Source organism: Oncorhynchus gorbuscha, linkage group LG03, assembly GCF_021184085.1.
Source record: "Oncorhynchus gorbuscha isolate QuinsamMale2020 ecotype Even-year linkage group LG03, OgorEven_v1.0, whole genome shotgun sequence".
Taxonomy (NCBI): Eukaryota; Metazoa; Chordata; class Actinopteri; order Salmoniformes; family Salmonidae; genus Oncorhynchus; species Oncorhynchus gorbuscha.
Genome location: NC_060175.1, coordinates 46,656,962 through 46,763,234, shown reverse-complemented (window position 1 = coordinate 46,763,234; position 106,273 = coordinate 46,656,962). Strand labels below are relative to the sequence as shown.

The 106,273-nt window shown below is 43.2% G+C and overlaps 2 protein-coding genes across 7 annotated transcripts; both read right to left on the bottom strand.

The window, feature by feature from the left end:
• Positions 1–6,039: 6,039 nt before the first annotated feature.
• LOC124031434 (protein kinase C delta type-like) lies at positions 6,040–40,047 on the bottom strand. 5 transcript variants are annotated; one of them, XM_046342659.1, is made up of 17 exons: positions 39,828–40,047; positions 20,229–20,361; positions 19,780–20,049; positions 16,582–16,750; positions 15,634–15,665; positions 15,361–15,446; positions 14,491–14,620; positions 14,243–14,343; positions 14,032–14,125; positions 13,303–13,427; positions 12,820–12,993; positions 12,607–12,698; positions 12,364–12,426; positions 12,080–12,218; positions 11,725–11,913; positions 8,600–8,728; positions 6,040–8,442 (listed from the first exon to the last, which is right to left on the bottom strand). In XM_046342659.1, the coding sequence occupies exons 2-17, from the start codon at positions 20,335–20,337 to the stop codon at positions 8,284–8,286; spliced, it is 2,061 nt and encodes a 686-aa protein (XP_046198615.1). In that variant the 5' UTR covers positions 20,338–20,361; positions 39,828–40,047; the 3' UTR covers positions 6,040–8,283. The 5 variants fall into 5 exon arrangements, with proteins under 5 accessions (XP_046198615.1, XP_046198617.1, XP_046198618.1 ...); XM_046342661.1 differs by having other exon boundaries at positions 16,582–16,747; XM_046342662.1 differs by having other exon boundaries at positions 19,882–20,049.
• A 15,492-nt stretch (positions 40,048–55,539) lies between these two features.
• LOC124031433 (FYVE, RhoGEF and PH domain-containing protein 5-like) lies at positions 55,540–102,151 on the bottom strand. 2 transcript variants are annotated; one of them, XM_046342657.1, is made up of 20 exons: positions 101,865–102,151; positions 96,677–99,455; positions 90,458–90,575; positions 89,749–89,807; positions 89,208–89,238; positions 77,730–77,881; positions 77,151–77,307; positions 66,311–66,401; positions 66,090–66,140; positions 65,739–65,797; positions 64,408–64,479; positions 64,021–64,089; positions 59,164–59,247; positions 58,952–59,031; positions 58,679–58,775; positions 58,333–58,470; positions 57,888–58,127; positions 57,639–57,767; positions 57,010–57,164; positions 55,540–56,930 (listed from the first exon to the last, which is right to left on the bottom strand). In XM_046342657.1, exons 1-20 carry the CDS (start codon positions 101,872–101,874, stop codon positions 56,894–56,896), a joined length of 4,608 nt encoding a protein of 1,535 aa, XP_046198613.1. In that variant the 5' UTR covers positions 101,875–102,151; the 3' UTR covers positions 55,540–56,893. The 2 variants fall into 2 exon arrangements, with proteins under 2 accessions (XP_046198613.1, XP_046198614.1); XM_046342658.1 differs by having other exon boundaries at positions 57,666–57,767.
• Positions 102,152–106,273: the final 4,122 nt, after the last annotated feature.

Genomic DNA, 106,273 nt, shown 5'->3' with positions numbered 1-106,273 from the left:
TCAATAAATCAAAGGGGAAATAGGTCGAGTGCCATTTTGAGACATGACATGGGCTTATGTGGTTTTATTTTGGAGGGGGGAAAAGGATGTGGATTTATATTCCTAATATAAACCTCAAATGCCAATGGTGTCCGAGTTGCTAGGGATAGAATAATATGCAGCCATAACATGAGATAATCTTAATTTATACAGGCTTTTATGAGCCTTCTTAAGGCTTGGAAGCTTGGCAGATGTCCCAATGATGCAACTTTTCAACCATTGTTGGTTAGTGCAGTGAGTTTATGTGATGCCAGGCAGAGAGGGAGGGAGCGGACTCAGAGGACAGTTGCTGTGCGCACTGCAGGAATGTCGTCGGCCTCCGAGGCTCAGACAATGAGATTAATAGTAATTGTAGAACCTGACCGCTAGATGGCAGGGTAGTCAACCTATTGTAACCTACAGTCAAATGCAGGGGCGTTACAACGATTTGATTACATTGGGGGCTTAGCCCAAAGCCAGAGGAGGAAACCTAGCAGGTGATTCTGGGGGTCTCCGCTGGAAGAAAAAAACTAGAATTTTAACAGCTAAATGCATCAATATAGTGGACTTTGAAATTAACATTAAGAAGAAGAATCAACATGTAAATTATATTCAAAAGCCAATACAATATAAATACCATACAAGACATTCAGGTAACTTGCACCTTCCCACCTACCACAGCTGTGGTGTCAGTTCAGCCAAACCTCGGGTATGGCAAAGTGGGGTGGGGGGGTGGTGGCGGATTTTTTTGGAAGTTGAAGCTCATTTACTGCCTTTATTCACAATTTAAAATGCAAAACAAATATTTGGAGAACAGCAAAAATAAACAAAATGTATCATCACCGAAATGTTGCTGTCCAGCGGTTCTGTGGAACAGCATATACAATGTCAACCACTAATCAACCTCATAAATTGACTAATTTACTTGTGGAACGGCACATATACAGTTCAACGTGAAATAGATGCATAAAACACGCTATCAAGTCAGAACAAGGCCGACTTCAAATGTCAACGTCCATGAGTTTCAAGTTTGAGGAAGCTATTTTTCTACCATAAAATTGCACCTTCATAATAATAATAATAATAATATTGCATGCATCTATCATCAAATTTGCAGACTAATGTAAGATAGGCTACTTTTCCTAATGTGATGAATAGATTGCAGTCATAATTTAGGCTAATAATACAACTCAAATTTGATGACATTGGGGGCTTAGCCCAAAGCCAGAGGAGGAAACCTAGCAGGTGATTCTGGGGGTCAGCTAAACAGACAGTTCTGAACACTGCATGCCCGAGTGCATAGTGATGACAGGGTAGGCCTAATCAGAGACATTTGTTCTGTTTTTGCACAGGGAAAATGTGACCTTTTATAAACATAGTTCATGCAATTCTATTACACTTTATATGACTGGAGACATAACCAACATCATTTTTAATATGACACAAATTAGTAGCCTACTCCGCTGAAGAAATTGCAGCCTACTCCTTCTAATCTAGCCATACGAAAAGGGGAGACAAAAATTGTACAATATGATGACCATCTAGCCCGGAAGAGGAAATGATTGTCCCCCAAAATACGTTGAACTTTAAATGCCCGGATGTCATACTTATTTCGGCTTTGACAAAAGCTGATCTATTAGATGGGGACGCGCTACTGAAATCAACTAATAGCTGTGAAACAACACAATCGCGCATGACACATTCTCAGTATGCAAAAATAGAATGTATCATAGTATCTGAGTATTCTAAAATCGAATATGGTTTAAATGTCAGGATGTTATACTAATTTTGGTTCTTCATTTAGTAGAATTCGATGCACACTTTTCCACAATGCGTTGGAAGAGCTGGGCTGCGAGTGATAGGCCCGAGTTCTCTTCAAGTAGCTAAACAACAGCTAGGCCACTTCATTGGGAAGATTCCGAATAGAGAAGCTTCGGCAGTGTTGTTCAAATGGAGGCTAAGTCTTTTTTGTTCTCCTTAAACTTATCACGAGTATAGGCTACATCTTTGAGAAGAAAATTATTTTGATTTGTTTTACCCAAAGTGGATTTCTATTTTCTCATAAAGTGTTTGTTCTCTTGGACTTCATCAGAGCTTTTAAACTAAATTCTAAACTATTCTTTACGTTTCTGAATGTCTCGGCACCAGGAACTCGGGATGTGGCTGCGTTATTGATGTCACGTTAATCAGGCCTTTTAATTAGAAAATATGGATTGTTTAGTATTTAATTAATCGATTAAGCCTTAGCAGTCATTCTCATCTCATTCCCAATCATCAGTGCATTAGTTTATTATGTTGCTGTCCAGCGGTTCTGAATTTGATTTGTGACTGTCCATATTTTTCTGTACAATAGCCTTTTGATTTGGTGTGTACTAGGCAATTTGATTTAATTTGTTACTGTACTTTGGTTATACTAATAAATATGTTGAAATGTAACCAAATCATCTGTTTCTCTCTTCAGTCCTTTTTAAATAAAATAGATGGGATTTATGGGCTATGGTACAGGTCGAGTGATAGTCTGCCTATAACCAGCCTGAGAAGACCTATGACTCCATTCCTATTCTATTCAGAGTTTTGATAAATTAATCAAATTGGAAAATAACATGTAAAGTGTAGGTCCCATGTTTCATGCGCCGAAATAAAAGATCCCAGACATTTTCCATACGCACAAAAAGCTTTTTTCTCTCAAATTTTGTGTACAAATTTGTTTACATCCCTGTTAGTGGGATTTTCTCCTTTGCCAAGATATCTGGTGCAACCAATTACTTTCAGAAGTCACAATTAGTTAAATAAAGTCCATCTGTGTGCAATCTAAGTGTCACATGATCTGTCACATGATCTCAGTATATATACACCTGTTCTGAAAGACCCCAGATTCTGCAACACCACTAAGCAAGCGGCACCATGAAGACCAAGGAGCTCTCCAAACAGGTCAGGGACAAAGTTGTGAAGTACAGATCAGGGTTGGGTTTAAAAAAAACATATCAGAAACTTTGAACTTCCCACGGAGCACCATTAAATCCATTATTAAAAAACGGAAAGAATATGGCACCACAACAAACCTGCCAAGAGAAGGCCCGCCCACCAAAACTCATGGATCAGGCAAGGAGGGCAATAATAAAAGGCAATAAAGAGACCAAAGATAACCCTGAAGGAGCTGCAAAGCTCCACAGCAGAGATTGGAGTATCTGTCCATAGGACCACTTTAAGCAGTACATTCCACAGAGCTGGGCTTTACGGAAGAGTGGCCAGAAAAAAGCCATTGCTTAAAGAAAAATATAAGAAAACACATTTGGATGGCGGTAAATACAGGGAAATCCTTGAGGGAAACCTGTTTCAGTCTTCCAGAGATTTGAGACTGGGATGGAGGTTCACCTTCCAGCAGGACAATGACCCTAAGCATACTGCTAAAGCAACACTCGAGTGCTTTAAGGGGAAACATTTAAATGTCTTGGAATGGCCTAGTCAAAGCCCATACCTCACTCCTATTGAGAATCTGTGGTATGACTTAAATATTTCTGTACACCAGCAGAAAACACATCCAACTTAAAGGAGCTGGAGCAGTTTTGCCTTGAAGAATAGGCAAAAATCCCAGTGGCTAGATGTGCCAAGCTTATAGAGACATACCCCAAGAGACTTGCAGCTGTAATTGCTGCAAAAGGTGGCTCTAGAAAGTATTGACTTTGGGGGGTGAATAGTTATGCACGCTGTTTTTATGTGTTATTTCTTGTTTGTTTCACAATTTTTTTATTTTGCATCTTCAAAGTGGTAGGCATGTTGTTTAAATCAAATGACACAACCCCCCCCCCCCAAAAAATATATTTTAATTCCAGGTAGTAAGGCAACAAAACAGCGAAAATGCTTTTGCAAGCCACTGTACTTCTCCGTAAACAAATGAACAACAGACTTTCAGCATGCTTATAGAGAAGGGCACTCGACATGTACTGCACTGACACAAATGACTGATGATTGGTTGAAAGAAATTGATAAGATTGTGTGCAGCCTTTGATATTATTGACCATAACCTGTTGAGAAAATGTACAGTACCAGTCAAAGGTTTGGACGCACCTACTTAGTTGAGGGTTTTTCTTTATTTGGACTATTTCCTACATTGTAGAATAATAGTGAAGTATTATTCATATAGTGAATAGTGAAGACATCGAAACTATGAAATAACACATGCAATCATGTAGTAAACCATATAGTAAACCATATGCCATATGATAACCAGATATTGTTACCCATTGATTTTTCCTAAAAGATAGAGTGGAAGAACAAGCATGAGTCTCTTGAAGAAAGTAAAAGTCTGCCTTAAACCGTTTGCAATACAAGAAAATAGCCTTACGTTTGAGTAAATTACAAACACCCCTGACATTAATTGAACAAAGAGATAAAGACAAACTTCAACCAACAACCTTGTTATGCTAATATGGGCTTTTTCTAAGGATACATAACTCAAATGGATTTCCATCCCATTATTAACCACTCCAACAAAAACAAACAAATACTGGTCATAAAGTTACCAAAGTATTCTTACTCCCACAAGGGGGAGACATTGTGTAGACTTTACAATAAGCAGTTATTCACCTAGAGTTAGTGTTTAGTTTACCAGTTCTCAGGTCAGCCTTTTTCATTCAAGTGTTTGTGTACATTTTTTAATAATTGAAGGCTGCTTTTCACCTGGCACTTAGACAGCTTTTTGGTCTGACAGTTCTGTCCGAGTTAGATTCTGTCGCTCTCTCAAATGTTCTGATTTGGCTGCATTTCTTTCCCATAGATGATCACTCTTGCACCAAAAAAAAATCAGTTTTCTGTGCCTTTCGAGCTGCAGCCACCATCATCCACAGTTTCTCTCTTGTCACTTTGTCTGCTGAGGTCAGATCCTCTGTGAACCTCAATTTTGGCTTGATGAGGAATTCCCAATTCTTCGCTCGCCTCCAGAGAAGATCCTGTGTAGATCTGTTGGTGAACCGGATGATGGTTGTCCTTGGTCTCATCTTGATCATTGACTCTTCCCAAACAATGAACGATGTCTACACTTTCCTGAAGTTTGGCTTTTGATTCAGGAATGACAGCTCCACAGATGTCAACAACTCTGCATTTGATGTCCTCACCCAACTGCTCTGATATCTCTCTGCCTCATTCACCTTTTGCTCGAGATCAGCCACATTCTTAACATTTTCATGTCACTTTTGAGGGTTTTCACTTCTTGAAAGATAAAGTCAGATTTTTTCATGGCCTCAATTTTCATCGTATTCTCCCTCACCATGTCCTCCAAGCCATTTGCCTTTTCATCTATCTTTGCTGTCAAAAGCATTACAATATTGTTTTGCATCTCAAGAAGTAACAAAACCTCTTGGCCTCATCTTTTTCCCCTGTGGCTTGACTGGAGTGCCGGGGTCGTAAGGTAACGAACGGCCTGAGCTGTGGACTGGAGGGGCGCGAGTTGTGAGCATTGTTGTCCGTGCTCACCACATTTTCATCACCCATTGCAGTATTTCCCCCCACAGTTACATTCTGAAGAGGAGTACCCAAAATCACACCATCTTTTGTGGTTAATTGTCCATCTGACGATCTTTCCATTTATTTTATTTTGGTTCTGGAAGTGTCCACGTACGTTCGACAAATTAGATTTTGAGCTAGCTATCTAGTGTTGTCGTAAACGAAACCATATTCATACGGTGTTTGACCGTAGAAATGACCAAATAGTCATATTTGGGTAAGGAAATCCAACTATTCCTTCAGCTACTAAAACAACTTATCTGCATTGACCACCATCTTGCTCGTAAGTTGTATTTGGTCTGTAATGTGTTTTTTTGTTATATGTCAGACCCCTTTAAGACTAGCCATTGGTATCAGCTAATGGTGATCCTAATAAATCAAATTAAATCAAGCCCAGCGATGGTCAAAAGATCATCTTGCTGTGAATGTGTCTCTTGAGGAGCAAAGTTGTGACAACACATTTGAGAAAGTGTCACATTTTGCAAATACAGAGGCAATCAAAACGTAATGGAAAACACATCACCATAAATAAAAATGTGTTTATTTATAATCAGATGTAAAATATGAAGACAGTAAAAAAGTACATACAATATTTATAAAGTGTCTGTTTAGGGCAATCAACATTTTCATTTCATATCCAGCATATTATTATTTTATTGTTACAATACCAGGGGCCTCATGCACCCATTATTTTTAGAGGGGTGATATAGTACATGAAGATGCATGGTGGGAATTCTGAGAATTCTGACAAGTTGGAGAGTTTAGCATTTTTCAAACACCTGAAACAGCTTTTTCCTGCAATCTAGAGCAATAATTGTTATGCCTAATTCTATGTAAATATATTATATTTTTCTGCATAAGTTATTTAACCATACCCCTAACCGGTTTAATTGTAATTTTAATTAATGATGCACATTGATTCTTTAAGAACTTTTATATTTTAAGAGTTTAGTACAAACTGCCACACTGGTATATAGTCTCATAACCCAAGAATTAAAGCTATTTTTGTATTTTCTAAAGTCTAGCAACCTTGCCAGCAGACATGCCAGCTAAGATAGTTAGACAAGCTACTCTAACTTGACTGATAGCCAGAAATGGCTGGGAATCTATTTATGAGGCTGGGAGATTAGGAAACTATTCATAATAAAACACGCTTCACTGTCCCAATAATTACAAAGGGCACTGTAGCTAAAGTCAACTTCATAAAATTGCTAGGTGGCTAGTATTACAGAGAAACAACCAAACATGTGTTTTATTTACTTATCAAGAATGAATCAATTGGCTACATAGCGTGATCAAAATTAGTTTCATACATAGCTCCTGTGAGACCTGCCGATAACCGGCAGTAAAAATCAACTGTGATTCACTCCATTACTCTCCTCCTCCACTGACAATACTCTCTGCACGCATATCTTTGGTCCGCGATGCACCTTGGAAGGAGCCACTTACTGTACCAGAATCTGTGGCCCCTCCGCAACATATAGCTGACAGATCTTTTTTTATAAATAATGATGAAAATATGTGGGCTCTTTAGGTTTCTTCCTAGGTTCCTGCCTTTCTATGGAGTTCTTCCTAGCCACTGTGCTTCTACACCTGCATTGCTTGCTGTTTGGGGGTTTTAGGCTGGGTTTCTGTATAGCTCTTCGTGACATCGGCTGATGTAAAAAAGGGCTTTATAAATACATTTGAATGATTGGCTTAAAAATGATATTTAGTAAATAATGTAACGTGAGGAGGCACGTGCCCTTGTGCCCCCGATGGGCATGATGCCTCTGACAATACTTTCAAGTAACACAAGACCCAATTATCCATCCTTTTGCCAATGGAATACCCCCCCAACACACCCATATCCTTCAAAACGACACACCGTGTAGTACCATTAAACTTATTCCCTTCAGAAAGATGTTCCACTCTGGTTCACACTTACTCAGGTCTTAATCAGAGTAGCTGCAGTTGGTTCAGGAAAGTGGGGAAGTTGCAGTACTGGTTGCAAACCCTTAGTTTTATACCGTGTGGATGGGCAGCTAGATCCACACGGTGAGAGGGGAATGAGACTATCCATGCCAGCATACATCTGTGCGTTCTCTACTGGTCCTGTTTCTTGGGTATTATACAACAAGATTTTGTATGCAGCACCCTTTCATTTTGTACCTGAAAAAGTACAAACTTTTTTTTTCATTATAGACAATTCATAACTGGCACCAGCATGCGACTCCAAATCAGAGTAGCTGCTACAGCTAGGGGGAAATACTAGACATTCATGCTGTCACTCACAAAGACACATTCATTTATGCATTTACGCACAGCGAGTGCTGACACGCACAGACACACAAAGTATTATGTGAATGTTCAGGACAGGAAAGAGTGACAGACAGTAGGTGGGGCACACAGGGGTGGGATAATAGAGCCACATTTGATCCCCGACTTCCCAGCATGCAAAATATTAAACAACAATCTGAGTTATGGGGTGGTGCAAGTGTTGTTGGGGGATAAAGTACAGTATATGGACTGATTCATATTGATTCAATATTTGATCACAAGGAAAAGAAAGACACCACTATTGATTGGACCCACCACAGTGATAAATGCTATACTGGTCTTCCTTCCTTCCTTCCTTCCTTCCTTCCTTCCTTCCTTCCTTCCTTCCTTCCTTCCTTCCTTCCTTCCTTCCTTCCTTCCTTCCTTCCTTCCTTCCTTCCTTCCTTCCTTCCTTCCTTCCTTCCTTCGTTTATAATGGATAGATGGAGGAATCATGTTGTGCCTTCAATTGTCCATAATGCATTCCATCTTGGGGTTGATGAAAGAGAAGCCTGCAAAGGCCGCCTGGTCCATAGAGTCAATCAGGTTCTTGTCTGCGTGGGAGAGGCGGGGCTTCTCACGCAGGAACTCCCGGTCAAAGTTGCTGCAGTCATTGGGCGCTTTCTGTGCTCGGCAGAGAAGGGGTGTCAGTTCAACAAGTGACCAATAGAAACATTCACACCACAACTCCAAACAAGTCATTCACAATTGTGTAAACCAATCAAAAGCATCAGTGTGTGAGTTTCACTATCCACATAAAAGCCAGAGAACCAGATCGTACCACTTTAGGTTTGAAGGGGGGTTCCAGCTCTCTCTTCTCCAGGGCAGGCCAATTGAGGGTCTTGAAGAAGGAGTGTCCTTGGATGTTCCCCACCACCCCTAGTCTGTTACTAGGGTCTCGTTCAAACAGCTGGGGATCGAGCACAGAGACGCACAAGAGCTTAGAAACAGGCATCCCATCTGAGATGTAAGGTGTGTATGTGTGCAGAGCTTGAGCTTGTGAGTGTGTAGATGGGAGGGGTCGAGAGGGTTATACTGTAATCGCAACATTGTTTGCATATTTATGGAAAAATAACATTTTTTCCCCCAAGGGGCAACGTTGTGACATTCCAATGCCTGTCTTTCTCTGTATGTCTGGGTGTGACTAAACTCAGCAAAAAAAGAAACATCCTCTCACTGTCAACTGGGTTATTTTCAGCAAACTTGACATGCGTAAATATTTGTATGAACATAACCAGATTCAACAGCTGAGACATAAACTGAACAAGTTCCACAGACATGTGACTAACAGAAATGGAATAAGGTGTCCCTGAACAAAGGGGGGGGGTCAAAATCAAAGTAACAATCAGTATCTGGTGTGGCCACCAGCTGCATTAAGTACTGCAGTGCATCTCCTCCTCATGGACAGCATCAGATTTGCCAGTTGTTGCTGTGATAAGTTACACCTGCAAGTTCCCGGACATTTCTGGGGGGAATGGTCCTAGCCCTCACCCTCCGATCTAAAAGGTCGCAGACGTGCTCAATGGGATTGAGATCCGGGTCTTCGCTGGCCATTGCAGAACACTGACATTCTTGTCCTGCAGGAAATCACGCACAGAACGAGCAGTGTGGCTGATGGCATTGTCATGCTGGAGGGTCATGTCAGGATGAGCCTGCAGGAAGGGTACCACATGAGGGAGGAGGATGTTTTCCCTGTAACGCACAGCATTGAGATTGCCTGCAATGACAACAAGCTCAGTCCGATGATGCTGTGACACACCACCCCAGACCATGACGGATCCTACACCTCCAAAATTGATCCCGAGTACAGGCCTGGGTGTAATGCTCATTCCTTCGACGATAAACTCAAATCCGATCATCAACCCTGGTGAGACAAAACCGCGACACGTCAGTGAAGAGCACATTTTGCCAGTCCTGTCTAGTCCAGCGACGGTGGGTTTGTGCCCATAGGCGACATTGTTGCCGTTGATGTCTGGTGAGGACCTGCCTTACAACAGGCCTACAAGCCCACAGTCCAGCCTCTCTCAGCCTATTGCGGACAGTCTGAGCACTGATAGAGGGATTGTGCATTGCTGGTGTAACTCGGGCAGTTGTTGTTGCCATCCTGTACCTGTCCCGCAGGTGTGATGTTTGGATGTACCGATCATGTGCAGCTATTGTTACACGTGGCCTGCCAATGCGAGGACGATCAGCTGTCCGCTCTGTCTCCCTATAGCGCTGTCTTACGCGTCTCACAGTACGGACACTGCAATTAATTGCCCTGGCCACATCTGCAGTCCTCATGCCTCCTTGCAGCATGCCTAAGGCACATTCACGCAGATGAGCAGAGACCCTGGGTATGTTTTTCAGAGTCAGTAGAAAGGCCTCTTTAGTCTTCAAAGTTTTCATAACTGTGACCTTAATTGCCTACCATATGTAAGCTGTTAGTGTCTTAACTTCTTATGGCTGGGGGCAGTATTGAGTAGCTTGGATGAATAAGGTGCCCAGAGTAAACTGCCTGCTACTCAGTCCCAGTTGCTAATATATGCATACTATTATTAGTATTTGATAGAAAACATTCTGAAGTTTCTAAAACTGTTTGAATGATGTCTGTGAGTATAACAGAACTCATAAGGCAGGTAAAAACCTGAGAAAAAAATCCAACCAGGAAGTGGGAAATCTGAGGTTGGTCGTTTTTGAAACTCATTCCCTATTGAAGATACAGATATTGGTCATGTTGCACTTCCTAAGGCTTCCACTAGATGTCCACAGTCTTCAGAACCTTGTTGATGCTTCTACTGTAAAGGAGGGGCTCATAAGGGCTCTTTGAGTCAGTGGTCTGGCAGAGTGCCACAAGCTCATTCACGTGAGAGTTAGCTTGAGTTCCATTGCATATCTGAAGACAAAGGAGTTCTCCTGTTGAAACATTATTGAAGATTTATGTTAAAAACATCCCAAAGATTGATTCTATACATTGTTTGACATGTTTCTACGGACTGTAACGGAACTTTTTGACATTTCGTCTGCTCCTAGTGAACGTGCTTCGTGAGCTTGGATTTGTTTACAAAATGCACTAACAAAAGTAGCTCTATGGACATAAATGATGGACATTATCGAACAAAACAAACATCTATTGTGGAACTGGGATTCATGGGAGTGCATTCTGATGAAGATCATCAAAGGTAAGTGAATATTTATAATGTTATTTCTGACTTCTGTTGACTGCACAATATGGCGGATATCTTTTTGGCTTGTTTGGTGACTGAACGCAGTCCTCAGATTGCATGGTTTGCTTTTTCCGTAAAGCTTTTTAAAAATCTGACACAGCCGTTGCATTAAGAAGAAGTGTATCTAAAGTTCAATGCATAACACTTGTATTTTCATCAACATTTATTATGAGTATTTCTGTAAATTGATGTGGCTCTCTGCAAAATCACCGGATGTTTTTGGAACTACTGAACATAAAGCGCCAATGTATACTGAGATTTTTTAATATAAATATGAACTTTATCAAACAAAACATACATGTATTGTGTTACATGAAGTCCTATGAGTGTCATCTGATGAAGATCATCAAAGGTTAGTGTTTCATTTGATCTCTACTTCTGATTTTTGTGACTCCTGTCTTTGGCTGGATAAATGGCTGTGTTTTACTGTGACTTGGCTCTGACCTAACATAATCGTTTGTGGATTTTTACAAATTATCTTTGAAAGACAGGGTCCTGAAAAAGGGACGTTTCTTTTTTTTCTGAGTTTACGTGTGAATGTCTGTGTGTGCATGGTTAGTGTGGATGAATGTTAGGGGAGAATGCAAGATTACATTGTTTACTAGTGGAGCCCCATCTGCCACCAACTGTCACAGACATACAACATTGTGAAAAGGAGGTCGGGGGGTCAGTGAGAGAAGAGAATGAGCAGTAGCTTCACCCTCTCCAGCAGGTCCTTGGCCTCCTTGGTGAGCCAGCCAGGGTAGTGAGGCACGTCCATCCTGATGGACTCAAAGAGCTCTTCCTCGTCATCACCCTGGAATGGCGACTGGCCAATCAGCATCTCATACACCAGCACGCCAAACGACCACCAGTCCACGGAGAAGGTGTACTTCTGTCCCAGCAGGATCTGAGGATGGACAGACAGAGAGACACATGTTAAGAGTCAACTATGTTAGGAGTCAACTACAGTCAGGATCAAAACACAGGCTAACAAATGCAGGACAGAGAGTAAATTGCCTTCAACAGAATCCTACAAATCCTTATCCCGCATAGACACAGACAGTCACACAAACCTCTGGTGCGATGTAGTCTGGTGTCCCACAGAAAGTGGTGGCCCGATTCTCTCCAAACATGTTCTCCTTGCACATCCCAAAGTCAGCAATCTTGATGTGGCCGTCCCTGTCCAGCATCACATTGTCCAGCTTCAGGTCCCTGTAGCAGGGAAGGGTTAAGGCAGGGGGGAGAGGGGTTCAATTCGCTCCCTGATTAAAGGGAATTAAGTTCATATATTAATCATTAATACAGGGGTGAATCATGTGCACGACAAGATCAGGCCATCGCAGTTCATGGAGCTCACCTGTAAATAATTCCTTTGGAATGGAGGAACTGCAGTCCAATTACGATTTCTGCTGAGTAGAACCTGGGGGAGAACAATGGTAGAGGCCCAACTACTTCTGAGTGCATCATCATTATGAAAGGCCTACAGTCTGTCCTTAACCTGTTATCAAACCCTCTTGGATGAGTTTTAAAGTAACATAACTACTTAGTGGCTGGTGGATGGTGAGATAGAGTCTACATAACACTGCAGTCTGTCACTCACGTGGCTCTGTAGAGATCAAAGCGACCCTTATCTTGTATGTGGAACATCAGATCCCCTCCATTCAGGTACTCCATCACGAAAAACAGGTGTTCCTGGAAAAACACACACACGCACATAATCCTAGCATTTACACAGATAAGTATAGTGACACAAATCAGTCTGAGGGAAAATAGTTCTCATAATAAAAGACGAAGCTTTGGAGAGGGGTCTCACCCTGGTCTGGAAGGTGGAGTAGAGGTGTGCGAGGAAGGGGTTGTCCCAGGCCAGGGCCAGGACTCTCTTCTCCACCATGGTACACTCCACATCATCATCCATCAGAACCACATCTTTCTTCAGGGCCTTCACAGCAAAGTACTGCCCTCGCCCCTTCAGCTCAGCCAGCAGGACCTGGAGCGCCAGACGGGAGATGTGATGCTGTTAGGCTGCATACTCCCAGAGAGAAAACACATGTTGGACAACTATCAGACCAGAGCAGGCCACTGGGTTGCTAATGTCACTCTGACAACAGATAATAACATATAGTAACTAAACACCTAAAGTAGGTTAGTTTGCAGCAGTTGAAGAGTGCCTTGGAACCTTTTAGACAAAGCAGTATTAGCATGTGACACTTGTGGGAAGGCAATTGAGTGTGTTTGCATGGGTGTCAGTGATGTGAGGGTAAATGTACCAAAGTGGTTGGCCTGGGGCTTACATTACCTTGCCAAAGCTGCCCTTGCCCAGCACCTTGTGGAACACAAAGTCATCGATGGTGAGGTGGATCGTGGGGGTGATGTTGGTGGGGGCAGGGACCTTACCACCCTCCCACAGCTTCTCATTGGCTTCTGTTGAACACACACACACACACAAAAAGAGGGGCATAATTTCAATAGATACATTTACACATGTATAGACACAACAACAACAAAATATGGATAAGAAAAACCAAAAGGTGTAGTTTACTTAAGCAATAAGGCTTGAGGGGGGGGGTTGTACATGGCCAATATACCACGACTAAGGGTTGTAATCACAAACCCCTAGGAGTCTTATTGCTATTATAAACGTGTTAAGAACGTAATTAAAACAGTAAAAATACATGTTTTGTCATATACCTGGTATACTTAAGCAATACGGCATGAGGAGTGGGTGTGGTATATGGCCAAAATACCACAGCTAAGGGCTGTTCTTATGCACGACACAACATGGAGTGCCTGGATACAGCCCTTAACCGTGGTATATTGGTCATATACCACAAACCCCTGAGGTTCCTTATTGCTATCATAAACTGGTTACCAATGTAATTAGAGCAATAAAAATACATGTTGTCATACCCGTTGTATATGGTCTGATATACCACGGCTGTCAGCCAATCAGCATTCATGACCCGAACCACCCAGTTTATAATGCAGAATACCTTGCTCTCAGCTGCAACAGTGACAGCTTACTCACCACTAGGGTCCGCTCCTGGGCTTTTGTTGAAGTCCTGGTAGATTCCAACGTCCGTTGACTCGGATTTGTTGGATTCAGACCTACTTATGGATTTCTGAGGGGGTAAAAATGCCATTACAATAGGTTTATGAATGTGCATTAATGATTCTAAAAAACACATTCATATGTGTGAATGTGGGTATGACCAAGTGCATATCCCTGCCTTTCACACCTGGCTAACTTGGTTGAGGGCCTCAGACAGAAGTTTCTGGTTGATTCCACAGAGATTGCCCACTTTCTTCTGACACTTGTGATGGATGTTCATGGAACAATCTGGCAGGAGAAAGGAGAGAAGAGTAAGACACTGGTTGTGAAAGACGGAGAGGGAAAGAGATAGAGGGCCAGAGCTAACAGATTGCATGTATTGAAGATAGTTGGAAAGAGACAGAGGGAATGAGAGAGAAGGGGCATCACACCCACCTTGACACTTGATGCCCTGCTTGACCATTCCCCACAGCATACTGCCACAGTGGTCACAGAAGGTAGGGCTCATGTAGTTGTGGCTCTTGAAGCGATGCGGCATGTCGATCTTAAAGCGCTCCTTCTGGAACTGTGGACACAGAGCTACTGTCATCAAAGAGCCAGTCCATAGTACCAATGAGCACTGCCCAAAAACCTGGGAGTATGTGGGGCCTCACAGCCCTTCTGAAGCTCCTCATGGTTCCACAAAGGGAGCAGGGGGCACACACCTACACCCTTAACTGGTGCACTGACTCCACCCTCACAGCACTGACTGGCCTATAAATCCACCTACACACCCAGGGGAGCTCCCATACAGGCTGCAGACAGGGGACTCTCCCCTCCAAGAGAAGGCAGATCTATCCTAGCTGCCTCAGGTTCTGATCCTACTGCTGCAGATACTAGCAGCCTTACGATCTCCCTGGCTGTATACTTCATAAGCAACACTAGTTAAAAGTGCTCCACTACTGGTAACAATGGTCTTATGCTGAAACCACTGGCACTATACTGGCTACTTTGGTCCTTTGCTAGCTAAATTACAACTGGAACGGAGCACCACTGTTCAGTTTTAAACACGAGCCCATTGATTTGCCTGGTCTCTGACGGCCGTTGGCCTCCCTGAATGGGACTCGTCTTGCCGTTAAAGGGATGCAGAGAAGCGTGACACAGTTGCCTCACAGCTGCATGACCGCGATGCAATCAGAGGAATTGTTGTGGGAAAATGACGATCCAAGTAAACATATTGATCAAGGCAAATGCTCCGTTGAAAACTGATCTTCAAACACCAACTACTATTTGTAATGTATTATGACAGGTGGTCATTATGCTTACCACAGTGTCTCTACTGTTCTCTGCTGTTCCGGTGCATCTCCCAATGATTTTGTCGATGCATTTCTTGTGGATAGCCGCATTGCATTCTGAGGACAGAGATAAAGCCACATTAGGGCAAGCTCACAGTTGAGACATTCACCTATTGATATGAGAAATGTGTATATTTTTGGGAGTGAATGATTGCACAGCGAATGTTTAGGATGCCTCCAAGCTACAAAACAATGTCCATATAGTGGAAAAATCTAAACAGCAAGTGGTCAGAGAGACACTCACGTCGGCACTTGTAGCCTTGCTTGTTGAGTCCCCTGTTTGAAACGAAAACAGGGTGTAAGAGTCATACAATACATTTCTAATCTTTGTGCACTTTTCCCAGAAGGTGAGAAAACCTCATGAAAAGTATTGATGGTGACAATAAACAACGGTAGCTTAACAGAATGAAAGAGAGGAGAGACATTCATTCATCTTTTGCACAAACACCGTCCGCACACACTTCGAAGGCCAAAAGGGACATTGGTCATTCCTCAACCTGTCGCCATTAGGAACCAATAACAGTTTTCTTCTCTGGTCGGAAGGGGACAGCCCTGCCCTGGGGATTGTGCTGAGCTGCTGACCTTGTTGGAACACCCTGTGAGTTTTCCCAAGACAGTGTCTTACAGAGCTCACATTACAGGTCGCGCGATAGCCAGTCTTATTGTTATTATTGGCCTGGCTCCTCCAGTCAGGGAACAATTAGGGCTGCTAATGGGTCTACTTAGAGACCCCATAGGGGCTGGTTTTGGGGTAATCAGTCAACTCTCTCTGTACTCTGGTTTACTGCTAGGCCAAGGCATAATACCGTTTGCGTGTAAAACAAACAACTACACAAGTAAACCCGGTTGAAAGCCCACTCTTTGATGCAGTAATGACGTGTGAGAAAGTCATGCTCTTTTTCCATGGTCAGTATGGATGGTATTATACAGCATCTTGCCTATGCTGCTCGGTCATTGCTTATCAACACATTTATATATACATATTCTTATTCCATCCCTTTACTTCGATTTGTGCGTATTAGGTAGTTTGTTCGGAATTGTTAGATTACTTGTTGGTTATTACTGCACTGTCAGAACTAGAAGCACAAGCATTTCGCTACACTCGCATTAACATCTGCTAACCATGTGTATGTGCCCAATACACTTTGATTTGGTCATGGTGGTGTTAGGATAGGTATTCTCCGTCTCTCACCAGACAAACTCCCTGCAGACAGAGCAGAAGGTGGGCTGTCCGAAGAAGGTGGCGGTGAATTCATGGTTCTTGATGAAGTGCACCTTGGGCTGTTTAATGGCTCTCCTTCGGTTCAGTGTCTTCGGCTCGTCCTCCACTTCGCGCATCTTCACTGTCGATTTAAACGCTGCTGGGGACACATGAAAATGATCAAGCTAATGATTCTATGTTCTCAGTCATACCATTGTGTCTGTGGGTGATATTGAGACATTTTGTTACAGTAGATATTATTACAGTCAAACGGCAGCCAAGCATCGATCATCATGTCACCTTCGATATTTATTGCAAAGGAGCATCAAAGCCTTGCACTTTCACCACCCTGTAAAGTTCTTCATAACTTATTTCATCTGTAGCCTAAAAACTGTATGGTTTCCCGAGTCACAGTGGGAAGACCAAGTTTACTCCAATATGATGGTTTTTAGTTCAATATTTGCACATAAAAAGGGGTTTCCAATCACCATTTCTCGCATAATACATTTTACAGAGACAAAAAGATTCCACCATGTCGAACGAACAAATTGTCTGTTGGCCTGGTCAGCCTGGTCGTGACTTTTTTCACGTGTCAGGTAAATCATCATGAAATGGTGGAAAACTGGTGATGGAAACGTTGTTACAAATGGCACCTTGGTAAAAAAAATGAAATAAATGGAATTGCAAAAATTCATGCACCTTGTATCTACATTCGTATATTCTAAACCTGCATAAGTTGAGTCTCAGAGTTAGAGATTATATATTTGCTATAGAAATACCATTTACAAAACATGAACCATCAAATTGGGATAGATTAAGGCAAAGAGATCCACAGACTGAGGTCACACTTGTTTGACTTTCAGAGTAAACCGTGACAACCTTCTGGGAAATGTGGATGCAGCTGGATGAAGCCAAGGGGGCTGGGTCAAAGGTCATGAAAAGAAAATGAGAGGGGCGTGAGAGAGGTAAACAAAGAAAATAAAAACTGATATGAGGACTGTGAGAAGACACAAAAGAGAGTGAGGGAGGACACAGACAGACGGGAAGATGAATAGATCGAGAAGAAGAAAAAAAGATCTCATTCCATTGACTGGCGTGTATGTTTAGAGAGGAGTTGCTCCTGCCTGCCAGCTCTGGATACAGGCTGGTGACAGAGTCAGGCAGAGGGGGCTACTCAGACACACAGGCCTAAATATACCACAGTCTGGGCTGCATTTCAGGAAACCTGCAGAGAGAGGGGGGTATGATGGATGCTGCTCCAGCCTAGCCTAGCCCGGGCCAAGCCAGAGCAGTTTCAGCCTGAATGGGACACTCCCACATACAGTCCCTCCCTAGGCCTAGGTCATATGCCAGCTGTAGATACACACCCCCCCCCTTTCAGGGCCTGCAGGGCTTCTGGGCTAGGCTGAGCTCAATGTGACGAGCTGGCCTGGCAGACTTGTGCAGCAGCATATTTCTCTAAATCAAATCAAATATATTTCTCACATGCGCCGAATACAACGAGTGCAGACTTTTACCATGAAATGCTTACTTACGAGCCCTTTTCCAACAATGCAGTTGCAATGTAAGAAAATTAACAAATAGACAGAAATAAAATATGAACATAATAAAATAACAATAACGAGGCTATATGTAAGGAGTACCTATAGAGTCAGTGTACTAGAGTTTGAGGGAGTTGGGTGAGTGATTGAGGTAGGGGGTGAAAAGCAGATTAAGTGTTCAGCAGTTTATTGGCTTTGGGGTAGAAGCTATTCAGGAGCCTTTTGGTCCCAGACTTGGCGCCCCAGTACCACTTGCCGTGCGGTCGCAGAGAGAACAGACTAAGTTGGGTGGCTGGAGTCTTTGACAATTTGTAGGGCCTTCTTCTGACACCACCTGGTATAGAGATCCTGGATGGCAGAGAGCTCGGCCCCAGTGATGTACTGAGGTATACGCACTACACTCTGTAGAGCCTTGCGGTGATGCAGCCAGTCAAGCCTACCGCTGTTGCCTACCATCACCACCTGGGGGCATCCCGTCAGAAAGTCCAATATCCAATTGCAGAGGGAGGTGTTTAATCCCAGGATCCTTATCTTAGTGATGCGCTTCTAAGTGTTGCTTTTGTCCAGGTTGGTAAAAGGCAGTGTGGAGTGCAATAGAGATTGCGTCATCTGTGGATCTGTTGGGGCGGTATGTGATTTGGAGTGGGTCCAGGGTAAGCATTTTCTTGTTTGCTTATGGCCTTATTCAGCTCGTTGAGTGCAGTTTTCGTGCCAGCATCGGTTTGTGGTGGTAAATAGACATCTATAAAAAAAAAATAAAACTCTCTTGGTAAATAGTGTGGTCTACAGCTTATCTATAGCGCTGCCGCCTCCGAGTGACGGGGATTTGGGCCCGTTCTGGGATGAGCATTATGTCCTTTCCCTCTGATTCGTTGAAATAGAAGTCCTTATCCAAATCGAGGTTATTGATCTCTGTTTCAATGTCAAGAAGCTCTTTTCAATCATATGAAACGATGGATGAAACATGTTAGAAGCAGCGCAAAAGAAAAACACAAAATAGCACAATTGATCAGGAGCAGCTTTGAGTATGACTATCTGGGGCCTCCCGAGTGGCGCAGTGGTCTAAGGCAAGGCAGCGCAGTGCTAGAGGCGTCACTACAGATGGTGATTGGGAGTCCCATAGGGCGGCGCACTGTTGGCCCAGTGTTGTCCGGGTTAGGGGAGGGTTTGGCCGGGTGGGGGTTTACTTGGCTTACTGCGCTCTAGCGACTCCCTGTGGCGAGCCGGGCGCCTGCAGGCTGACCATGGTCGTGAGTTGAAAGACTATTTCCTCCCACACATTGGTGCGGCTGGCTTCTGCGTTAAGCGGATGGGTGTTAAGAAGCGCAGCTTGGTGGGTCATGTTTCGGAAGACACATAACTAGACCTTCACCTCCCGAGCCAGTTGGGGAGTTGCAGCAATGAGACAAGATCGAAATTTTGGGAGATAAAAATCTAAAAATCTAAATAATTATAATAATAAAAATGTTTAACTATTGTTCAGGAGCCCGTAAAACGGCGGCCATCCCCTCCAGCACAATTATCCATATACCACTAGAGGCCACTGTTTACTGTCTAACCAGTGTTTATGAGTGCTAGAGAGTACAGAGAGAGACAGAGAGATATACAGTAAGTGTCAGATTGAGAGCATGTATGTTTGGGCTACAACCTGTTGTGTCTGTGTCCTGCGTAAAGAACTGGATGGCCATTTGAACCTTCCCAGAAGGCTGCAGGTCTACCCAGAATTCAGCACAGCCATTGCCCTTCTTACAGCGCTCGGCCAGCACGGACACGCCCACCGTGGCCTCGGCCAATGGCTCCTCTGTGGTCTTCATCAGAATCACCTGCAGGACACGGCCCTCATAGATGTGGGCGTCGAAACAGGACTTCCAGGCTGGGTACATAGTGGGTTTCTTCTGGACCAGGGTCTTCCCTCGCTCTGGAGAGTGAGAGGAGAGAGGGAGGGAGATGAGTTACACTACTACATACAGATTACACATGTGCTTGTCACAAAGTGTGGTTGTATACATGTGAAAGGCAGGGAGAGAGAGAAAAAGGTGAGAGTGAGAGGTGTGTGTATGTACAGTTCGGTAGTACTCTATGGGTAGTGCTACTGACCAGTGCTGAGGGACTCCTTCATCTTAATGGCACAGAAGGGATCGTTAGTCGAGGGGGGCAGGACTCCCACATCAAACGCATTAAAGGCGATGCGCAGGAAGGGCTCCATGGTGACCACTCAGTCAGCAGCCTCCTGTAAAACATACGCAGTCAGGGTTACAATTATGAAAGACATAAGGCTGCACAGCAAACACACAAACACTCATACTCAACACATATCCTAAAAACACAAAGTAAAAACAAAAAAGGCACAGCTGTGGACCACCAAAGAGACAGGAAATACAGAGGAAGTGGAAGCTACCCACTGTCACGTACCATGCTAAAATAACACCCTACATTGCGACATCAGAGGGGAGAGAGTCCATTGTGAAAGACTCAAGAGAAGGAGAAATTCCTCTCCTGTCCCAGGGACTATGTGAGAGAGTTGGAGAGAGAGAGAGCAATATAAGACAGCGGGAGAAGAAGAGAGAATCAGACAGAAAATCATTGGGATCAGAAACACACGCCACATTAAGTCACAGAGAGGGAGAGCGCTCTAAATTTGGTCCGCCGGCTTTCCCTCTGCCAATATTTCTTTGTTGGCCGACTTAGACACGCCTTTGAGATGTAGTCATAGGGGTCCTTCCCTGGGTCACGAGGCCAACCAAATCCCTACACCTGCAAAAACCTTATCGAAACCCAGAAAGGATGAGGTCGGTTTTGACGATATAGTGACTAAAACCTCTACCAAAGCGGAGACCAGGAGCTTAGAGGAAAGAGGAGACCAGGCTGTGAGACAGCTGACTGGATACACAGCACAGCAACACAAAAGATTGTGGCCAGCATGCCGTTTGTGGACTCCACAATCTTACAGACCACAAAAGGCCTGACAATGTTTCCCATACAGCTTCAAATCTAAACAAACCACATTTTTTCATGAAGGCTGCACTCACTGTCAAAGGATCCATGACGTTGGCTGGATAAATGTGAACTGGCAAGTCCAGTAAGACTGCTCACTCATCAGCTTACTGCTACCAACAATTTGAAAAGGTGACAGCAGTTTCCCGGATTAGGACACCTTTTGTTCCTACATGTCATTTCGGGGAATCAATGTCTTTTATAACCGAACGGGTCTAATTAGGGCTGGGAATTGTCAGGGACCTCACGATATAATACTATCACGATAGGTGCCGATACAATTGCAATTTGCACGATTGTCTATATGTCGAGATTTCAATGTTCCAAATAAATTGCTCGATAAAAATAAAGAGAGTTGCACACTATATACAGTACGAGTCAATGGTTAGGACACACCTACTCAGTCAAGGGTTTTTCTTTATTTGTACTATTTTCTACATTGTAGAATAATATTGAAGACATCAAAACTACGATAACACATATGGATTCATGTAGTAACCAAAAAAAAAGTGTTAAACAAATCCAAATATATTTTATTTTAGATTCTTCAAAGTAGCCAGCCACCCTTTGCCTTGATAACAGCTTTGGACACTCTTGGCATTCTCGCAACCAAGCTTCACCTGGAATGCTTTTTCCAACAGACTGTGTAAAATCAGGCCTTCACGGTCAAATTGTTGTAAAGAAACCACTACTAAAAAGGACACCAATAAGAAGAGGAGACTTGCTAGGGCCAAGAAACATGAGCAATGGACATTAGACCGGTGGAAATCTGTCCTTCAGTCTGATGAGTCAAAATGTGAGATTTTTGGTTCCAAACGCTGTGTCTTTGTGAGACACAGAGTAGGTGAACGGATGATTGCCGCATGTGTGTTTCCCACCGTGAAGCATGGAGGAAGAGGAGGTGTGATGGTGCTTTGTGATTTTTTTAGAATTCTAGAATTCACACTTAACCAGAATGGCTACCACAGCATTCTGCAGCAATACGCCATCCCATCTGGTTTGTGCTTAATGGGACAATCATTTGTTTTTCAAAAGGACAATGACCCAACATACCTCCATGCTGTGTAAGTGCTATTTGACCAAGAAGGAGAGTGATGGAGTGCTGTATCAGATGACCAGGTCTCCACAATCACCTGACCTCAACCCAATTGAGATGTTTGGGATGAGTTGGACCGCAGAGTGAAAGAAAAGCAGCCAACAAGTGCTCAGCACATGTGGGAACTCCTTCAAGACGGTTGGAAAATCATTCCTCATGAAGCTGGTTGAGAGAATGCCAAAGAATGCAAAGGTGTCATGAAGGGAAAGGGTGGCTACATTGAAGAATCTAAAATATTGGATTTGTTTAACACTTTTTTTGGTTACTACATGTTCTCATATGTGTTATTTCATAGTCGAGGTCTTCACTATTATTCTACAATGTAGAAAATAGTCAAAATAAAGAAAAACCCTTGACTGAGTAGGTGTGCCCAAACTTTTGACTGGTACTCCATATATGAGTATGCGACATTTTTTTTTTATAGCTTACAGTTTATTCACTGTTAGTTAGCTCCTCTAAACTAAATATTTTTTTCTCTGTGTGTGCGCGCCAGCTCCTGCTTTACATTACCCAAATATATTGCTCATCCTGTCTGCTGCAGAGGGACAAGAGAGAGACATGAGAAAACTGCTGAAAGTGTAGATCCCCACCCCAATTAAAAAAGATAAGAGGGTGCAGACAACTAGCGCAAAAATAATATTGCGAGATCGACAAAAATAATATGCAGCTGTATCCATTTCCCCCTCATCACTAAGGCTAATGGTAAGTGAGTGAATGGTGAACTACCTTCTTACATAAGGCTTCTTTAGAACAAAACATTTGAACAGCAGAGCTACAGTTCGTCACAGAGCTAACGTTAGCATGCCAAAGAGGGAGGCGGCATTAGCCTACATCATAATTCCCCAAGCAGCCATGAAATCCTACAGAATTCCTTCAAGAATTTCCACACAGCCGTTTTCTTGTGAGCTTTGTGTTGTAGCTACTCCAATTTCCTCTTTTCAGTGTTTGTGGCAATACTCATGTGGATTAACAAACAGTGATTTCAGTGAAGTACTACTCCCCTGTAACCCAACTAATGTGACATCTCGTGACTCCAGCCACTCAGAAGTCCTGTGGCTGTTCTTATCAAAGCATTGTGTGTTGGTACAGTGTGATATTAGCTAAGGATATGATATGGTCTTATCCTTTAACTTCTCTGCAACATAACATACAGTATGTACTGCCAATGTAGTGGTACAAGTGTCCTTGTGTGTAAAAAGAGAAATCAGTCAGACACTGCTTTGTGTTCATGCTCATTTTTACATGATTGTATGTCAGTCATTATCTGGGTTAGTCATGTAGACTGGAACACCTTGTGGCATTGAGGAGCATTCAGCTCACAGTTACTGGTATTGTACATGTCTGAAGTCAGAACGGGTTCTGGTTTCATTAGGTTAACTAATGGTACTGCTCTCACTCACTCCCTCTCCGGGACTTAAAGTGAACTGTGAATCTGATCCCATTGAGGGATAGTAGTTAGTAGGGTTGGGTGATATCCTGATTTTCATACCGTTTCTGTACCATACCAGGGTATACAGTATTACCAAATGTGCACCCAAAACATGATAGGCAACGGGGATCTTGATCCAGGAGGGGATTGAATGCATCGGCTGTAACCAAGAAGCTTGACATCTAACCACTTAGCTAGCAAGTTAGCAAACCAAATGCCAAGCTGGAGCCCTGAGCTGGATAGAAGTTATTTGACACAGCTTAGATTTCTTATAGTTATAAGCAGTGACGCAGCACGTATTGAAAATCATACCATCGGTATTTTGAAATACCCCGATATACAGTATATCACCCGAGCCTAATGGCCTGAGGTCAAGAGGGCTGAAACAGCTGTGAGTGAAACTCCCCCACTGTCTTCCTCCGCCCACGCGCTACCCATGTAGATAAACACAAAAGATATGGTTGCATGGGAAATTGGGAATCCCTGCTTCCGGAAGTAGACTTTGGAGTCGACTTGGAAATAAGCCCAAAAGCAACTAAAGACTGGATGCCAGCGGTCTGAAACAGCTACAGTACATTGCATAACATTGATATATACCATAGACATAGTAAATACATTTGCGCTCTCTTGTAGACTGGCAGCCATATGCACACAACGTTGTAAAAGAGATCTGTGGTCTCCCCAGAGAGACTGGAAAAAGTGTGCACAAGCAGCCGGGGAGGGAGTGTGCAAAAATAACAGGAGAGGGGAAAGAGAGACGGAGGGAAACAGCGGAGGTGGGCAGCATACTGAAAGGCAGGCTAGTGGACAGGAGTGAAAATCAAACATTAGCGACATATACAGCCTTCAGACCTCTCGAGAGTGGAGTCACAGAGACGTCCACTTGAAGAGGCTGTGGGTAGAATAGGTTTCTCTGTGTGAGTGTTTTCTTTAGGGAATATGACTTGGAGCCAGAGGGCCTCAACTGTGCTATTTAGATTAGGCACTCAAGTAACTATTTAGCTGTTGTGCTGAAATTAAAAAGGGCCAGAGTAACCATAAATATAAAACTAAAATATCGCATTTAGGCACAGTACATGTTAATATACACTGAGTGTACAAAACATTAAGAACACCTGCTCTTTCCATGACAGACTGACTAGGTGAACCCAGGTGAAAGTGATGATCCCTTATTGATGCCACTAAAATCGACTTCAAATCAGTATAGATGAAGGGGAGGAGACAGGTTAAGGAAGGATTTTTAATCATTGAGACAATTCAGACATGGATTGTGTATGTGTGCTATTCAGCGGGTGAATGGGCAGGACAAAAGATGTACGTGCATTTAAACGGGGTATGGTAGTAGGTGCCAGGTGCACCGGTTTGACTGTATCAAGAACTGCAACGCTGCTGGGTTTTTCACACCTCAACAGTTTCCTGTGTGTATCAAGAATGGTCTACCACCCATAGGACACCAAGCCAACTTGACTCAACCGTGGGAAGTATTGGAGTCAACATTGGCCAGCATCCCTGTGGAAAGTTTGACACCTTTTAGAGTCCATGCCCCGAAAAATTGAGCCTGTTCTTAGGGGAAAAAGGGAGGTGCAACTCAATATTAGGAAGGTGTACTCAATGTATATATCGTGAGGGAAGGAATATTCAGTGGAACAACACAGACCAGTGTACATTTGTAGAAAGGTTGGCATTGAAGAGAGATGTCATTAGAGAGGGAGGCAGTGGCCTCAGCACTAAGCACAGGGCTCTGCCCAAGCAGGACTGTCAGGTTTAGACTGGGAGCTTCTGTTTGGCTCAATCATCATTACTTTCAGCTGATCTGCTATCTACAGTATGGGACAGGGGCAATGGCAATGACTGTGCGTTTCCATCATGTCATCATGCAGTGTTTCAGTAGCTTTTGACTCCTGGCTGCTACCTACATACATGGATGAGTAAAGTAATCTTTGCCTGCTCATAGTTGGTTAAAGTCACATGATGCACAACAGATGTTATCAATGTCACCGGCTGATGTCCACTGAAACACTTATCGTCCATCTTTTAGACTACAAAAGCACAGATACATGTACCTGTAACTTTTACATGTTGATGTTAGGAGGGTGGCTGGAGATAATGAATTTGATGTTGAAAAATGGTGAAAATTCCCTTTAAAGTAATATAATAATAATAATATATGCCATTTAGCAGACGCTTTTATCCAAAGCGACTTACAGTCATGTGTGCATACATTCTACGTATGGGTGGTCCCGGGGATCGAACCCACTACCCTGGCGTTACAAGCGCCATGCTCTACCAACTGAGCTGGAATCCTTCATGGTGAAACTGCCACGTCCATTTGCGATATTACATTAACAAACAAAGTTACTGAAAACAAAGAAAACCCAATAACAATTACAATGTCTGTGGGGCGCCGTTTCCCTCTACTGTGGATGCCATATTTGGGGTGGCAGGTAGCCTAGTGGTTAGAGTGTTGGACTAGTGACTGAAAGGTTGCAAGATCAAATCTCCGAGCTGACAAGGTAAAAATATGTCGTTCTGCCCCTGTTCCTAGGCCGCATTTATATTTACATTTAAGTCACATTTGAAAATAAGAATTTGTTATTTACTGACTTGCCTAGTTAAATCATGAGTGGAGGAGGTTGAGGCTGATAAGGAGTTCCAGGAGAATACAGATGGCTAGGTTTATAAAGGTGAACAACTGAAGGAATTTCCATATGTAAAATGTTTCAACCATTTTCCATCCTAAAAATTAGGACTAAGCTTAGATTTCTGGTCACACAAATGGAAACGAGGTTTTAGGAAACATCTTGCAGAAAAAGTATTTTAAAAGTATTAGAAATACATTAAAGCACAATAATGTTGAAGAACCCTGCCAACTATCAACATTTATATTTAGATTAGCAGAAATGATTTGCCAATTCTGTAAATTGAAGAAATATTACCTAGTGTCTTGTCTTTCTGTTGCCAAAACCCCACATATCTTTAAGATATTTTCAAATGCTGTCCTTCATGAGGAGGGAGGATAATGAGAGTTCACAGTGACTAAAATGTGTCATTCTGTTACCAAAGCTGTCAACAAGGCAAAGGGCGACTACTTTGAAGAATCTCAAATATATTTTGATTTGTTTTAACACTTTTTAACTTATTACTACATGATTCCAATGTGTTATTTCATAGTGTTGACAATGTAGAAAATAGTCCAAATAAATAAAAACCCTTGAATGAGTAGGTGTGTCCAAGCTTTTGACTGGTACTGTAGTTTTTAGCCTGAGCACTGCTGCGTTAGGGAGAGGCTGGCAATATATTGCTGCAGCTGCGGAGGTTATACGGGGCAAGCAGATAACTCTGCTACAGCTAATAGTAGCTTGAGGCCACATGCTGCACTTTCTCCCCAACCCCATTCCGTTAAAAGAACAGTTTGTTGTAGACTACTCCTTCTCATTTCTCTAAATGTTATATTGCATTAGTGAACTCTCACTCCACTTGCTACATACACATTGAGCCTCTCTTTGCCACTTTGACTGGCCAAGCAAAACAAGCTACACGTGTGAAGGTTACATGTCTTTTTATGGGGGCACAACACACATCATAAAAAAGACATTGAAAAGTTGTACATTTTCTTAAATGTATTATTTGAAATGTCATGGTAAATCCTTGTATGTACCAATGTCACAAGGATATTTTAATTTCATTTAGAAATATAATTTTCAGGGTTAAAATCAGGTCAAAATAGGCCTAATATATATATATATATATATATATTAGGCTATATATTTTTAGCTCGCAAAAATTAATACTAACAAAACTATTTGAATACTAACGTTCGTTCAAAAATGTGAATAACAGTGCACATCCCTATGACAAACCAAAGTTGAGTCACCTGCTACTGTCCTCCCCTCCACTGGCATACTGTCATGTTCAGCTCCTAACTGTTTTCTTATCATAACTGTTATCTGGTGGTCAAAGCAAGACTGTGAAAACAGTCTGGACAACCCCACCCTCTCTCCTTCCACTCTCTCCACTTACTGTAAACAGCCCTCTCACCCACTGAGCACCAACCTTCCACTCTCTCCACTTACTGTAAACAGCCCTCTCACCCACTGAGCACCAACCTTCCACTCTCTCCACTTACTGTAAACAGCCCTCTCACCCACTGAGCACCAACCTTCCACTCTCTCCACTTACTGTAAACAGCCCTCTCACCCACTGAGCACCAACCTTCCACTCTCTCCACTTACTGTAAACAGCCCTCTCACCCACTGAGCACCAACCTTCCACACTCTCCACTTACTGTAAACAGCCCTCTCACCCACTGAGCACCAACCTTCCACTCTGCAAACACCATTGGAGCTTCTTTAAAAAACACCCTAAATCAAAGACTTAGTTTTCTGCTCTTATTATACAGATACAGGTGAAAGGTGGGACTAGGTGGGCGGAAAGACCTGCTTTGAAGGGGCAGGTCAGTTCAAATGTGGAGTTTTGTGTTTTATATATATGTCCACAATATGAGGTTGGAAAAATACTGTGAAATGGTGAACATTATGATAATGCCCCTTTAGTGTAAGAGCTGTTTGAAAACACCGGCTGAAATTTCAGCTTGTTTGGCTGGGTGAGGTTTTTGGACGTATAATTTAATAAACCAATAACAAAAGAGAGTTAGCCCTGCTCTCTGCCAATAACATCTAGTTAAGGTTACACATCCCTCCCATTAGGCCCCTCAGACCACTCCCACTGTCCGAGCATAATTCTTGCTTGAGAAATTGCATTTTGCTATGAAATAATTTAAAAACAGTAAAGTCATTCATTGTTACCCAGAAATTGTGACAGAGATAAAAACGGCTGCATTGTACAGTTTATTATTCAAAACCAAATGTTTATACACCTGTTCAAACCCCTTGCTGTTCTAATTTGACAGATATGACAGGTTTTCCTGGTTCTCCAATCATGCCCTGTGGGTGCCATGCTAAGATTTGTGGGAATCCTCTCTGACCACACATACAGCAGGCTGTTTTAGGACAAAATGGGTGGACCCAAACAGCTGACCTGATAGTCTGTTTACTGTAGACGAATAAACAGTCAGTCTCATCTTTTTCATCGCTCTACCAAACACGCTCTCTCATACTGTACACTGTCTGCTGCTGGGCTGGCTCAGGGTCTGTGTTGGCCTGTCCATTAATCAAAGTGCCTTGATGTGAATTCGCTGTTCAACAACAGAATATGGATCCGTCAATCTGTCTGAGTTTACAGTGAGTGTATAGAGTACATGCACAGGCCCCACCACAACCAAATGTTCACTCACCCGGGAAATATGACAAACACAGCTGGTGCACAATGTTAAGAATCAATCTTACACAAACCATTTCCCAAGCCGTGGTACTCCTCTAGCACCAGGATTATGAGATTAGAACCCAAACTATTCCAGGCCAAGCTCAATTCAGTTCAAACAGAATTTTGTCACTCTGACTCCAAGACTGAGCAGCGAAGACTGTGTCCTCTGAATGGTAAAAGGCTCTCTGTGCTGTTGACAAAGTTCTACTTAGACCTAGATGGCCAGAGTGACTGGAACCTGAGATGTGAGAGAGAGGAGAGATGGGGGGGAGAAACATCTCCAACCAGAGGACAAGGAGGGTCTATTGAGCAGGGCCAGGCCCAGCCCTAGCAATTACAGTTAAGCAAACAGCCTCCACGCAATAATGAACCTGAACCTACGTCAGCCTGGATTAGATAATAGCTACTGTGTGTGTCAACTCAAAGAATAATGTTTTCTACTGAAGTTATTGCTCATTGTGACTGAAATTGCCATTTTGACTTTGGAAAAAAAGGGCGTCAGTGTAATTTACTACTCCATGTCTGTTAATACGTCATCTCTTTGTGTTAATATGGTTAAACTATATGGCAGCTGCTTGTGCAAGATAACCATGTCCTTACACACAACTAGAGCAATAGAGAAAGCATAAATTAGGTAGGGAGGGGGGTAGTCTCATTTTGCCATACCTCCAAAATCACATTGTTGTTTGGAGAATTCTGTATGGTATTGAATGGTCCACTGGCTCCCAGATGCAAGATTTTGATTGGCTGTTACATTTCAAGAACCCTCCCTCTTCTGCTTGAACACTCTCAAAGAAAAGAGACATGTTGGTGAGTTTACCTACAGGCTATGGTAAAAGTGTAGTGTATCAAGTGTGGCCAACAGTCTGTGATTCATTGAAAGTGGATAAATGGATGTTAATAGTAGTTTCACATTAATCAACGATCAGGTTTGTATTCTGAAGGAATAGCAGGCACATACACAGGTCAAAGTGTGAAGAAGGGTAAGAAAATTGCCAAGGGTGAATACACGATTGTCTTCTGGACTCCAGAAACTTTAATTGGCTCAGAGAAAAAATGGTGAGGCCTACTTCAAACGTCATTGTTCCACGAGCGTCTCATTGGATTGGCTGTCGATGAGGTCCACACAATGGTTCAATGGTGATTTGAGGGGGGGGGGGGTGGAGGTATGGCTATGTGGTGAGAGAGGGAGTGCTGAGTGGATATGGTTGCAGCTATGTGGGGTGGGGGGCATACCATGTGTATGTGTATGTACCTATGATTTGATATGCCCTGGTATTATTTGACTTGTAAAATGAGTGTCTGATGTGTGTTATCTGCTAATTCTTTAATCAGTTGTGCTTGTGCATTTTAGTATACACACTACCGTTCAAAAGTTTAGGGTCACTTAGAAATGTCCTTGTTTTTGAAAGAAAAGCACATTTTCTGTCCGTTAAAATAACATCAAATTGATCAGAAATACAGTGCAGACATTGTTAATGTTGTAAATGACTATTGTAGCTGGAAACCGCTGATTTTTAATGGAATATCTACAGACGTACTGAGGCCCATTATCAGCAACCATCACTCCTGTGTTCCAATGGCATGTTGTGTTAGCTAATCCAAGTTCATCATTTTAAAAAGGTTAATTGATCATTAGAAAACCATTTTCCAATTATGTTAGCACAGCTGAAAAATGTTGTCCTGATTAAAGAAGCAATAAAACTGGCCTTTTAGACTAGTTGAGTATCGGGAGCATCAGGTGTTCATGGGAGTGTCTCTGTTTATTGCACATCAGCCAATGAGGGTACCTGTGACAAAAATGGTCAACTTTCTGAGCGCAATTATTTTTTTCCTCATTTCATAAAATTAAAATATCTGCTCTGCCCATTACTGAAATGAGACATGCAATAGCCTTACTGTCTATCACCACTGAGGTTTTGGAGGATGATGAACACTTAAGTGGTGATGATTTATGACAATTTAGGGCTTTGGATTAATACTGTAGGCATTGTCTCATCTGCTTAACATTTCAAAAGCCTTACGGTATGTAGTCTAAGATATTCTTGTTGTGGAAACAGGCCCTTTTACCATTGAGCTGTATGGAAGAGTAGAATGTATGCCATACACACACACTGTAAATAAACAATTTATCTTAAAGATTTGTCCTAATACTCATTTATCTAAAGCAGTGGTTCCCAACCTTTTTCAGTTACTGTACCACTAACTGAATTATGTGCATTTGACCTGTAAGCCTATGGTCTCATGAATCCACTGTACCCCCTGTGGATAAGCCAAGTACCCCCGGTTGGGAACCACTGATTTAAAGTATAGAGTGGGCCAAGATGTGACCTGTCACCCATAGTTACCTGTTCATAAAGTTATTTGTTTTAATCTTTCGCTTTTCACTTGACCAATAAAATCCAGATTTGGAAACATCCATGTTCAGTGGATGTTATGACTCTATTGTAAATTAACTTGTAGTTGCAATTTCTGGATGAAACAAGTAAAGTGTACTACACAACCTTCAAAACAGAAAACGTGTGGGCTTTCCCCCCAGTGTTGGCCTAGAGAATTGTGAAAAGGCTATAGCCGTTGTGTTACTGCTTTTGCAGTGTACACATTACAGCCCATAAAACATATACCGATATACAGTTTCAGACAGCAACAACAGGAACAATGTTAACAGTACATCAAATTGTAAGTAAAAAATAATGACCAAAATAAACAGTAAAAAGGAACACAGAATATGTTATATTCAAATAATTACACAACAAAGATTGTAACGTTATAAAAGTAAATACACGTGTTTTGTGAGTCTACATTGTCATTGGTTTCAGTATTACGTCTTATTTCCTCTTTCTTACATTACTTCTCTGTGGAATTGAAGATCATTTCCATTCTAGGGTCTCAGCACTACAGCTGAAATCAACCGTCAATGTTTGTGCCTCTTGTCTGCATGCCAAACGAGCAGACCGTTTCTTCTTCTCCCGGTTTAAGTTCAGTCTGTGGTTGCTGATCCACCACACTAGTTCCTCGTAGTTCAATTTGTGCAACAGATTTATTTGAAAGTTCTGGAAGCTTGGGTAGCACCTTCCAGGTGTCAAAGCAAACACCTTCTGATCAGGAAGCACACATACTATATGGTTGATGTCTCAGATCTACTTGAGGTTGAGTGCTTTCCAGACTCTGGCTTCAGCTAACAGTCTTCATCAAATCACTGCATGAGGTCTGTCTGCTCTGCAACGGTCCTGCTGTCTTTCTGTGCCATGTCAAACTGGACATGGACCCCTGGATGTTGGATGAGGTATTTTGTGAGGCGCACATGGTGTTTGCAGTTCTTGCATCAAATACTTTGGTATTGCTCTGGGCTGACTATGTTGAAGACATATACCACTGCATCATATGATCCAAAATACATCATGCTGGGATTATTTCTTTATTTTGAAAGTTACATATTTTGAAAACTTGATTGCTGACAAAACATTTTGGGACTACGTCAACAACGGACAAATGAAACAATTAAAACGGACAATTCCACCCAAAAACTGTGATCACTTTAGTTGTCACTTCTAGTCGAGGTTGCACCAAAAACTATGCTTGTAGCAGTTGAATTCCTATATCTGGCGGGCGGTCATCTGTCTCTGGGTCCCTGAATAGGCCTCGTCTCGCCAGACTCTCAGTGCTTTCCTGAACAGACAGTCTTTTGGTACTTCTGGCGTTTGAGACAGCTGCGACACATCTTTTCGTTCTAACTCTAGAATTTGCACTTTCCCTCACAAAACAGAAATTATTTCCATGTCATTGGCACATTTGTGTATATTGCATTTGGAAAGTATTCAGACCCCTTGACTTAATCCCATTTCGTTTTGTTACAGCCTTATACTAAAATGGTTTAAATATTTTTCCCCCTCAATCTACACACAATACCCCATAATTACAAAGTAAAAACTGTTGGTTTTTTATTTCCAAATCTATTAGAAATAAACAGAAATACTTTATTTACATAAGTATTCAGACCCTTTGCTATGAGACTTGAAATTTAGCTCAGGTGCATCCTGTTTCCATTGATCATCCTTGAGATGTTTCTACAACTTGATTGGAGTCCACCTGTGGTAAATTCAATTGATTGGACATAATTTGGAAAGACAGACACCGGTCTATAAGGTCCCACATTTGGCAGTGCATGTCAGAGCAAAAACCATGCCATGAGGTCAAAGTAATTGTCCATAGAGATCCGAGACAGGATTGTGTCGAGACGCATATGGGGAAGGGTACCAATTTTTTTTCAGCATTAAGGGTCCCCAAGAACACAGTGACCTCCATCATTCTTAAATGGAAGCAGTTAGGAATCACCAAGACTCTCCCTAGAGCTGGCCGCTGGCCAAACTGAGCAACCGGGGGAGAAGGGCCTTGGTCAGGAGTTCCTCTGTGGAGTTGGGAGAACATTCGAGAAGGACAACCATCTCTGCAGCATTCCACGACTCAGGCCTTTATGGTAGAGTGGCCAGACGGAAGCCACCCCTCAGTAAAAAGGCACATGACAGCCTGCTTGGACTCTGACCATGAGAAACAAGATTTTCTAGTCTGATGGAACCATCCCTACGGTGGTTGGGCTCCCAAGAGGCGCAGTGGTCTAAGGCACTGCATCTCAGTGCTACAGTCCCTGGTTCGAATCCAGGCTGCATCACATCCGGCTCTGATTGGGAGTCCCATAGGGCGGCACACAATTGGCCCAGCGTCGTCCAGGTTTGGCCGGGGACTGGGAGACTAGTCAGGAACGAGGGCAAGATGAACGGAGCAAAGTACAGAGAGATAATTGATGAAAACCTGCTCCAGAGTGTTCAGGGGGTTCATCTTCCAATAGGACAGCGACCCTAAGCAGACAGCCAAGACAAGGCAGGAGAGGCTTCGGGACAAGTCTCTGAATGTCCTTGAATGGCCCAGCCAGAGCCTGGATTTGAACCCGATTGAACATCTCTTGAGAGACCTAAAAATAGCTATGTAGCGACACTCCCCATCCAACCTGACATACCTTGAGAGGATCTGCAGAGAGGAATGTGAGAAACTCCCCAAATACAGATGTGTCAAACTTAGCGTCATACCCAAAAAAAACTTGAGGCTGTAATTGCTGCCTAAGGTGCTTCAACAAAGTACTGAGTAGAGGGTCTGAATACTTATGCACATTTTATATTCATTTTGAATGTTTTATACATTTGTTAAAATTTCAAAGAAATTGTTTTTGCTGTCATTATGGGATATTGTGTGTAGATTGAAGTAAACAAATAATTTAATCAATTTTAGAATAAGGCTGTAATGTAACAAAACGTGGAAAAGGTCAAGGGTTCTGAATACTTTCCCGAAAGCACTGTATATACTTTTATATGAGTAGAAGATTGCGACAGGAGTCACATTCTGCTTTTGAAAACCCATCACTCAGCGTGACAGGTCCCATTATCTCTTCTAAAGCCCGTGTGTAGTCAAGTCGTAATAAAGAAGATTTACTTTTGCAAAAGGTTGTTTGCTCCTGTTACAGTCATACGGTTCACCACAAACAAGGTATAGGCTACATCAACATATTTTGATGGGGTCTTAATTTGCGATTTCACAGCCATACTCATGCACAATTGCACCTACGACACTAATCTATTGAGCTCCTCCGCCCAAACAAGGCATTTGATTGGTTTGATGTGTTGCGAGGCACCACCGATTTAGACCAGGTTCCCACCATTTTTTCCCAGCTGATTTTGTGCATTGGACTTCCCCCAGGCTTCCCGTTTAGGGAGGGGGGTTACAATGATTAGTGAATATTTAAGGACACTTTTGTGATCAACTTGGAATATGACCATCCCCTAAAGTGTTCCACTTTCACCTAAGCTTTGACAAACAAAATAAATAAAAACTACCATGACATGCTCTCTTTAATGGTGACTACTGCTGTGGCAAGAAAGTTTTAAGATGATTTGATTGGACTAGATTTGATAGTGTTACTAGCATTTTGGCCTTTTGATTCTATCTGGACCTGTCTTACAACACACTCTGTAATATAATATGTAAACCCATTTCCACAGTTTTGCATAACACTTATAACTTTGAGTGTGAGGAAGTATTCTACAGTAGAGACTATACTGAGTAAATGAAAACCTTCCTTTCCGTCCATCAGTTGATAATGCATCACTCTACCTACACCACACACACTGACAGAGGTCATGACAGCAGACACAGCCTAGAGCGCACATGGGCAGACACCAACACACACAGGTCAATGAGACATTCCAACCAGACAGACAGAGAAAGTCAGAGGGAGAGGGGTGGAATAACAAGTTCAAGGTCAGAGCAGGGTGTCTGTGGTCATGGAGTGCTTTCGCATTCACTTTCCCCACCGTACTTACCCGACTCTCAAATCAATACAAACACTTACACAATGTCCTTGTAATACATAAAGGGTTACACTAAATTGTTGCCATTATAATTTTTGAGCGACGGCCTTAAGCTTTTTGCCTGTGGCTATGAAGTTCAAAAAGGTAATTTTTCGGTTTTTAAACAACTAATTGACCGACGTAGGTTCAATTATTTGAATTACATTTCATTGTTTTTTTCCCCTTCTGTGAACTCGATGCTCCGTTTCTGAAGATAAATCAGATCAAGCTGTGCTATGTAGTAGGGAGTTGAAGTTTCCAACAAGCCAACATTCTACATAATTACCACATTTCCAGTGCTAAACTAACTACAATGACCATAATCCATTGCACGTCCGCTTACTCGTCCGTGAGCAGACACGGAGACCCCGTTAACCGAGAGAAGAGAGAACGCACGAGAGGGATAGAAAGCAGTCACTTGCGAGGTATCTCTACCTGAAAATACATTATCTAAGTGATTGATAAAAGTATGCCTTATTTACTTGAAATAACTACTAAAATAGTGCTTTTGTCAGACAGCATAGGTAGCAGATTATTTATAATGAAATAAAGTCAAATATAATAAATATTTTATTAAAAGGAAATGAATGGGAATAAATGGTTAATAAAATAAGGAGTAATAAGAGGTCACTACCATCATGGGACTTTTATTATTTGTTCTATTCTGTGTTGTTACAGCATTCCACCCACATAATGCATTTAATGTAAAAAATATAAAAATTGAGTTTCTGCTGCATGCCTTTAACCTGCTCATTCACACTCAGTATAACAGGAATGCTGCTCATTAGTGCGTGTGGCCGTGTAGGCGCCTCTCTCTCTGCATTAAGGTATCCATTTCTGCTTTGCTCACAGTCGACACGGTCTTGATTACCACAAGCCGCAGACAGCCTCGTGCAATGGCCAGACAACAGAGAGCACAGTGGGGACTGAGGTAGACCGACAAAACAATACACCACAGGGTGGGATGGAGACAAGCATGGTGCTGAGAGATGCTAAATGATGTAAGAAGGCAACATTGGGTGTTACTAGACTGCTGTCATCCAAGGTGGGTGACAGAGAGAACGTGTTTCGAGAGTGTCACTATAAGTAGCAGAACGTGTAAAAAAGGGAAAAAAAGAAGCCAACTCATCACCTCTCTAACTGCTGGGATAAATAATGGAGTACGGGAGCGTGTTGTAGATTCAGCCCAATTACCCGTGTTTCTCTTCCACTCACTCTCGCTGTGTGTGATGTGCTGAGAGCCATGCCTGGGAGCAGTTCTGGTCAAAATGAATAAATAATACATCATTGTCATGTAGCCTAAACCACAACAGAGCAGACAACAAAAGGTCTGTGTTAGGGTGGCAAACAGGGTTATAAAACAAACAGTCTGTCATACAATGCCCACAAGCTGCACACGACTCATTATAACAAGGTGGACAAGACCAGACACTAACTAAATCAGAGTGGGGGGGGGGGAGAATCGTCATTAAATGATTACGTCCTTTTCCACAAAGAAGATCATTGAAAATGATTGCCTGAATGATCTTCTGAACTTCCCAATACCTTTCTGATGCATTTCAGTCACTTAATAATAATAATAAATGCCATTTAGCAGACACTTTTATCCAAAGCGACTTACAGTCATGTGTGCATACATTCTACTTATGGGTGGTCCCAGGGATCGAACCCACTACCCTGGCGTTACAAGCGCCATGCTCTACCAACTGAGCTACAGAAGGACCACTTCATACCATACTTCCTTCAGATTGAAATAGTCAAAAGTACCAACGGATTACTAATAGACTGTCATAGTCTCAATTTAAAAAGTTAACATTGCCAGTTGATTGTATCACTTTTTTACATGGTGGGGTCATTACTGGCGAAAAAGGTTTAGGAACCTCTGCTCTACCACCATCTCTCTCCTTCCAGAGATTAAGGACAAAAAGACAGCTGCGCTTCAAAAAGATGACTCACCCTCTTAAAAAGAGTTTGCCTTATTGGCTATGCTAGTGTAGAGTGTTATTAGTAGTCTTTAGCCTCAGCTTAACAATTTGAGAGAGAGAATCAAAGCAGAGTCAATTAAACCTACTTATAAATCACGTGTACAAGCTCACACATTGTGCTCTAGCAGATCCATAGAGGGTAGCTGGCCATATTTGTTGTGCTTCCTTGTTTGGGAGCTCTTCACTGAGCAGCTGTCACAAAGGTAGTAGCAAGTAGACACACCTCTCCTGTCTCCTACTGTGTATAGGATTACCTTTACTGTGCTATTGTGGCCTGTCAAAGAGATAATGAAAAACTGTATCTGACAAAATATGTAGCCTGGGTGACACACTGTTTCTGCCTTAGTCGACTTGTTGTCTTGCCAAACAAGTCATTGGCAAGGCAATGAAGTAGTATGGTCAAGTACAAAAACGGTCAGGTTAGGTATCAACGAAGGCTAACCGATAAGACAGCAAAGAAGGACCTTCTTTCCTGTACTCTCTAAATGATGTGGCACAGACAGGGGGGAGGGTCACACACCACAACATTCTTCACAGAGTCTTGAGGATTCTGGAACCCACGCTGTCTCACAGAGTTTAAATATCTAGCCAATACATTTGGAATTGAATAACATTGTGTGTAAAGAGTGTGTCAGAGCTGTAAGATTTGACACTACGGCATAAATTACAAAACACATACTAGTAGCAGTCATTGCTCCTGCTCGAGAGTCTACACATTCTGGGTGACGCGATACAACAACAATCATCTCACTGGCTTCTCCTCTGGCAGGCTCCCATTGGCTTTACTAATCACCGTTTTCAAATATTGTCGTTACATCTCTCACTAAAAGAGCATAGCAGATATGACAGTAAGACATGCCTCATAATATAAAGTAAAACATCCAGGTTTAAAACAATTAAGGAACAGGGAAAATATAGTGATGCTAATGATAGGCCGTACTGTCTTTTGACCCATAGATGGAAAGGCTTTCCCAGAAACCTTCTCAATTAAATGTTAACTAGCTACAAAGTAGCCTATGCCTACCTGGTAGAATGATATCATGATACCTTGCATCAACCCAGTGGCCATCTGTTTTGCAAACTCCATCTCATGTGCACTACAGAAACACCGCTAACCAAACAGTGCTAGGTGGCTGCCACTTGAATTAAAGGGTAACCTACACTCACAAATCCTAATTTCTTAGATTTTGCCCAGACATCAAAAGTGGACTTTTCCCAGACCCCATTGTTGTGGACTTAAAACATTCAATGTTGTTGTCAAGAAAAAAAATGAATCTGAAACTTGTGAATTTCTGACTCAGGTGACGGCCTCATTTATCAATTTCAATAGTATGCCTAATATTCATCGACCTGCACAATACATCTTAAGTTGGCCCAATATGGGATTTAGCCTTTCAGGTCTTTAAGAGTACATGTCACTGTTTCTCAAATCATTTTTCACACAGGGCACATTTCCTTCGCCTGGCGTGCTGTTTGGGAAACATTTTAGTATCTTAATTTCTCCAGACACCACTGAGTACAAGGAATTCAACCTCACCAAAATAAGTAGTTGACCATCTTTCTGCAAATTTCCTCTCAGTAGGCAGCACAGACACATGTTGAAAAACAACTGGGCCAGTGTCTACAAATCTTTAATTTATAAATCACATACTGTATAAACGTACTGTACTATGTGGTGATTGGCACCATGGACAACAAATTACACAATTTGGGGTTGTGGACTTGTGGTGCAACATTCCTAGATCACAAGTGGCACTAGCAAACAGGAGTGACTCATATCTGTGGCAAACATGGTAATATATAATTCGAATATTGAGGTATGTGTGGAGAAAAATGTAAGTGAAATATCACACATCAAGGACTGGCAGTGGCTGAAATGAGCAAGATCCCTCCGCACAAATAGCAATCCATTCTAAATACCATGATAGCATCAAGACCCATGGAGAGAAATACACTAGACAAGGATAAATTGCTTGATGTTTATTTCTGCTCAACTTCATTCTCACAGAAACTGAGCGTGAGTAATGCGTATTAAATTACTAACCAAAACACATTTGACAAGACAGTTAAATCTACCAAGAGCAATCGAGAAAAGTTTGTGTAAGGATTCCTACAGAACATAGGTTACCTACATCAACAGAGATGGAGGGTTCTCGCAACGGTTTTTGTGCTTTGAAGCGCGCATAGGTTACCGAACACTTTACCGCGGTGATTATTTTGTAGCCAACTTGCTCATTTTCAACAATCAGCAGACGCGGTAGTGTCAAAGTCTCACTCAAACTTTAAAATACACTAAAATTAGTTTTAAAAATATATATAATGCACGTGTGCGAATATCGAAAGTAAGTCCTCCCCTGGTGCTGTCAATGTGCAGTTATACTGTCTGATTTGTCAAGTATCTTAATTCTGTCAACTATTGAAGATTTCCTCCAATACTGTTGCAATGATTTAAAAGTTAGGGAGTCGACTTACCTTCGTGTGCAAAGTGTTCCTGATCAAGTTTGCTTTCCCTTGTGCTCGGCACCTAGACTGACAGGTATCTTACACTGGAAATATAGAGTGTGTTTGAGGAAACATTCGACCGTTCGCTCACTCGCAGGCTTGTCATTGGTGACGTCGGGCAGGTGCATTCCCAAGAGAGTGAGTGTGAGAGAGAGAGAGGGGTTTCGTTTGAGTGGTGAGGCGAAAGCAACCGACTGTTGTAGACGAAAGTCGAGGAGTGAAGTCGGGGGAGGTGCATCTGCAACATCTGAAAGTCGAACATTAATGTGGTTTTCCAACAGAAAGACTCAGTGCAACATGGCAGTGTTGCAGTTGTTTATATAAGTTGTTATTTATATTGTCAAAATAAACATGTCTCCAAACTCCATATCACAAACCCACAAACTTTGGAAGTTTCTTCAAGTGCACTCGCAAAAACCATCAAGCGCTATGATGAAACTGGCTCTCATGAGGACCGCAACAGGAAAGGAAGACCCAGATTTACCTCTGCTGCAGAGGATAAGTTCATTAGAGTTACCTGCCTCAGAAATGGATGCCCAAATAAATGCTTCACAGAGTTTCCGTAACAGACACATCTCAACATCAACTGTTCAGTGGAGACTGCGTGAATCAGGCCTTCATGGTCGAATTGCTGCCAAGAAACCACAACTAAAGGACACCAATAATAATAAGAGAATTGCTTGGTGAGTCCAAAATTTTAGATTTTTTGGTTCGAACCGCTGTGTCTTTGTGAGACGCAGAGTAGGTGAACGGATGATCTTCACATGTGTGGTTCCCACTGTGAAGCATGGAGGAGGAGGTGTGATGGTGTGGGGGTGCATTGCTGATGACACTGTCACTGATTTATTTAGAATTCAAGGCACACTTAGCCAGGATGGCTGCCACCACATTCTGCAGCGATATGCCATCCCATCCGGTTTGGGCTTAGTGGGACTGTCATTTGTTTTTCAACAGGACAATGACCCAACACACCTCCAGGCTGTGTAAGGGCTATTTGACCAAGAAGGAGAGCGATGGAGTGCTGCATCAGATGATCTGGCCTCCACAATTACCTGACCTGAAAAGCAGTCAACAAGGGCTCAGTATATGTGGGAACTCCTTCAAGACTCTTGTAAACGCATTCCAGGTGATTCTGGTTGAGAGAATACTAAGTGTGTTCAAAGCTGTTGGCTACTTTGAAGAATCTCAAATATAATATATACACTACTGTTCAAAGGTTTGGGCTCACTTAGAAATGTCCCTGTTTTTGAAAGACAATTACGTTTTTTTGTCCATTAAAATAACATTAAATTGATCAGAAATACAATGTAGACATTGTTAATGTTGTAAATTACTATTGTAGCTGGAAACAGCTGAATTTTAATGGAATATCTACATAGGCGTACAGGTGCCCATTATCAGCAACCATCACTCTCTTGTGTTCTAATGGCATGTTGTGTTAGGTTACTACATGATGTATTATTTTATAGTTGTGATGTCTTCACTATTATTCTACACTGTAGAAAGTAGTAAAAATAAAGAAAAACCATAGAATGAGTAGGTGTGTCCAAAGTTTTCACTGGTACTGTATGTATGTATATTGTACAATCAATTGGAGATAGAGAGATTGTACATTTACCAGCACAGTACAATGCCCTTGAGGATCTAGTTTTACCACATATGTCATTTTTACTGCTTGGAGACATGCCTCGAAGAAGACATACAGGTTTCTATTGTTGTAACAAACAGTATCAACAATGGTACCTATAAGATGCAGTCATCTAAATGTTTGCCACAGGTGGCCAGTGGCACCTCATTTGGGGAGGACAGGCTCCTGTGATTTGTCTGCCCTTGAGAATCTATTTTTACCACATTTGTCCTTTTCACTGCTTGGAGACATCTCTCCAAAGAATAATATTCAGGTTGATGTTTTTTTTGTAACAAACAGTATCAACAAGATTCAGTCCTCTAAATGTTCCAATGGATTTTTAGCCAATGTTTATATGTTGAAAATAAAACCCAGTAAAGTTCATGAATAGGCCACAGAATTCAAGGCTGCGTCTGTAACTTTCTTTCCAGGAAAACATGTTTTTGGCAGAGGTCAGACACACACACACACACACACACACACACACACACACACACACACACACACACACACACACACACACACACACACACACACACACACACACACACACACACACACACACACACACACACACACACACACACACACACACACACACACACACACACACAGAGAAAATGTAGTCCCTCACTCCATAGGTTAGAGCAGGGATTTATTTGGCCCCCCAAGTTTTCTGAGCAATAAATAAATATTAGGTTTTTTTTAGGGGAAGTTTAATTGTTGGATATAAAAAAATCAGCTCTAAGTGATCTTCATTTAAGAAATCGGTTTCCAAGTATTCCCACATGTAATAGAAAGACAGGATGTGATCGTATACAAATGCCAGCAAGGTTTGAAAAGGTTACGTTTTAGTCAAACATCTGTTTGGGCTTCTTGCGGTCAATTTGTATTCTATAAATTATTTATAATTATGTTCCGGCCCCCCGACCATCCGCTCAAGAAAGTGACGGCCCGCGGCTGAATCTAGTTGATGATCCCTGGGTTAGAGCAGCCAGAAACTGCGTTTGGAGGCTTGGTTAAACCAACCCAGTCCCACCTACATGCTCCCAGCCATCCATCCTCCTCACCCATACAAGGCAGTGAATCAAGAGTCATCATACCCCACCCGCCCACCTCTCTGGCTATAAGAGACAAGAAGCTTCTAAATTTAGCCAATCTGTCCCAGCTTCTATAGGGCTATTTGTAGTCCCATTCAAAGTGTATTGGTGTCACACAGACTTGTATTTCTAATTGGAAGTGAATGCTGACACAGATTTGGTTTTTCATCAACCATAATCACCATGGTGTGGTGTTGTACTCCCAACTTTTAAATAAAAGACAGAGGTTTCTAATAAGAGGTGCCAGTGGTTGAGTAATCATATTCAACCTCCTAATGCTTATGTCGTACCTATGACCGTGGCACTGCTGTGAGAGAAGAAAGTAAAGTGTGTTATTAATGTGTTTGTGTACTGTCTTGTGTAAATGGTATAGACGTAGCACATTCCCTAGACAAGGGAAGGTCATGTAAATGTTATTGTACTATTTCACACACACAATATATTTTAGGTTGGTTATTTTCCTAAAGTATGCATGTGTTTAGCATGTACAGTGTACAGTCAACCTTAGTGTGAAAGAGATGCTTGGCTTTTGTTAACCTTACTTTTGTCAGATTGTTCTCCTGTGCTGTCATCACATTCCAGTGTTAAAACAGTGGTACGTTTGACTTGTCTTCTATACCATTAATTTAGCTCTGATTATGATGTGTGGGATACCACTGCTGTGCACTCTAAAAAATGAGGGGCTCAACAAGGGTTCTTCTAAGACCCTCAAAGTTCCTTGAAGAACCTTACATGCTGACCACATGGCTCGCGTCTCGTGCACGAGCGTTGCAAAATAAATGTACACATACATGTTATTCAATCATTGCACCCACACCATGTGTACCTCTGCGACCGTCTGTGTGGCCAGGCGCTAAAATAGAAATGGGTTCTATTTGTGATGCTCAAAGCACTGCAAGTCCGGCATCCCATCTCCTCATTGGTTTTAGGAGCATATGTGTGATTGAAAGATGAACTTAGGTCACTCTCCGATCGGTTGTAGTAATGCTGTCATGTCACGTCCTGACCTTAGTTCCTTTTTTATGTCTCTATTTTAGTTTGGTCAGGGCGTGAGTTGGGGTGGGCATTCTAGGTTTTGTTTTGTGTGTTAGATTTCTATGTCTTTGGCCTGGTATGGTTCCCAATCAGAGACAGCTGTCAATCGTTGTCTCTGATTGAGAACCATACTTAGGCAGCCTGTTTTCCCACTATGGGTTGTGGGTAGTTGTTTTCTCTCTTCGTATTAGTTACCAGACTGAGCTGTTTCGGGTGTTCTTTTTGTTTACGTTGTATTTTAGTGTTCAGGGCATTTTAAATAGATGACGAACACTTACCAAGCTGCATATTGGTCCGATCCTTCCTACTCCTCCTCAGACGAAGAGGACTGCCGTTACACTTCAATTTAAGGTAAGGTTTGTCCCTTGCATGGTCTAAGTTGATATTGTTTTATGATGATTCCATCTATCTTTTCATATAAGTGCAAATCTTTCTAAAACAGAAAACCAACAGAGGTAAGAATATGTATGCTATAAGAATATGTTGGAGGCTAGTAGCTGAGGCGCATGTTTTGTTAAACATCTATATAACACATTTTTTGGGGATTCACAGACTTCACCTCTGATGAATATAACAGGAAACCTGTTTGATCACCATGAACAGCAAAATCATTCTGGCTATGGATACGTAGAACATGAACACATTAACATCAACACGCCAGAGGATATACCCATTGGACTTGGGGCTCTGCTAGGAGTTTACCTCGTATTAAGATGTTTTATTCTGCTTAGGGGATCCATTAAAAGGGGTTCTTTGAAGAACTCATAGGTTCCCCCACAGTTTCAATTTGAAGAGCCCCTAAAGGATCCTCCAGGAATCTTTACTTTTAGAGTGTGTGTCCTGCCCCAGACAGTGTGTAACTTTGTTTTCATATTGGCACTGGACGTTAGGGCAGGGAACACAGACGTTTCCTGCGGTTATGCCTGCTGCTGTTGTCCCTATGGTGCCAGGGCAAACATCAGGGTGTGTAATGAGAGGAAGGGATAGATGGAGGGCAAAGCAAAAACACCTAAAAAATGAGAGAATTGTCCTTTCATCCTGACCTCTGCTAAAGAAGCAAACCTTCCTCTATATGTCCTTCCTCTCTTACTATTCCATCCATTCTCTCTTCTTCGTCTCCTCCTGTCATTTTTCACTTCCTCTTGTCTCCTTCCTTCACATGTCCTAAAGCCTGTCTTTATTCACGTGAGCTTCATCAAACCATAACATTGCTCTTAAACTGACACAGTGGCCTTCTGTACGAATAGGCTACTATTTGTGGTGCGAGTGTGCGCACACGCGGAGAGTGAGATATCAGCTTCCCGTTTAAATCGGCTTACACACAAGCATGTGATAAACCAATCCATTTTGCTCTGGCCAACACTGAGATGTTTTACACATACATGGAGACAGTGTGAGTGTCAAACATTCAAACACTTTATTGAACACTTATCGCTCTCGAAAAGCAGCAAAACCTTACTTTCCTATTTTAGCCACTGACTAACTGATTTTTTTTTTATCTCAAACTTTTGAAGAAATGACAAACACCTAGAGGCTTGTCCATCTGTTTGACATGCTTTACATGCCATGCTAGCCTATACTGTAGATGACATAGATGGCCTGATTATCGAATGGACACTAGTACATTCTGATCTGAAGCTCAAAATATGTTCTGTACTAAATCTGAACTAGATGTTCTATTGGTAAACACATTATCCCTTCCTGTGTACTGTACTCTCCATTTCTTACTTTGGACTTCCACAGAAATCGAACGCCCTGCTTTAAAAAAAAAATGACTTATTTATTTTCAAATAAACACCATGCTTCCTGATGATTAACTGACCCCTGATCCTGAAGCCTGGTCAGGTGTTTCCTGTCTGCAGTGTAGAGGATGGACCATCCCTGGAATGCTGACAAGGAGGAAAGGTCACACTGGAACCACTGGAGAGAAAAGCCCTTTTAATTAAAAAATGCCTCAATTAAACATAACCTTTCTCTGACTCTCTCTCTCTCTCTCTCTTTCTACATCCCTCCACCAGTCAATGAATCACTCTCTCCTGATTGTGGATCCAAAACTTTCCAAGGAGGGACAGAATTGTCATTGTATATCTTTAGAGCTCCACTCTCACCTCGAGGGCACTTCAGAACACAGACAGACTCCATTGATCTGAGCATGTTCACAGTGACCCGTCTCTGATTCCTCTTTCCTTGGCTCCTGCAGAGAGAGAGAGAAACACTGAGAACAAGGGGAGACAGGCTCAGGTAGAGGGAGAGCACAACCCACTTGCAAAACAACTGGTTGAATCAATGTTGTTTCCAAATAATTTAGACAAAAAATGTGATTATGTTGGATCAACGTCGAAAACTAATAGTATTAGCAAAAAGTCATCAACATAAGGGCATCTCATATTTTTATTTCTTTCACCCAACTTTTAACCTAAAAGCAAAGACATGGTGACATTTAGTTGACAACTCAACCAAATGTAAATCAAAACTAGACGTTGAACTGATGTCTGTGCCCAGTGGGAAAGGACATGATGGATTAGCGAAAAGTAGAGCAAAATGTCTTTCAGGTTCTTTAGCGAGGGATTTTTTTTTTCCGTAGTCTCTCTCTCTCTCTGTTTCTCTCCCTCTCTTTCATTCTCAGCACTGACTTAGTATTGGGACACATTGACTCCAGGGATGGTGGTAACTAGAGCAACCCCATTTCTTTCTTCATCCATCCTTCACTGCTTCCTCTAATCTCACTCACTCCATCTTTCTATCTTTATCTAACATATCCCAACATACTTCATACTTCCACATGACCCCTCAACCCCTGCACCGTACATCTTCCAGTCTTCTGTCCTCTCCCATACTGTCACTTTGACAAGTTCCCCCCATTTCTCCTCTCCTCACTGACCTTAATAAGGTTCTGTTAGTCTGTGTACTCTGGGATCAAACCCAAGCTTTGAAATAGTTTCAGGGGACCTGGTTGGATCAGACATTAAAATGAAAACAAGGTCTTGTTTTGCTGGAAAGCTCTTGCCGTTGGCCTTCAGTGTTCTGTTTAACTTGTGGCCATTAATATTGCAGGCGTTGAAAAGAAGTAGGACAAAATGTTTTGTGCTTTTTCTTAACTTTAATTATTCATACCAGCTGCTGCATTCCTTTCCCTGGTCTGCTGGTTGGATGGGGCTCAGTGGAACTCTTTGATCTGGCTAATTAGCTTATCTTATTTGTGTCATATTCCCATCAGTTCAGTCCTAGCAGGGAAGCAGGGTAGGCACAAAGACAGCATGGGATGAATGCACCTGTAGAGATAGAACCTGTAGACTTGAGGTAGAGTCCGTATCATAAGCCCTTCACAGTTACTGTTCTCAAGACTCAACACAACATGCACTTGGAATACTGCTCCCAAATGTCATCACACGGATATACTGTAAAAATACATAAAAATGAATCAGGAAACCCCACATGCTTTAGAATACTGCAGGTAGGCAGCATAGTGACACAGAAACAACAACCACAGGAGCCCAGAGACACACCTGTTTAGGTACATACCTGAGATATGAGTGTGTCAAAGGCTGATGACATGCCAATGCCTACTACAGCCATACCAGTAATATCGATCATCACCTCATAACATCATATAATACAACAATCACAATGAAAATAAGAGACTGGAATCTTTCAATGTGTATGATGCGTATCATAAACCAGCTTTAACCCATGTTATGTGGAGAGGGGAATTGAAGTAAAAGGCATCACATTGTGTATGTTTCTGATGTGTGTGTCTGAGGTTCTCTCAAAAACTGTATTGCATAGTCTTCAAAAGGGGAGTGTGACAATACAGAGGCGGATGCAAGATGCAAGCAACGATGGTTTAATGATTACAATTTATAGCAGCAACAGGACAGACAGACTGTACTCAGACGGAATCCGACCCAGGGACTAGGGCGCATCTTCCGGTGATAGCGTGCTGAGAAATCCAGGGGAGTGTGTCTGGATGGGAAGGAAGGAGCACAGCAGATAATCCACACAAGGGCGGCGAGAGATGAGCACTGACACACGACACAACCTCAGGGAAGTAACAACACAACCTCAGGGAAGTAACAACGATCTGACAACAAGAAACACTGGTTACAGAACATATAAAGGGAAGATAAGTGGTTCCAGCTGGCGCAGACAATCAGGCCGAGATTGGGAACCACGCCCACACAAACACGGGAGAGAGAGAGAGAGAGAGAGAGAGAGAAATAGAAAGAGAGAGGGAGGCAGTGGATTCATGAACCGTGACAATCCCCCCCCCCCCTAGGAACGCCTCTTGGCGTTCCCAGGCGAATTTACCTGTCGATTGAAATCATCGATAAGGGAGTGATCCAGAATGTCCCTAGCAGGTACCCAACTTCTCTCCTCCGGGCCGTAACCCTCCCAGTCCACCAGGTACTGGAATCCGCGTCCCCTCCTTCTAGGGTCCAAAATACGATTGACAGAAAAGGTGGGTTCCCCATCAACAAGTCGTGGCGGCGGGGGAACCGGGACTTGCGGGTTAATGCGTGCCTGAAACACAGGTTTTATTTTAGACACATGAAAGGTAGGATGAATTCTCCTATATGCCGGAGGAAGCTTGAGCCGGACCGCCACTGGACTAATGATCCTGGTGACTCTGAACGGGCCGATAAATTTGGGGGCAAGCTTGTTCGAAACGGATCGGAGTGGAATGTTCTTAGTGGAAAGCCACACTCTTTGGCCAACGACGTATACCGGAGGCTTCGACCGGTGGCGATCGGCCTTAGCCTTGGTGCGCGCCCCCACCCGGAGAAAAGTCTCACGGGCTCTGCTCCATGCGTGACGGCACCTCTGGATGAAAGCGTGAGCGGAGGGAACAGTGACCTCGGACTCCGTACTGGGAAAGATAGGTGGCTGGTAACCTAAACTACACTCAAACGGAGAGAGACCCGTGGCTGCCACTGGCAACGAATTGTGAGCGTACTCAACCATAGAGAGTTGTTGACTCCAGGAAGAGGGATTCTTAGAAACCAAACATCGCAACACTCTCTCCAAATCTTGGTTGGCCCTCTCCGTTTGACCGTTGCTCTGGGGATGAAATCCTGAAGACAGGCTGACACTCGCTCCCAGTAACCTACAAAACTCTTGCCAAAACTTGGACACAAATTGGGGCCCCCTGTCAGAAACTACGTCCATCGGCAGGCCATGTAAGTGAAAGACGTGATCCACGACAGTTACCGCTGTCTCCTTGGCAGATGGTAATTTAGGCAAGGGAATAAAATGAGCCGCCTTCGAGAACCGGTCCACCACGGTCAAAACAACTGTCTTACCCCTCTGTATCACGGAGGCGCTCCGCACCGCTAAAGCTAACTCTCTCTCCTCTGCTCTCATCCTTCTAGACCTATCGGCTGCCTTCGATACTGTGAACCATCAGATCCTCCTCTCCACCCTCTCCGAGTTGGGCATCTCCGGCGTGGCCCACGCTTGGATTGCGTCCTACCTGACAGGTCGCTCCTACCAGGTGGCGTGGCGAGAATCTGTCTCCTCACCATGCGCTCTCACCACTGGTGTCCCCCAGGGCTCTGTTCTAGGCCCTCTCCTATTCTCGCTATACACCAAGTCACTTGGCTCTGTCATAACCTCACATGGTCTCTCCTATCATTGCTATGCAGACGACACACAATTAATCTTCTCCTTTCCCCCTTCTGATGACCAGGTGGCGAATCGCATCTCTGCATGTCTGGCAGACATATCAGTGTGGATGACGGATCACCACCTCAAGCTGAACTTCGGCAAGACGGAGCTGCTCTTCCTCCCGGGGAAGGACTGCCCGTTCCATGATCTCGCCATCACGGTTGACAACTCCATTGTGTCCTCCTCCCAGAGCGCTAAGAACCTTGGCGTGATCCTGGACAACACCCTGTCGTTCTCAACTAACATCAAGGCGGTGGCCCGTTCCTGTAGGTTCATGCTCTACAACATCCGCAGAGTACGACCCTGCCTCACACAGGAAGCGGCGCAGGTCCTAATCCAGGCACTTGTCATCTCCCGTCTGGATTACTGCAACTCGCTGTTGGCTGGGCTCCCTGCCTGTGCCATTAAACCCCTACAACTCATCCAGAACGCCGCAGCCCGTCTAGTGTTCAACCTTCCCAAGTTCTCTCACGTCACCCCGCTCCTCCGCTCTCTCCACTGGCTTCCAGTTGAAGCTCGCATCCGCTACAAGACCATGGTGCTTGCCTACGGAGCTGTGAGGGGAACGGCACCTCAGTACCTCCAGGCTCTGATCAGGCCCTACACCCAAATAAGGGCACTGCGTTCATCCACCTCTGGCCTGCTCGCCTCCCTACCACTGAGGAAGTACAGTTCCCGCTCAGCCCAGTCAAAACTGTTCGCTGCTCTGGCTCCCCAATGGTGGAACAAACTCCCTCACGACGCCAGGACAGCGGAGTCAATCACCACCTTCCGGAGACACCTGAAACCCCACGTCTTTAAGGAATACCTAGGATAGGATAAAGTAATCCTTCTCACCCCCCTCCCCCTTAAAATATGTAGATGCACTATTGTAAAGTGGCTGTTCCACTGGATGTCATAAGGTGAATGCACCAATTTGTAAGTCGCTCTGGATAAGAGCGTCTGCTAAATGACTTAAATGTAAAATGTAAATGTTACCCTGGGAGGGTGGAAGGCCGGTAACAAAATCTAGCGCGATGTGGGACCAGGGTCTCGAAGGGACCGACAGCGGTTGGAGTAACCCATCTGGGGGTCGATTAGAAGTCTTCCCAGTGGCACAAACCGAACAAGCCAAGACGAAACTGTGAATGTCACGAGCCATCAGTGGCCACCAAAAGCGTTGCTTAACCAAAAAGCTAGTGCGGCGGACTCCTGGATGACACGCTACGTTGGAGCAATGCCCCCACCGAATAACATCGGACCGACACCCCTCCGGCACAAACAACCGATTAGGCAGGCAACCGGGCGGAGGCGTTACCCCTTCTAAGGCCGTTTTGACCCTCGATTCAACCTCCCATGTGAGTGTGGAGACCACTAGGGTCCCGGGTAGGATGCACTCGGGAGTGGATGGGCGTTCGGAATGGTCAAAAATGCGAGAAAGGGAATCGGGTTTGACATTCTTGGAACCCGGGCGATACGAGAGAGAGAAGTCAAAACGTCCGAAAAAGAGTGCCCACCGCGCCTGCCTGGAGTTGAGTCGCTTGGCGGTTCTGATATATTCCAAATTCTTGTGATCGGTCCAAACTATAAAAGTCCTTCTGTAGCTCAGTTGGTAGAGCATGGCGCTTGTAACGCCAGGGTAGTGGGTTCGATCCCCGGGACCACCCATACGTAGAATGTATGCACACATGACTGTAAGTCGCTTTGGATAAAAGCGTCTGCTAAATGGCATATATTAGGTACCCCCGACCCCTCTAACCAATGGCGCCACTCCTCCAGTGCTAACTTCACTGCCAACAACTCTCTGTTGCCAATGTCATAGTTGCGTTCCGCAGGTGATAACCGATGGGAAAGGAACGCGCAAGGGTGCATCTTGTCGTCAGAAGAGGAACGTTGGGAAAGTACTGCACCTACCCCCACCTCTGAAGCGTCCACCTCCACCACGAACTGACGCGAGGGATCGGGAGCTATGAGGATGGGAGCCGAAACAAAGCGGCTCTTGAGTTTGGCGAATGCAGCCTCGGCTGTATCGGACCACCTGAACGTCACTCTGGGGGAGGTTAAGGCGGTAAGAGGAGCGACTATCTGACTAAAGTTGCGAACGAAACGCCGGTAGAAATTGGCGAATCCAAGAAACCTCTGTAGGGCCTTACGGGAATCTGGGCTAGGCCAATCCACCACAGCCTTAACCTTGTCAGGATCCATGCGAATACCTTCAGTCGAGACGATGTAACCTAGGAATGGAACTGATTGTGCATGAAAAATGCATTTCTCTGCCTTGACAAAAAGTCCATTCTCCAACAACCTCTGAAGCACTCGTCTGACGTGCTGAACGTGTTCCTGGAGAGAAGAAGAAAAAATCAGTATGTCATCCAGGTAAACATATATGAACTGATCAATCATATCTCTCAGCATGTCATTGACGAGTGCCTGGAAAACCGCTGGGGAGTTGGATAGCCCAAAAGGCATGACCAAATATTCGAAGTGCCCTCTGGGGGTGTTAAACGCGGTCTTCCATTCGTCCCCCCCCCCCTTATGCGAACCAAATGATATGCATTACGTAATTCCAACTTAGTGAACACGGATGCTCCCTGTAACCTTTCAAAGGCTGAGGACATCAACGGTAAGGGATAGGTATTCTTCACTGTGATGTTATTCAACCCACGGTAATCAACGCAAGGACGCAGAGATCCGTCCTTCTTCCCCACAAAGAAGAACCCCGCCCCGCTGGAGAAGAGGAAGGACGAATGAATCCAGATGCCAGAGAATCAGAGATGTATCTCTCCATAGCCTCCCTCTCCGGAACAGAGAGTGAATATAACTTGCCTTTAGGCGGAGACTCACCTGGCAATAATTCTATTGCACAGTCATAGGGACGATGCGGAGGAAGAGAAGCAGCACGGGACTTACTGAACACCTCCTTCAGGTCAAGGTATTCAACGGGCACGTTAGACAAATTCACTGCCTCCTCTAGAAACACAGAATCAGACACAGACGAACAAGCAGACACTAAACAGGACTCAAGACACTTGTTACTCCACATGGATATAGATTTATGAACCCAGTCAACTCTGGGGTTGTGTTGGGTGAGCCAAGGGTGGCCGAGAACTAATGGTGCAAGGGGTGAGTCCATGAGTAGAAATGATAGTGTCTCAGTGTGATTGCCAGAAGTGATGAGTGTGATAGGTTCAGTGGTGTGAGAAATGTTGGGGAGTTCTTGACCATTGAGAGCGTTGACGGATATCTTGTGCGTGAGTGAGGTGATAGGAATCTGGAGTTTGTGAGCGAGCTTGAAGTCCATGAAATTACCCTCTGCTCCTGAGTCCAGTAAGGCTTGGGTGTCGTGCGTGTGGGTGGCCCATCTTAGTCTTACCGGGAGGAGAGTAGATGATGAGGTCTTCTCTGTGGTGACACCACCCGATAGTAGCCTCATGCTTACTACCGGGCAGGAGTGGATAAAATGGCCCGCTCTACCACAGTAGAGACAGAGTCCTTGGGATCTCCGCCTCTCCCTCTCTTCCCGAGAGAGGCGAGCTCTCCCCAGCTGCATGGGTTTGTGAGCAGAGGCTGAACTGGCCGTGTTCCCGCCGCTGGCATGCCAGCCCTCCGTGTCGTTATACGGTCTGTTAGGGCATGCTCGGCGGCCAATACGACTCAGACGAGCGTCGACCCTCAAGGCTAGTTCCACTAGTCCATTTAAACTCCTAGGAAGGTCCAGAACATAAATCTCCTTCTGGATCCGGTCCTCCAGCCCATGCAGGAACATGTCCCACTGCGCCTCCTCGTTCCACTGACACTCTGCGGCCAGAGTGCGGAATTGGATGGAGTATTCCGATACGGAACGGTCTTCTTGGCGAAGGTCAGCGAGTAGTCTGGCCGCCTCTCTACCCGCCACGGCCCGATCGAAAACCCTTCTCATCTCCTCGGAGAGTGTCTGGAAAGAGGTGCAGCATGGGTCCTGGTTCGCCCACACCGCCGTTCCCCAAAGAGCCGCTTTGCCTGATAGCAGTGTGAGTACGAAGGCTACCTTAGACTGTTCACGGTTGAAGGTCCGTGGCTGCAACGAGAAATGCATGGAACATCTCGTAAGAAAAGCTCTGCAATAGTCAGGATCACCTGAATAACCCTCTGGTGTCAGTAGCCGTGGCTCTAGCTGGGAATTCGGCTCTGGCGGGGCGGGTTGAACTGCCGGTGTAGGTGGCGCAGCGGAACCCCTCACATGTTGTAATTGTTGGGTCAGCTGGGATACCTGCGTCGCAATGGCTTGTACTGCCCGACCTGTGCTGGAGACGTTCTCCTCTTGTTGATCCATTCTCGTGATACTGCGGGAAATGAATTCGGTCAGACTCGTTGAACTCGCTGCATCCATGGTCTGGTCAGATCGTTCTGTGACAATACAGAGGCGGATGCAAGATGCAAGCAACGATGGTTTAATGATTACAATTTATAGCAGCAACAGGACAGACAGACTGTACTCAGACGGAATCCGACCCAGGGACTAGGGCGCATCTTCCGGTGATAGCGTGCTGAGAAATCCAGGGGAGTGTGTCCGGATGGGAAGGAAGGAGCACAGCAGATAATCCACACAAGGGCGGTGAGAGATGAGCACTGACACACGACACAACCTCAGGGAAGTAACGACACAACCTCAGGGAAGTAACAACGATCTGACAACAAGAAACACTGGTTACAGAACATATAAAGGGAAGATAAGTGGTTCCAGCTGGCGCAGACAATCAGGCCGAGATTGGGAACCACGCCCACACAAACACGGGAGAGAGAGAGAGAGAGAGAGAAAGAGAGAGGGAGGCAGTGGATTCATGAACCGTGACAGGGAGAGCACACACAGAAACAATATGGTCCAATACTTATTCATTTGTATACTTTACATAGTGTAGGGGGGATAAGATAAGTGTAACTATGTCATTTCTTTGATGTGCATACCATCAAAGAAAAGGCCACCTAATAGAACAATATAAAGTGATGCAGGTAGACTATCGGCTAAGCGTGTTGGTCCAGTAACTGAAAGGTTGCTGGTTTGAATCCCTGAGCTGACTAGGTGAAAAATCTGTCGATGTTCCCTTTGAGCAAGGCACTTAACCCTAATTGCTTCTGTAAGTCGCACTGGATAGGAGTGTCTGCGAAAATAATAAAACATTTATAACAATTTTGGTTATGATAAGTTAAAACGGGTATTCTAATCTCAGTAAAGCAGGATACTTAAAAATAAAGTAAGTAGAATAAACAAATCAACAAAGCAATACCATTGGTCAAGCCTGTTACAAAAATGAAAACAGTCTCTCGTTTATAGTCCAATGGTATCTAGCACTAGCTTCGTACGAATCATCCTGATCTCGCATGTTTACATTCTGTTTAGCTTCATCATTTTCCTCATAGCGTTCTCCTCTTACAGGCGCCCCTGCATTTTGACTGTGTATAGCTGTAGACTCATCCGTAAGACTTTGATAGTTAATCAAGTGACCTTCCAAGGCGAGATGTTTTCTTCTTGTTAGTTCCATTTTTAAATGTTTGGTAGCTTAGTCTGAGGCTATATCTCTAGGACAAGACCGGGCTCAAGCTTCAACAGTAACGCTAAACCATGGCTTGATCGACAAATACACCTGCACGACTTTTTAGCATTATACGGGTATCAGCCCCAGGCTCAAAGCTCGAGAGAAACAGAGGCCCATGATCTGCACGGGTATCAGTTTGTTTATGATGAGTTTGTCTGTTTGTGAAATGACCTTCACTATGATGTTCACCTGGAAATAACCCACTGACCATTTCGCTAAACCCGCAATAACATCTGCTAAATGTGTGTATGCGACCAATAACATTTGATTTGATTTCCTAGTAACCGTGCCATATCAACTGCACCATCATTGTTTCTGATGAAATGTACATTCCGTCTCTGCTGGTCTTTATGGAAGCACGGAAGAAGCAACTTTTTCTGATGAGTTTATTTATTGTAATTGTTTAACTGTATACGGTACATCAACATTTAAATGGTGCTATATGCAACGCCATGTTAGAGGTACAATCTCATAATACTATTGGTATAACCCATAATCCCAGGTGTGAAGACCAAACGTATCGACCGAGTGTAGATACATGTACTCATGATGTGCAGGACTGGTTGCATTTTTGACTAGAATCAAATGTAGTCTGACAAGTCTGACAGGGATAGTCTGTTAATATCTGATGTTCTCAAAGAAGGAGAATTAGAAAAGAGAGGAAAAAAAGAGTGACATCATCAGCATCAAAGAAAAGCGCTCAGTTGATGCTAAAACTGATATTTATTGATTTGTTAAACCATTTACTTTTCACCCGTTCCCATAAAGACTATCATTTGATATATGCACATTTGTTTATCCAAAACACATGGCATGGCATTCAAATGGAAACGGTTGGCACTTCAAAAACGTAACCACCCTTTCAGAAAAGGTTCAGAAACTGTACATTCAGCTATGAAATATACTTCAAGATGATCTTTTGTTGAATAATACTAAAACGGTCTGTAACATTTCACATTCTGGCATTGTTATTACACACCTGTGGTGTAAAACAAGTATGTTCACAGAGAGTACATTGGACAAGATATGATGATTAAAATGGCTTTCGCTTGTAACATCATACAATAACATTGCTGTACAAATACTTATTATACCTCACTTCAAAATGTGTGAATTGAATATTACACTATATTTGAAATACGATGCGTCTCTTACAGTACATAAACGTCTCCATACAATACCAAAGTTGTTAATACTGCCCGACAAATGCAAAACGCAGTAACTATGAATTCTGATCAAAAATCTTTGATCAGGTTTTAATGGCCAGGTGTATTATCTGATTAATGTGTTATTTCTTTTCCTGACACAAGAACAAGCCAGTTGGTCAGAATATATCATGGAATATCCGAAATTGCAGTCTTGTCTCGATATAAAAAAAAAAATTGCATTTCAGAAAAAATGACGTAGTTACTGCGTTTTGCCATGGGAGGGCAGCATTTTGATTTGGTATTGTGTGTACAGTGGTGTGCACTATCCAAAACAGAACCCATACAAAGTTGTTCCATGTACAATTCATAGTAGACAAAGAGCGTCAGAAAAGACAAGTGTGTGAATGTGCATTGGCACTGAAGGCTGTCAATCAAACATTTTGATACACATTGTCTAGGAGTTTTACAGTTGTGGCATGTTGTGACATGCAGTTGTGGTCTTTTGACACAGGGACCTGTGTGTGTTTGAGCTGGCTCTATGTATTTCCTCAGAAGATTTGTGTTCAAAGAAAGTCAAACACTTTAATTATGCTCCCAAACATTTAATGGGTCTAGCAACCAACGTTTCGTCCTTCTTCAGGGTCCTGTTCGCCACTGCTGACCCAAACAAAGTCCTGCACCGAGTTTGGAACTGACCCAGTCTGAGTATACACTGTACTCGACTGAGAGGTTTTTCACCTTAAAGAGGCTCACTCTTGGATGTTTTCCCCACACATAGTCTGCATGTATGCCCTGCTGCCTGTAGATGGCAGCCTTGTCAAGGATGGTTTTGCGCAGAAGACACCAGGAAAGAGAGAGTGGGTCGATAGGCGATGCACAGGCAGCGTTGGTCTGTGCAGACAGGCAGGTGTTATAACACTGTGGCCTCCTCCATGGCATTGACCCACCTGCAAAACAAAAGTGAATAACATGAACACGGTAGATGTGTATGTGTGTCTGCCTGTGTGCGTGTGTGTGTAGCCTGACCTGCGGGCAGTGTGCTGATCGTCTGCTCTAAAGGTGTAGTATAGTGTCTTCTTGTGGTAGAGCTGAAACATGTTGGAGCTCTCCTCTCCCTCCGGCCTCTCTGTCAGCTTCACTGTGAAACTCTGCAGGGGCAGAATCTCAGATGCCATCTTGTCCTGTGTTGATAGTGAGGTAGGGACATTTATAAAGGACAAGTCACATACTCAGCTGTATATACCAATTAGGTTTTTACAGAATTTTGAGAAACAAGGAAACTAACACACACTTGAATTTGTGATTGAAGTTAACAACACTGCTTATTATAAATGGTAGCTACCTACAAAGCTTGTAAAAATAAACATACAATAAACAGTACAAATAAAGAGAGAGCACAGAATTTCCCCATATCAGGAGAGACTTTGTAGAAGCTTTAAAAAGAGTCCAGAATAATATGGGCATATTGTGAGTATATTGAGGGTGCGTGCTCACGTGTGTATGTGTGTGTGTGTGTGTGTGTGTGTGTGTGTGTGTGTGTGTGTGTGTGTGTGTGTGTGTGTGTGTGTGTGTGTGTGTGTGTGTGTGTGTGTGTGTGTGTGTGTGTGTGTGTGTGTGTGTTTGGGGCTGGTGTGGGAGACTCTGTGCCCCCTCACCTCACGTGCTGTGAAGGTGTAGAGCACCTTGTCTTTGAGGAGGAACCACAGCCTCTTCCACTTCCTCTTGCTCTTCTTACGCCGCTGCAGGCTGCCACTCATGGCCGAGCCCTCAGCCCCCAACACCACCTGCAACATAGGTCAGAGGTCAACATCAGGAAGTTAGCAAGGCATACCACAGAATATTGCATCAGAGCAGAACTACAGAACTACACAGATAAAGGTCAAAGGTGATGAGGTATTGCAGACCTGGTTGAGAGAAGAGGTGCTCTTCCTGCTCCTCCACAGGCTTGGGGGCTGGAAGCTCTGGAACACAGCTGAGAGGGGCCGACTGGCCCGGTGGGTGCAGGGGCTGGAGTTACCACACGCCCCTGAGATACTGACACCTCTCTTCCTGAGCTCAGCGTAGCAGTGGTCACACACTTTGGCCACCCTCTCTTTGAGGTACTTCAGAGGACACTTGTTCCTGGAGCAGGCACGACACACCACCTGGGTGTAGAGAGAGAGAGAACAGGTGTGAAGGTGGAACGAGAGGACCTCTGATTTAAGGAGTGTTGGAGATCAATAAGTCAAGATACTAAAAGAGTCTGCCAGGATAATGTAAAACAGTGGGTTGGGGTCAGTATGAGTGAGAGTCTCCTATGACAGCAGTATGATTGACAGGCTCCTACAGTAAGGCCCGTGTGTGTCTCACCTTCCCACAGGCGTTGCAGTGGTGGCGTCTCAGGGTCATGCTGAAGTCGGAGGTACAGTTCATACACATCATCACATGAGTCATAGGCACCAGCACTGGAGCTGCCTCCCCCAGGGCCATCCACAGCTTCTCACGTGCCTGCACGGGGAAACAATGTTGCAGCAACGTTACAACAACATTACAAACCAATACATCAACGTTACAACGTTACAGCAGCATAACAACAATGTTACAACAACGTTAACAACCTTCTGTGCATTTTCTAAATGTCACACGTTAAATTGGTCACAAGTGAGCTTTAATGCTATGTCCTGTCCTGAGTGTCATTCAGCGGTGAACTCATTACCTCACTGCAGAGGCCACCGAAAGTACACAGGCCTGCAGCATGATCTGCTATGGCCCGACTCAGCGTGTGGAACCAGTCTTCCCTCTCACCACAGGAACTAGGGACACAGAAACAGATATGTGTTCAGGCTGTACACATAATTAGACATATACATGTGTACATACAGTATACATGCAGTATTTGTATATATAAGTCCATATATTATATACTGTATGTAACCAACGGACAAGACTGGTACAAAGCCCCAGACAGGTGTCCTCTGCTCTGACTTACCTGGCTGACAGGGTGATGCTGACGTCATTCACCTCGATCCTCAGGGCATTGAGCACGTTGTCTATGACGGGTATACTGACCTGGGAGAACAGTACACACAGCACAGCAGTCAGCACACAGACAGACAGAAAGACATGGTGACACAGCCATAGGTCAGGGGTGAGGCCTGAAGATCAGGGATGGTCATCTCAGTAGGAGGGGGTGGGACTCACCTTCATCCCAGACAGATAGAGAGTGTTCTTCAGCCGGTATTTACCATCCTGCTGAGGATAGGTGTACAGCATCACATCATTCATCTGGTGTAGACAGAAACAGAGGGACAGAGGTATGATTACTATCATGTGTGCAAACACAGCCTGACTGCCAGCCTGAAATGTATGGCTACATTCCGGTACTCTACCCTTCTCCTGAAGTGTGTGCTCGTATACTTTCCCTAATGGATTTAAAAGTAATGTGAGAAATACTCCCTCCAGCCATGCTTGCATCCAATCCAATGCTTTTAAATGCATGGGGGGAGTGAACAAGAACACACTTCTGGAGATTGGAAACACAACCCTTATCTCGTTCAAAGGGAATTTGCCACAGGGGGCACTATAAACTTGAAGACGTCCTCCAGTGATTTTTGAAAATTTCCTGTTGAAAAGTGATATCCCAAGTATATAGTAAAGCACACACACTAAAGGGTAAAAATATATATGTTTTGAGCAAAATAATATTTTTTTCCACACAACTGCAAACTTCAAAGAGTGAGGCATTCAAGGAGTTGGTCTGATGGTCAGATGTGATGTCATTGATCTCCCGACTTGCTTGAGGAGCAATAGAGAACAAAAGAGGAAGACCACACCCCACCACCTGTGTCATGTCATGTCATACCTGGACCACCTATTGAGATGTGCCTTTTGTTTAGTAAATCAGGTGTTCAATGAGGTGAAAAGAAGTCTGGAGGAGGACTTTAGAGCAATTAATGTGGAACCTCCTTGGTCGCAATTTTTTTTTTGGGGGGGGGGATTTCCTTTCATATTATTCACACATTCAAACGTTAACGCCTCAAACCACACATTCCCATGTCACACACAACAAAGGCTATATGATAAAAAGGCACCAACGTTTATTTGCTTATTACACCCAACGTACTGTAATCCTCAGAACAAACTACAGCCTATTGTGTTGGAGGGCCTTATTTAGAGTGGGACAAAAGCAGTGACATCATTATTCACACATTTTGTGTGCTCTAAACATCCGCGGCCCATAAGGCAGCATCCAGGAATTCTCTACCGGTCCCTTCCAGCTCCCAGCTGCTCTGAGAAACTGCCTGGTCTGGGTGGAGGCCCTGGAACCAGCCACCACTACAACAACAAAACAAGCTCAAAAGGGACAAAACAGCATGTGACCCTCTAGTCCTGACTGTGGTGCCAGGAAAATACCTCTCCCAAAACGTCAACATAACTCAGGAGCTGATCGTGGATTTCAGGAGACAGTAGAGTGAGCACACCCCCATCCACATCGACGGGACCGCAGTGGAGAAGGTGAAAAGCTTTACATTCCTTGGAGTACACAACACTGACAATCTGAAATGGTCCACCCACACAGACATTGTGGTGAAGAAGGCGCAACAGCCTCAGGAGGCTGACGAAATTTGGCTTGGCACCCAATACCCTCACAAACTTTTCCAGATGCACAATTGAGAGCATCCTGTCAGGCTGTATCCCCGCCTGGTACGACAACTGTACCGCCCGCAAACGCAGAGCTCTCCAGAGGGTGATGCTGTCTGCCCAATGCATCACCGGGGGCACATTGCCTGCCCTCCAGGACACCTACAGAGATGTGTACAAAGTACAACCTAGACACTCCATTTTAATCATGCATTAGATGCTCAACTACTGCAAATTCACTTTCCCAACACATTTCTCTTCCTCTCTTCTGCTTCAAGTGCTTCACCTGTTTCTTCCCTTCTGTGACAGTCCCTCTCTCTTCACACTCCTCCCCTAATCCTTTCCTTCACTCGTGGCTCTCTCCTCTCTAAAACTTTCCCCTGGTTGCCATGACAGTGACTTTCCTCTGGTTAGCATGACAGTGACTTTCCTCTGGTTAGCATGACAGTGACTTTCCTCTGGTTAGCATGACAGTGACTTTCCTCTGGTTAGCATGACAGTGACTTTCCTCTGGTTAGCATGACAGTGACTTTCCTCTGGTTAGCTGCCATGACAGTGACATTCCTTTGGTTGCCATGACAGTGCCTTAATGGCTGTTGAGCGCTGCTCCTCAGTGTCACTAAGTGAGTGATGGCTTTCATCATCTCTGTTTGGACTCGCTGGCCCATACATTACACCTGCTGCCCCTCTCCAGCCATCTACTCCAGAAGAGCTACCCAGTTACTCACACACATCAGTCTCTCAACCATCACTCTAGGACCAAAAGGCTCCTTAACAGCTTCTACCCCAAGCCATAAGACTGCTGAACAATGAATCAAATGGCCACCTGGACTATTTACATTGACACCGCTGCTACTTGCTGTTTATGATCTATGCATACTCAATTCCCCCATACCTACATGCACAAATGACCTCAACTAAACCTGTACCCCCGCACATTGACTCTGTACCGGTACCGCCTGTATATAGTCTCGTTAATGTTCTTTTATTGTGTTACTTTTTTAATATATTTTTTTAAACTTTAGTTTCTTAACTCTATTTCTTGAACTGCATTGTTGTATTCGACGCATGTGACAAATACAAATGGATTTGATTTGATATACAACCCATTTGGGAGACACAGGGAGAGAGAGACATGAAAACAATAAGAAAGTGGTAGGAAAAGGAAGCAGAGAAAGAGAATGGCTCCTCAGAGAATGGCTCCCAGCTAGCACATAACGTTCTGGGAACCATATGTTTCTTAGAGCTCGGTGAGAGCGTGGTTGCCCTATGGTTATTTTGCATACAACTTTCCCACAACGTTCTGAGAATGGTGCAGGACAGTTGCTTGGCATTAGAACATTCTCAGCACATATAAGGAACTTGACAAAATCATTTGATTTTTTTGGAATTTCATTACTTCAACATAATGTTTCCTAAAAGTTCAAACATGGTTACATTGAATGACATTTCTGGTAATGTTCTAGGAATGTTCTCCAACTAGTTTCACATTGGGAATGCTCTCAAAAAGATAACTTTAAGAAACAATGTTCTTCTGTGGGAATTTCAATACTTCAGCATTATGTTTCCTACATGTTTCCTCATGGTTCTATTTAAAGTCATGCTCTCAAATTGTTCCAAGAAACATACGGCGTTGTTCCCACAACCAATGTGAAACCAAAAACATACGTTCCCACAACTTCCAAGGAACCAACTGTGCTATTTGTTTTAGTTCAATATAAAGTACATACTAGTAAATGTCACAATAGTATATGATACCCTTTTCTTCTTTCTACCATTTACTTCCCTTAGACTTTGTTTTATGTCACTCCCCCCCAGTCTACAGAGTGTCTGGTCTTTGCAGCCCTGTCAGTCCCCTCACTGCACAGGAAGCCAGCATCCAGTGACCCACACCAAACATCCTGTGAGGAAGCAGGGCCCTGGAAAACAAGCCCTGAGAGAGGGAGGCACCTGGCTGGGTATGGTGGGGCTAGGGTTGTCAATTTCTGGGAACGTTCAACAAATTCCCTGGTTATCTCAACATCTCGGTTGGAGGATTCCCGGAATCAGGAGGGAATAAGCAGGAAATCCGGAATCCTCCAACTGTTATTTTGGGAAAACCAGGGAATTTATTTCATGTTCCTGGAATTTTGCAACCCTGTGGCCTTGTCCTCCTTCCTCTGCCTGCTTCAACATTCTGCCTCCCTCTGTCTCCCCCCCTTTGCCTCTCTGCCTCACCCTGTTTTTATTTTTTTATTTCACCTTTATTTAACCAGGTAGGCAAGTTGAGAACAAGTTCCCATTACAATTGCGACCTGACCAAGATAAAGCAAAGTTGTTCGACACATACAACAACACAGAGTTACACATGGAGTAAAACAAACATACAGTCAATAATACAGTAGAAACAAGTCTATATACGATGTGAGCAAATGAGGTGAGATAAGGGAGGTAAAGGCAAAAAAAGGCCATGGTGGCGAAGTAAATACAATATAGCAAGTAAAACACTGGAATGGTAGATTTGCAGTGGAAGAATGTGCAAAGTAGAGATAGAAATAATGGGGTGCAAAGGAGCAAAATAAATAAATACAGTAGGGGGGAGAGGTAGTTGTTTGGGCTAAATTATAGATTGGCTATGTACAGGTGCAGTAATCTGTGAGCTGCTCTGACAGCTGGTGCTTAAATCTAGTGAGGGAGATTAGTGTTTCCAGTTTCAGAGATTTTTGTAGTTTGTTCCAGTCATTGGCATCAGAGAACTGGATGGAGAGGCGGCCAAAGGAAGAATTGGTTTTGGGGGTGATGAGAGATATACCTGCTGGAGCCTGTGCTACAGGTGGGTGCTGTTATGGTGACCAGCGAGCTGAGATAAGGGGGGACTTTACCTAGCAGGGTCTTGTTGATGACCTGGAGCCAGTGGGTTTGGCGACGAGTATGAAGCGAGGGCCAGCCAACGAGAGCGTACAGGTCACAGTGGTGGGTAGTATATGGGGCTTTGGTGACAGAACGGATGGCACTGTGATAGACTGCATCCAATTTATTGAGTAGGGTATTGGAGGCTATTTTGTAAATTACATCGCCAAAGTCGAGGATCGGTAGGATGGTCAGTTTTACAAGGGTATGTTTGGCAGCATGAGTTAAGGATGCTTTGTTGCGAAATAGGAAGTCAATTCTAGATTTAACTTTGGATTGGAGATCTTTAATGTGAGTCTGGAAGGAGAGTTTACAGTTTAACCAGACACCTAGATATTTGTAGTTGTCCACATATTCTAAGTCAGAACCTGTTACCCTCTACATCTGATTGCCTTTACCAGCCACAACAGTATCCAGAAAACTTGGATGAGACCCCAACCTTACATGATCCGAATGACCACCATGTGTGATTCTGAAATATTAGTGAGAGTTTTAATGGCACATGAAGAGGATAGTGGTTATAGTTACCAGAAATAGGTGTCTGGGCTGTCTGCTTTTCCTGGAAACTTTCATTAGAGTGCCTTCCTTCACAAACATCTGCAAACACACAGAAATAGAGAACATGTTAGCAAGAGGACTGCCTGTACTGCACTAGCAGTGGGCTTTTAGATCCCGAGTCGGATTTCTAGGCGGCCACAGTCTGAGATTGGTATTATTCACCGTTTATGTTATGTTTGTTGAACAGAGTAACACTGTTCAGAGAGAGAGAGAGAGAGAGAGAGAGAGAGAGAGAGAGAGAGAGAGAGAGAGAGAGAGAGAGAGAGAGAGAGAGAGAGAGAGAGAGAGAGAGAGAGAGAGAGAGAGAGAGAGAGAGAGAGAGAGAGAGTGAAAGAGAGAGAGGCAGTCTGATCTCACCCTTCCTGGCTTGAGTAGATCTCTCTTGCCTCTGACACTGTACTCAATGTGAACCAGCCGCAACAAATTCTCCTGTGTGTCAGAGAGACAGAGAGAGAGAGAGGGACAAGAGAGGAGAGTGAGATAAGGAGGAATTTTCCTGTGAGAGATGGGTAAAGAGAGGAACTGTCCTTGTGAATGAGAGGGAGGGCAGTGGAAAGGGATGTGCTGCTGGAAACTGAATAGGAGTGGAAGAGATTGTGTGTGTGTGTGTGTGTGTGTGTGTGTGTGTGTGTGTGTGTGTGTGTGTGTGTGTGTGTGTGTGTGTGTGTGTGTGTGTGTGTGTGTGTGTGTGTGTGTGTGTGTGTGTGTGTGTGTGTGTGTGTGTGTGTGTGTGTGTGACACGCATACACTGTAAATGGGTTACCATGAATTTGACAGTATAGCTTGCAGGCAGTAAAAAAGTAGCTTACAGGCAGCTCGGTGGCAAATAAAAGTCTGTATTTTATATTACAGTAATATAAAAACGGTATCAAAGAAAGTACCGTATAGACACACAGTACAATACCAAACAATATACTGTATTATACTGTAAAAAAACAAATGCTACCGTAATCGGAATGAATGGATAAATTAATTCAATTAATTGATTGGTGCAAGCATTAATTGATTGGTGCAAGCAGGTTGGATGCTAGGTAAAGTGTTTTCACATTACAGCATATTAATGAATAATTGGTGGCACTTCTAGAGGCCTTAACAAAGGCATCCAAACTGTCAATGACTACAGACCAAAACAGATAGGGCAAAATGCTCAACCATTTAAGGCTTAAGGCTTTCTGCCTTAAGGGGATATGTGATCTATCTTAGGAGGATCTGTGTGGCTGTTTGAGAGACAGGGGATATATGATCTATCTTAGGAGGATCTGTGTGGCTGTTTGAGAGACTGGGGATATATGATCTATCCTAGGAGGATCTGCGTGAGGGTGTGTGTGTGCTCTACAATGTAAGTAATGTCCTTACTCATACTGCACCCTTTGTTACGAAGCACCTGGGATCTTTGATGATATCATCTTTCCTCGCCCTCACATTAATCAATAGGCAACCGAGCCCAGTGAGAGCAGAGAGACAGGCCTCTCCAAGATGACTGACGCGATTTCACTCACAATAGTGTTGCCATGCGGAACCAAGAAGGATTTACACAGGGAAAATGTGAGCTGTCTCCACACTTTCAAGTTCACACTCCAAGTTTGTACATTCTGTACATGCATACCTCTAGCAAACACTTGCATGAACACATGTACACAGTCGTCTGAAATAAATAGAGAAACACCCATACAGACACACCGATTTACCCCTTGCTTGAGGTTTTCATTAGCCTGGTCTGCCACCTCTGAAACGATGACTAAGGCAGCTGGAACAGAGGGAGAAACAGAAAGGGTTAATGTCCATTAATATGCAGGGAGTAAACAACTAACCTATGATATTGTGTGTGTGTGTGTGTGTGTGTGTGTGTGTGTGTGTGTGTGTGTGTGTGTGTGTGTGTGTGTGTGTGTGTGTGTGTGTGTGTGTGTGTGTGTGTGTGTGTGTGTGTGTGTGTGTGTGTGTGTGTGTGTGTGTGTGTGTGTGTGTGTGTGTGTGTGTGTGTCTGACCTCTGGCAAAAACATGTTTTTGGCAATTCTTAAAAAGCAGAGAATGACCATACCTTGTGTATCCTCATATTCTTTCGAATCAGGGGAGAGGTTGTTTAAGTAATCTACAAAACATAATGGCACAAACAAACACATTATTCAAAAACAGAAATGGATGAATAATGTGCAGAATGCCACATAACACGAATCAAGGTCGAAAGCCAAGATGGGGTACATAAATGGAAGTTAGTATTACAATTTTGCAATAGTACATTATGAGGTGTGTGTCAAATACCTGTGAGCAGCATGCGGTACTGGAGGACTCTCACAATGACCTGCAGCAGCTGGTGCTTCAATTGGACCTGAGCTCCATCTGGACCTTGCTTCTGCACACATAAACACATTGCCAGGTTAACACACACCTGCATGCATGACTGTGGAACATACACACATGCATTGCGCACAGACATGAACACGTAACCTCGCACACGCAAATAAATAACACAATGCACAACACTACTCTCAACTTGGGTAACCGCTGTTAAAATGATGCAATCAAAGCTATAGATGACAGAAGGATGAATGAGATAATCTTGACAGAACGTTTGACCACCAACCTGACCACTCCAAATCTCTTCACCACACAAACCCTGTACTGTCTCTATTCTTCTGCCCTATGGAATCCCTTCAAAGGGGAGAATAAGCGAGATATCTAAAACAAATCTTTCAGAGGCTAATTGTGTCTGACAGACATGTATTCCCAGTCCCAGAGAGGGTCTATAATACAAAGGGCCCAGAGCAGATCCACACATCACCATTGACTGAGAAGTCTCCTAACCCAATAGAGCCCCGTTCCTCATTAGAGACGAAGAGATAACCCCCCCGCGGGACTGAGATAACCATCTCTTCATTTACACTGCGTGACTGTGGAACGCGCGCACACACACACACACACACACACACACACACACACACACACACACACACACACACACACACACACACACACACACACACACACACACACACACACACACACACACACACACACACACACACACACACACACAGGCCCGCAAACATGCACACATACACACACTCACATGTAAGCACACACACACAGACACATGCAAGCACACCCACAAATGTACGGACACACACACACACACACACACACACACACACACACACACACACACACACACACACACACACACACACACACACACACACACACACACACACACACACACACACACACACACACACACACACACACACACACACACACACACACACAGGGCTGGCGAGACAATATTGCTGGCCCTACAAAGGGGAGGATTAATAGCCACCACACACCAACCTTGGTCTTCATTATGAGAGATGGAGCATAGCAGAACGGAGTAAAAATAGAGCAACGATTTGGAACCAGGATTCTAGTGTCAAACCCCCACCTCTAATCAGCAAATCCACCTCCCTAAATTCTCTTTCTCTCTTTTTCTCTGTTTCAATCCCCTTTTCTCTTACTCCATTCCCTCCCCCTATGGAAAAACCACATGATTTCACATGTGGAAATGTCATATGATTTCACATGTGGAAATGTCTCATGATTTCACATGTGAAATTATGTGGTTTTGGAACCGTTCTCATGTAATGATATTTCACATGACGATTTTCACATGACGACTTTCACATTATTTCACATGACGACTTTCACATTACATTGTGCATGTTTATACGTATATACACAGTAACTATTATTTAACACGTCTCACGAGCTGAACACACATAGATGACAGAAGGATGAATGAGATAATCTTGACATAACGTTTGACCACCAACCTGACCACTCCAAATCTCTTCACCACACAAACCCTGTACTGTCTCTATTCTTCTGCCCTATGGAATCCCTTCAAATGAGAATCTTCCTGCTATGCCAGCATGTCTATGTCAATAACTGATTTCACTTGGGTTCCAACACGTTGGACTTCAAAGTAAATCATATTGAAAAGCCAGCACTAGGTGATAATATCAAACGTAATCACATAAAGACGTTTACACTATTTTAGCAGAGCAGCGTGACACTTACTTTAAAAACCCCATACTATTTATTACTTCCCTTACAAAAAAACACGTGAAATGTGTAGTTTCACATGTGTAATAGCTGTTTTCACATGTTGAGCTGGAATGTTCACATGTAAAAACAAAATAGACAGATGTGAGGTCAGCTGTTCACATGTATTACATTTAGAGTTCACCTGCACCACCTTTTCACATGAGGGACAATAACATATTTTCATCTCACATGTAAATTGCAGATTCACATGTGAATTTGCAGTTTCATATGTGAAAAATATTAACTTGTGAATATCTAACTCTCACATGTGGAATTGCATTTTGCACATCTAAAACACATTCACATGTAAAAATTTGACTTTCAGTTTTGTATGTGAAAAATGTATAATGTTGTCATGTGTAGTTTCATGGTATCATATGTTGAAGTTTGGCAACCCCATGTTGTCACATTTATTTCACATGAGATGATTTGTATTTGTATTTATTAAGGATCCCCATTAGCTGCTGCAAAGCTAATCGAATTTAGTGTGTTCCCTCAGGCCATTACTCCACTATCACATATGTGACCCGTTTCAGAAAACTAGGTGCATGTCGTGGGTCACTACTTCACAGGAGAACCTTTGAACGTAAACTTTTTTAAAATCAGATAATGGGTGGGCTGGACATGCCAAGAGATGAATTTGGATTGGTCTGCCATATAGCATGCTTCTTCTGTCTGTTTGAGCTGGTCAGTCTGTCTAGGTAATCCTGTCTAACGCAGTTTAAAAAAAAATGTATTGTGTTGTAAAACTGCATAAGTGTTGCATCTTCAAACTAAGGGCAACCATGGCATCCGACAGGAGATGCGTCCATCCTTGATGTATATGTGTAAGATAGTCTAGTTAGCTCCATTTTCAGATATTACATACTTCTAATTTTGACAGAAAGTGGTTTCATTTCAAGTTACGGCTGCTGTCCCTGTACAGGGACCAAATCAGCGGAAATTTCAGAGGGCCAACTAATAATAGTCGATACGACTCAAACTTTCATTAAAACACACATGCAGGGTACTCAATTAAAGCTACACTCGTTGTGAATCTAGCCAACATGTCAGATTTGTAAAATGCTTTTCGGCGAAAGCATGAGAAGCTATTATCTGATAGCATGCAACCCCCCGAAATAACCAAAGGGGACGTAAAGAGAAATAATTAGCATAGCCGGCGCTACACAAAACGCAGAAATAAAATATAAAACATTCATTAACTTTGACGAGCTTCTTTGTTGGCACTCCTATATGTCCCATAAACATCACAATTGGGTCTTTTTTTCGATTAAATCGGTCCATGTATACCCAAAAATGTCCATTTATGAAGCCCGTCTGATCCAGGAAAAAGCACCTTTTCAAAACGCAACGTCATTTTTTTAAATTAAAAAGGTTGCCTATAAACTTTGACAAAACACTTCAAACTACTTTTGTAAACCACCTTTAGGTATTAATAAACGTTAATAATTGATAAAATTGATCACGGGGGCGATCTGTATTCGATAGCAGCAAGTCTTGAAATCATCGTCCATTTTCTCCCTTTCATAACTTCCTTCGGTGTACCCCAAGACAGGAAGTGCCTATTCGTCATCCCACCAAGGATAAACCAGAACTGAATTGCCAGTACTGGCGACATCGTGTGGAAGCTGTAGGCATTGTAAACGGGACTCCATCTATCTTCCCTGGCCATAGACAATTCAGAGACTGGCGGATGGATATTTTTTTGTGAACAGTTTTCCTTGGGATTTTGACTCCTAAACACGTTCTGTTATAGCCACAGACATGATTTAACCAGTTTTAGAGACTTCAGTGTTTTCTATCCACACATACTAATCATATGCATTTACTATATTCCTTGCATGAGTAGCAGGACGTTGAAATTTTGCGCGATTTTTAACAAAAAGCTGCGGAAATTTGCAGCCTCCCTAACAGGTTTTAATGTGTACTGTTGGCTAGCTAGCTAATGTTAGCTGGCCGGCTCGCTAGCTAACGTTACATGTATGTTCTTATTATTCGTATCTCAGAGCCATTTGCTTGGCTAGCTATAGCCCAATGTCAGCTAGCTAACATTGAACCGGGTTGGTTAGCTTCCTGCAGATACATGCAGGGTAGTAATGTCATGAGATGGGATTATGTTTCATTGTTTACCTAGCTAGCTACATGTCTTAACAAAAGACTCCACTATGCAAGTAACCATTTTGGGTGCGTTCGTAAATTCAGTCTGACTATCTTCTCCGATTTCAGAGCACTCTCGTCTGAGTGTGCCAGAGCACAGAATAAATTATGAATTTCCGAACGCTCAACACCAGTTGAATATGGCCCGTGTCAGTAAACATTGGTAAAAAAGCGTAATTACCCAGCTAGCAATGAGGAGTTGGCCCAGAAGCGGCACTCTAATGGGGGGGCGGAACTGATTGAATTGGCCTGGAATCGGGTGTCGGACTCGGCCCAGAATCAAAATGAATGACTGCCCAGAATGGGCCCAAGTACATCGGGCCGTTTCCATCTACCAGAATTCAGCCACTTTGCCGGCATCTTACCAGAATCCCCCCAGAAGCGTCCCTATGCAAATTTAAATGAATGTATACAAAATTACCCAATTTAGTGACTTAAAATATTACTATTATACATTTTATACATACAAAATGCTTCCACAAAAAATTTTTTTGTGGCATTTTGTCTCAGAGGAAACACCATACACCTGGTGACCGTGTCAGTGTGCATGCGCCTAGTCCGCCACAGGAGTCACTACAGCGCGATGGGACAATGACATCCCAGCTGGCCAAACCTTCCCCTAACTCAGACGACACAGGGCCAATTGTGCATCCCCTCATGGGTTTCCCAGTCAACACGGGTCTCGAACCAGCAATTGTAGAAACGCAGTTTGCACTGCAACGCAGTGTCTTAGACCGCTGCGTCACTCAGGAAGTTCCAGACAGATTTTTTTAATGCTTGCACAAAGTATCAAAATACTAAAATACTACACAGGACTCTGAAAGAATTTCATTTAAATGTTAATTGTATTTTTTTTAATCACAACAACAATGAGAAAATATGGAAAAATAAATATTGAAATGTTAATTATATAAAGCAGCCCGTGTAATCATCTGCCAGAGAGTAGTCCTAATTGGCCCGAGCCCCAAGTAATACATTTGGGCCAGATAACTCACACCGGAATCGGCACGAGCTCAATCCCTGCATCCTAGCCACAAGTAATACTGCCGAAGGCACATGACGTCGGCCAAGTCTGACTCTCAGCCGAGTGCCTCGACTCTCAGCCGGAATCGGTCCAGATCCACTGTGCTAGCTGTGTAAATTGTTACCAGCACCACAATTACAGTCACCAACGCCCTGAACAACATGAAATTAGCCTAACCAGCTCTGCCAGGGCGAGTAAAATGGTCAGAGTGGGGTGTTCTCTCATTTGTGTCTGGAAGTAGCTAGCAAGCTAGCCAATGTTAGCTAGTTAGCTTGGGTGCTTAACTGCCATTGTGAGGTCAGAACGTTCAGATCAACTCTACTCATTGGCCAGAGTGTCCAGTGTGCACCCTGGACGGTCTGAGAGCGAAACGCTCAGAATATATGAATGGACAATCTGACAGCACAGTTGCAGTCACCAACGCTCTGGATAACATAACAGCCTAACCAGCTCCGCTAGGGCGAGTAATGGTCTCTCATTTCTATCTGGAATTCACTAGCAAGTTAGCTTGGGTGCCTGACTGCTATTGTTTGTACAGAACGCTCGGATCAACCCTTTAAAGAGATGGGTGGGGCTAAAGCTAAAGAGGGTGGAAACGATGCTGAATGGGTGTAGACAAAGAAGGGCTCTCCAATAGTAGTACCAAAACATTCAAAGGCCATTTTCTCAAAAGGGAGTTTACAAGTTTATTAACTTTCAAAGCAGAATTACTTTCCCATTGTTCCTCAACTGTAGTGTATGATATACAATTTTGTAGCTCTGAGTCTCTACTTTTATCCAATGTTAAAAACACAATTTTGAATTTTACTACATAAGACCGATTTGAGCCGGTCGGTCACATATTTACAATACATCCACATGTACGTGTGTTTAGAGTGCGTGTCTTATCATGTTCATGTGTGTCTGTGCCTGTGTGTGTCTATTCACATCCTTTTTCATCTGTTTTCTTTTTATCCAATTCTGCTGCTTGCATAAGTTACCTGATGTGAAAATGAGTTCCATGTAGCCATGGCTCTATATAGTACTGTGCACCTCCCATAGTCTGTTCTTGACTTGGGGATTGTGAAGAGACTTTGGTGGCATGTCTTGTGGGGTATGCATGGGTATCTGAGCTGTGTGCTCATAGTTTAAACAGACACCTTGGTGCATTCAGCACGTCAACACTTCTTACAAAAACAAGTAGTGATGAAGTCCATCTCTCCTCCACTCTGAGCCATGAGAGACTTACTTTAATGTTAGCTCTCTGTGTACATTCAAGGGCCAGCCATGCTGCCCTGTTCTGAGCCAATTGTAATTGTCCAAGGTCCCTCTTTGTGGCACCTGACCACACGACTGAACAGTAGTCCAGGTGCGACAAAACTAGAGCCTGTAGGGCCTGCCTTGTTGATAGTGTTGTTTAAAAGGCAGAGTGCTTTATTATGGACAGACCTCTCCCCATCTTTACTACTGTTGTATCAACATGTTTTCACCACAATTCAGGGTTACTCCAAGCAGTTTAGTATCCTGAACTTGCTCAATTTCCACATGATTTACTACACGATTCAGTTGATGTTTAGGGTTTAGTGAAGGATTTGTCCCAAATACAATGCTCTTAGTTTTTGAAATATTTAGGACTAATTTATTCCTTACCACCCATTCTGAAACTAACTGCAGCTCTTTGTTGAGTGTTGCAATGATTTCACTCACTGTAGTAGTTGACGTGTATAGTATTGAGTCATCCGCATACATAGCCACACTGGCTTTACCCAAGGCCAGTGGCATGTCATTAGTAAAGATTTTAAAAAGTAAGGGGCCTAGACAGCTGCCCTGGGGAATTCTGGATTCTATCTGGATTATGTTGGATACTCTTTCACTAAAGAACACCCTCTGTGATATGCTAGACATGAAACTCATGCTTTCACACGTGCTCAAATGTTATCACATGTAGTTTCATGTTATCACATGTTGCTTTTATATGATGTCACGTTATCACATTAACTTCACATAAGATCACATGTGAAAGTCATGTGTTTTTCCATAAGGGTCTCTCTAAAGGCACCTTACATTAGCTCTGTGTGGTTTCCTCTCTCTCACTTTGGATTACCCTTCAGTTTCCCCCTCCCTTTTCAATAAAAACATCCCATCATTAAAACCTCTCCCTGACAGAACACCAGCACCGCAAGTGTCACTTGTTCATGTAAATTGTGATCCAGTTGACACTTGTACGGCTGAAATGGCTTCTGTGGCAAACCAAATATGATAATTAGTGCGTGGTTGTTTGGGTGAGTGAGGCAAAAAGAGGCGGTGCCTACACACACACACACACACATACATACAGTCATGGCCATCTGATTCGCTGGCTGCACACACAGCTGATCTAATTGGGGAGTTGTAAAGGAGGCTGCCTCTCTAATTAGCTTGTGTCTGCCTCATTACCCAGCTGCCTATACTGGGATGTATCACCATCACACTGTCTTTATCTCTCTCTGTGCACCTGCTGCATCTCACACACAAACACTCTCCTTCTCAAGGGAACACAAACACCTAGGCACAAACACCAACACAAGCATTCAATATCACATCAACATCACAGGCACACACACATGCACACATACACACCATTGGCTGCTGTATAGAGCAGCACAGTAAACAACAAATTGGCTGAAGAGGGGCTTTTATCTTTTAAGGTCCTATGGTGATCTGATCACAACGCATAGCTACTTCATCACTGTCATCACCACATCCACAATGAAATTACACACCACAACACAGCACTGCTGGGCCAACGCTTGGAGAGTGAAGAGCTTACCCCTCCACTTACCTCAGAGAGAGAGAGAGAGAGAGAAAGAGAGAGAGAGAGAGAGAGAGAGAGAGAGAGAGAGAGAGAGAGAGAGAGAGAGAGAGAGAGAGAGAGAGAGAGAGAGAGAGAGAGAGAGAGAGAGAGAGAGAGAGAGAGAGAGCGAGAAAGACTCTTTAAGCTTTACAAAATGAACATTAATCTAACCAATAACGAAGAGATATAAAGTATACAAGATGTACGAGACCTTGGGACTATAAGTTCTATCTGAATTAGTTCTTCACATAGAGTTGCTCTTTAGGTGGTCCTTTACATGTGAGATATGTCAGATTTTTTTTTTTAAAGTACATTACGATTTAAAAAAAAGAAACATTTGAAAGTTCTATCTGAGCAAAATCCTTTGAACTTGGTGCTATAAGGTTCATCTGCAGCCCAATCACACAATAAAATAACATATGTAAGTAAGGTATTGTACTTAATGAGTCATGACAGAGAAAGACATCACAAAACAGTTCTGAGATCTGGGATTTGAAAAATATGAATTCTCTCAAAACTATACATTTATCATATCCTTGATTATTCATGTCGGTTCTGGTCCTCTTTTGTAATTTTTTCCCCCACCACTTTTCAGAAGAATTGGCATAACGTACGGTAGAAACTAATAAATACAGGTGCCCTAAAGCATGTTTAGAACCCACTGTAGAGACATTGCTGTTTTTATCTTGTTCTATATCAATAAGAAAACCTCCATGGAAGTGGTATTTCACTACAATTACAAACTTACCACATTTTATTGATAACTAGTAAGTTGTTTACTGACTTTGAGTGTCAGAGACCAGAACAATATGTCCGTTTACTCATCCAGAGCTAAGCTTTAGCAATGTTGCTAGTTCTCCATAGGATATAGTGTATTTGTCTATCGCTTTAACAAATGTGTGATGAACATGAATTAATATATTTGATGATGTGATTAGAAAGAAGGAAGGGTATTCTCTTCATTGAATCATTAAATGTCTGCATGTTTCTATTGAAATTGAAATAAATGCAACATTCTGTGCCAGATAGAACCTTACGACTGAACCCAGATTGACAACCCCTAAAAAAACTGATTTACAAATGCCTTCAAATTTTGGGGTATCTCTAAGGTGAGGAACTTAATGGGTCATGAAAGAAGAATTCACTACAAAACCGTTCTGAGATCTTGGATGTGAAAACGTTGATGTCCAATATCTCAGAACTAGGAGCAGATAGAGCCTTAATAGTCCCAAGGTCACAAAATCATCTAAATGGTCACCTGACATTATGGAAAACACTTTCTGCATTGATCGTTGGCTAAACTGCCATGGCAGGATACACTACTGTACCTCTCAGCTGCGTGGCTGTGACTCTGGCTGTGACCTGTGACTTTGTACTGCTGTCCCAGAGAGCCCTGTGTGTCTCATTACACACAGAAGGAGTCCCCCTGGCAGTCCTCTCACACCACACAGCAGCCATCACACCTTTATTACCTCTTACTGTCTCTGATGTAACCACTACAAAGCCAGGACGAGGGGATGTTATGCGTAGTTAAAAGCTTTTAACTAGAAGTAACGTTAATATTCACAACATTCCCCAAAGTGTTTAACTTTGAGATAAACACTGGACTTTTCTGACATACATTCAGTGATAATGCTTATTTTATCTATAGAGTGGTTGAAAAAAAGAGCTTATATAAGTAAAATGTTTCTCTTATCCTTCCTCTCCCTCTCTTGCGCTCTCTCTCTCTCTCTCCCTCTTTCTCTCTGTGATACCTACATTGCCAGTCCCGTAGAGCCACAGTATATCTGGTGAGGGCAGCTGCTCGTGAATATTCATAAGCTGAGACAGTTGCTTCCTTGTCTGTTTGCATTCCTAATCACTATTGAGATGCGTAGAATCATTGTCTACCAATCACTACGCATCAAAATATGGCTAGGAACCGCTAACTCATGACTATGCAAGAAACGGTACGCTATGCATATCTGTGGGTGGTCTTGGGTACAATCTTAGTAGCAGTGAGAGCCAAGACTCATTTCCAAAATTAACATAATTATAATGAAACTTGAGCTGCTTCAAAATATGTCTAGGAACCTCTAACTCATTTATATGCAAGAAACGGTATGTTATGCATATATGTGGGTGGTCTTGTGTACAATCATTGTATTAATGAGAGCTGAGACTAATTGGATTAGATTCATTGGAAGAACTTAACACAAAGGCCACTCCAATACTGAAATAGTGTGTTTATAGATCCTTCTCCAAGTCAAACTGCTAACTCTATCATAACCAATCAATAGGACTTAACACGGTAAAAGCAAGGTGACCTGAAGCATGTGAGAAACTTCCACTATATGAGCACTGAATCAATGATACAGGCCACTCAGGCCTGGAGAGGAAATAAGAAATCCATGGCTGCATCCAGATGGTCTTATCTGGGAGCCTGTTTTACATCATCTGCCATGGTTAATAATGGTTCCTATCATCATCATTAGGGACCTTGATTACACATTCGCTACTCAACTGAGAATCCCTTTGCATACTACGGAGCTGTGCAAAGCAAGTTTGCGTGACGTACTCTTCCTGATGGATATGGTGATCACATGATCAATTCCCGTTAACCAGTGATGACATCCTCTCAGATAGTACTTCCTGTTGACAGCCAAGATAAAGGGATGCACAGTCCAAAAAAGGGTTGGTGTTCAGTCTTTGAGAGGTATAAAACATGAGAGTAGCACGTTGAAAAGGTCAGTCCCATAGAGCAGAGCAAAATGGAGAGGGTTTGGAAAGGCCATTGACTCCCAGTGGAGTCTGGTTGACAGACTAAAGCTGCTATATAAAGGGAACGGGGAACTCCTGGCTGAATAAAGACATTGTTACAGACTGGCAGCTACAGTGGCTATGACCTCAGAACTGATTCTTCTGAGCATGCATATCCAAAGGTTAGTTTAAATCAACACAAGATAAAGACTCACATTGGGGTTTTAGGTAAAGGACTTCCACTTTTATAAGTAGTCTCCAAGCTCAGACTAAGTATAGCCTCTTACCTCAAACTGCTTGACGATGTCATGGAAGGCAGGGTTGAGTTTGCAGCTCTCTGCCAGTAGGGACATGCTCCGGTCATACTCAGAGATGTAGGTAGCAAACCCAGCAAACTCCTCCCGTCGAGACAGGATCACATCCACCACCCTCTGGCTCTCCTCCCTGGTGATGGGGAATGGAATTATGTTGAGGTTTGGAGGATTGGATGAGTGTGTGTTATTGAATAACAGTTGACAGGTAATTTATTGAATTACGGACATAGAAACATGTCGATACCTCCTGAGCTCCTGAATGAATAAGAATTTAAAAAAAATACAGTTGGATACTATTTACAATCATTCCACTTGATGTGTTTAAAATGCAGAACTGTCTATGCTTTTTCGTTTCTATGGAATTTACAAGTCTGTGGGTATTTATTTATGAGTGCATATAATAATAATAATAATAATATTACCTAATTAAAATAATACATTAAACACATCTTTATAAAATTTATAAAATTGTGTCTTCAGCAGGGATATAAAAGAGGCACTGATTCTGCATATATAGATATCCCACTGTGTTTAACGTACTCAATGTCTCACCATTGTCTGATGCGTGAGTCCAGCTCAGTGAGGATGTTGCTGTGGAGTATGTAGACCTCAGGGAGTGTGCCCAGTATCTCCCCCAGCCTCTGTTCCTCCACCACAGGTTCCCCATCCTCCCCCACCGCCTCCGACACTGCTGCCCTGAAGTCCTGCAGGAGAGGGATGAAGAAGGGGAGAGAAGAGAGGGGGTAGAGGGAGAAGGGGAGAGGGATTGAGGCAGGAAGAAGGGGAGGAAAAGAATAAGGAGGGAAAGGGCAAAGGAGGGAGAGAGTTACAAAGGGAACGGGTCAGATCCTCCTAGAGCTTAACGTCCTTCCTGTTTCTCTAACCCAGTATCATCTCAGTCTGTCTTCCTCTTCCCCAGTCTCTGCCTGTCTAACCACTCAGGAAAAGGGGTTCTGGACCTGGGTTACCTACCAGCTGTTAGGTTGCATAATGACCTTGGTCACTGATACATTGTTGACCACAACCCTACCATGTATCAACATATTGACATGAACTATATGTTCTTATACAACGGATGGATCTAATTCTGGATGCTGATTGGTTAAAACCACATTCCAACCGGTTTCTATTCCATAAGTTACACAAGTAAGGCTGTGACGTTGAAATGCATATTTTACTGTTCCATCTCACTGCGCAATCCACTGTCTCATCAGCTCAACCAGGCAATTTATAAACTTGATTTCTACTGTAACATTATCTCCCCTTTCTTTCAGACTAACATTTGGTTTTCAACAATGGAGATTTGTATAAAACTTGTTGTCTGCCTCTTCGACATTTGCAACATTGTTTCAGTATTTAAATTCAATCTCCTGCTGTCCCATAGCAATGAATGTGCCGTGAGATAGGACGGGAAAGACAGGCAGGCAACCTTTCTTAGCCAGTCAAAATCATGAATCAGAATAGTTTTTATGGATATATTCAAAGACATTTCTACAGAAAAGCAGGCCAAACAAAATGATTTTTTAAATGAAAATATGTCAATCATAATTTGAATTGGTTTCTTAACCTGTTCGGAGCCAGTGTTTGGAGGATATATTGGACTTCGTCTCGGGCCTAACAACCTTGCCAATATATCCTTCAAACACCGGCTTTGATGGCATTGTCACTTAAACACTATTATTGCACACAGATTGAGTCCATGTAATTTATTATGTGACTTGTTAAGCACATTTTTACTTTTGAACTTACAGTGCCTTGCGAAAGTATTCGGCCCCCTTGAACTTTGCAACCTTTTGCCACATTTCAGGCTTCAAACATAAAGATATAAAACTGTATTTTTTTGTGAAGAATCAACAACAAGTGGGACACAATCATGAAGTGGAACGACATTTATTGGATATTTCAAACTTTTTTAACAATTAAAAAACTGAAAAATTGGGCGTGCAAAATTATTCAGCCCCCTTAAGTTAATACTTTGTAGCGCCACCTTTTGCTGCGATTACAGCTGTAAGTCACTTGGGGTATGTCTCTATCAGTTTTGCACATCAAGAGACTGAATTTTTTTACCATTCCTCCTTGCAAAACAGCTCGAGCTCAGTGAGGTTGGATGGAGAGCATTTGTAAACAGCAGTTTTCAGTTCTTTCCACAGATTCTCGATTGGATTCAGGTCTGGACTTTGACTTGGCCATTCTAACACCTGGATATGTTTTTTTTTAGAACCACTCCATTGTAGATTTTGCTTTATGTTTTGGATCATTGTCTTGTTGGAAGACAAATCTCCGTCCCAGTCTCAGGTCTTTTGCAGACTCCATCAGGTTTTCTTCCAGAATGGTCCTGTATTTGGCTCCATCCATCTTCCCATCAATTTTAACCATCTTCCCTGTCCCTGCTGAAGAAAAGCAGGCCCAAACCATGATGCTGCCACCACCATGTTTGACAGTGGGGATGGGGGGTTCAGGGTGATGAGCTGTGTTGCTTTTACGCCAAACATAACGTTTTGCATTGTTGCTAAAAAGTTCAATTTTGGTTTCATCTGACCAGAGCACCTTCTTCCACATGTTTGGTGTGTCTCCCAGGTGGCTTGTGGCAAACTTTAAACAACACTTTTTATGGATATCTTTAAGAAATGGCTTTCTTCTTGCCACTCTTCCATAAAGGCCAGATTTGTGCAATATACGACTGATTGTTGTCCTATGGACAGTCTCCCACCTCAGCTGTAGATCTCTGCAGTTCATCCAGAGTGATCATGGGCCTCTTGGCTGCATCTCTGATCAGTCTTCTCCTTGTATGAGCTGAAAGTTTAGAGGGACGGCCAGGTCTTGGTAGATTTGATACTCCTTCCATTTCAATATTATCGCTTGCACAGTGCTCCTTGGGATGTTTAAAGCTTGGGAAATCTTTTTGTATCCAAATCCGGCTTTAAACTTCTTCACAACAGTATCTCGGACCTGCCTGGTGTGTTCCTTGTTCTTCATGATGCTCTCTGCGCTTTTAACGGACCTCTGAGACTATCACAGTGCAAGTGCATTTATACGGAGACTTGATTACACACAGGTGGATTGTATATATCATCAATAGTCATTTAGGTCAACATTGGATCATTCAGAGATCCTCACTGAACTTCTGGAGAGAGTTTGCTGCACTGAAAGTAAAGGGGCTGAATAATTTTGCACGCCCAATATTTCCGTTTTTGATTTGTTAAAAAAGTTTGAAATATCCAATAAATGTCGTTCCACTTCATGATTGTGTCCCACTTGTTGTTGATTCTTCACAAAAAAATACAGTTTTATATCTTTATGTTTGAAGCCTGAAATGTGGCAAAAGGTTGCAAAGTTCAAGGGGGCCGAATACTTTGGCAAGGCACTGTATTTAGGCTTACCATTACAAAGGGGTTGAATACTTATTGACTCAAGACATTTCAGCTTTTAATTAATAAATATTTTGTATAAAATTCAAAAAACATAATTCCACTTTTACATTATGGTGAATAATGTTTGCACCAGTGACAAAATATCTCAATTTAATCCATTAGAAATTCAGGCTGTAACACAACAAAATGTGGAAAAATCCAACTCAGAAGCTGACGTTCGTTAGTGTTAGCATTCTCATAGAGAATGACTGGCGGTGTTAGCTAGTTAGCATTTTAGAATATCTGATGGCCGTGATTCATACCGGTTGTATCCCTTTTCAATCAAAGAACAATACTTGAAATGGCAATTTTGTTAGACACAGAATATCAATGACAAAATGTTTTATGTAGATATTTGCAATCTGTTGTTCCATAAAGATAACTAGCTAACAACACCAGTCATTCTCTATGAGACTGGCCAGGGGTGGCAGGGTAGCCTAGTGGTTCGAGCGTTGGTCTAGTAACCGGAAGGTTGCATGTTCAAACCCCCGAGCTGACAAGGTACAAAATCTGTCGTTCTGCCCTTGAACAGGCAGTTAACCCACTGTTCCTAGGCCGTCATTGAAAATAAGAATTTGTTCTTAACTGACTTGCCTAGTTAAATAAAGGTTAAAAAAAAGAAAAAAAAGACTGGTTTCTAGGTTTATTCCCAGGTTCCTGCCTTTCTAGGGAGTTTTTCCTAGCCACTGTACTTCATCTGCATTGCTTGCTCTTTGAGGTTTTAGACTGGGTATCTGTATAGTACTTTGTGACAACCGCTGATGTAAAAAGGGCTTTATAAAATACAGTTGATTGATTCATTTATTAATGCTAATGAACATTAGCTTCTGAGTGCTTATGGAGGAAGACAAGTTTAAATGTTCGGACGCGCCCCCTGCCAACAGCTTCGGTACTACCCACAAGAGGTAAAGAAAAGTGAATCTCTCATTCAAGTGCATTCATTCATTTTAGTGCTGCATTAAATGGCTTAAAATATGATAATATATATTTTTAAATGTTGTATTGTATCTATAACTGAGTTGATGTCTGACTTGTGTTGTGCTAGCCATCAATTTGAATTTAAAAAAACAAACTTTTACCACATATTTCAAGCTACGAATCCATGGTGGTGAAATGCTAATTCAATAGCCTACAACAGGGATGGGGAACTGGCCCCACTGCCTTTTTGTAGGCCCGACAACCAATAATAATAATACTTTTTTTTTTAATTGGGGGGGGACTCCGTCGGGGTCTCAACTTACTGTTGAGAGTTAGAATAATAGGTGCAATTTCAGAATTTGTTTGTGCAGTCACACAATTAGCCAGTGTCAGCCAAATATGTTTAGATATAGTTTCATGGCCAGCTTTCTAAACTTGTAGTAAGCATGGTTAAATTACCGACCGGGGTGGAGCCCATTGATCATTAGATGTCATATTAAAAACTGAAAATATTTGCCTCCAGCCTATGGCAAAATGTGTAGAATTGCAGCAAACTTGCTTTAGAACGGCAACATTTTATCTATGCCCCAATAATTTGCATCTCTGTAATTTATTTGAGATAGCTAAACTAAAAAGAGGAACTTGTGTGTCACGTATACCTAGCTAGCTATATCTAGCTTGAGTCAAAGCAGAAGCTGTCACTCTTCATCAGCATAAATCCCAAATATTGATGAGAAAATTATATCACCACTTTGTGCAATTCAAAGACCCAAGCCAGCTAGTTGTCGTGGATGACAGATCAGGTTTGTAAAACCTAAAATGTGTTTTATGGTCGGGACAAACTGCACACCCAAACTGCATACCCAAGCTATTGATCTAGATGTTGAGCATTTTGAACATGACTTTAAAGCAAACCAAAGACAGGAAACTAGCTAGTTAGTGAACTATTTTCCAATAAGGCATTACTTTCACAACCCGTCTAGCTAAGATAATACTTTTCACCTTGTTTGTCGATCTGTAATGCTAGTTAGCTATGCAGTTCCAACCTATCTAGCTAGCTGCCCATACAACCAGCTATCAATGGGCAGCTAGCCAGTTAAATATATCTAGTACAGAAGAGACATTCATCAATACGAAGTTGGATATTAGTAGCGTTGTAGCTAGTAAAAGATCTATTATACAGCCAGTTAAGATGGAGAGCATACGATTTAAACCCCCAAAATAAACATGTTAATTTCAAGCAAAACACATGTACTGTAAGTGAATGAGTTTTTCAACATTCTGAAGCTTTCTTTACCCTTTGTGGTCGTTGCTAAACAATAGCCTCACATCATCGATGACACAAACCTGTCTTCCTCCATACTAAGTGAAAACAATTGTTTTCATTTTTTAAATAATTTTCCTCAAAATAGAACATATCTTTCAAATCCTGTGCACATGAATGAATAGTTTTTCATATTTAATTCATATTTAACAACGTTTTGCTTGTTTGTGAGTGGGCCGGAAGGAGAAAAACAATCACAACAAATTGGATGTGCTCTTGTTGTCAGGCGTCATAAGGTGAATAGGTTCCAGAAGCCATTGATGACATCACGTCCTGTGTGTCAGCTCCTTGGTTTGTGGTGGTTCTCTCCGGCCGCCAGCCAGCCCAGTGCTTAGGTTTATCAGTGTTGTTCCAGCTAGATTGACTACCTAGCCTTGACAATGTGGGCTCGTCAGCCCAGGGGTAGTTAGTCAGATGATTATGCAGAAACGTACGCACCAGGCATTGTCTGAGGTGAATTTACACAAGCGCTGGAGCACATCGGTGCTCATTTGACGCCAGGGTACCTTCCACAGAGAAAAATCTAGAATAGGTCAATGTTACCTTCATTTAAGGTGTCCACCCCGAGATTGGAAGGTTGTGAGTTTGATCCCCGGGGAAGTCATACCAAAGACAGTGAAAATGGGACTTGATGCATCTCAGCATTAAGGGGAGAGATTGGGGGTAAGGGCCTGTGATAGACTAGCATCCTGTCCACGGGGTGTACTTGTACATCAAGCTGCTACACGGGATAGGCTCATGCCATATGAGCTGTTCTGGCTTGCGCAAGGCTACTTACTTAGCTTTATTCAGCTATGTTCACTGTAACTTCACCTCTTCAAAAATAGGTAGAGTATAAGATAGCAATGGGGTTGGTTCTTTGTACCAGTTACCTTAGGCAGATAATACAGTAAAGCAGAAGGGGACATTCTGAATGAGGGCAGTGAGGTGAACCAACTGTTGATTCCCAGAGGTCAGTGATGCATCAAATACAGCTGTTGTCATTCCTCTCCATGATTTCTCATTTACTGCCTGTCAGAGTAAGTGTACAGTCTAGATCCCAGCAGGTTTGGCTGAAAAATGGACATTTTCCAGTAAGGCACTGGAGCTCGACCTTCACATATAGAATAGATTGAATGCGGTACCATGAGTAATTCATTTGATCCCATTTTGATCTCAGAAGAATGTTGTTTGGGGAGCCATTGCATTTGAAGTAGGGAAACTATTAACCCAGAATGTTGTGGATTCAATTTCCATATGCAACAAAAGCTAAATGAGACTCTTGCTTTGAAGGAGTCATTGAAAATAAGAATTTGTTCTTAATTGACCTGCTTGGTTAAATAAAGGTCAAATTAAAAAATAGTTTGCTGAATTGGTAAACTGTTGATATTTTGTCATGGAGCTAGTTTGTGTGGTTGCTTGGATAGTTGGAACCTGACAGCTTGAATCCAGGGAACCTTATCATTCATACTGGATACCATTGAGCAAGGGCACTACCTGAATTAGTTAGTTAGGTGTACACCCATGATTTATGATCGGTTCATTTGAATGTAAAAGCTGTCGTCTATGCACTTTGATCCCATTAAACAAACTGAGTAATGTAAATATCATACACAAGTCCACTCTAATGATTGTACAATACATCATCATTATACTAGGTTTCTTATGTAGATTCTGTAGACATATCGACGTCTTTTTGTTGCTTTGTTACTGAGTCTTTCATGTAAAAATCATGAACATTCTTATTCATTACAGTGTGTTCTTTCATGAATTCTCAATCCTGCACACTTGCCTAGGTTTTTTGAATACTGAATGCAGGTTGTTTAAGCTTGTTTCCCCCCCTTCTCAATAAGGTTATTATATCAGCTACATGTCCCTCATACGCACCTTCCAGGCATGATATTCAACAATATTTCATTATTCTGTTGCATAATGCATAAATGCAACACTCACCTCTTATGAATCTTAAAGCTATAACAGTAGAGGGATGTTCCTAAGTGGGTTCCCTCTCCAACAGACCTAACTCAGCAATCCATGCATGATTGGAACAGACCAGACATTCCTAGACGACCCCCCTCCTCCTAGACGACCCACCCCACACACACACCCCACACACTCCCTAGAGCTCTCTCACACTCAGCTGGGGGGAAAGACCACCGTCAGTGAGAGTTGGGAGAAAACACACAAGCTATTGTTCCATTGTTTGATAAGGAATAACAAAAAATACAACACATTTCCAGACCCTGTCCCCAAATGGGAAGTGAAGTTCTTCTGAGTTTTCTTCTCCAGGACTTTCCCAAATAACAGGCTGACGTTTGATCTGTTCATATATTTGTCTCTCAGGTTTGACGAGGCTTCCCTGTTCAACCAACTGTCTAATGTTGTCATTTGACCCTGTATGCTTTAATTCTATACACTGGGGGTGAGAGTAGATGAGATAAGTAGAGGGTAAAGCTGCTGTCCTGTGTAGGGGCTTAGTGAGCTGTGAGTAAGACAACTGTGTCTGTCCCAGGGGAGGGAGCAGCCAGGACATAAAGTAGCAGCCACGTCTCCTTCACAGCAGCAGTGATGAATGCTAACTCCGATGGGATCGATAGCACATGATGAACGGGAGGCGTTAAAACACACAGTGTCACAGTATTATCTCACGGTGGTGTGTATGTCTCGACTTGTTTTGTGTCTGCAGTGTTCTAAAACTGAAATTGATGAGGTCCAGACGCTTGTCCTTGTAGATACATGATGGATTTATATTATAGATGGTGTTAGCTACCAGACAGCCATACCAGGAGGGACAATTGATATTGTTGAAGCATTTTGACACCTTCAATCAATTAGTGAACTTTCATATGTTTTCCCCAATTCTTAGAATAGAGAAATTACCCTTCTCAAGAGCATTCCTTCCTAGAGAAGTGCCATGAAGCCACTGAAGTTTTAGCCTGTGTGGTGACACTAACACAATCACGTTTTAATGTAGTGATATGCAGTTCGGGAATGATTTGTAACTTTTTTGAATGACTCTTTTTACTGCCTCGAGTCCTGATTATTTTTTCTGAGGGACTTTAGTCGTTCATTTGAACTTCTGGCTGGCCCGCAATGAATTCCACTGCAGGATTAATACGCAATACTCTGGCTCAGCGGCTCTGGAGACGTGCTCCGACCAACAGCTGTCTATGATACACTCACCGGACAGTTTATTATGAGCACCCGTTTAGTACCGGGTCGGACCCCTCCTTTGCCTCCAGTACAGCCTGTATTCTTTGGGGCATTCTACAAGGTGTCGTAAACGTTCCACAGGGATGTTGGTCCATGCTGACGCAATGACATAATGCAGTTGCTGTAAATTGGACGGTGGTACATTCATGCTGCAAACAGCCTGTTTTGTGTTGAGGTCTGGGTAGTACGCAGGCCACTCAAGTAAACTGAACTCGCTGTCATGTTCCAGGCAATGTTTTTCCACTCCTCAATTGTCCAGTGTTGGTGATCGCTTGCCTACTGAAGCCGCTTCTTCTTGTTTTTAGCTGATAGGAGTGGAACCCGGTGTGGTCGTCTGCTGCAATAGCCCATCGATGACAAGGATCGATAAGTTGTGCATTCCAAGATGACGTTCTGCTGTTGTACTGCGCTGTTATTTGTGGCTGTTAGCTTGCACGATTCCTGTCATTCCCCTTCAACCTCTCTGATCAACAATATGTTTTCGCTCACATGACTGCCGGTGACTGGATGTTTTTTGTTTCGCACCATTCTCTGTAAACCCTAGAGACATTTATGCATGAAAAGTCAAGAAGTGAGGCCGTTTCTGAGATATTGGATCCGGCGTGCCTGGCACCACCGAAAATGCCACGCTCAAAGTTGCTTAGGTCACTTGTTTTGTCGATTCTAACGTTTAGACGAACAGTAACTGACTGCCTCGATGCCTGTCTGCCTGCTTTATATTACAAGCCACGACCATGTGACTCACTGTCTGTAGTAGAAAAACATTTTTGTGAACAGGGTTGTGTACCTAATAAACTGACCGGTGAGTGTATATACAAGCAGGAACATAAAGCATTCTGCAGGCAGCATAGAGAAGAAAAACGGATAATTGAACTGATAATTGATTGCATGGTGCAATAATTAAAGCAAGTAATTGATTATTGAACATTTTGATGGACACAGCTTTGTAGAACCAATACACAGCCTTTGCTCAACAAACTCAAACTCGAACGAATCGTTTGGGGGGGCTGCAGTTCACGAACGATATTGTGCTTATCACCCTCATGGCAGTCAACCAATGCATTTCGCTAAGAGTTGTTCACAATCTAGTCAAGTAGCGGCCACAACTAAACCTTCTTACAAATGCATCAAGAAATAATATTATTTGTATACCTAACAATGAACAAATGTACATCGTTTAAAGCACACTTTTACAAGTCTCAGTCACAAATGACAGGTCCAATAAGCCCCTTTATGGTGAATGATATGTGAACAAAAGGCTTGTTGTCACGACTTCTGACAAAGTCGATGCCTCTCCTTGTTCAGGCGGTGCTCACCGGTCTTCTAGCCATCATTGATCTATTTTTAATTTTCTATTGGTTTTGTCTTGTCTTCCTACACACCTGGTTCCAATCCCATTCATTACCTGTTGTGTATTTAATTTTTTTGTTTTGTGAATTTTACCACGTTTTCTCCCCAATTTCGTGGTATCCAATTGTTTAGTAGCTACTATCTTGTGTCATCGCTACAACTCCCGTACGGGCTCGGGAGAGACGAAGGTTGAAAGTCATGCGTCCTCCGATACACAACCCAACCAAGCCGCACTGCTTCGTAAACACAGCGCTCATCCAACCCGGAGGCCAGCCGCACCAATGTGTCGGAGGAAACACCGTGCACCTGGCAACCACCGTCGCTGGTGCGCGATGAGACAAGGATATCCCTACCGGCCAACCTCTCCCTAACCCGGACGACGATAGGCCAATTGTGCGTCGCCCCACGGACCTCCCGGTCGCGACCGGTTATGGCAGAGCCTGGGCGCGAACACAGGGTCTCTGGTGGCACAGCTGGCACTGCAGTACAGCACTGCGCCACCCGGGAGGCACCTGTTGTGTATTTAACCCTCTGTTTCCCTCTATTTCCCCTTATGTCCTTGTCAGAGATTGTTTGTTGTTCATTTATCATGTTGTTTGTATTGGTGCGCGACAGAGCCTCGTACCCACTTTGTTTTGATTATTGTCATGGTTTTGGAGCCATGTTTTTAAGTTATTAAACTACTCCATTTTACCAAGTTCGATTCTCCTGTACCTGACTTCCCTGCCACCTATACACACTTTTATGACACTTGTGGAATCATGACTCTTTCAAGTTTTCAGTTTATCGTTCATCAGTAGAGGTTCGTGTGTGCTCTGGGCATTACTGTCTCAAATGAACAAAATCAGTCGAAAGATTTGTTCTTTTGACTGAATGAGTCGAAAAACTCAGGTGGTTATTTTACATTATTTTTGAATGACTACCTCATCTCTGTACCCCACACATACAATTATCTGTAGGGTCTTTCAGTCATGCAGTTAACATAGGTTCAACCACAAAGACCAGGGAGATGTTCCATTGCCTCGCAAAGAAGGGCACCTATTGGCAGATAGGTAAAAATAAAAGCAGACATTGACTATCCCTTTGAGCATGGTGTTATTATTTAAAATTTGGGTGGTGTATCAATACACCCTGTCACTACAAAGATACAGGCATCCTTCCTAACTCAGTTGCCAGAGAGGAAGGAAATCGCTCAGGGATTTCCCCATGAGGCCACTGGTGACTTTAAAACAGTAACAGAGTTTAAAGACTGTGATAGGAGAACACAAAGGATGGAGCAACATCATTGTAGTTACTCCACAATACTAACCTATTTGACATAGTGAAAAGAAGGAAGCCTGTAGGGAATAAAAAATATTCTAAAACATTCTTCCTGTTGGCAACAACTCTAAAGTAACATTGCAAGAAATGTGACATAGCAATTCACTTTTTGTCCTGAATATAAAGCGTTATGTATGGGACAAATCCAATACAACCCATTACCGACTAACACTCTTCATATTTTGAAGCATAGTAGTGGCTGCATCATGTTATGGGTATGCTTGTAATCGTTAAGGATTGGGGAGTTTTCAGGATAACAAAGAGACGGAATGGAGCTGTAATTTTCCTCAACATAGAATGAACATATCTTTCAAATTCTGTGAACATTATGTAATAGTTTTGACAAATGTAATTCATATTTAAATAAGTTTTGCTTGTTTGTGAATGGGTCGGAAGGAGGAAAACAGTCATATTCAATCAGGAACTGGATCAAGTGGACGTGGCATTATACGTTTTTACCAGAATATTTTCTACTCTGTACAATGAGAGTGATGTCGCTCCATTTGTTTATCTTACCTCTTGAAGGAGCTTAAGGGCCTTTACATGTCTAAAGAAACAACAAGAGAGAGTGATAGGTTAGTGATATTGTCAGCTTAAATGGGAATCCATTCACACATCCATTCAGAGAGGTAAATACTTTAGCAGATTATTATAAAATATAAAAGAACAAGATACAAAACGTGTGTCACATGATTTACATAGAGAAACATTCTCCAACAAGTCAAATGTACTCTCCGAAGTATATCAGAAGAACAGTTCACTGTCTGCTGAGGCTGTGCTGATATTCAATAACTTACAACAGACACTCATTTAATTGGCTGTCAGTTTGGGATGCTGTGGATGCTACTCAATAAATTAGTGAAGACAGTGATGAATAGTACAGAGAGAGAGTTAGAGAGAGAGAGAGAGAGAGAGAGAGAGAGGAGAATGAGCGACAGAGAGAGAGAGGGAGAGAATGAGAGAGAGAGAACAAGAGAGAAAGAGAGAGAGAGAGAGAGAAGGCGAATGGCCTGACTAAAGCAGGGATGCTACTGAATCCATTAAAAGAGATACTCACAGTCTCTCAGAGTCCACCAGCTCTTTGGCGACGTAGAAGGCTCTGGATCGTCCATCAATCTGGGTGACAGAAGCGAAAGCAGCGAGAAGTGAATGAACAGAGCTAATGTTAAAATGCACTCTTTAGGTACTTATTCCTGTGAAACACTGATAGCAACAGCTACACAGGAGAAGGACATTGAGGAAAAGCTCATTTTGATTTACTTGATTATCCACTGTCGAAATAAGAGTGATTATTTGATTAGAGTGGAGCATAGACGTGAAAGCTTTTTAAAATACACAAATTTAAATTCAGATGCATTATGTATGAGAGACTGGCTGGCTATTTCTGGGACTGGCACAACTATTTTTCTCCTTATTGTGTTTTTCTTTTGAAGAAGAAGAAGAAAGCAAGGAAGTGTGAGTCACGTGGCGGGAGCCCGGCTGATATTATTGTGGCAGTGGGATGGGGTGGGGTCCATCTCTGGGCTACTGTAAAATGGCTGCTTGAATAGAAAGAAGTTTCAACAGAAAGTGATAGCCACCATTGAATGTGGTAGCCAAGTGAAATATTATGTCGTGGATATTACAAGTAAAGGTCATCCATCTTAGATATACTTAATAATAAGCGTTTCATTCCCAAATCTTTCAAGATCTGTACAACCTGTGACTTAACACATGCCCACAGAGTTACATCGTCTAATGTGTTTACTGCTCGCTGTGTGTATCACCTGTTTGTCAAAGCCGTGCTCCACTCCTCCCTCCTCCTCCTCTGAGGTGAGTCCATGGTCCTCTTCAGCTGAGAGCCCCGCTAGAGTATCGCTCATTGGGAAAGGCTCTGTGTAGGCACTGCAACATCAGGGAGAGGAGAGGGACATTACATTCACTGGCAAAGGTTTTACTATAGATGCTGCAAGAATGCAAAAAAGACACATTAATTTTTCAATTCACCTATCCCCTTGCCCTTGCGTGTATTATCCTCTCCGCTGTGTGTGTGTGTCCTACAGTAGTAACATGGATGACTGAAGCCAGATTGCCGGGACATTAACAGCATGAGTAGAAGCGTTTGTTTGGGGTCTTGCTGTGAACAGGTTCATCACAGCAAGACAGACCACACACACACACACACACACACACACACACACACACACACACACACACACACACACACACACACACACACACACACACACACACACACACACACACACACACACACACACACACACACACACACACACACACACACACACACACACACACACACACACACACACACACACACACACACACTGTTAGAAGTACTGTGCTGTACCGATATACACACAGATACAGTGTGATGGAACCACACACACATTTCGGTAGAGGATATAATGAGTATGTTATATTTAAGCAATAAAGCTCGAGGGGGTGTGGAATATGGCCAATATACCACAGCTAAGGGCTGTTCTTTAGCACGATGCAACGCAGAGTTCCTGGATACTGCCCTTAGCCGTGGTATATTGGCCATATACCACATAACCCCGAGGGGCCTTATTGCTATTATAAACTGGTTACCAACTTAATTAGAGCAATAAAAATACATGTTTTATCATACCCCTGATATACGGTCTGATATACTTCGGCTGTCAGCCAATAAGCATTCAAGGCTCGAGCCACCCAGTTTATAATGACGACTATAACAGATCACCCTGTAGAGACAGGGGCTATTACAGGCCTGTACTGCATCTATACCCTCTCAGCCCCTGAGTACCAAAGGTTAAAAGAGTTCCTAGCTGGACTTCATATTCACCGAGACACAGTCATCCTTCATCTTGCCCTTACCACACTGTAGGGTCTCACACAGGACCCGGTGCTATTGGCTGGGCTGGAGGAGCATTACTCATCTGTGACCTCCCTTTATCCCCCCCTGAGGGGCCAGATCACACTGGGGGTCCCTGTTGATGGTGATAGGGCTAGAGAGTGTCTGTGAACCTCCGAGTCCTAGGAGCTCATAGTTACTATATAGCTGGGCTATCTAAAATAGAGTTGTACATTTTCTTGCGATCAAAACCGTTTCAGCTTTTGCACTCTGCCATAGATCATCACCATGCTCAGCTTCTCCAATAATATAGTGCTGTTTAAATAGTAGGCCTAGGCTACTAAAGGCTTACTCTCTATCCCCCAGTGTCTGGGCACAGGAGTCTTTTCTTGTACAACCTCTGTTATAATGGGAAGCCCAAATGGTTTCCTTTCATAATCGAATTACACGTTTAGTGCAAATATGTTTAGTTGGTTCCATACCGTATGTGTTAGACATATATACTGAGTGTTACAAACATAAGGAACTCTTTCCATAACATACACTGACTGACCAGGTGAGTCCAGTTGAAAGCTATGATCCCTCATTGATGTCACTTGTTAAATCCACTTCACTCAGTGTAGATGAAGGGGAGGAGACGGGTTAAAGAAGGATTTCTAAGCCTTGAGACAAATGAGACATGGATTGTGTATGTGTGCCATTCAGAGGGTGAATGGGCAAGACAAAGTATTGAAGTGTCTTTGAACGGGGCATGGTAGTAGGTGCACCAGTTTCTGTTTTCTTTGTCATGCTCAACAGTTTCCCATGTGTAGGCAACTTGTTTGCTGTTTAGTCCTCGGAGGACCTCTTGTCTGTTTCAAATCTCCAGCACCTGTCAAAAGTTATGGGAGCGGGCACATTCCTGTAGTCATGACATCATCCTGCAAGGGCGCCAATATTAGAAAGGAGTCAACTGTGAATAGGGAATTAAATTACATTTATTTTATGAGCGGGTTCCGATGAAGATTATGTCTACTTATTATTAAGGCTTTTGAAATGAAGGATTTGGAAACATGCCTTTTACATTGATGACCAGTTATGTGATTCATTGTAATTTTGACAGTGGTATGTCCCAGGCAGGGATTAAGTGATTTTAAGCGTCTGTTTTGATCTCCGGCAGATTTGGTGTGGTAAACGTGAGGCGAGGCTGACGTGAGCATGGCATACCTCAACCTCAATGGGATAGACAAGTCATTTCCTTTTCATTGAAGTATTATTGAGCAGTTTGAAATATTTGTGATTATTTGTAAATATTGCCAATTGCACATGTGGACCATCATATTCAACTACAAGTAAAAGCTTAACTTCTGCACCTATATCCTGCATCACAATGCTCAGTTTGTCCTATAATGTCTCATAGTACTGTCCTTTCTCTGCCAGCGTCTAGGCACAAGGGACATAATTGGGCTCATATAGCAATACAGCAGTAGAGAGCTACATTAGTGACAATATGTATAAACCATTACTGAACCGTTAGATTGAAATAGTAGCATTTCAGTGCCCACTGAGGGTAATTTCTCACCAGAGTCACCAAGAGTGATTTCCTGCTCAACCTCTGTTATAATAGGAAGCCCAAATGTAATGGTTTATTATCCTGATTTATTCCACATTAAAATTTCAAAAATGTTTCCCTGGTTCCATATGTAATATATGTCCTCAATCACACTATATAATTTTGCTATCAGTGAAACTGCTTCCTACGAACAATACTTGAAAGACTTTAAAATGCTCATTACACGGCAATATAATTATACCAGCAATCTCTTTGCCTTTGCAACCAGTGTCTTCTTTAATACCTGGGAGTTAAATCTAATGTGACAAATTCAAAAGTGATTTTCTATTAAAAGACCTATATGTCCTTTTCCAAGGATTAGATGGGGCATGTAATATGTAAAACATTGAGTATTCAAATATGTATTAGATGCAATCAGAAGGGTATTTTCTGTCTTCGTAATAATACTATTAAAGAAAATAGGAATACGGTCATTAGTCGACTCGACATGGGAGATGTAAACGCAGATGTGGATTTAAAAACATAACCGTTTGAAATTGTTTTGAGCTGCTTATGTTGATCATTATGTGTGATCTACGGCTGTTGTGCTGCTAGCTGTCTGACAGTGTTGTATGAGGTAGCATGCTTAGAGCCTGTCCCCTGACTGTGACTGCCATGATAAGGCATCAACGCAAACAACAGGAGAGCATCTGACAGGCTATTTCTCTATTGAGTGGGACCCGGTGTTGTCATACTGTGAGAACCCTGCTTAAATGGTCCAGACTGAGTCCCGTTGACTCTTTTACAGTAACCCCTCCTCTGTTCTACCAGTGAAGACAACAACAGCACATTGTAGTTGTAGGTCGGACCTGACATTCCTGACAACACCACACCTCGTCTTGTTGTTCCAGTCATGGGGGAGTCTGGGAACATACACCCTGCCTCGCCCTCACACCGCACCCCGCCATGGTGGCCCCCATCGCCTCCGTCTTCCCCCTACCCCTCAGTCCTGTCTCCCTCGCTCCCTCTGCCCTTGTCTTGCATTTCCTCTAAACAGCAGGGTGGAGTGTAAGCCTATAAGGCAGGACTCTTCCTCCCTGGGGATTACCTGGCAATGACCTCAGAGGGCCTGGCTCCAGGCCTGCTGTAGCCCACGCCCTGCCCTGCCGCACCAGAGACCGCCCAGCCACCACGGTAACAGTGGACAGCCACCACCCTCTACAACAATGCATTCAGGACGTCTCTCTGAGCAGAACTAACACAGCACAGAGGCAGAGAGGAACTACAAAGGAGAGGATACACTAGAGGCTGCACTAGGGAATTGCCAATCATACTGCTGTATCCCAAGGTCCACTTTAAGCCTTTTACCATAAGAGAAAATAATTATCTCTCTCTCTTTCTCTTGACATGAATCAAACCTGGTGTAAAATGTTGTATGCTGTAGTAACTTTTTGACTTTGTGGTAACTATTTGCCTTATTTTGTGGGTATATCCCCTTGTCTCATTTCCGCCCACTGTCCCTTGGTCCCTCTGCCCTCAACAGTCCCGATCCTCTCTGTTGGGCGGCGAGAGAAGAGTGTTAAGTTAACTTCTGAATACATGCTCAATAAATCACCCTGCCATCATTGGCCCGCAGGGCTAGGACAGTAGCAATGTCAACCCCTCAGCAAGAGCTTAGCAGGAAAACAAACACACGAATGCACACACACAAACACATATGCACGCACGCAGGCAGGCACGCACACACACACACACACACACACACACACACGCACACACACACGCACACGCACACGCACACAGACACACACAGACACAAAACAGACACAGCATCCCTGGCAACAGAAGTCTATCCAGGGAGAATGCAGCCGAGGCGACAGGACAGATAGGCCCCTTTAGATCAGTTAGGTTTCAGACTTCTAGCAAACAATGAGCCCAATCGATAACGTCACCAGCTCTGGGGGACTATTGTCTGAGAAATGGAGGAGATTCAAACGTGTGGCACATTGGTTTCCAACAAACTCCAGATAAACAGTGAGGTCATTGATCATGATAGGGAATAGTATTCATCCACGGAGACTCGCAGTGCCTATGAAGTCGACAATAAGCCTGGTTTTGTGAGAAAGGCTTCCCTCTGAGAAGACATGCAGGCTTTTAGCCTCTTCTAAAATAGAACTTGCATGGAAATATGGGTCAAATATGCATTGGAAATAAGCAACATAATAAACTGTGAATCAAAATATACAATAATTGCATAATACAACTCTCGATCTAAAATGTCTAAATAAAAATAATGAATTTAAATGATCAATATACTGTAAGTGTGAAATAAGCATAAATAACCATAAATGGCAGCTGTGGCAATTTCCAAGGAACTGGTGTGAAAATGCTTTTAAAATGTTTTTATGTTAAGAGGCCTGTAGTAATGGCCAGTCCCTATAAACGCATACCAGCCATCAAACAGGTGTCTAATTGTGACTGTGGGTGGCCTGGGCTGGCTGTAGAGAGTGGTGGCAGAGACCAACGAGAGGGACATTTAGTCCTACAGTAGCAGGTCCCAGTGATTGATCCTCCTATCTCTATCTCTCTCTGCTGTAAATCTCTCCATCCCTCCAGGGCTCAATCAAAGAGAGGCACTCAGGGAAACCGCCTTTAATAAAAGCGATCCTAAACTTAACCACAAATGTCAGGGACAAGAGAGCAATTAAACCAACCCACTCTTACTCCTCCTCCTTCTTTCTCGTTTTCTTCCATCACTTTGTCTTATTTCCATGGCTCTCCCTCTCTTTCTTCCTCCACTTTCTGTTCCTCATCACGCCTTTCCCTCCCTCTCTTTCTAGCACCCACTTTCTCTCTCATCTTTTGTAATCCAAATCCCCTTGTCCTGCTTTCTACAGTACCTCTCTCTCTCCCTCTCTTTCTCCCTCTCTCCCACCCGTCCACCCACCCACCCACACACTCTCTCTCTCTCTTTTAATTTTAACCCATAATTACTTCTATTGTGAATAAACCTGAGCTCTGTCTACGGTGTTCAGTCTGTGAGCTATTCCATCCCCTCAGACACACTATGAAGCGAACACCAGATGCGACCCTGAAATCCAGGAAATGAGAAAGTGGGATAAGCTCTCCCACAAGCATTGTCCATCTTCCCAAACTGAACGAGCCTCGTCAAATCAGGCTGCTCATCTCTCACAGAACATAACACTCTCCAAGAAATCTGGTCAGCCAGGAGCTGATGTTCATTTGAGCTACAGTTATCTTGAAGCTGGTCTAGAGATTGCAATGTTGAAGTGATGCAGCCTGGCCAAACCAGTCCACTGGACGACAGGGGAGAGTGGTTATGGGGAAGAGCCCTCTCTGCCGACTAGGGTTGCAAAATGCTGGTAACTTAAAACAATTCCAAGTTTTTCAGAAATCACAGTAGGAGGATTTCAGGATTTCAAGCTTATTCCCTCCTGATTCTAGGAATCATCCAACTGTGATTTCCAGTGAATTTTGGGAAAGTCTCCGGAATTTTGCAACCCTACTGCAGACTGTACACTATCTTTTTCAGTTCAGACGACCACTGAAGAGGCCCAACATCCGTGGTTGTGAATGTGTTTTACTGTATTACTGTACCTCTCAGGCTCCTGCTCAGGTGACTGGGGTTTGCTGTCGATCCCAGGGAAGCTGTTCATATCCACATAACCATCGTTGTCATTAGAGGGGGCCACTATGCGTTTGGGGTCCTCAAAGAAATCTGTGACTTTCATGGATCTGGTAGGTCTCCCGCCAGGGCGGATCTGGATGTTCTCATAGTCAGAGCTCATAGCTGGGATGTTCTCATATTCAGACGTGTCTGCACTGGGGAAGGAGATAGAGCGGGGTTTGGTCAGGGGGAGGGGCATGAGGGGGCGGCGGGAGCGCTCCTCGAAGGACTCCACCCTGGACACGCCCCTGCTACCATAGGCTTTAGGGTCTTCTTTCCTGAGGTCTTTGTAGAGCAGGAAGGTGGAGGGAAGGTCTGGAGGGCGCGGCTGGGGCTTCACCATACGAGACTGGGACTGAGGGGAGCCAGTGCTCCTGCGCTCCAGTTCCAGGAGTCTTGTTGGGCCATGGTGGCTGGACTCAGAGGAGGAGCGTGAGGAGCGTATGCTCCCGTCACCAAAGCCTTTAGTGTCCGTTTTCCTCTTGAACTTCAGGGTCAGGAAGCGCTTGAATGAGGACTTCTTCTTGGGCTTGTTGTCTGTGGACTCAGGAGAGACGCTGATCAGGAGGGATGGGGAGCTCTTAGTGACCGGTCTCTTGGTGATGATAGCCAGCTCAAAGGGAGGTGGGATGTCCACCAGAGAGGTTGGCATGGAGACATCGCTGGACGACTGGTGGCTCCGCTGAGAGAAGCTTCCGGAAGAAGTGCTAAAACATGGCAGAGAGAGGGTGTCATCTGTCCTTTTCATCCTGCCATCATCCTTCAGGGATTGGTCGGCCTCTATGTGAGCTCCCAATGACAGTTCTCGACCCTCTGCGGAGTATGAGTTTGGGTATAGTAAGAAGGGGCGTGGCTTCAGAGAGGGGATGAGTCTGTTGACCTCCGGCTGCTCAGGACGTCGCAGAGGTTCTCCGTTCTGGTCTAAGGCCACAGTACAGTAGTCATAAGTACTCTGGTACTCTGATGTCTCCTCAGGAACTGTCTCAGGGACATAACCCGAAACCTTCCCAGAGTAGGAGCGCGACCGCGTCACAATGCTCTTCCGGTCCAGAGACATAAAGTTCTCCCCCTCAGAGTCAAAGCCGGCCTCCTCATAGATGTGCTCCTCGCTGTCTGACTCTGAGTCATCATGATAAGGTACGATGTGGCAGTCTAGCTCCTCTATGTCCTCCTCGAATGCCTCTGTGGTGTGGGCGAACACCACCCTGTTGGTGAGCTCTGGGGTCCGTGTCCGGTCCAGGTCTGCTGGCACTGTGATGTTACACAGCCTGAGACGGGGCTGGCAGCTGTTCCGCTGGCTGGAGAAAGCCTGCTCACGCTTGGCTGTTCTCTCTCTCACACTCCTCCCTCTGATCTGCTTCCTCTCCGTGTCATCCGTCTCATCATCGTCCCCAATCTCCACATAGTCCTCTGATGAGGCACCGTCCAGCTGCTGAAAGTCATGTGCCTCAGGGCAGAGGGAGTCATCGATATCTGCGTATTCATCCACATCCTCTATCGCTGTTTCTATGTGTTGGGAGGATTGTTCAGGAGTGTCCTGGACCTCACTCTCTCTCCGTTTAACCTCTAGCTCTTCCACATCGTCTGATGACAAATAATAAGGCTGTTGGTTAGAGGTGCCTGCTGTGTCCATCTCCTTTGCAGTGTGTGGTTTGTCACCACAGAATGTATCATCGTGATTCACCTCAGGGTAGGCGGCGCTCATCCTGTCAGCAGGCACTGCCTCGATGACGGAGTAAGGCCCAAACACATCCTCAGTGCTGCCAGAGAAACGGAAATGGCCAGAGGGGTCCTTGGTGGCACGCTCAGGCTGCCACACACCTGTGTCACCGGGCTCACCAGTGTCACATGTGTAAACAGGCTCATCTGAGGGGCCAATCACATCGTAGGGATACTCCTCGCCGACGGGTGGGAGTGTACAGCAGTGTGCTCCCAGTAAGAGATCCTCTGCTTCCCCTTCAGCCTCATCAGTGGGTACCTTACACTTTAAATATTCACCACCAGGTGAGCTGACTTCCTCTTCAAGCCCAATGTCAGTATCTGCAGCCGGCTGACTAGGGGTGGTCCCATGATCATGATCTTCTGTGTCTGGTTCTTCAACATCTTCTTCTGGGTACCCTATAGGTTTATCAGATGTTTCAGTCTCCTCAGCTAAACTCTGATTATCTTCCTCCTCTGCTTTGATTCCCCCCCTTTCCTCATCTCCTCTCTCACACAGAAACACATTGTCACTCTCAGGTAGGTTCAAGTCATCTGCTGCATTACAGTCTATCTCCTCTGCAGCAATGTGAGTGTCAGACGAACCAGTGTTTTCCATTTCAGATGCATTGTTCTCTCTCTCTATCTCATCCCCCTCCTGCTCATTCTCCTTCTCACCATAATCTGTGATGCCATTGTCATTAAGGATTTCCTCTGGTGCTGCTTCCTCCTGGTTGTGATCTGTGGAGTGGGGTATGGGGTCCTCTGACCCTTCCTGGTGGTCCTTAGGTTCCCCCTCTGAGGAGGTCAAGTCTCCATTGCTCAAACCGTGAGGGGGGCATTGCTCTTCCTCTGCCTCTGTCTCAGATGAGGAGGGTCTGGCCATTGCAGCGGTGGGAGGTTTGGGACCCCAGGTAGAGGGACAAGGCTTTGACATCAGTTTGGACTGCACCTTGATCGTGAGGTGACTCCGGATCTTTGGTCGGGGAACTTGGAGTCGCTTCTGTAAATCTGGAAAGGAAATGACAGAAAGTGTGATTCATTGCAGTTCAAATACAATGTTCAACCTCAATAGTAGTTGAAGTAGTAGTTGAAGGTGCAATATCCTACCTAGAATCATCTTTCATTAACCTTTTATACATTTGGTTGGCTTTTGGATGTATGGATATAAAACAAGCAACCCCTTAGCCATGTCTTTATTTGGTAAGAGAAAGGCTGCAGATATGTCTCAAACTCCGTGACATGCAGATGGCTAGAGGGGACGCATCTACAGGAAAAACAACACACCCATAGGGAACATACTGTAGGAACAATAACATCTACCTGAGTGGAATACAGAGACGTATTGCATGCTCTACACTTTACAGCTTATAGGGCATGATCATAATGAAATGACATGCGGAGACAGACATAAACAAACTTTCATTGTCTTTTACCTCTATGTCAAAGTCCCCTGTTTAGAAAATCAGATACTGTATGCAGCATGTACCTCACAGTCAAGTCCAGTGTTTTCTACCAACTTGCTTTGAAGGGTGGAAAACCTGTCAAAGATAGCTGACTGGTTGATAAGTCTTTTGGTGAAACACACCCTTACTTAACAAAACTTATACACCCCTGGTCTCTTCCTGTTATTTAGTACCTGCCCTGACGCACATCCTATTAAACTTTGTGTGCACTCTGTACTCTACCTCCTTGTCCATCTGTCTGCCTCTCTGTCTCTGTGTGCGTGTCTGGTTGTCTGTCTTGTCTGTCTGTCTGTCTTATCCCTCCCTCCCTCCCTCCCTCCCTCCCTCCCTCCCTCCCTCCCTCCCTCCCTCCCTCCCTCCCTCCCTCCCTCCCTCCCTCCCTCCCTCCCTCCCTCCCTCCCTCCCTCCCTCCCTCCCTCCCTCCCTCCCTCCCTCCCTCCCTCCCTCCCTGTCTGTCTGTCTGTCTGTCTGTCTGTCTGTCTGTCTGTCTGTCTGTCTGTCTGTCTGTCTGTCTGTCTGTCTGTCTGTCTGTCTGTCTGTCTGTCTGTCTGTCTGTCTGTCTGTCTGTCTGTCTGTCTGTCTGTCTGTCTGTCTGTCTGTCTGTCTGTCTGTCTGTCTCTGTCTCTGTTGTTTTCCAACACTGCTAATGAACTTTTCCAGCAGACTCCCATTGAAGAACTTGACGCAGGAAGTCCACGAAGGAAGGACATTAACAGCGTGCCCTCACTCCTCCATGAACCCTTCTAGGAGTACAAATTCTAACAACACAAATGGACTTCCTTTTTGTCATTCTTCCCCTGACACACACACACACACACGCACACGCACACGCACACGCACACGCACACACACACATACACACACACACACACACACACACACACACACACACACACACACACACACACACACACACACACACACGCACACTTTTTCTGAAAAGGTCCTTTCAGTGGGAAAAATAACAATAAAACAGAGAAAAAAACAAACTTCCAGTCCCACAAAGTCCTTCTGCAAACAACAGGATATGAATTACGCAACAAGAATTCAATTAAAACAAACGGTTGAAAAACAAAGGAAAGATAGAAAAATAGGACCATGACTGTGCCAATCTTACAGGATAATCATGAAATATCCCCCATCACATAATAACAACAATTCTATAAAATACTCTTTGAATAAGCTAATCACCACAGTGCAGTAGAAATGCAGTAGAGCTACCTTTGGCTTCACCTCTAAACTGGCATAAATAATCCCATCATACTGTACCTCATACAGTATAACCGATATAGGATTTTCGGATCCAATACGGATTCCGATTTTAGAGTGGAAATATTCACCGATATATCGCCCAATATTTTCATAATTATAGCTGGAATTCAAAATATACATTTTTTTCTGTATGGATTGCGCTTAATAACATGCCACATGAATCGCCCGAACAGCCCAAGGACAGAACTACACAAACTGGTTCACCTATTATGGTTAATTGATTTTAATTCTGCAATAGCTGTTATCTCACCCAAAGTGAGATTTGACCCCCTATTCGTAGTTGATCTATCAAAGAAAAAGAAAAAGTCATTTGAAAAAAGAACAACTAATCGAAACAATAACCTGTTTGGTCTCTGATCCTGTAGTGATTTTAGTTATTCAATTTGTTCTCCAATGCTATTTCAAGTGGTGTAGCGAAAAAAAGACATTTGTTTAACACAAAATTGAGAAATGCTAAATCTCTTTTGCTCTCTCTCTCTCTCTCTCTCTCTCTCTCTCTCTCTCTCTCTCTCTCTCTCTCTCTCTCTCTCTCTCTCTCTCTCTCTCTCTCTCTCGCTCACACACATACACCCACACTTGGAGTATCCTTTATGTAAACACAGTAAGTAGATGAGTAGGCTATATCAGGCTCCCAATTAATTTTCTTGAATATGCATCGTCACTTGAATTTTAGCCTACATACCTGTGTTCATTTTGGGACATCATCCGCTATAGCAACCGAGAGTTATCCACGTGTTTATTTTTCTTCAAACGCAGGAAACAACCGCCACAATATGTCCACAGGTTCTGTGAACTTATCCCAAATTCATGTTGAAAGTATTCAAGTGGTCTAAATTCAACATTTCACAATTTTCTCTGGTTGTTTTTCCAAGTACTGGCTACTACTCTGTCAAGGTAGTAGCTGTTTGCCTATAGAGCCGGCATCCCTTTTCTTTAGCTGATGCGCGACTGGTGCGCTCGCGAAGTATACCGGAGGCGCTCTGTCGCGCATCCTGAGAAGGAAGGTCTATTTCGCGGACATGGAACACTGACCAAACCCACTTCATCCACATTCAACTCAATAAAAGTGTTGCATTTCGAATTACAATAGCTATACATGTACACCATAAATGCATTTATTTCAAATGAGCAAATCGTTTTTTATAAATTGCAAATTATTTGTGACCTATTTGCCTACCTGAAATTGATTTATTTGGATTTGCTAGAACTTTCATGTATTTGACACGTCAGTACAGAGTTGGATGCATTGAATGTGTAAGTATCCCAGGCTATAAGCTTAATGAGACAATGTTCATATTAACAGGGTCGTTTTTAAGCATCTGGTTTCAGTGTCTCAAATTATTCACATATGACTAAAACAAATGTGCATTTAAATAAGAACAGTAGCTTTCCTTTTCATTATTGATATCTTTATTCATATAGAATGAACATAATTTGAATCTGAGATAGGACTGAGTACTCTGTCAGTATAATCAGTTTGAGTCATGATAAACTTGTGTTGTAATACCTAATATTCCAGAACATATTTGTCCCTAAAACATTTCCAGAATGCTATGAACTCTAAACTTCCCCAAAACAATTTCTAAAAACAGTTTCTCAAAACAGTTCCCCAAAAGAGTTTCTAAAAACAGTTTCTAAAAACAGTTCCTCAAAAACAGTTTCTAAAACAGTTTCTAAAAACAGTTCCCCAAAAGAGTTTCTAAAAACAGTTTCTTTGGGACACCAAAAGCGTTTGCTATTGGCCCGACTTCCTGGCTCAGCATCTGTTGTATGATTGAAGGAAAGCAACCCTTTAAAAACCTCTCTTCATAACAGGAAACCTCTCTCCCTGTTTCCTGTACAACAGGCAACACTTCCTTAGCAACAGATGGACAAGGTTGGCAACATTAACCCCTTGGGTAGGCTAATGTGGGATGATTGAGTGGTGCTGTGGCTCAAGGAAAGCCAAACTTACAGTAATCTCCAACTGAGACTCAGACTCGGGCTGTTCAAGGACACAGAGACGTCCTGAAACACAGGGGGAGACTGGGATAGTCAACCACCTGGGGCCTCTTTTTTGGCAGCTCGCATCGCTGGTTAAACGGCCACACGTTGGGAAGGGACAATCTTACCTCTCTATTCTTTTCTTCTTCACACTTGAAGGTCAGACACTGTATCTGATCCTCCTGGGGATAAAACAGAAGTGGATGGAGAAAAGTACAATAGAATAATCACCTTGAATCGCCCGCGGGCACATGGCCTGTGGACTGCAGAGGTATGCTATGTGTTACACGTAGCATGCTCCCCAGTCCAGATGGCTTGGTGCAGAAAGCACTGTGTGTTGCAGATCTATTAGGTCACAGTAGGTGATCCAGGTCCTTGAGACTGTATCTGAAATATGTTTTGCACCTGCTACTGTATGTGGAGTTTGTATTATGTTAAACAGGCTGATTAACTTGTGCAAAGCCTCAAATGATAACAGAGTGGAGTTTTGCTTGTTGTTGTCATGGAATATTCACGGCATATTAGCCTACTATTCAAGCCAGCCAGGTCAATGTTATATGTCAGTAGCTCAGTTGCAGTGCCTGCCCTTTTGTTATCCAGATGGAAAAGTAACTCTAAAGATAGCTCTGGCCTGGCACTGCCAGTTGTGTTTCTCTTTGGATTGTGCTGTATTCAGTGTAGCTAAATCTGACCTTTTTTGGTTTCACTATTATTTCACAAATATGATTTGCAACTGGAGGACGGGTCTTGTGTAATGTGTCACGATAGATGTGGACAGAAAAGAGAATGGGTTCAGGGGTAAATATCCCTACAGACGTAGTACAGACCATAAAACAACATGTTTTGAACTCAGGACGCACATTTCTTGGACTACGAGGGTCTGTGCAGCGCTCTATACCACCACCATGGAACAGAGAGAGAGAGAGAGAGAGAGAGAGAGAGAGAGAGAGAGAGAGAGAGAGAGAGAGAGAGAGAGAGAGAGAGAGAGAGAGAGAGAGAGAGAGAGAGAGAGAGAGAGAGAGAGAGAGAGAGAGAGAGAGAAATACAGAAAGAGAGGGAGAGAGAGGGAGAGAGAGGGAGAAATACAGAAAGAGAGGGAGAGAGAGGGAGAGAGAGGGAGAAATACAGAAAGAGAGGGAGAGAGAGAGAGAGAGAGAGAGCATCAGGAAAAACATGTCAAAGAATGAGAGAATAACCCGACCCCCCCCCCCCCATTCCCTCTGCTGCCCCAAACAGGAAAGAGATCAGGGAAAGAGGTCAGCAACTTGTTCCCAGTCCTCTAGACATATCGAGATGTTTCGTAACACCTGCTCTGCTACACACTGGACATGGGCGTGCTCAATGTTTTTGTCCCCAGTTTAAGTTGTCAGACATTATTTCTGTAATGCAGCCAATTACTGGAAACCAACGTTTTAGTTGGTATGTATTCTCACTGCCAAACATTGCACAATGTGTCCTTACTGTGTGTCCTTGATGTATTACCTGTAAAGTTCAATTCAATGGAATTATTAGCCTTGATTACACTTTAGTTGGAAAGGGTTGTAGTGTACTGATGAGTGTGATTTCAGAAAGCAATCAAGGAGAAATTATTATCTCCTTAAAATTGTGTGACACATCTGAAACACTGAAAGAGTATTGGCACATTTTATTGATCACAAACCTAGACAACCAATAAATCCTTTAGAGACTTGCTTGTTTGACCTGAGGTTTATACCCAAATTAAGTCACTTGAGTATTGAAGCATGGAAATCAAATTAAAATACAATCAAATTAAGACAAACCACTTCAATGAATTCAGTTGATTGCGTGTAAATTGACCTGCGTCGGATGAATATCGTGACCCAAATCCACATAGGTATTTCATAGGTATTGTTCTCCATACCAAAAGTAAAATAAAAAAAACCTGGTGTCAGAAATGTGCATATACTACAGTATGCTCTCACAACAGCATAAACTAAGGACCACTACTCACACCTCCCCCAGTGACACAGCCTGGAGCACAGTATTGCAGTAAACAGGTAGACCTGGGACGTCAGCACTTTATCAAAAAACAGCAAATACAGGCTTTATTCCCCACAGGCCCAGGACCCTCCAACCAATCAATATGGCAGGCTTGTATCACCACAGCCACCGAAACCAACCCAGATTCCATAATACATATTGCAACAGCCTTATGTCTAGTTATTTTATTTACTGCACTGTAACTGTCACACCCTGACCATAGTTTGCTTTGTATGTTTCTATGTTTTGGTTGGTCAGGGTGTGATCTGAGTGGGCATTCTATGTTGGATGTCTTGTTTGTCTATTTCTATGTCTGGCCTGATATGGTTCTCAATCAGAGGCAGGTGTTAGTCATTGTCTCTGATTGGGAACCATATTTAGGTAGCCTGGGTTTCACTGTCTCTGTGTTTTGCACCAGATAGGACTGTTTTAGGTTTTCGCACGTTTGTTGTTTTGTTAGTTTATTCATGTACAGTTTCTTTATTAAAGTACAATGAATAACCACCACGCTGCAATTTGGTCCGCCTCTACTTCACCTAAAGAAAACCGTTACAGTAACCTTTGTGTTAGTACTGGGTATAATAATTGTAGAGTTTCTCCTCAGATGTGCGTTGCTTGAGAGATTTGTGCATTATGTCTCATTATATGGCACTTCTCTGGATTCTCTGTAATGATCTTTGTGTACATTGAAAAAGGTAAACGCCTACATACGAATTAAATGCCTCTAGCTGTGTTTCCCCAGTTAATAACAAGGTATTATTCCTGTCTGTCTAGAGGACAGTGCCACTGTACAATGGCTTTCGAATCCCTTTGAATTAGCCGAGAGCCTGGAGAATAAGAGGTCAGCTTCTGATAACAGACCACTTTGTTATTAGACTTTCTCTATTCATAGAGAGACAGTCCTCCAAGCTTGACTGTAAAAACAGCCATTTATAGGCTCAAAATACAACCCCTGAAGAAGCATAGTAAAAAGAGTTGTGTGTGGCCTTTAAAATAAAGCACTATGGCACAATCAAAACATTAGCCGATGGCCTTTAGCCCGATAGATTTACAAGCACTGTAAAGATCTATCCTATTGAGAGTGTTTGTGCACATACTGTATATGGC

What these genes read in the sequence shown, in the direction of transcription:
- LOC124031434 (XM_046342659.1), bottom strand. Translation starts at nt 20,337, where the DNA reads ATGGAGCCCTTCCTGCGCATCGCCTTTAATGCGTTTGATGTGGGAGTC. An exon ending in TCCAAAGGAATTATTTACAG is followed by an intron (nt 12,219 to 12,363) that starts GTGAGCTCCATG and finishes TCCCTGCTACAG; the next exon opens with GGACCTGAAGCTGGACAATG. An exon ending in CAGACTACATCGCACCAGAG is followed by an intron (nt 11,914 to 12,079) that starts GTTTGTGTGACT and finishes GTCCATCCTCAG; the next exon opens with ATCCTGCTGGGACAGAAGTA.
- LOC124031433 (XM_046342657.1), bottom strand. An exon ending in CTGGTGGACTCTGAGAGACT is followed by an intron (nt 89,239 to 89,748) that starts GTGAGTATCTCT and finishes TTGTTTCTTTAG; the next exon opens with ACATGTAAAGGCCCTTAAGC. An exon ending in ATCTACTCAAGCCAGGAAGG is followed by an intron (nt 64,090 to 64,407) that starts GTGAGATCAGAC and finishes GTGTGTTTGCAG; the next exon opens with ATGTTTGTGAAGGAAGGCAC.